The 106,434-nt window shown below is 32.1% G+C and overlaps 12 protein-coding genes, 1 long non-coding RNA gene and 1 other non-coding gene across 21 annotated transcripts; 3 read left to right on the top strand and 11 right to left on the bottom strand.

Annotated features, from left to right (window-relative positions):
* Nucleotides 1-705: 705 nt before the first annotated feature.
* On the bottom strand, nucleotides 706-1,845 carry LOC123902594. Its single transcript, XM_045952361.1, has one exon. The coding sequence runs from the start codon at nucleotides 1,542-1,544 to the stop codon at nucleotides 954-956; it is 591 nt and encodes a 196-aa protein (XP_045808317.1). The 5' UTR covers nucleotides 1,545-1,845; the 3' UTR covers nucleotides 706-953.
* Nucleotides 1,846-7,286: 5,441 nt separating this feature from the next.
* LOC123902727 lies at nucleotides 7,287-9,190 on the bottom strand. Its single transcript, XM_045952514.1, has 4 exons — nucleotides 8,515-9,190; nucleotides 8,183-8,332; nucleotides 7,491-7,803; nucleotides 7,287-7,435 (listed from the first exon to the last, which is right to left on the bottom strand). Exons 1-3 carry the CDS (start codon nucleotides 9,139-9,141, stop codon nucleotides 7,504-7,506), a joined length of 1,077 nt encoding a protein of 358 aa, XP_045808470.1. The 5' UTR covers nucleotides 9,142-9,190; the 3' UTR covers nucleotides 7,287-7,435; nucleotides 7,491-7,503.
* A 3,349-nt stretch (nucleotides 9,191-12,539) lies between these two features.
* Nucleotides 12,540-13,566, bottom strand: LOC123922939. The gene has a single exon (XM_045975599.1). The coding sequence runs from the start codon at nucleotides 13,137-13,139 to the stop codon at nucleotides 12,741-12,743; it is 399 nt and encodes a 132-aa protein (XP_045831555.1). The 5' UTR covers nucleotides 13,140-13,566; the 3' UTR covers nucleotides 12,540-12,740.
* A 12,390-nt stretch (nucleotides 13,567-25,956) lies between these two features.
* On the bottom strand, nucleotides 25,957-35,075 carry LOC123908647 (folate-biopterin transporter 1, chloroplastic). Of its 2 annotated transcripts, none has more exons than XM_045959352.1 (9): nucleotides 33,195-35,075; nucleotides 31,814-32,037; nucleotides 31,198-31,262; nucleotides 30,916-31,078; nucleotides 30,423-30,571; nucleotides 30,076-30,330; nucleotides 29,796-29,964; nucleotides 29,608-29,700; nucleotides 25,957-26,721 (listed from the first exon to the last, which is right to left on the bottom strand). In XM_045959352.1, the coding sequence occupies exons 1-9, from the start codon at nucleotides 33,427-33,429 to the stop codon at nucleotides 26,422-26,424; spliced, it is 1,653 nt and encodes a 550-aa protein (XP_045815308.1). In that variant the 5' UTR covers nucleotides 33,430-35,075; the 3' UTR covers nucleotides 25,957-26,421. The 2 variants fall into 2 exon arrangements, with proteins under 2 accessions (XP_045815308.1, XP_045815299.1); XM_045959343.1 differs by having other exon boundaries at nucleotides 31,814-32,049; nucleotides 33,195-34,122.
* Nucleotides 35,076-35,833: 758 nt separating this feature from the next.
* LOC123908656 (FCS-Like Zinc finger 8-like) lies at nucleotides 35,834-38,054 on the bottom strand. 4 transcript variants are annotated; one of them, XM_045959373.1, is made up of 3 exons: nucleotides 37,903-38,038; nucleotides 36,572-37,384; nucleotides 35,834-35,959 (listed from the first exon to the last, which is right to left on the bottom strand). In XM_045959373.1, the coding sequence occupies exons 2-3, from the start codon at nucleotides 37,369-37,371 to the stop codon at nucleotides 35,857-35,859; spliced, it is 903 nt and encodes a 300-aa protein (XP_045815329.1). In that variant the 5' UTR covers nucleotides 37,372-37,384; nucleotides 37,903-38,038; the 3' UTR covers nucleotides 35,834-35,856. The 4 variants fall into 4 exon arrangements, with proteins under 4 accessions (XP_045815329.1, XP_045815344.1, XP_045815337.1 ...); XM_045959388.1 differs by having other exon boundaries at nucleotides 35,834-35,947; nucleotides 37,903-38,037; XM_045959381.1 differs by having other exon boundaries at nucleotides 35,834-35,947; nucleotides 36,572-38,054.
* Nucleotides 38,055-39,830: 1,776 nt separating this feature from the next.
* LOC123898672 (non-specific lipid transfer protein GPI-anchored 5-like) lies at nucleotides 39,831-41,323 on the bottom strand. 2 transcript variants are annotated; one of them, XM_045949695.1, is made up of 2 exons: nucleotides 40,946-41,323; nucleotides 39,831-40,119 (listed from the first exon to the last, which is right to left on the bottom strand). In XM_045949695.1, exons 1-2 carry the CDS (start codon nucleotides 41,265-41,267, stop codon nucleotides 39,974-39,976), a joined length of 468 nt encoding a protein of 155 aa, XP_045805651.1. In that variant the 5' UTR covers nucleotides 41,268-41,323; the 3' UTR covers nucleotides 39,831-39,973. The 2 variants fall into 2 exon arrangements, with proteins under 2 accessions (XP_045805651.1, XP_045805644.1); XM_045949688.1 differs by having other exon boundaries at nucleotides 39,831-40,131.
* On the bottom strand, nucleotides 40,673-40,757 carry TRNAM-CAU. Its single transcript is given in 2 exon segments — nucleotides 40,673-40,708; nucleotides 40,720-40,757. It is a non-coding gene; the product is annotated as a tRNA-Met (tRNA).
* A 792-nt stretch (nucleotides 41,324-42,115) lies between the features above and the next one.
* Nucleotides 42,116-44,733, bottom strand: LOC123887380. The gene is made up of 6 exons (XM_045936708.1): nucleotides 44,112-44,733; nucleotides 43,887-43,989; nucleotides 43,709-43,764; nucleotides 42,741-42,911; nucleotides 42,494-42,625; nucleotides 42,116-42,398 (listed from the first exon to the last, which is right to left on the bottom strand). Exons 1-5 carry the CDS (start codon nucleotides 44,643-44,645, stop codon nucleotides 42,614-42,616), a joined length of 876 nt encoding a protein of 291 aa, XP_045792664.1. The 5' UTR covers nucleotides 44,646-44,733; the 3' UTR covers nucleotides 42,116-42,398; nucleotides 42,494-42,613.
* An 11,402-nt stretch (nucleotides 44,734-56,135) lies between these two features.
* LOC123883603 lies at nucleotides 56,136-58,394 on the top strand. Of its 2 annotated transcripts, none has more exons than XR_006800264.1 (2): nucleotides 56,136-56,504; nucleotides 57,800-58,394. It is a non-coding gene; the product is annotated as an uncharacterized LOC123883603 (long non-coding RNA). The 2 variants fall into 2 exon arrangements; XR_006800270.1 differs by lacking the exon at nucleotides 56,136-56,504 and adding an exon at nucleotides 57,441-57,709.
* A 1,797-nt stretch (nucleotides 58,395-60,191) lies between these two features.
* On the bottom strand, nucleotides 60,192-63,588 carry LOC123902729 (syntaxin-71-like). Of its 2 annotated transcripts, none has more exons than XM_045952518.1 (9): nucleotides 63,143-63,588; nucleotides 62,862-62,983; nucleotides 62,622-62,781; nucleotides 62,428-62,513; nucleotides 62,249-62,317; nucleotides 62,086-62,130; nucleotides 61,901-61,963; nucleotides 61,727-61,803; nucleotides 60,192-60,599 (listed from the first exon to the last, which is right to left on the bottom strand). In XM_045952518.1, exons 2-9 carry the CDS (start codon nucleotides 62,952-62,954, stop codon nucleotides 60,575-60,577), a joined length of 618 nt encoding a protein of 205 aa, XP_045808474.1. In that variant the 5' UTR covers nucleotides 62,955-62,983; nucleotides 63,143-63,588; the 3' UTR covers nucleotides 60,192-60,574. The 2 variants fall into 2 exon arrangements, with proteins under 2 accessions (XP_045808474.1, XP_045808473.1); XM_045952517.1 differs by having other exon boundaries at nucleotides 60,192-60,689; nucleotides 63,143-63,587.
* A 4,621-nt stretch (nucleotides 63,589-68,209) lies between these two features.
* Nucleotides 68,210-69,824, top strand: LOC123885870 (non-specific lipid transfer protein GPI-anchored 20-like). Its single transcript, XM_045935213.1, has 4 exons — nucleotides 68,210-68,655; nucleotides 68,768-68,794; nucleotides 69,275-69,358; nucleotides 69,483-69,824. Exons 1-4 carry the CDS (start codon nucleotides 68,316-68,318, stop codon nucleotides 69,680-69,682), a joined length of 651 nt encoding a protein of 216 aa, XP_045791169.1. The 5' UTR covers nucleotides 68,210-68,315; the 3' UTR covers nucleotides 69,683-69,824.
* Nucleotides 69,825-70,048: 224 nt separating this feature from the next.
* LOC123923464 (provicilin-like) lies at nucleotides 70,049-73,792 on the bottom strand. The gene is made up of 8 exons (XM_045976154.1): nucleotides 73,617-73,792; nucleotides 72,046-72,461; nucleotides 71,776-71,988; nucleotides 71,514-71,689; nucleotides 71,307-71,387; nucleotides 70,900-71,214; nucleotides 70,451-70,748; nucleotides 70,049-70,301 (listed from the first exon to the last, which is right to left on the bottom strand). The coding sequence occupies exons 1-8, from the start codon at nucleotides 73,790-73,792 to the stop codon at nucleotides 70,123-70,125; spliced, it is 1,854 nt and encodes a 617-aa protein (XP_045832110.1). The 3' UTR covers nucleotides 70,049-70,122.
* Nucleotides 73,793-77,198: 3,406 nt separating this feature from the next.
* Nucleotides 77,199-80,038, bottom strand: LOC123923659 (vicilin-like). The gene is made up of 6 exons (XM_045976360.1): nucleotides 79,049-80,038; nucleotides 78,783-78,958; nucleotides 78,577-78,657; nucleotides 78,166-78,480; nucleotides 77,657-77,969; nucleotides 77,199-77,471 (listed from the first exon to the last, which is right to left on the bottom strand). The coding sequence occupies exons 1-6, from the start codon at nucleotides 80,028-80,030 to the stop codon at nucleotides 77,284-77,286; spliced, it is 2,055 nt and encodes a 684-aa protein (XP_045832316.1). The 5' UTR covers nucleotides 80,031-80,038; the 3' UTR covers nucleotides 77,199-77,283.
* A 19,610-nt stretch (nucleotides 80,039-99,648) lies between these two features.
* Nucleotides 99,649-101,337, top strand: LOC123902115 (transcription factor TCP1-like). Its single transcript, XM_045951773.1, has 2 exons — nucleotides 99,649-100,898; nucleotides 101,149-101,337. Coding segments are annotated over exons 1-2 (1,251 nt in total). The 3' UTR covers nucleotides 101,150-101,337.
* Nucleotides 101,338-106,434: the final 5,097 nt, after the last annotated feature.

Below are 106,434 nucleotides of genomic sequence, written 5' to 3' on the forward strand. Positions count from 1 at the left end.
AAACAGATACAGATAACAGAAAAACTAACATCCAAAACATGAACCAATGCAGTGTTTTAAAGACATATATGGAACTATTCTAATAGATATAAAAATTGCAATCAAATTTAACCATCATACTTTCAATTGACCCATTTTCATTCTAGAAAATACTAGTCTAGATATAACAGCAGTAGTCTAGTTTAGACTGCACTCACACAACTAAGCTTAATGAAGATTGAAAAAGCAGTAGAACTGATCCATGCCTTTACAGATAAAAACATTCATTTTTCCCATGAAAGTACAAGTCCTCAATTATTCATGAGTAGGGAAGGACCATCATCAGAAACCTTTTCATACACACATGACATGCTAAATAAATTATGCCCATGTATAATGTACATTATCATATTGAAGCATATCACAAAACCTTTATACCTTCCCCATGTACAATATACATTTCAGTTTACCCTATAAAGTTAAGTCATCATCACTTTGGTTTAAACAAATAAAGTATCATCAAAATTCAAAAGCATCATGCCATGATTAAGAAAACAGCTAAAAAGACATCCAAATCCTATAAAGCTTTCTACTAAATTCTAATCCAATTCCTATAAAGCAGATATATATACTAATTGATATAATCATAAACCAAAAGCACACAACACATTGAATGAAAAATAAAATAAAATGAAAACCTGCAATTAGAAATAAGACAGAACTAAATGTGAAAATTGACATTGCCATAAATATAAAGACCCATTATTTAAGAAAGATCATTTATGTTGAAGCAACGATCACATTCACATACCAAAAGAAATTAGCTACATCCAACAACAACCTTAAATCTAACCCACATATACTAAAGGTCACATTTTTATAAAGGTGTTAACAAAAGAATTTCCATCATCATCATCATCATAAACATCATTCATAATCATAACCATCATCACCATTCATCATATTCATCACAATCACTGTACAAGAACAAGTCTACCACCACCCATACCTCTACCATTATCACCACCTTCAACATTCTGCAGATCATGACCTTTCGGAACGGTAACAATCAATTCCCCGTCAACAAACACCGCGCTAGCAAGCTCCGGTAACGTGGAATCAGGCAAACGAAACCTCCACATATCAAGCTCTAACTGATCAAGCGATAATTCCAAAGATTCACCATCTCTAACCACGATCTTAACCACACCAGGATGGATCTCAACCGTATGAGTCCTCACCTCTCCAATTCCATCCGTCTCCGCAACAAAACGAAAACAATCAGGCGCTTCCTCCACCGCCACGTCAGCATCCGATCGAAACGGAAGTTCCAATACACGGCTGAAAACGTGTGGAAGACGCCGTAATTTCTTCCCGGAGATTCCTAACAAAGCTTGTGCCTCCGATGAAGGGTTTCCACCGTCGGTTCCAAATTGGATTGTGATGTTGCGTTTTCGAGGAACAGGGTGAATCTTCATGTTTAACGATGCAGAGGATTGAAATTGAAGCACGAAGAAGATTAATAGAAAGATTAAAGTTTTGTTTGCGATTGAAGAAAGAATCATAAAGAATTGATTCTTGTTGTGTTTCTTTTTGTTTGAAGACGTTTCTTTTTTTGGGGAAGAAAATGAAAAACCTAACCCTAATTTTTTTGATATGAGAATGGGGAAGATTGGAAATTTGAATTGAAATGGAACGTGATGTGAATTTTCTATTTTAATCTTTTTTTTCGTCCTTTTTTGATGTTGAGGAAATTGGGGTATGGAAGTTTTTTTATTTGGTGAAATGGGTGTGGGAAGGGAAAAGAGGAGAAGAAAGAAGGAGAGGAGAGAAGAGGAGGATAATTTCAAGTTGATGTTACTGTGTTGCCCTTGTCTTGCTTAGGATTTATTAAATTAAATCTGTCTTTATCATCACTGTTCATCAGTTATTTTTATTAGGATTGTTTTTTTCAAAAAATAATAGTAAAAAAAAATCTCATATGTTATTAGAAATTATAATTGATTTTTTCAAAAAATAATAGTAAAATAAAAAATAAATAAATACATACATACAAAAAAAACACTAATTTTTATTTTTTTTTAAATGAAGTGGTAAGCAAGATCTTATCTTAAAGTTTTCTCATGAATCATGATATCGGTTTGAATAAATAAAATTCAAATAAAATGGCTCTATTAGGAATAATATTATTAATTATTCTTCCATCCCATTTTATGGTGGCTTCTAGGGTGAGGGTTCTATCAAATCCCTCACCGGTGTACCACTTAAATCTACCGTTAGATTTAATTAGCTTGTATGATCTAATAATTCATCACAACACTGGATTCCGTTTCTTCCTCTTTCTCTTGGGCGATGTAATTTTATCCTTCATACAGACTGCCCTTAATTCCTTCCAATTCTATTAAACATTGCACAATATTTTCAAGCATTCTCTCCCTCCCTCCCAATCTCCCTCTTCAGAAGATTATTTTCTTAATTATAACAAAAAAATTAAACAAATTTATATCAAACCATGATGGATCATTTGGGAATGAATGAAATTTACATTTTGCATAAACACAACCCATAAAAATTGATAGCAAAAAATTAAAGATATTAACCACATACACCTAGAATTAAAATGGATAGAATTGATAGCAAATTTCTATGTAATCTTTTCTTTTTGGGGCTTAGGCCCTCCCTATTACCAAAAAAAAAAAAAAATGGATAGAACAACAATAATGGAAGATATTATGCTTCGGAAACATAAACTCGAATCCCCTTTTAAAGCAATTGCAGCAGGATGTTATTTTATTTGTAGCAAAAGTTAGTTATGTAGAGGCACTAATTAACTTCCACTTAGATGACATAAAAGATCAATTTATGGGTAATTGTTTGCCGACGGTGGTGAAAGATCATGGAGAATGCAGACGTGAAGAGAGGGAGATCGGTTGAGGGAGAGGAAAAAAAAGAAGAAGATGAATTCAGTGTGATAAGGAACATTTTAGATCATGTATGCTTGTTTAATCTAATGGTCAGGTTAAGTGGTACACCGATGAGGGATTTAATTGAGCCCTCACCTTAGAATCCACCCTATTTTATAAGAGTTCATTTGGCCTAAATATACTATTCATTTATCTTGCTTTGATTATATTTTTTAATAATATATAAATATAAATATTAACGTATAAATCAATCTTATTTGATTTGTTTTGACAAGTAAATGAATGCAAGAAGACAAAGCAGTGGGAGCAGCAAATCTTGGGAGGAAATCATTTACTGGACCCATTTCCAATTCATTCATTTCATCCAATTTCTGAGCACCTGCGGTTGCTCTAAGACAGGAAAGGTGCGTGTACCTGACGCTATGCCCTCGCCGCTGCTCACGTCTCTTACATCAACTCCCTCGCTTCAATTGGCCATTCTCTACACGACCACACAGATTCCTCCGCCGTATCACCGCCACCTTCACCTCCTCCGAAAACCCCCCACTACCTCGCCACCAAACACTCTTTCCCCTCTCCACCTCACTCCAATTCTGGTTCTCATCTTCATTTACAATCGGACAACCTTCTCTTTTTACATCTCCCTCACAAACACCACAACACCGGTATCTCCGCCGGCTATTACAACTATTCAATGCCACATCATAACATGAAACTCCAATTTTCAGATGAATTTCATGTACGAGCAGAGACCTATCTTCATCTTTTCATAACAATTTACTGGAACACTTGATTCAACAGTTCCGGTTTGTAAATTTACTGGAGAAGTTATGATTTGGCTAGAACTGAATCGGATTGTTCTGATGTTGATTCTATTGAAAGGAAAATTGAGACTAGCGTGAGTGTTGATGATGTTGAAATTGGTGAAATTGAAGCGCCGTAGGGGACAAGCTTTTTGGTACCAAACATGAACAATTTCAAACAATATTTCAGTAAGTAATCATGTACACCGGAAAACATATGAAAAGATTTCTGGTTTGATTTCTGTATTTTTGTAATTGTATTCTCTCATTTTCTCATTAGTGTACCGGAAAACTTTTTAAAACTTGTAAAGAAAATTTTAACAAATTGATAGTTTTCATTTATATACAAGGACAAAATAGGCGGTTCACACAAAATGTAGGGGTAGAGAAAAAATTTCCTAGAAGTTGACTAAAGTAGTGTTCACATCACATATTTTTTAGTAATTTAATCTTTTATGTTTATAAAATAGCAAATTAGTCCCTTAATTAAATCAATCAATTAAGAGCTAATAAGACTTAAGCCAAAGAGCTAATCTAGGCACTACTTCGATTATAACAATGAATAAAGACAAAAATATACTCAAAGAGAGGTCAGAATCTATTGATGACAAAGAATTAACTGATAAAATCAAAGTTAAAAAGAAATCTTTACAGTAATAAAAGTTGGAGATCCTCACAAGAAATGAGGGAGTTGTGCTGATTGAGAATGATTTAATTCCAAAATCTACTCACAAGAAATGAGGACCTTGTGCTGATTTAGAATGATTTAACTCCAAATTCTACTAATTAATTTCAAGTTGGGGTTTTAGACCCGTAGTTTGTTGTCGCGAACCAATTATATCGACGATTATCTTCAAAAAATACAGCAAATTGCCAGAAATTTTTCTTCATCTTGCCAATGTTCCTTGAAATCCTATATTTGAGGAAATCAAATCCTGCAGAAAACAATCCTTTACCATCAACAATAGAGCTCCTTTGATATTCAAGAACCCAAGTATTAGGGTCTAATTGAACTACCGAGGCACCCCATTTTGGTTGTGTCCATGAAGTATTTGCCTTTCGAATCAAATAGCTAACTTGACCACCATTCCACTATTAAACAGAAAAAGAATAACACAAAGTTAGTCATGTATCATGTACTTTCAGATTGAAGATGTGTCTAATGTGCGACCAATGTTGGAGTGTGCGACACATACAAAACACGACACATATAGCTAATTTGACCACCAAAACGATTAACAAATCTAAATATCTACCACATGTGCCACGTAATAATACAAATCCGGCTCCAACCCTTGACAGTCTCCGTATTCAGTTCCATTAAAATTAAGCACCTGAGTCATATAAATAATAAGAAAGTCTATAAAATGTTTGTTCTCTAGAATTGCTCTTATGACTTCTGCTGCTTCCATCTTGATTAAGATTATCAGTTGTTGAAATCATAAAAATTCTCTCTGAATAGAAATTATTGGATATTAGTTGCACTCTGCAAGGACCACTCTAGTATTTCCTCATCATTCAGTAATTGTCATGGAATCATCATATGTACAAAGGTAACCATAAAATGGAATAAAGAATATTAGGTACAGTAGGTGGTGAATCTCTGCCCCCCCTCTTATCCTCCTCTATAGGTCTGCAGTCAGTGATTAAGCAGTCAGGAGCTACCAGGGGAGTCATGGAAAATTTACATAAGCTACATAGTGATTCTGACGTACAAACCGTGATACTCCTTCCGTCCAAAAATATATATTTTGAAAATACTCATCGAGAGAAATCAAATATTTCATATGCTAAATTAGTAGAAAAATACAGTCAAAGAAGATCATATGAATAGTAGACAAAGTAAAAAATAGGTCATTTATTTTGGAACGGAGGGAGTATCAAACATATGCTAGTATAATTTTATCAGTCATTTATGAGGAGTGATATATCAACACAAATTTGTAGACAAAAATACGACACATTCTCTCTCTTTCCTCACAGCATGCAATTCGAAATATGCAAAAAATATTAAAAAAAGCAAAAAGTATATAAATGTTGTATATTTGTTTAATATTTGTGTTTGAATAACATGTTTGGTCATTTATTTATACAGCAGATGCTGTTGTACACTTAACTATCATACAAAGTCTGTAACATTTTTTACTGATACATCAATTTCTTTTTACTTTCTAGAGGTGTAGATAATTTTGTTGCTAGAACTTATGCTCCTAAACTACGCAAGGATAACTCTTTCATCCTTTGTTTTCTTTGATCTTTAATTTTTTACAGAAAAAAACAAGTAACCCTGTCACACTAGCTAGCTAGGTTTACCCTACTACATAATAGGCAAGTACAACAGCATCTGAAGCTAGTGCATTATTAGTGATTCCCCAACAAAACATGTACTTTCTACCTTAGGACAATTTCTGAGTGCTCTTTCTTAAAATCTTTAAGATGATTTAATTTTAATGATATGTGAACAAATGGTTGAAAATGACTATGGCATGTTTTAATGCTATGATATTTGATTAAGCTGTAAATGATCACAATCCAAGTAGGCTATTAAATGTATTTGCAGAAAATGCAGCTGCCCTGGTCGTACCAGAATGTGGAATGTCATTTCCACATGTGCTCTTGTTCATGCTAAATGGGAATCAAATCATACATATGCAAATGAAGATAGGTTTTGATGATATGATCTATCTGTCAACACTTAATAATGCCCTGTCTGATTGATCAGCCAGGTCAAAATATGGAAAATAATCTCAGTATTTGTCAAAATGCCCTCACAAAAAATTTGATATGTTGATATCCATGTTAATATTGGTTAAGGAAGGCTATAGTGGCGAATTTTGGGGGGTCTATGAAAATATAGGGGTGGATTGAGAATACTATGTAGAAAAATCAATAATCATTTGGGCTTGTAAGAGCATGTAGAAAAATTGGGCTTGCAAAGAGTTTACACATTAGAAGTTGACTGAAGTAGTGTTCACATATTTTTTAGTAAATGGCCATTTTTGAGTAATTTAGTCTTTTATGTTCATCAAATAGCAAATTAGTCCCTTAAATCAATCAATTTAGTTCCTCCATCAAACATCTCTTTAATACATCAAGATAAAGATAGAACCTTTGAATAGTTTTTTAATGCATCAACATAAACACAGAACCTTTGATTTAAAATAGTGGTTATAAATTTGAAAAAAGACTAAGCACGTGTTTGTTTTGGCGGTGAAAATTCACAATGGACATCAATCGGACGTTTACAATGAAGCTACAAGCTCTAGATTTTGATTTTTCCTGCTAAATTGACAAATGAACATGAGATGGCGGTGACCAACCGCTCGCCCAAATAGATGCTAAATCGATTGACATTTTCATTTTAAGAGATTAAATTACTATTTCCTAAATTTGAGAGAGTAAATTGACCAACTAATTCAATTTTGAGTACTAAAATACTGATTTACTCCACATTTTTTGGTTCAGCCAGATTTTGTTTCAGAAGACATAATTAAGAGCTAATAAGACTTAAGCAAAAGAGCTATGCTAGGCACTAATTAGATTATAACAATGAATAAAGACAGGCAACTATACTCAAAGGTGAAGACAAAGAGAAGTTCAGAATCTATTGATGACTAAGAATTAACTGATAAAATCAAAGTTAAAAAGAAATCTTTACAGTAACAAAGTTGGAGATCCTCACAAGAAATGAGGGAGTTGTGCTGATTGAGAATGATTTAACTCCAAAATCTACTCACAAGAAATGAGGACCTTGTGCTGATTTAGAATGATTTAACTCCAAAATCTACTAATTAATTTCAAGTTGGAGTTTTAGACCCGTAGTTTGTTGTCGCGAACCAATTATATCGACGATTATCTTCAAAAAATACAGCAAATTGCCAGAAATTTTTCTTCATCTTGCCAATGTTCCTTGAAATCCTATATTTGAGGAAATCAAATGCTGCAGAAAACAGTCCTTTACCATCAACAATAGAGCTCCTTTGATATTCAAGAACCCAAGTATTAGAGTCTAATTGAACTACTGAGGCACCCCATTTTGGTTGTGTCCATGAAGTATTTGCCTTTCGAATCAAATAGCTAACTTGACCTCCATTCCACTATTAAACAGAAAATGAATAACACAAAGTTAGTCGCGTATCATGTACTTTCAGATTGAAGACGTGTCTAATGTGCGACCAATGTTGGAGTGTGCGACACATACAAAACCCGACACATATAGCTAATTTGACCACATTCCACTATTAAACAGAAAAACAATAACACAAAGTGAGTAGTGTATCATGTACTTTCAAATTGAAGACGTGTCTAATGTGCGACCATTGTTAGTGTGTATTTGACACATATAATTACATTCAATTTTCTCAAATTATTATATTATCAATGTTCAGTGTCATGTCTAGCGCCGATATCCGCAAATTCAATCAACTATAGATCATATTAAAAAGTATAAAACATTTTTTGGTGAGTTTAATTTACCTCTGTAACTCTTCCTGATAGGATAGTGAGTGTACGAAAAGACAACCCAGTTGTGAGCATTCCAGCTGTTTGTAGAGGCCACCCCCAAATTGAAACCTCCTCCATTGCTGATTTGTACAATTTGCACCTTGAATTCAATAATAGACCATCCTATATACAAATTTTTACAGGGCAATTCAAAAATCAATATAAATTTAACCTTTTGCCCTCAAATTCATAGTTCTTAAACAAAACAAGAAACTTTTTGGATTAATAGTACAAAATACAAAATTCAAAGCCCTTTAACAAATCAAGAAACTTTTTTCAATGAATACTAAAAAAAGAAACATTACCTGGTTGATTTCCCATGAGCTATCAGTAAAGCTGCAGTTTGAAACTTTTCCATGAACAAAATTTCCCAATTCTTTCTGCAAAAATCTCAACTTTCCATTCAAATCTTGAAATTCATGACATTTCTCACCAACCCTTTTGACTACATCCGGAGAAAAATAAGGTTGAAAAACCACAGAAACAACCTTTGACAAAACAATGTCTGCAAAGAACAAAAACCCTAAAACCATAATCACAACACTCAAGACACCAATACCAGAATAAAAAGACCTCTTTTTTCCCTTGTTCTTTCTTTCAATTCTCTGAACATGATTTGATTTAGCACTTGATTTGATGATAGGAGTGGATGGCGGTGTTATACAACGAGAAATGGTTTCGGGTGTGGATAAAAAGGAAGAATCAATGGAGATTGGAGAGTGGTTATTATTATTAAGATTGTTGGGTTTGGAAGAAGAGAATTTGGTTAAGGTGGAATTGGGTATGAGATCAAGGGTTGCATTGATGCTTGCAATGCAAAATTCACAGTTACAATTAGCATTTTTCTTGCAACCAGGGTAGTAGCAGCTGTTTTCTTCTTCATTGCTGCTAGATTTTGATTTTGTCATTGATTGTTGAATGTGGATTCTCATGGTTTCTTGATTCTTCAGAAATTTTTGTTTTAGTTTCTTTTGTTTTTTTTATTTTATTGTTGTGGCTGTATTGTGTGTGATATTTAGAACTTACTTGGAAATTTGAATCCAAGCCAACGGTCATATCTGTTTAAGGAATTGTTTTATGACACCTTGCTACTTTATTTGGATATTAATTAGGTTTAATTAACCCCTTTTTTTTTTTTACTAAAGTTTTAATTACCGTTTTGGTCGCCCTACTTTGACCGACTCACAAAATTGGTCCTCATATTTTAAAATCACATAAAGGTAATTCACTAGATTTTTGTACTTAAAAATGATGATTTAACATATTTTAAATAAGGAGAATGTTAACATGTTAATTTGTGCATTTGAAATGTAAAAACCTAATGAACTGAACCCACTTGGGGTTGGTCGAGTGGTGTTGGCTTGGGCCCTTGGAGTATGCTCCTCTCAAGGTCTCAGGTTCGATTCCCACTGGTGCCAATTTCGGTGGGCTAAGTCCATACAGAGCAAAAAAACTCTGGCTTTAAATGGGGCCCCCGCAAGTGGGCGGTGGGATTGGTCCCCTTGGATTAGTCGGTCTAAGGCCGGATACCAAGTTTTCAAAAACAAAAAAAAAAAGGGATCAAAACTGGATGATTTTAAAATAGATGGACTAATTTTGTGAATGGGTGAAAATATGACCAAAACTTTAATTAATTCTATTAATTTGGAAAGTGTTTTGACATACATAGCCTTACATCAAAATAATAAAATACAAACTAGCTCTCCAAGAGCAAATTGTTCGAAAAAATCTGAGTTCCATTTCTAATAGAAAAAATTTAAGATACGACTTTACTTATCTCGCAGCGAAACTTAAAAAGGAGCAAATTGTTCAAAAGAATCTGAGTTCGATTTCTAATAGAAAAAATTTAAGATACGATTTTACTTATCTCGCGGCGAAACTTAAAAACAAAAAATACAAAGCATACTGGCATAAATCTGTGCATTACTACCAACAGCCATGGTATTGTTGCCACTTTAACCTCAAATCCAACATCTATTAGGAGTATTTAGCTCACTCATATATTTTTAAAATTTGCCCACCAAAATCAATTAATTGTGTGTGTTTTTTTATGTACAAAGGGGCCTAAGCCCAAATCAATTACTATGGTTTTAATTCACTAAAAATTTGCATGTATTTTTATTTACAAGTCATGTGACAAATTTATTGAAAATTACGTTACTACTAGAACATTTACATTTCTTTTATAAGTTTAATATAAGTCAAATCTGCTGTAGAAAATATCATTCAAGACTCAATACAGATAAAAACATTGAGATTGTGGTGATGAGATTCAATTCTGATGAATAAATTATGTAGTTTTGACTATGATGCTTGGATAAGAAACAAACATCAGTGCTTTGGAATGGAACATTAAAATGTTGTTGGCATTGTGCCTTGTTCCATGTGTTTAGGGTTTATTGTCAAGTGAGTGTAAGTCACTTGCCACTTGTGGATTGATTGCTTTTGAAACTAGACGAGCCTTCTCTTTTCCTAGCATGAATCCTGCCTCGTGTGGTATTTCCCCGCAACTAGGTTAAGTTACTCCCTTCTTGACCTAGTATCAAACTCTAATTGAGTTCATGTCATGTGTCTCTGGGCTAGGTCGAGTACTAAATGTAATAATCCGCGTATATGAAGGTGGGCCTATCAAAGTAAGAGCAGCCCAAACTCGGCCGAAAATTCATGACAGTCGTATCCGCATTTTCCTTGACCTATTGTCATATGGCTCTTGGAAGATCCTATCCTTTTGTTAGCTAGATTTGTGCTACAGTTTGACTAAAAATGAAGTAACATTAGGGGGTTAGTTTTAGGCCAATAATATGAAGCTCTAACAATCAACAGTGAAATTGACATTGATTTGCATTCTGGAAGGTGTAAAAAACATGTGCTTAATTAATACTATAATTGAAGTATTAGGAAACAGATTTGAGAATGGAAGCTCCACGAAATGTATATGAAACAAAAAAATGACCTTGTTGTCACATTGTTTTCAATGAAACAAAAGTCAAAGCAAAACAAACTCATCTCCAACATTGTCGGGTAGCACCAGATAATTGATGGTGAAGTACAGTAAATAAGAGATGGTGAAAGGATTTATTGCTCAAAATTAATTGAATCCCTCCAATGCACCACTTTATGAGTGGTGCACAATTGCACATTATCTATCTGCATTATATTCTAATAATGAGAGAGATCGATGCAATAATAAAAAAGAAAGTAAAATGTGACCCTAGTCACAAAAAAAAAGGAGAAGGAAAAATAAATTAAATTAAGAATTATTAGTTGAAATTCAAATAAGTCACATAAAATTTATGTAGGGTAGCATTATTTTAGTGGAATCTATTTGAATCTCCACAAAGTAGAAAGTGTGTATTGTGAAGACTGAAGAGTATGTATTGGTCACCACTACTCTAAAATGAATAATTTATGAAATTGAAACCGCAATTTTTAACAAATTTTCTTGTAATCTTATGATTTTTATCATTAAAATCATCAGGTATATGTCACATTATTTAAAATATGTTAAATCACAATTTTTAAGTAAAAAAAAGACGATTTTAAAATAAAAGGATTAATTTCATGAGTAAATAAAAATAAGGGGACCAAAACTGTAATTAAGTTGTGAAACTATCATTCCATTATTTGAATTTTTTATTTTTGCTGATATTTGAAGAAAATTAAATCCCACTATTGGATTAGTCGGTCCTAAAGGCCGGATACCAAGTTTTCAAAAAAAATAAAATTAAATCCCACTAATGCACAATTGTTTTTTTTTTTTTTTTTGTAAATCGCCAACTTTATTTGAATAATTTTTAGTTATGAGAAGAAAAGAATATTCGTGGAAATAAAATGAAATCAATTCTTTAAATAAAGTGAGAAACACCACATAAACTCATACACAATTGTGAGGTTTTGAGTTCGAATTCAGATAAAGGTGTTCAACCTTACAATATCGCCATTTTGTCAGTTGAGATAAAACTTATCTACTAATCAATTTTTATTTTATCTAACTTATACTACTTTATAGTATATGTGAAATATATAGTTTTGCCTCATGTTTATATAGTAGTATGTTTTAAGTAAACCAAATGTTGAAATTTAAGGTAATCTTGTTTTATTCTACTTTTATCACTTGTTGTTAATCCAATTCTAACCTAGTAGTGTATGTATTTAAAAGTTTAATACTTTTGAGTTCCCAACAACTACACAGCTACTTGTTAGGTTGACACAGCACATTTTGAACAGAACACATGGCAAAGTTAATCCAAACACACCAAAAACATTAACTAACAAGTTCTGTAGTTGTTAATAAGTTAATAGTATTTTAACACAAAAGATGACAAAAATATTAGGAATACCAAACTAGGAATCAGTTAGTAAAAACAAGAAAAAGCTGAAGAGGCTGAAATTACATCCATGTACATGACAAGAAACAAGAAGAAAAAAGGCTTGACCAAAAGAGGCTAAAAACAATAAACTTTTATTCTAACCAAAAACAGAGTATCCTCTGCCTCAAACAGAGTATCCTCTGTTTCTTGGTTTCTCATCATTAGTACAAAGAGAAAGTAGATGAATCTCCAACTTGAGAAGTGCTTGTTGATCTTGAATACTTCTTTGATGAAGGTGAAGATGATGTTGATGATGATGATGATGATGATGGTGATGATTCAATTGATATTGATCTTCTTCTTAGCATCTGTCTCATACCTTCTGCTACTCTAACAGCAGGGTTAGATTTGAATTTTCTACAAAATGACATGTGAGCTTTCACAGCTTCATCCATGTCCCATGCTTTTTTTCCTCCACTCATTACTTCATCTCTCACTGCTTCTGAACACAACCCACATAACCATTTTCCACCAAATTTGGATTTCACATCTGTTATATAGTCTTGAGTGCAATCTTCTTTCAAGCCACAACATTCACACTTTGCTGATTCAATTTCCATGGTTTCTTTATATCTCTTACGTTAAAGGAATGATTTTTAAGAAGGAAGGGAATCTTTCTCCTTAAAACACAAAAAGGGGTTATGAGTTATGACTTTCAAAGGCAAAGTATAGTAAAAAAATGGTTGATTTTTGCTTTGGTTGGATATGGATAATAGATACCACAACAAATGATTGAGGTGGTTTTATTTGTTCACTTTTATGATATTGTGTTTTCTCATGACTTAGGATTTTGATGTCTTTGTTGGTTGAAGAACTAAGGGGAGTGTCTTATGTTGAGTGAGGGGCTTTTTATTATGGTGTAAGATGAGAGAGAGAGAGAGAGAGAGAGGGGTAATAATGCCATAATTTCCTCCATGTTCTAAGGGACAGGGGCAGTGGGAAAATGTGACAAAGGTGGTCGGAGGGACCTTTGCTTTGGCCCTTTCTAGCATTTAATACTTACTTAATAGTATTATAGCATCATAAATTAAACAACCCTAAACTTAAAATAAGTAGGGAAAGCTGATTGGGACAGCTAACAGTAATAGTATCGTATGTGTATATTATAATCTTTTATTGTATTTGTTTGCAAAATAAATATTATAGTCATGTCACTTTTAGGTTGTTTGCAAGGCATGTAGATCCGCTATAGGATTAATTAACATGCAGTTTAATACTGTAATTAATTTTAGCCATCGAATTTGTGATCGGACGGTTATATTTAAATCTCAACTTTATAGGATAAAAATGATCTCAGCCGCCGATTATAAATCGAATGGCCCAAATCTGTTACAGCGGCCTGTTATGAGTTTCCGATTGTAAGAGTTTTCTATTTTTTGATTCATAAAAAGTTATAGTCTTGACCATTTCAAAATATCTCCACAAGTTAGGTATTTTATGACCTGCTATGATGCAGTTGAGAGGGGCAGACCGTCCATACTTTGAGTACATCCTCATAGGAGACAACATGTTTAGCTAGCCAATTAGCACATTCATTGCCTTGACGTAGAGTACGATCGAAAGCAACAATCCAATCTTGACAACAAAGTTGAGAAATTAGACTAATCAACGGAACATAAGGATGAAGGGGTTGAACCTCTAACATGATTAAATTAAGAGGCTCCATAGTATCTAACTCAATAATAATATTCACGTGACCAACATCGTAAGTCATATGAAGGTTATGTAGAATGACATATAACTCCACCACTAAGCAAATTGTGATACCAAACCAGACAAACACAATAACCAATCGCCATTATTTATTCTCATAGAATTATCAAAACCTGATCTCCCAAGATTAGATAGAGAACCACCATCAACTTTGATGATACTATCTAAAGGTGGAGAACCGATTTATGAAATAGAGTTTTATTTCATCTTCACACATTCATGTTCACATTACATTATTGCAAGCATCAATTGATCTAGATATTTAATACGGTGACAAAAGAGAGAATTAACACCACTCAAATGACAACTTTAGGGAATTGATTAAGGATTTTTTTTGTCAGATAGTCTAATGGCTAGAAATTTCATCTTTAGGATGAATAAGTGAGGTGTCCGAGGTTCGAACCCCGGTCCCTACATATAAAATGCGATATCCCTTACCAACTGAGTTAAACTCATGTGGACAGTTGATTAATGATTTCAAATTGGAAAGATTTTGTAAAAAATATTTTTGAAATTAATAAACCACGGGAGTACTTTAATTAGGATGATTCCCAAAAAAGTAAAAATTATTAAGCAATTGTTTATTCCGCATAACACTCTTAACATTCATGTGTGTACACTCAAGGTAACTGTGTGCTCTTAAAAGGTTGCCCACTGATTGATAATCTCACATACATGCATTTGTTTTTGAATCTTGCCAAAATGTGTTGCACTATAAATTCTATAATAGCATAAAAACAAGGTTATCAATAATAATAATAAATTGGTCTAAATAATAAGAGATTTAAACATTATTAAATAAGTTTTTCACTTTTCAATTTATTTGGTTTTCAATTTTTTGAAGGTGTTGCCGTTTGCATTACATTGAATTAGACATGAATATTCATATATAAAAGTGTGAAAATAAGTCATGTACCTATAATTCAAATAGTAATCGCATCAAGAGGAGCGCTAGCAACACATTCTTTAACTAACACACTCTAACACACTCTCTTTTATTGGTTAAAATTTATATGGGTCACATAAAAGTTATATGGGTCCACATTTTTTTATGGGACTCATGTGAATTTTAACTAATAAAAGAGAGTGTGTTGAAGTGTGTTTGTTAAAGAGTGTGTTGCTAGCAAAATTTATTTAAAGATCTTGATATCATGATTTTCATTAGGCTATGAATTTTCTATAAGAGCGTGATAAAATTGGCTACAGTTATGGTGGGGAGGTTGGGTAATTTTCCCATGATGGGAAAAATGCAATCCTACCATTGAAATAATTGTTTAAAGAATTGATGGCTTAGATTTGAGGATGTCTAAAATAACAAAAGTAGTTTTTTTTTTTTTAAAACTTGGTATACGACCTTAGGACCGACTAATCCAAGGGGACCAATCTCACCGCCCACTTGCGGAGGCCCCATTTAAAGTCAGATCCAAGGGGACCAATCCCACCGCCCACTTGCGGATGCCCCATTTAAAGCCAGAGTTTTTTGCTCTGTATAGACTTAGCCCACCGAAATTGGCACCAGTGGGAATCAAACCTGAGACCTTGAGAGGAGCATACTCCAAGGGCCAAAGCCAACACCACTCGACCAACCCCAAGTGGGTTAATAACAAAAGTAGCTTGTGAGGTATACTTTGCTTATCCACTTTCATTTGTTTTTTAAGTCAGTTTCGAGACTAAATTAATCTATTATCTTTTTTTTGAAACAAAATTAACCTATTATCGGAAACAAATAAAAGGATTATTTTTTTAAAACAAATGAAAATTAAAGTTTTATATTTGGATTAATTTTTTTATTTTAATAAATATTTTAAATTGTATTTTTAGTTTCTATTAAAAATTACAAGTTCTAATTTTCAAATATTTTTCGCTACCATTTTTAGTTCTTCTTTTAAAATAACTCTTGTTTAATTTTAAAAATTTTAAATTATTTTCCGTAGTTATGTTAGAAATTTATTTTTGTTTTACAATGGATCAATTAAATATGAAATTTTAAGTTTTTGTCATTTAAAAATTGATATTTAATTCATCTTTTGTTAAAAAATTCTAAACTTTTATGGAAAAGATTTTTATTTTGTGGTAATTTTTTTTTATAATAATATAGTTATGTATACAAAAACTTATTTAAAAATATGAAAAGTGCACATGAATTAACTTAAAAGCAAAAAGTTCACAAATTCTAGCTCAACTGGCAAAAATGTCAAAATTGTTAGTGTAGGACGTCATGACCGGGGTTCGAACCCCGATCAATCCACTCTGTGTGTGTGAGTTTTCAATAGCTTTATCATTTCGTCTATCAAAAAAAAAAAAATATAACTCAAAAACATTTGAGATCAAAACTTGCTAAAATATTTTATATGATTATTTAGGATATTTTCATGCTAACAAAAATTATATAACTGCAAAAAAACCTGCTAAAAGAACTTTATCAAATAATAAAAACCCGCTAAGAGAAAAGTTAGCTTGTGTATCATCAATTTTTGTTATTTTAGCTATCTTAATTTTTAGCCATTAATTACATAAACAAGTACTGTATTTGAATGGTTGAATTATTTATTTTCCCATCATGGGAAAATTAACTAAACTCTCCACCTTAACCTGCGCCGATAAAATTAACATACTTGAATTTATAATGAGAAATTTCTTTAATGTTCTTGATTATTTTATATAGTTATTTTCGTCTTTCTATCTTTTCTTTTCTTGTATCCATAATGATATGAATATCAATTTTTTATGAGAAAAGCGGATTCTTATTCTTTTCTTCAATTTTTTATGCTTTTACGGTTATATTATGTTTAGTATGTGAGTTTCACAGCTAATTTTTTGGAACCAATATAGTGTGAATAGAATGATATATATGTATGGAAATAAAATAAAAATTTGTAAGAAATATCACTTTAGAGTTATACAGATAGTAATAGTAACAAATTGACGATTTGACTTCACTTTGCCAGATTTTTCATGGTGTTAAAAGTTGCAATAATACAACTACGTCATGGAATGATATTATTTAATTTTTATATACTTAAAAACTATTTTCTTTTCTTTTTGTTTCAACTTTCACAATCAATAATTTTTCTTCATGTGATTCTAGTAAATACGTGAATGTTCTGTCTTTCTCAATAAGTTTGCACTAACATGCAAGAAGTTTAACAATTTCTACTTGCTTGTCAATTTGTCAAATTGATCGATCAACATGGCCGTATCATTCATGTCATGAGACAACCCCACACACAAGTGCAAAATTTTGCACCTTTCTCCAATTTGCTTTGTGCTCAATTTTATTGATTTTCATATATTTTTTAAATTATGCGCAACAATAGAGACTAATCATTTGAGGTAACTGAGTTTCATTTTAGGAGTTTATCATTCCTAATAAATATTTTTCCGTATGTATTGGTCAGAGATCGAATTCTAAATCAAATGGTTAAGAGATCTAAATATCTACCACTTATGATACATACGTTGGTTATTGATTTTCATTTTATTCGGATGCACCTTAAATTCTTCCATTGTTTAGAAACCGGAGTCAATGATAATTTATACATAACACCACACTCCTCAATCCAACAATAAATCTCTTATAAATAATAAAACCATGAGAGTTCACATAAGGTCTAAAGCGGAGTTAGGAACATTCACGTCATTTGTAGGAATCGAGGTGATTGAGGATATATTGTTTTGGTAAGTCTTATATTGCTTGAAATTTAAGATTAAAAGTAATTTATAAATAACATGTACCATGTCCACTATTCAACTTAACAATATATATACTCCATCTGAACACAAATATAAGCAAAAAAACTGTTTACGCGGTGTTTAATAAATTTAGTTAAGTGTAGTTAATTTTCTTGATTTAATGCAAAAACATGAGTTAAGTTTACTATATTATCCATTTTGAAAAGTGTAAAAGTGAAATAAATACATAAAATAAAATGGAATTAAATAAGGGTATATTAGGAATATTAGTATTAATTAGTTTAAAAGTAGTTAACTTTTTCTTATAATAGTGACCAAAATTTGAAGTGTTTTTTTGCTTATATTTATATCCGTCGGGAGTATATTTTGTAAAAGATAAAACTGTTAAAACAACTGACAATACCTCAAAATGTAGAGATTGAAACACATTTTTATGATGTCAATGTGACTATATCTTAACATCATTGAAAGGAAGTATATAAAATTGTTTATTTGGTGATATAAAATTTTAATTTCCATTTAATGTTGCTTTCATCTACAATGTTGCATCTAATAATGTTTAACTCAATTTCAAAACCAATTAAATATGAACTAATCATAATTGAGACGAGTGGAAGATCGTAATTAGCTTGTCATTGTTAATGAATAATGATCGCTCAAAACCTTTAATTGATTATTGCAAAAGAAACGCAAGTCAAAAGTCAGAGTTGGTGTAAATAGAAATATATTAATGATATTATGAATATGAACACAAAGGAAACATGGAACGTGCATGTTCGGTTGAAAGTTTGAACACCCTCTTACACGGTTCATTTTTTGTTTATCTTATTTGATGTTTGTTAGTAGTATTTTCTTTTAATTTTTATATATATCAAATATGACTCATAGTTACCGATAAATGTACTATGGTCGATCCTAGGTTACAAGTTCAAACACCGTTTTGATTTGTTACATATTTGTTTTTTTTTTTGTCAAGTAGTCGCTAAAATTTTTATCTTAAAGGTGAATAAGTAAAATGTTTGGGGTTCGAATCTAAACTCCTGCCTATGTAATGCGATGTCCCTAGCTACCAATTGAACTAAATTCACGGAGACTTTGTTACATATTTCTTAGTTTACAAATCACTTGTATCTCCAATTGTCACGATTCATCAAAGCGGATGATATTGAGTATTAGTAGTCAATGTGAGTGCATTTTTTTGACACAGTTAGTAAACAAATATTAGAGCACCAAGTCGACATCAGAGTATCTCAACTCTCAGGATTAGCTTTTGGAACAATAAGCTAATGATTATGAAATATACTAAGCTACATAAAATTAAATAAAGATAGTTAGGTTCTGCATAATTGAAATAGCTAACTTCGCAATTAATAATAATGGCACACATTAGGTATGTTTTTTTTTAGGACCACTTTTGCTAGTGACCAAAGCCTAAAATGGAATCATATTTATTTTCCAATCAACATAGTTTGTGGTATAACTTATAAACTTTTGGTCATTGACCCTACAAGGGAAAACCAGTACTGCAAGTAAAATAAAATTATGTAAATTAAGAAAATTATAAAATTTATCTCCATGTGTGACTTTCTCCATGCATGCTATCCTTTTTGCAAACCCAATCCTAACTATTGTATGTAATGTAAGTCAATATTTAATAGAAAAATTTATATTCCTCTTAATATTGTATCATTGTTCATTTATCAAGTCTAAGTTCATTGTTAGTCTTTGTTCACACTTTCTTTCCCTCATCATTTTATTTCCACCAAACAATTGGTTACTTTAATTAAAAAAACAAACATAAAAACACCTATCAATTTAATTTGCATCAAATCTATAATAGAATAAAATAAAAAAAGATTTTTGTGACATGGCCTAGCACGATAAACCCTTGCTTTAGGCCTCCGTCCACCTTCATTCAACACATAACTCACAAATTTTATACGAACAATGAGATAGGATCTCCTACGGCGTTGCACATAGGGCAGCCGCGGAAAAGTAATAACTTTAATTCAACTACAGGATCAAAATTCCTATCGTCATAGTCTCGCCAGGTCTATTTGTGATTTGTTCATTCTTGGGAGGGATCTGAAACCACTTGATGCCAAAACTGATCCTCGAACCAGATTAAACTGGTGGCGAAAACAAAAAATAAAATTAGGCATCACCTTAACTTGAGTTGTCCCTTAACTTAAACTTATCAATAATCAATAAATAAGTAGATGATAACAAAGTCCTCTCATTAATAAATGGTTAGGGTTGTTTATCATAGAGAGTTGTTTGGTTGATAAAAAAATTATCCATTTGCCTTCACTTGATAGTTTGATTTTATTATTATTTTGGTATATATAGGTGATAATAATTGAGAAAAGACAGGTAATGGACATAATGTTATAATCAACCCTATATCCAGATGTACTCTGTTTCAAGCTAAAAAAAGACACACAAATTACAAGGACCATGCATAAGAATTAATAGACTGTGTTGGGTTTACACTAATTTTGTGATAGATGAGTTTGGTTTTCTTTGTTGAGGACCACTAAGTTTGATTAACAAATATTGTCCTTTCATATAGATATAAATTGTACATTGTTATGACTTAGGTCCACAGACAAACTTCGGCTGTAAAGACATAATACCATTTTCATGAATTCCAAACATGGGGCATTATGTCTGTTAGGTGTGATGCAATTAAAATCATCATAAAATGGTGTGTCTAAGTTATGTTTGTGACTCACAAGCCAAAAACTAGATTACCACTACCATTTTCTGCAAATAGGCATAGTAATGGCAAATCAATTTGCACCAAGTTTTAAAATTAGGGTAGGTCAAATCAATTTTTTTAGGATAATTCTTATTTATCCATGAGAAAAAGTTTAGTACAGTTACTCAAAAGGTAAAATTAGTTCTAAATTTAAATTACTTTAAGTGTACTAGCAATTGTATGGTTAGAATTTAGAAAGATAAATATCTGTAGGGATACATCCAAATTCAAGTTTGAAACTCAAGTAATTAATATCGACAAATTCGTTGTATTTTGTTTGCATCATTTTCTAGTAAAAATTATCAAGAATGGTCAGCTCTCAATAGACCCAATGTGAAATAGCCGTCAAAAAGCACAAACCCGAAAACATAATATGTGCCGAGGTCACACCTTCGTAACTCCAAATATCCGAATTTGTTGAATTCAGAATATAAGTCAGCATCTCCTGTAAATATGTCAAATCTCAACTACAAACTTGTCGATGAACATATATAGACTCTTTTTTTTTACTAGTCGATGAAATTTTTGAAAATTTTAAGGATTTGATAGAATTTTTTTAACAAATTTTATGAATACATATATTTATTTTTGTAAAATATAATTTGTTTCATAGAGTAGTTTGAAACAAGCTAGTTCTCATACTGATTCAAACAAAAAAAGAAAAGAAGCTAGTTCTTATATATATTTTCTGCGTCTACACTTGTTCATAATTACATGTTTATCCTATCCATTTTTTCTTTCCAAAAACTATTTTATTATTCTTTTTGTTTGTTTGCACAAGGCTGTTGTTACATGTTTCTTGTCCTACATAATATTGATTGAAGCTACAATATGAATCTAATACCTCAAGCAAAAGCAAAAGCGTTAACAAGATTCTAACCCTTTGAATTCTTTTAAGAGACACTACTAGGGTCCTACTCATATTTCATTTTCAAGAAAATAAATTTCAATATGGAGCTAATGCAATTATATAAACCTTAGTGGCTGGAAAATTAAACTATGATTCCATTCCAGTGTAAAGTCCTAATATGACCAAATTTACGTTATTTTCATTATTTCCATTAGAGGGTGCAAAGTGTAGCTAAGATATTCCATTGCGATGCAACTATTTTTTCTTTTTGTTGCTAACTTGTGATGCAATTTTGATCTGTAAAAATCATATAGAAATTATATTTGACAAAGAAAGTGAAATTGAAATATGATAATAACACATGATCAAGAAAGGAAAATATAATAATCACATGTCATGTTTCTGTTTCATCTTAAATAGAGTATAGATTGGCCATAAATATATGTGTAGAATATAGATAGTGAGTTTTCACTAGATATGCTGCTGAAGGTTGTTTATAATTTTAGGAGTCATTGATTTCTCACATGCAAGTCTCTTGTTTAGTGGTATGTGTTATTTATTCAAAAATTGAATACCTTTCACATGGCAACTCACATGGCACTTACATATTCTAATGTGGACTCTTCCTACCCAACTACTCCTCAATTCTATTTCTGTTACTAATCATTTAGCATTTGCTAACTACTTTTTAATTATTAATCTTTAGAAGTGAGAACTTAACATTATCTTAATAAAAATAAACAAACACTATTGCACTAATATATAAAGAAAAAGCCAATAAAATTATGGATAAAAATTTCATATATATATATATAGTAGGTCCAAGATTCAAATCAATTATCATCATTGTTGGTTTATTTTAATCACTTTTCATCATCATTAGTAGTCTTTTTGTCTCTAAATAATTAGTAGTATAAAGGTAGCAGCCACCTCTAATTATATGTCAAAGACTGTATAACGGTGCATGCATGTCAGAAAAATATTTATATATACTCTTTTATTGGTCAATAAGTTTCAAGATACTACTACTACGGTTTGTTTTTTCTCACAGAATTTTGTATGGCACATCTTTTCACTGACAATTAGACATTTATTGAACCAATAGCTTCGTCGAATTCAGAACATAATCCAATTAAAGATCCTCTTAGACATTATTGGTTCTGTGTAACTGTGTATTTCGGCTGTGTATATATCATTAAGAGTCGCAATCCTTTGCAAGATCTTTTGAATATATGTATACAAGTCATGACAATTGTCATCTTTTATAGGATTGAGTTAAATATTCGGTTTTGTAGGATTGAGGTAAACTGAAATTTCAATTCTAAGATGATTATCAAAGTCTCTTCCACTATGCATTAGGCCGCCTGATATCAAGTTTCCGCTATCGGATCACCCATCATTTAATTTTATGTTCACGCACCAAACCCAATAGTGCTAAGAACTACGGAGTGTGACCTAAATATATGTTTATAAGTGAGAGCGATCCTCATCTTACAAAATCGGTTACGTAGGATTGAGTTAGATTCAACTCTCAATTCTAAATTATATAGCCAATAATTAAATCACAATAACTGCATAGTCAGAATCTTGTATCTATGATGTAAGAAGTGTCTTGAATATTTTCCTATTCTAAATTACTCCCTCCGGTCCTAAATATAAGAGGAAAACTACTTTTTAGATTCATTGAGAATCTAATATATTTAGTCTATAATGTAGCTCAAATACATTAGATTCTCAATAAATGTAAAAAGTAAATTTTCTCTTATATTTAGAACAGGATGGAGTATTCAGTAGGGCACCTCTCGATTTACATACGAGTACTTTATTTAATTACTATCTATATATTATGGCACTCAGGAATCATATATAGCTTTTGTTATTAGAAAGGGAAAAAAAAATCATTTTAGTCTTAAACTATATATTACTCTGTTACCAAGAAAACTATATATTACTCTCTTTTTATTCTTGACACATCACCACAAATGGTGATACTTTTTTAGAGACTAAATTCTTGTAATTATATCAACTTTGATCATTTGGACTCAAACAGCTAAGATTTCAACTCGAGTCCCCTTTACAACTATTGGAAGCCACTCTGTGATGTCTTTAAGAACAACATGCAAAGAATTTCTATTAACAAACCATTTTGTATCTATAATCCTATTCAAAATGAAGCAAAATATAGAAAAAGCAGTAACAACAGACAGACAAACAAAATTTGTTAAATTGGGTATGATTTAAAGCAACATATCCAATTAAGTACGTTGAATTAAGTGGTAAGAGACTCAGACATCTTAAATAAGTGATCAAAAGTTTTGAATTCTAACATGGAGAAAATGTAGTTGGATACCGACAAAAACTTTGGTTAATATACTTAGTAGATACTAGGCATAGCACTGATTTTGTCCAAATGCATACACTTTTAAATTTAAACTTGAATGAAGAAAGTAACATCTGAATAATGAGTTTGTAAGTCAATTAATCAAACAAGAATGGTATATGGTCTTAAGAAAGCATGGAGCCATAGACTATGAGCCCCTTTGCCGGGGAACTCGGTCCTCAGATAATGATGTCGCCTATACCAGAGCTGAGCATGGTATGGTAGCTCCAAAAATGTTTGATGTTTGACCCACTTGTCAACTTTCTTCTGTTAAGTGGATGATTAAGAAATATTGAGCTATATGACAAAGCATAGCATGACCTACCATGTGAACACTGACTGTAACATCCACCTTCCCTTGCCCAGCATATATCAAGCCGTCAAATCTCAAATTAGATGGGTAAATCTTATCTACCTTTCTTACGGATTGAGATTATTGTATTAATTATGGTCATACTAACAAGTATTTTAAAAATATCAGATAAAAAAATAAAAAATGGGATAAATTACATTTTAAATTTTTAACTTTCACAAACTTACAATTTTGATCATTAACTTTCATAATAGCATGTATTCGGATTATCGTATTAATTATGATCATAACAAGTATCTCAAAAACATCAGATAAAGAAATTTAATTTTTTTTTTTTGGTTAAATTGCATTTTTTTATACTTCATTTTAACAAATTTGCGATTTTGGCCTCTAACTTTCATAGTAGCACATTTGACCCGTTTTGTAAAAGGTTGACCCCTATTGATTTTGACCAAGTCAACGCACACGTGGACAATGACTCATGTCACATCAGCATATCTTGCTATGTGGAGAGTGACTCACATGTCATGTATGTCACGTCAGCGTATGCCGACATGGCATGTAAATCACTGACCACGTGTGCGTTGACTTTGTCAAAATCAGTATACGGCGGTTAGCCTTTTGCAAAAAGGGCTAAAATTAGAGACTAAAAGTGTTATTATAAAAGTTAACTGACCAAGATCGCAAGTTTGTAAAAATTAAAAGGCCAAAAGTACAATTTAACTCAAAATAAAAAATTTGGATTGAAAAAAAAAACAATTTTCAAATTTCTACAAGGTTAAATACATCAATGTCAACACAATATTTATATATCTATTTATTTAATCAATGTCCTAAATACACTCATTAACATTTTTCATTAATTATTATGTTTTTCTTATTATTTATTTGACATGCAATTTCTTCTCTTAATCTTTATTTTTACAAATTCACGAATTCAATCCTCGCATTTAGTTTAGTCGTCTAGTTTTCAAAATTCAAACATTTTTACTAACACTGAATTTGGAGATATTTTGCTAATGTGGCAAATTAGATGGTGAGGTAGCAAGCAAGTGACTGGGTGATGTGACAAATGACAATGGTCATGTTGATGAAAGCTCAATAGCTCATTAACTCACTCATCCTCACACTCCGCTTGTACATATATGGCCTATGGGAAATGAGTTAAGAATTTTAATACACATGGCCATTGCCACTTCAGTATCCTAGTTGTCATATTAGCAACACTAATCATAAATTCAGCGATGGACAAAATGGCTAGTATTTCTAGTATTTCGAAAATTAGGGGAGAGGAGCAAAAGTAAATTTAAACCTAATTATTAATAGTTTAGACATGGATAAAAAGATATAAAAATACTAAAAAATAACTGTATAAAATATACCAAAACAGATTTGCTGCATTGTTCAACCATCCGATCATAACTAACGGTCGAGATTGTTTGAATGTGTTGATTTTTTGAATGTGTGATTTGAAATTGAACAGTTCGATTTCAAATCAACGGCTAAGATATTTTACCATATGTAATTGTGTCATTTCCCTACGGCAGGGAATTTGGGTCCATACTAAGGCCCAATGACGTTTCAATCCACTATATGATAGAAAGAAAGAAACATCAAAGGCAAAACATGCAGCCTAAACCTCAGCTTCAATTGTCAAAAGACTATTATTGGCTATTTAAATACAGAGCTTTTTTTTATTGACAAAATTTAAATACAAAGCTTTAGTCCTTACAAAGAAGTATATAAGGCCACAAGATTAAATAAAAGCGAGAAAGTACTCTACAAACTTACAAAGTAATGCTGTGAATGTTCTCGAGGGACAGATACCTTGTAGTTGGTGACTCGCATTGTCATGTGTCAATCCGGATATTGTACAACATTGTCTCAATGTTCTTAAAATGGAACTTTTGAAGTGAATTTTGACCTTGTGTTATGAGAACCTATAATCAATATGGTTTAAAACAGGGCCCTGCCGGCAACTTTAGCATCGTACTATATACAAGACAAGATTCTCTTTATCTGCGTGTGCAAGTAAGTAATGTCTATTGAATTTGCAAGCATTAAGAGCAAAACTTGGTAGAGCTTGGCTAAGACAGGCAACCTCAAGGAAGGCCAGTGGAAAACAACTAGGATCAATTAGACTTCATCTCAGTTTCAGAATCATCCTTTAGATTTGCATCAGGATTGTCCCCGGGGAGAAGACCAAGAAGTGGCAGAGGCAATAATGAGCTAAGATTACAGAGGATTATCAAAGCTGCCAAGTTATCAAATCTGTCTTTGGTGACACCAAATACTTGAGTCAGGCCTGCACCTATCAATCCCCCAAGAACACTCCCTCCGTTAGATACCGACATGAGAGTTGCAAAAAGAGTTGCCTCCATCCCCTCTGGACATAATCTTGCTGCTAGCACAAGAACTGGCATAAAAGAAGCCTGAAATACACTAGCAATCAGACACAAGACAAATTTTGCACAAACAAATATTATTGAAGTTAAACGGTTCAATTAAAGCCCAAGATTCATGCGGTGAATGGTGATATTGTGTATTTAATGGCATAAGTTGGCACTAATTTTGTATTCAATCATAAATAATATCAACATTAACTTGCCATTATCAAAGCTACAATCACAAATATATTTCAGCATGAGAATAGTTGAAAGATTCTATTTTACAAAAAAAGAGGAAGTAAAACCAAATATATCTCAGCATGAAGTGCTCTAAAAATCCATGGAAAACCATGTACCCCTGCAAATAAGCAGTCTACATAGAAAGCTTCTCGTTTTTCTGTGGTTTGTGATGTTCAATTAAATGTCTTATTTATTACAAGAGGCCACTATGTGAATTGTATCAAGTACGAGGAGAGTGAAGTCTTGGTCAAGGAAATGAGACAACAAGAAAAGGTGGAAGAGATATTTTACAAGCTATTTTTAATGAAGGATACATGATCTATTGAACTTTAATAGGCTAAATATCATAGAGGAATATAAAAATAATACCTTTTATAATATATGAGAACGAGGTTAAAAAAATTGAAGAGGATGGATAATGGCGAAGCAATGGGACCAAATAATATACTCCGAATATAAGCAAAAAAAAAAAAAAGAAGCTTTCTAGGTTCATTGAATAAAGCATGCATATGGACTATAAATAATTCAGATACATGCTTAATTGAATGAACCTAGAAAGCTTTTTTTGCTTATGTTCAAAACCGGAGGGAGTACTTATTGAGATATAAAGGAACTAGAAATGAAAGGCTTAAGAAGGTGTTTGAGACCAAAATTACAGAGAGAGAAAATAAAAAAAAAGTAATATTAAAATGGGAAAGAATTAAGGCTAAGCTTAAGACTCCAAAGGGAAGGAATTGCCTAAGCTTACAACCGATATCTGAGAAGCTGGCTAAGAACATTCACACTGATCATTCTACTCCTCCACGCTAGCTTAATAACTATGAATATTAATTTCAACATAACTGAGTGCTAAGTCAGCGAGTTATCCCAGCCTTCCCCATTGTGCTCTATTTTGTCTCTTCTGATATGCACCTTCAAAATCTTGAGCCTTTGATCTCGCCCATTACCAATGTCTTTGAATTTTATTTCCCCAACAACCCCATTTTTAGATCAACCAGCCAAATATTTGTCCCAGTACAGTTACAGACTCACGGCCTTGTCATTAAGGCTGAAAGTTGGAAATTGGCTTATAGTGAACCCATCTTCCTGGCCTTCAAGAAAACTCATTCTACAACTGCAAATGATTGTCACATCTATGTTTATTTGCAAACTTCTTCACTCTACACCTAGTTCATTCTAAATTACAATTTAGTTGTTGAAGAGTCTTATAACAAAACAATTAAATCTCACGCCACTACTTATACTAGAGTCCCCCTTGGCAAATAACAAGTAATTGTGGTGATTTGCATCCATGCACCACCTCAAACAGCGCCATACCAACAAACACATGGTAAGTAGTATTATACCACAATCCAACCCAATCAAGCCACATCAACCAGTTTGTAGGTTGTCTCGTGTCCTGATGTAAAAACCCTGGAGTAAATTATGTGCATCTATATAGCACTTCAGTCAGTACATTAGATTTGGGATGATATGCTAAGCTTATTCTTTGCCCTGTTCCAAGCAGCTAAAATAATTCCTTCCAAGAGTTGCTCACAAAATAGGATCCGTGAGACTTAAAATAGATTTTGAGATGCCATATAACCTTACGACCTCTTTACTAAACAGTTCACCCATTGTTTTGGAGATATAAAGGATGTTCCATCAAAGTAAAATGGTTATACTTAGAAAGCCTAACGGCCAGCTCTAAAATTACTTCTTATCCCTTCAACTTTGGCATGACAACCATAAAATCTGTTGAAATATCTTCCCAATCCAAATCCGAACATTCAAAGATTGTAACAAACCATCAAGGGACAGAGCCGGTATTTTTTTCCTTTGACAAAAATCATAAAAGATCCAGCCGCCAATGCTGAATTGCTAAGGACACTGCCATAATCTCTTCCTCATGACAATTTCTCTAAAGATCTGTCAGAGAAAGCCATAATGTAGAAAGCAATTGGCCAGTCAAGTCAGTAAACTACCTTAGCCTTCCCATTTTGTCCTTTTTTGCTTCTAGTAAAAAACCTTCCCCGCTAGTCTAACAAACTGTTTTTTTCATTAACGTGCCAAAAGTATGGCTTACAAAGTTGTTGGAGGAGATTAGAAGGTTGAAGATCATCCCACATAAGTGGAGGATAAGTAATCCCTATCTATGAGAACAAGTGTAACATAAAGGACTACACAAAATTATAGAGGGATTAAGCTCATGTGTCTTCATTGATCCATATAGTGGGATAAGACTTGATTGTTTTGGTTGCAACTGTAAGCTCGTGTTTCATATTATGAATGGGATATGGTAATTGAGCTGAGATTAAAACAAGGGACATACAATAAATTTGGCTCATTATTTAAAATAATGACAAAATAAGGAAGATAATCCATAGGGTCCAAGCGAAGTGGATGAAATGAAAGGGAGCTTTGAAAAAGCTTTTCTTTCATATAGAAGCAACAATTCAAAAAGTATTTGCAATACCAAAATTAGCCTGAATATCTAACATTACAGAGACAAAATATTATTTTGGCCGTATAGACAGAAATATGAATGGATTTTAGCAGAGAAAAAGACAAATGAAATACTCAAAACCTCTATATTTTTTATTTAATTTTTGGTAAACACAAGAAACCTAGTTAATAAAACTGTGTCAGAGGTAGTATTATGTTTTCCAGAGTCAGCAGTATATAACTAGTGTAAATAAAGATAATGATAACCTGACTCAAAACAGTGAGAATTAGCGAATCGCCAATAGCAAACCACTCATCACTTATTCCAAACTTCCGGTTTAGTCCGGTGACCAGGAGAACCTGTTAAAAGAGGTTTAAAACATGAGAAAGCTATTAGAACAGCCTTCTCAAATTAAAACAATAAATATACTTAAAACATAAAACTAAATACCAACCTGAGTCATCCCAAGAGCGGAACCTAAAATGGTAGTCCCAAGAAATATTTTCCGCAAAGGAACATTCTTCAGAAATCCATTATAAAGTCCAACACCGAGCAGGGATGCAATTGAGGTAACAAGCTTGACACGTCCTAAAAACTCGGGGGTAAAACCAAGAGAATTTGTGCTGAAATGAATAAGAGATTATTAAAATTAAGTAAATGATATGTGTTGATAGGAAAATATCAAGACGGCGTGGAACTCAATGAAAATGATCATATTCACAGAATGGACATACTTAAAGTAGAACATAGCAGAGTCAGACTGTGGGGTTGCTTGCCACAAGAAAATAAACAGGGTGGGAAGAAAAATACTGGGCTGTCGTACAGAATCCCATAGCTGAATAATGCTCTCTTTTGAACTTTCCAAAAACTCGGGCCCGGCAAATGAAAATGTTTGCCCTCTTGCTGTACCAAGCATAGGTTGTTCTTTTACAAGAACAGCAACAGCAGATGTCAGTAGTGGAAGCAATGCTGTGACACCAAAAACAAACCTGGACCATAGTGTAAAAAGAAAATATTAGAAGAGAAAAATACTGCATTCAGTAATCAGAAGTATTTCTAATCACAACTTCTTCCCCAGTACCTTACTCCATATGCATCCAGCAAAGACCCACTGAAATAGGAGCTCACAATTCCACCAAAAGCTGACGAACCCCAACATAAAGACTGAAGAGATCCCGAAGTGCTTTGTGACTCACCGCGCGCCCTTTCCACGACCATTGAATCTACAACCTAAATTATAGCTCAGTGTCTGACAGTTCTCTGAACAATTACGTCATAAATAGCATAAACATACCAAGTATAAAAAGTACAGCATATAGGAAGCACATCACACAATTAAAGAATAATGCTAGCCCCACACTACTTAATGCATCATCTCCCATCTACATAATTTACATCATTTGATCACATATGGTCCCCCCTCATTTTCAATGCACATACACACACACTAATTCAGCAACCTCACACAGGTGTGAGTTGGCATGCTTGGCATTGATTTCCACAAACATTATCCATGGTTATATAATTCCAGAAGAAAAGCAGTATGTGTGAATTACTTAGTAGGAGACACTCACAACATCCGAGAAAGCAACAGAGAGAGATCCAAGGAGTATGCAAATAGCAGCACTATATTTGCTGTCCACAAAAGTAGCCATCAGACTCCATGAGAGTGCACCAAGCAGCCCTGATAAAACTAGGTATGACCTTCTCCGATAACCAAAAAGGGGGATAGAATCGCTGCATGCCATAATAACAGCTTCAGTAATGAAACTTTTGGTGTCAGGGGAGATAAAAGATGGCAATATAATGAACAGCCTGCATGAGGAAGAGGGAAAAGTGATACAGTTTATACTCACCTAATAAAACCATACAGTGGTTTGACGAGCCATGGAAACGCAGAAATACCAGAAATCACAGCTGCCTAGCCAATATATTAACATTTTAGTCCTTCAAATATTGGTGTCAATTGGTTCAATCAAAAAAGAAAAAGGAGCATAGTTTCAAGGAAATTCTATCATTTTTAAGTTTCTACAGTTGACCTTCACAAGGTATCAGAGAAATATCACGTGATATTACTATTGTATCTCAGAATATAAGTATCTTGTGTGATCTTGCAGAATCTGTTCCCATATCTAATTATAATTTCTAGTTTGTTTCAACGTTTTATAAGGACCAATTGAAGTCTAGTAAATATGGGATTAAGGGTTAGTGTTTTATCTTTTGTGTCACATCATATCTTATCTTATTATCATATCGTATATATAGAAGACAAGATAATATTATGCTTAATCTCTATTGTCTCAATTCCTTTATCCTTTACTAATAAATCCCAATAACAGACACAAGCAAAGGCTCAGGTTAATTGATTACACCTTGGATCAGATATATGAGTAAAAGTTACAAAAATCAAATGGAAAATAATCAAAAAAATGTTGAGTCACATGACCAACCATGAGTGTTAAAAACACATACCTCAGCAGGATCCAGATGCAAATCATCCTTTAAATAAAAGCTAACAGCCAACCTTGCAAGTCCTAAAACACCTTGAACAAAGTATACCATCGCAACAGCAACAGTATCTGGGGATAGATCAATCCCATACAATGTACCATATTTCTTCTTCCGAAGAGCAGTTTTACTAGTGGAGGAAGCCTCTAGATCTGTCTCTGTTATTAACGTATCGTCTTTTCCTGCACCTGCCACAAAATCTAACAATGCAGTTGGTAATGACTTCATTATATCTTAAAACAAACAAGAATGTCGGCTAAAACAAACACTAGTGTCAATTCCTTTGGCAACAATAACTAAAACAAACAATGGTGTCAGCGAATCCTTCACATCATAAAGACTTGACAATTTGCATATACAATTATGTATTACAAAAATATAAACTTTAAGTTACTCTTAGACTCTTAGGACCTGTTTGGATTGACTTATTTGAGCTTATCTACTAGCATAAGTTTTGCGAGACTATTTGGGAAAATTTATAAAAAACAGCTTATGACATTTTAAATAAGCCTTTTTCAGCTAATTTTCATAAGTTCTCCAAGATAGCTTGTAAAAACAGCTTATAACATATACAATATCAACTAAATTAAATTTTATCTTTTGCTAGAGAAATAGCTTATGTAAGTTTATACATGAGCGCTTATCATGATAAGAGCTTGTGCTATAAGCTGTTTATCCAAAAAGGGGCTAAATTTACTTATTTGAGTTTATCTGCCGGCATAAGCAGTTAAGCGCTTGTGACATTGTTTGGAATAACTTATGGAAATAGCTTATGATGTATCCATAAATAGTTTTCAGATTATTTTGATAAGCTCTCCAAGATAGCTTATAAAAACAGTTATTGACTCATTTTTGAGCTTATGCGAAATAACTTATGCAAATAAATAAGTTTTTATGTATTATTATAAGTTTTTCAAGGTAGTTTATGAGAAAACAGCTTATAAAGATACAATTTTTTTTAGCGAAACTTATGAATTAACATAAAAGTTTATTTATTTGCATAAGCTATTTTCACAAGCTAAAAAATAAGCCAAATCCAAACGGGAGCTTATACTAAGCACTTATATGATAAAAGCTGAATTAAACTATTTATCCAAACAGAGCCTTAATACTACTGGTGAAACTGGTTGCATCAAGACTGCATCGTGCATTCATCAATCACAGATAAATACTTCTTACAGCGAAAGAAAAAACATAGGTGTGAAATTCATCACCTCAAAATTAGAAACATTGTAAACAAAACAAGTTAAACCTAAAATTGAACTCAGAAATAAAACAGAAGAAACGCTATGAACGATTTAGATTGTTACAAGTTCGAAGGAGGAGAATTATCAATTTTACTTACCGGTTCGAGAACCCAATAATGAGTCGCTATCATCATCGGTGCTAAGTCGGAAAGCAGATGCCGATCTCGGAACGATGCCGGACATTTCAGTTCCCGGCGGGTTCCGATGAGTTTTCCGGCGGTATTGCGGTGAACGAGCGACGATCGGTGTGGGGCGTATGTTAGAGGTGCAGAAATTGGGAAATTTGGAGGGTAGTAACGGTATTAATGACAAAATATTACTAATACAAGTCATTTTAGTATTTATTTATTAGTTATTTAAATTAAATTGAACTGAATGAATGAATTAAATTAAGGAACTAAAATTTGAAAACATGGTGATTATTTATTTGTTGCTCAGTGTTTTGGTGTTCAATCACACACCTTTCAGATTCGTGTGCGGTGTTTCTATTTTATTTTTATTATTTTATGTAAGTTTATCCTGTTGAAAAAATGGTGGCAATGTTTCAATTCAAGTTGGACTAGTCAATATTTGTGAAGGTTTTTTTTCTTCTTCCATAATCCTATTGTGTTTTCAGGAAAAAAAAACTCTCATAATTGGAAGTTCGATCGAAAAATAAATAAAAAATAAATTCATTCAAAAGAATTTCCAAACAATTTATATAGCTCATTAATCATTTAAACTAGATAACATGATTTTGTCAATTTTGAAGGATTTGCTATGGATAGATTTTTCTTTCAGAAGCTATGTGTGAAGAGTAGTGTGAAGGAAATTTCAATATGAGCTATGAATGGTTAGACACAAAATATAACATATTAAACAATAGATTGAATCATGAAGAGTGTACCTTTTAGTATAGCGAATATTGTGAGAGAGCAAAATCATGAGAGGAATAACTATCTGCATCGCCATTAGTGTTTAGGTTTAATCTTGTGAAAACGTCTGATGGGATAACGTTTATACAACTGAACGGATGATGGCAGAGACTTCTTATTGGGCTTAACCGAATGGTCCAACTCATCACGGTCCATTCAAAAACAATAGCTCAATCAAATAATTCATCAATAATTAAGTGTTTAATATAATAGATCATAATTTATATTAAGAATTTCTAATAATTGATTGTTGTCGATCCATAATTGATTAATTAAATAATTAATCCAACGTAGTGGAGTTAGAAGCTGGTCTTATATTTTTAGTAGAAGTATCCTCCCTTTGAATGTTTTTGTATGAAATTAGTTGCTTTTTGCACCCTCCTTTTGTTCTCCTACATTCACTTCTCTAGTTCTTTTTTATAGAATAGAGGGAAAACAAGATTGTATGCACAACAAACTTTTATCATATACCTCCAAACGATGTTTGTCACACCAGCCACCCACCCTTTCCCCTTGTTTCCCCAATTTCCAATGTCATCTCCCCTCCTCCCTCTATTGATCCAACCATCACCTTGTATTTCCTCTCCTCCCTATGTCGATTGCACTACCGATATCTACCATCTGAAGTTGAAACGGATGAAACAACGTCATTTCAAATAATAATGTTGTTGGCATTATTTTGAGGTAAGAAATGAATGAGATTAATGATGAGGAAAGGACGTTGATCGAACATAGAAAGGAGAGGCTTTTCAAGGGAGCCAATCTTGGTTGAGAAGTTAAGAAGTGTCGGATGGGGCAGTTGCTTTGATGTTTGAAAGTCTGAAAGTGTTGCTCCTAGAAGTTACATATTATTCACAAAGAAGAATCAATAACTACCTTGGACGCGAGTTTCCCATTTTCTCCGATAGCTTTTAAACTTTTTTTCTTCTTGTCTTCAATAACTTTATCGTTCATTGCTTGAAAGTGAAACCAAAAAATTTATATTCAAACAAGTAATACAAGACATGTGAAACTCCTGCCCTCTAGAATTTGCCCTAATTTTAATACTAGGACCACTTTGGATCCTTTTTAATGGAGTCTATATATTATTAGATGCCTATTACAAAGATATGAATTACTACATTTTTCTATAAATATATCTAAAATCTTAAATGTAAATAAATATGCCATACAATAAATAGAAATAAACTTTCCCAAAATTTTCTTTAATCTAATTCTTCCTTTAAAAATGACATAAAAAAGTAAGGAGAGGACAAAGATGTCCCAAATAGAAAATATCAACAAAACAATAAGTGGTATAATAACTACTTTATCAATTACTTATGATAGTTATTGTCATTTATTTCTTGAAATAATAATTCCAAATTAGTCCTCTTGATCTATCTAATCTAATTAATTCTCCCATTAGAGCAAAACTTACATCAAGTGTCATGTTCAATGCCATGTAGAACAGGCTTCTATAATCAGGTACAGAAGTAAACATGGTAAAAGGACAAACAATCAAACAATATACAAAGGAAAAGAATCTACTACAAATAATGTCATGGGTCCTACTCCTATAGGCGTGATTATAGCATTATTAATGTGTAGTACTTTATCAAAAATAAATAATGTAAGCTCATGTCATACATAATTATCATCATCACCATCAAAATTACAAATAAAAAAGTGTGACAATAACCCAACATCAATCCCTTAATTCATTTGAAAAAAATTCAAATCTACATTGGTCTAGGAATTTTTAGGATTATTTCATATCCTAGAAAACTAAAAATTAAAAAAGGGTTTTATTCTAAGCCCTTTGAAGCAAAGGTTAAACATCCTAGATGGAATTATGTTCCATAAATTAAACATCCTTGGCTTCCAACTTGAGCTTCCCTTCCTCCAACAGCATCCCCTCGGAACGACATTCATTGCTGCAAAATGCCATCTCACCCCTACAATAACCACTTTTTATTTTACTTTTTCAAATAACAATCCAAAATTATATCATCAAATCTCCCCGGAGGAGGTTGGTTTTATTTGTATGCAAATCGGACATTTCTGCGTAACTGCGTAGACTTATCCTTCGAGTTAGCCAGAATTAAAATGGACAACAAAGCTCTCACACAAGAGTTTTAATGCAGTAGTTTAAGGGTTCAAATTCAGGCAATGCAGCAACGTTAAAACTCTTGAGTGAGAGTGTTTTACCGCTCTCACGCAAGAGTTTTAACATTGTTGTCTTAGGGTTCAACAACGTTAAAACTCTTGAGGGAGAGTATTTTACTGCTTATTGTTGTCTTAATCAACTAAAATTATTAGTCTATGCAATTACATGCAAAAAGTAATCGTTTACACCAACAAAACAAAAAGAAAAACTCCTAAAAAGTACTAAAGTTATAGTATACCCTTTGATGATCAAGAACAAACTAAAATCTCCACCAAATTTTCTAATAATCCATATCTCAAATTCTACATACTACCAATCAAATTTTAATTTCAAAAATTGAAATTTTGATTATAGATAAATTAGTTCCAAGAATCTAATATCATCTAAATTAAGCTAAAGAATAAGCAATTACCTGTACATGAAGATGTCTTCACCCTGCTCAAGATTCTTCTTGCAATGAAAACATTTACTCAGAAAGTTCACAGAAGGATAACAATACTCATTCTCTTGAACAGAAACAGAGAATCCAACATCAAAACAACTACTCTCAATTATACAATTATCAAATATGTGAGTTGTTCTTGGATTTGGTCCATGAGAAATCACACGAGTATAATCCTCTGAAAGTTCCATTTCACTTGCAGAAAGACACCCTTTGAAAACTCCATTAGTAGAAGAATTTGAAGTTTCAGTTTCAGTTTCAAGAACAGAATTAGTACACACCCCAGATGAAGATTTTCCAACAGGAGAAAGTGAAAAGCTTCCAGAAGAAAAACCCAAATGAGAATTTCCTGTCTTGATACTGAAATCACCTCTAGATAAAGGTGATGATTCAGATGAAGAAGAAAAAGTTGAACTTGTTGGTAAAAAAGGTGGAATCTGAATCTTTAACTGAGATCCAAACAGAACAGTTCTGTTTTCTGGTTTTGAATTCACTTCATTGTTTTTTTCATCTACAAGAACATCAACTAAACCAAGACCAACAACTTTTGACTCCAATTTGTGAACATGTTGTGTTTTAGGACTGTTTGTTTCAGACCAAAAAGGATTCTTCTTGAAGACAGAAAAAGGCTTGTTATCAAGAATTGAAGTAGGACTCATCATAGTTGATTCAGTTTCATGATGAAAACAACCTTTTGGTGTGAAATTAGTGAACAAGTTTGAAGAATTGAAGAAAGAAGAAGTGATTTTCTTTGAACCAGAATCATCCATAGCTAATCACAAACTGTGAAACCAACAAATGAAAATAGAATATAGCAGAAATTCAGAATGATGCATATTGAAAACAAGTGTTCTTCTATGAATAGAAAAAATGGTGAAAAAAATGAATAAAAAAGAAGGTTAAGTTTTTCTTCCCCGGCTTTTTCGGTGTGTTTCTGAGAATAGAATCAAGATGGTGATGAAAAACGACATGGAAAGAGAGTCTCAGTAGTCATCATCAAAGGACTAAGACGTGCATGTATCAGAAAACAGAACAAAAGCAGAGTTTGTAATTTTGTTCCTTCTTTTGGCTAACTTTTTTTCTTCCTTTCAATTTCTTTTACATTTTTCTAGTATTATTGGATTCCTTTTTCACTACAAATTATTACTACTAGTACTGCTCTCAATAAAACTGGTCCCAAAATTCCAATTTGAAAACTAAAATATAATTTTTTTTTTTAAAAAAGGAGAAAAATTGAAAAAATATGAGTACTAGTACTAGTGGGGTTATTTATTTATTTATTTGGATGATTTTGAATGTACCTTTAATGGGGCACTAGTTTCAGTCTTCCATGATTAGGCCTGAAGTTGCAGAGATGAATGAAATAGCAGAGAAAGGAAAGAAGCGGTTTGTGATTGGAGTAACTGGTTGGTGGGTTTTTCTAATAATAAAAACCAGTATGATTGAATTTTTTTTGTTGTTTTTTTTTTTAAAAAAAAAAACTTTGTACCCGGTCTTAGGACCGACTAATTCAAGATGATCAATCTCACCGCCACTTGCGGGGTCCTATTTAAAGCTAGAGTTTTTTTTTTTGCTCGGTATGGACTTAGCCCACTGAAATTGGTACCAGGGGAATCGAACATGAGACCTTGAGAAGAGCATACTTCAAAGACCCAAACCAACACCACTAGAACAACACCAAGTGGGTTGTTTACAATGAGCTGAGAATTGAACCTATAACCTATAGCGTACTACCCAAACCCCTCACCACTAGATAAAACCTAGTGGCTTAACCCCAAGTGGGTTATTATTTTTGTTGTTATTTTAATTTGAATAAAAAAATTTAAAAAAACATCTGTTTAAAATAATTTTACATTATCAACCAATATCAATCATATTTTTCGCCAAAATGTCACATAACCCACTTCACCATTTTTATTCGATGTGACATGTAAATTGAAAGTTTTTTATTTTTACTTATGTATATTTTTTTTAATACTTGATATCCGGTTTAAAGCCAAGTTTTTTTTGCTCCGTATGAACTTAGCCCGCCAAAATTGGCACCAGAGAAACCAAAATTAAAAGTTTTTTTTATTAAATAATCATATAAAACTATTTTAAATCGTAAGAATTAAACTTAATAAAAAAATTGAATGATGGGTTGCGTTGTTTCAGGTGAATGATTGAGTGGTTTTTAAGAAGGTCACACCAGGATGATCTCAGCAATGGTAGTTTTTACTAGAGTACAAAGTAGGAGTACTATGTTTATGTTGTTAATGTTAATCTCTCTTTCTTTGCTGGCTTTGATGTGTGAGAGTGGAATTTTGTATCGGCTATCTCTATCTCTCACTCTCAACGCACTTAACAATAGCATCATCAATGAATGAATCAGAGGCACTGTGTTATGGGAGTATCATAGCATACCATACCATGCTCACATCATACATTATTACTGATACCAGTCGCAGAATCTTCAAATTAAAAGATTAATTTGACAATATGTTTATTTTTACATATTTTTTATTTTATACATTTTACACTCCTTTAAAAATACAAATAAAATAAATTTGAAAATAAATTTGACTATATACAATTTTATGTTTAAAAGATAAGTTGCGTTACTCGAACGTCAAAATACAAAACATTGTCTACGACATCGTGTGTGTTTATATATGCACATAAAAAGAACCATATTTGACATTATAATTTTCACGTCAAAATATATTTTCTCCTAAATGATTAAGCACATCGCTATCTACCTTCAATCTATTCGATGCAGGTATTATGGGTCTAGAGAGATATGAATTCTTTACAGTCAGATAACTCGTTCAGTCACACGATCGGTGCATTATGGACCCTTTGATTGGGAACTTATACTTGATTTGCGTTTATAAAAAATGTTGCAAACTTTGCACAAACACTAGTAAGAAAAGGTCAGACACATAGAGAAACTTGTAGACATTTGGTAGGATATATACAAATGTGTAAAGTAAAGCTTATGCATCTTTATGGTTATAAAAACTTGTTTCAAAACTTATCTTTTAGATTGTGAGTTGCTTCTAATCACTTTGCTTGAAACACTTTCATTTCTTAATTAACTAATTAATTAACACTCCTAGCTCATATTGGCATATTGCCCAATAGTTCCTTAAAGTTAGTTCTAGTTGTATAATTAAGTTGGTTATGATATTATACGTATCGTGTTAGGTTTAGTTAGATTAGTTATAATCAATCTATATTGGCACAATCATATTGTTTATTTCCCAACCACACAATACACACACACAATGTAACCGAATAGGTTGTTACAAATATGAATATATTGAAAAGAAACAACAATCTCCAACAAGTGAAAATTAACATTCAAATGGGAGATCTAGGAATGAAAGTAGATCAATATGCCAATATGTCTTGAAAGTTGAAGCATATATATGTTGCTGCAAAAACAAGGAACAGCAGAGGAAGTGATAATTTGATAGAATTTCCACCGGACGAGCCATCATCTGTTGTTGATCGTACACCAGCTGGTGAATCGGCAGCTGAATGAAGAGCTACACGTTTAGATAATTTTTTATTTAAAGGCCCTGATTTCACTTAAACACACTTTTTAAAATAATTATTTTATTAGTTAAAATTTACATGAATTTCACCAAATTTATATGGAATCAACATTATTTGGTGAAACTCGTGAATTTTAACTAATAGTAGTTAAAACAAGTGTGTTTGAAAATGTGTAATACATACATACTTCAACAATTCTAAAATATAATGCTGCTTGATTAATTGCACAAATACCCACTTTAATAAAATTGAAGCTATTTTATGTTTTTTTTACCATATAAAACTTATTTTAAAAAAAAAAGTTATACAAAATGTTTTGTTTTTGGAGAAACTACATTTTTTTTATAAAGGTCAATATAGTATAAAGATGACATCTAAGATACTATGAAGCTCATATACACGTCGGACGTGTATCGGTATCGGATACGATACTTTGTAATTTTTTGAATATCGAGACTTCATGAGACATCTCAACTATATTGGCACCCCTAAGAAGCCACATAAAAAATATCATATTGAAAAAATAGTTATTGGGGTGAGAGAGGCTCGAACTCTCGACCTCAGGATCACCCAGTAGCTATGAGACCTACGCGCTAGCCAACTGCGCCACCACCCCAATTGTTAAAATTCTTTAGATTTCTTTTAAAGATAAGAACAACAAACAAATGTAAATTTCTAAAAGGAATTATTTATAATTTAAAAAATAATTTTCTTACACACAAGATACATAATCTCAATCATGTCAAAATCAATTAAAAAATTAAGTTTGGAGTGGTAAAATTAGATGAAACATTGATGACTTACTTTTGCAGAGAGAGGGGGGTGGAGTCTGCACATTGCAAACAGAAGGCAAGGCAAGAGCTAGAGTATGATTAACTTTGATCCCCAATGATGATCCACTATCATCATCAACAATCAGACATAGACATATTGGTTGTGATTTCACAACACTTGCAAGTTGTATGCAGCATGTTGAAGTTGGGGTTGAAGAGTTCCCTGTGACATAGTCAAGACAAGGTGATAGACCCACCAACTCATTCATGCAATCTGGTTGTGCTGAAGCTCCTGCATATAACAATGCCAATATAACCAAAACAAGACTCATATTCATTTTTAATTGTGCCATTGGTTTTTTCTTTTTTTGTGAATATTTTATTATAATCTTTTGAATTGAGAAGAAGATTTTTTGATGGAATTAATAGCTAAGATGGTTTAGAAGGATGGGATTGAATGTGTTTTTATAGGGAAATAAAATAAATAGACAAATATTTAGAAACTAGAAAGAGAAGGTAAGTTATTTGGACATCAGATACGCTGCAGTCGACAAAATGCCGCATTTACGTATTCAACACATCAAATGTTTCATATTTCACTATACTTTTTAATTTATTTAAAATTAAAAAATATGAACTTAAAATCTAAACTATCTAATCTTAATCCAACAATCAAGAATGTGTCGAATGCGTGAATGCATCATTATTTTAACAGCGAGAAATCCGGTTGATTATTTGTATATATGTGGATGAACTACTACTATAGTTTGAGATATGTTGCTTCGTGGCACCCTAGTTGGTTATGTGGATGACCTACCTTGTATAGCATGAGGTTAACAAAAAGACAAATTTGGTGTTCCTAAGCTTGATCCATAGATTGCGTCTTTGGAAATGAATGTAATAAAGTGTGATACAAGAGATTGTTGGGATGGGAAAAATCAATGTGATGTCACATTTAGAGAGAAACGGTGTAAAGCTTGAGTTGGATCATGGTTATTGCGATAAACATGTGTTGGTAGTACTATTAGTAGCATGGATATGAAGTATTGTGACAAACAAAATTGTAACACGAAATAATGTTACCTTGTGACTTTAAAAATTAATTTACGGGAAGTGTGTGTGAAGAATGTGTTCCAATTATCTAACGTTGTATGATGCCGTAAATAGTGTCAAAGATTTGGTAGATTTTAAAAAAAGAGGACAATTTGATGATCAAGAACATAACCACATGATGATTTCATTAAGAATTCTTCGTAATCTGAACTTGTAAACGATACAACTCATTGCAGGTTTTCGAGAAGATGAAAACAAATAGCTATTGTAACTGCGCATTCTTTACTTCTCAGTTGCAGATTATTATCTACCATTTGCGCCAGCTACTCAGTTGAATCAACCGGTCTCATGAGAAACCCGAAATCTCTACGAACATCTTGCTTCGATACAACGTCGTTTTCCATTTGTGGGGTCCATAGCACCTCAACAGCCTATGTTTACATATTCATTTATTCAAACAAATACTGTATTATGAGTTATGACAGTAGAGTATGAGAAATGCCCAGAATAAACTTACTAAAGTTACCTCTAAATTGCTCCTTGGGATCGAATAAATCGTTTGCAGTGCAGTTTTAACGTCACCTTTATTCACACGTTTTGAATGCCCCTTCAGTGATGGAATCAAGTATTCACCATCAACAAGCACTTACAATGTTACCTGGACAACCAGATGTTACAGAAACACAACTGCTGTCAATTTCAAACTTTTGGCTCGATAAGATAATTATTGCAAGTATTATTGTAGTTCACAATATAAAAGAAATTAGCATTACCACGGAATACTCATTGTCAATGCTGTTAACTTTCCCGACAGGCTCCTTTCGGTATTTGACACCATCTACATTCACGAATGTCTCATCATTTTTGTCAAATTTCCCAATCACTGTCTCCAAAAATCCTCTAAAACGTGGTCGGCTATGCTTCTCCAGATGATCGTACTTTGCCTACAAAAATTGGTCAGTTCATACGGGGGGCATGTGAAAAAAATATATTTGCACAACACCACCAAGTAAATATTCGTCAGCCACATCCATTATATTTGACAACATCCAATTTCAGGATCTAGGTGCTTCCGTTTTATAGGCTTACACAGGTTATCTACCCCGTAAAACTTGTTTCTACTTAAAGAAGCGCCTACGTGATACTAGTCAGCTTGCAATTAAATCAGTATCAATTAGATCATTATCTCGATAACTTATACTTCCAAACAATAATGTTATGTTATCGTTGAAATTTTAAACATTTTTTAAGCACTGATCCACGATGGACCACCTCCATATTTGAGTTTACCTGTTATGTATTTTATGTCTACGGCAATTTGTGGTAAAACTAACATGAATCTGTTTTTGAGTTTGCAGGATCATGTGCACAGATGCAATGCTGCGTTGCACAGCACGTTAACCACTGCACGGTGATACTGATAAGTGATAACCAAACATTTTTTGAGGGAACATGCAGTGTGAAACTTCAAATTTTAAGAGATCAACAAATTAAGCCTCAATGTTGTCAGTATCATTCTAATTTATGGATTTGAATGCAGAGAATAGTAAACTGTTAGTAGTACCGACTGATTTAAAAACGAGTTGTAAAATATCATGTCAAAATGCATTACAACCGAAATATCCCAGTAAAATTTTAGAGGTAAAAGAATTTGTGATTCGAATAAATGACATTCCATTCATTTTCAAGGACTAGTTATCCCAGATAGACATAATGAAGGATAGGATATACATGAACTTACATATAGATAAGCAAAATGGCAATGATCATGATGCTCAAGGAGAGATTTCACCACTTCTGCAGATTATTAAAAATAAAAAGGAACGTCGAAAAGTCAGAAGCAACAAATGATAAGGGAATAGAAGCAACAAATGCTGAAGTGTGCACACATATATGAAGCCTTGAGAAAAGACGCACACCTTTCAATACGCGATTCAAACCACTTTTGAAGATTGTATCCGCAGTCCCACCAATACTGTTAAGCTTCCTTTGCAACACCCGTTTCTTGTCTAAAATTCCAACCTTGATTACACAGATATATATAAGAAGTGAAAACAAAAAATTTAGAAGCCTGTGGCAAGAGCACAAAAAACTACAAGCACAAAAAATATTGTTAGTTATATACTAAAATTTATTTATCAAACCTGAATCATGGTTACACTTCCCCATCTGTTGGGGAAAGCCTGTGTTTCCCTATTGGTGGCAACTTTGTCTTCCTCGACGAAGACATATATGACTCCACCAATGCAAAAAATGATAAAGAGTGGTTTGGCAATTGTTTTTACCGGAATGTGGCAAGAGCATTCACAAGGTATGTGGCAATTGCAATTACAATTAGAAGTTAAAAGTTGATCTCTACTACTACTACTACGCTCCTTTTCTTTATAGCAACTGCAATCAGCGCAACTTTTACCCTTGCCTTGATTCTTTTCTTTATAGCAATCACAAATAGTACAAGACCTAGGGCTATTCGTCTTAGTTGTTGTTTTACAATTGCAGCTTGAACTATCATCATCGTCGTCATCATCATATAGATAATAATGATTCGAGGAGGACTCAGATGATCCACCAGAACCGCCTCCCATTCTACCATATGAAGCTTCACTTGCAGGAACTTTTATACAGAACAGAGCCAAGGTCATAACTGCCAATGCCAACATTCTAGAAACTACTTGCATGCTTAAATTGTTTCTAATATCATCAAAAAGGTTGCAGATTGGATACAAACGACTGCGTGAATGAACTATTGATCGACGATCATCGACATGATTATTACTATTAGATGATGATATTGAGAAACTTCTAAAACAAGTATTATTATTATTCAACATTCGAACACTAGTAAATTTAGGCTTAAAATTTGATAGAAGAAACGTATCAACATGTGGTCTTCTGCTAGCATAAATTTGGAGTGGTTTTGAAATACATGTCATCGCCGCCATTAATATTACCCTCACCTGCGCGCTTGCTGTGAGTTGTGAGGTCTATGAGATAATTTTATATCATGTGTAGTTATCTTCTGGCACCGGTGCCTACGAGCTCTTCAAGGCTTCGAACCTCTTCCGGTTAGAAGATGAATGAATGACACAAAAAAATAAGAGATTTACTTTTCCCACCCAACCGGTTACTTGCACTCCGCTACTTAGGGGACATGTAAAAGATGAGTAATTTTTGAGTTAAAAGCATCCTACCAAGATTTTTATAACGTCCGCTACTTAAGTGAGATCTCAACTTGTTCGAAAACTAAAGAATTTTCACACGTCCGTCACTTAATTGTCGGACAGTATTATGTGACCTAAGTAGCGGAGAGAGGTAGTAACGTAAATTCATAGGACACGCCCCGGTGGCAAAAGTAAAACTCAAAACATAGGGTTATTTTTAACTAGGGTTATTTTTTCATAGTAATTGCCAATTGGGATTGGGGTATTGGGTTAGGCCCACATAACACATTGAACTAATACGTATTATTAGTATCTTGTTTTTACATCTTAGCTTTTTTAAAAAATAAAAATAATCTTGTTTTTAATTTTTATACAATTTGTAATTATTTTTTTAATCAATCAACTAATTAAGTAATACTAATTATTACTCAACTTACTTGGGGTTTGGTCTAGTGATGTTGGCTTGGGTCTTGGAATATGCTTCTCTCAAGGTCTTAGGTTCGATTCCCCCTTATGTCAATTTCGGTGGACTAAGTCCATACAGAGCAAAGAAAAAACTTTGGCTTTAAATGGGGCCCCCGCAAGTGGGCAGTGAGATTGGTCTTCTTGAATTAGTCGGTCATAGAGCGGGATACCAAAATATTTTTTTAAAAAAATAAATAAATTACTCACTCCGTTTCTTTTTAAGGGTATTTTTGAATAGTAACATGAAATTAGCAAATTATATTTTTGCATCTTATCTTCTTATTATACTTTATTTTAATCGACCAATAAACTTCTATTTTTTTCACAAATACTCATAAAAACGTTTGAGTTAATGAAATATATCTTGAAATAACTTATTGGATGATTCACTATATTTTAAAAGACGGATGTATTAAATTATTAAATATCATAATTAAATATGTATCATAATTATAAAATATCATAATTTTATTATTTTTATTAAATTTTTTCATAATCTATATCGTGAGATACTTGTTAGCAAAGACAGAGACATAAATTATGCTTATGAGGACCGAGCTTAAAAATAAATTTTAATAAGGAAAATAACTAAATTTTAAAATGCACAATATTTACAAGAAATTATAAGATATATTCAAATTTAATATTGTAAATTTGCATTTTATGAACTATTCAAAGTTAAATATCATAATTAAATATGTATCATTTATAAAAAAAAAATTATGGATTCAACTCATGATATTGTCTACATATAAAAAATTCGGAGATTGCTTTCCTTGGATAGGGAGATATGGTTTCCTACTCGTATCGCAAAGCAAATCAATGTGCGGACGCACTAACTAACTATGGTTGTAACATGGTTGTTGGGAGTGTGTTGTTTGATGTTTGTCCTGGTGCTTTTAGTCACATGCTACTATTAGCTGATGTATTGGATATAACTACCCCTCACTTACTTCCATTGTAATTTCTTTTTAAGATTTAGTCCATCTTTTATAATAAAAAAAATTATAAAAATGTCACAAACTATATCAATGACGAAATTTTTTATTTAATTAATTATTACTAACAACTTATATGTCATAGAATAAAATTATTAAGAATAGTTTTGTTTTTTCAAAAAGAAGAATTTTCATAATGCTATTTTTTTTTAGTTTTTTTATTTTGAAATTATTAATAAATTTTTTATTTTTTATTTTTTTATAGTATGTGGGTTAACCCGTTTAACCTGTAGACCAACACGAACCGGGCTCGAGTCAATGTATCATTACTTGTTTTTAATTTGAAGTTATTGGTAAATTAATAAGATTAAATAGTTAACCGGGTAAATGGTTGTTTACCCCCTGCAAAGTTAACGAAATTTGATTTACCCCGTGCGTGAAAAAAATAATCTGTGTACCCCTGCAATATGAAAATTCTCTCATTTTGTTCCCTGGGTGGACAACTGTACATCTGATTGTGCATTTTCGATAACTGTCATGCACACATGGAACAAATTTAATTTATTTTTAATTCCACGCCAGCTAATAATATATATTTTTTAATTAAATAATTGTTTTAAATAATAACTTTATTATTATTACTAGCGGCCAGACAGGTGCGGAACGCACATGTCTGTGTGATCCATAATTTATATTATGCAAATTAATGTAAAAAAAAAAAAGAAGACATGTCTTATGTTATGATGAATTTGTTAATAAAAGATTTTTGTTGCTTAAAAAAAATAATCAAGGGTATTATTGGTATTATGAAAAGTCCACACTAAAATTGTTTGTATCCTCTTTATATATAGGTATAGATGATTATTATTTATTAATTAAATAATAAGTAATAATAATAAATTTTTAAGAATTTTTTAAATTAAAAAATATTATTAATAAAGTTATTATTAAAAAATATTATTATTAGCAGACGTGGAATTAAAAGTAAATATAAATTACATTTTTTTTCACGTGTGAATGTCACGTCATCGAAAATGCACAGTCTCCACTCAGGGAACAAAATGAGAGAATCTTCATATTACAGAGGTAAACATAAGTTTTTTTACATAACGGATAAAATCACACAATTTAAGTGTCGTGTAATCAATGGTCAATTTAAAACAATGACTATTTGATAAAAATTGGTAAAATTATGGACTAATTTGACGGTAAGTTGAAAATTTAGATATTATTTTGATAGAAATTGGACGAATATAAAGACTTATTTAACAATAACTAAAACAAATGTTCATGGAGAGACCAATTAGTTTAGAAACATTTGACAAAGACAATGACTTTGAGATATTGAAAGAGTCAGAGACCTATTTAACAACGAGCGAGTTACAGAGACATAGACCAATTTGATAGTTTACCTGACTAAATATATTATTTTTTTGTTAAGTAGCCGAGTGGCTAAAAATTTCATCCTTAAGGTGAATAAGTGAGATGATCGGGACAATATTTATTAAAATTTAAATTTGGATTAAACTTAGAAGTTTTTAATTTTATGAGACTAAACACATATTTAATTTTTTAAAATAAAAAAAAATATGAAGGGAAGTTTTTTGATTGAAAAAAAAAAGAAAAGGAACTAAAGGGTTTGATTTCATCTCATGCAGTTTCTTGAGAGCTTTTCATTTACAGGTTATCTATCACAGAACCTCTTCACGTATTGTTTATGCGTTGATTCTTCCGATTTACATTCATCAATTTGTGATTCATCAACTTGTGATTCATCAATTTCGTGTGATTCGCGATTCTTCTGATTAAGGTGAGCGATAATACATCAAGAAAATAACTTAATTAAAACAACATATTAACTAGCAACATCATAAATAACAAGACCGCCTAAGCGGATGACCACACGCGTTCATCGGTCAACCACAATCATCAATCAACAATTAAATAAAGAGAAATAAAAAACATCATTTAAATGACCAATATAATTAAAATGCATGCAATGCGCCTAGACTCGCTACATGCATGTGGTACCATTAACAACGTCATTTCCAGTTTTACATCATGGAGGATCAACATCATTATAAGCAACGTCATTTTCAACTTCATTAAGCAACGCCATTTTCAACATCATTTATACAACTTCAATAGACAACATTATTGGACGAATGAATGCATGTCATGTTATAATAAGCAACATCAATAGGCAACATCATTTAACAACTTTAATAGACAACTTCATCATCATTATAACAACATCAATAAACAACGAGTACAACAACAACAATTGTCACATCATAATTTTGGCACAACTCCAACATCATTAGAATAGATAATTCAACATCCACATAGTTCAACATCGTTATTCAACAAAACAACAATTCAAACAACACAATTATTATAAACGAACAACGACTTAAAACAACATCGATACATAACAATTATTAGCAACTTCGATTACAACGCCAACTTAAATTTCATAACTCAATTAATCAATCACTCTTCTCCAAAACAGCAGTCTATTACTCCTCTTTAACAGTACCCTTAACACAAATCATCTTGATTTAGTTTATCGACGAAACGTACAAATTTTAAATTAATTTAATTAATAAATTCAACTTATTAGGACATCTTTAATTTGTTGTTAATAATGAATTAAGTTTGTGACTATGCTTATGAGATTTTATTTAATATTTGTTTGTGACTCTTCTTATAAACAATTTAACTAAATGAATCATCAACACAGGTTGAATAATTGAAGTGATTTATTGTATTGTGCTGTTTTGGTTTTGTTGTTGTTGTTGTGATTTGTCACTAGATTGATCTAAATCCTTCGGAAGTTTTGCCTTCATAGTTAATTCAAGTAGGAAGGCTATATTGAGATTCCAATTGGAATATTTATTTAGACCATGGTATCCTTCGGATATACATGCATGTGTTGTCTAGGAAGGCTATATTGAGATTCCAATTGGAAGATTTATGTAGGCCATGGTATCCTTCAGATATACATGTTTTGCCTTCATGGTTAATTCAAGTGGGAAGGCTATATTGAGATTCCAATTGGAAGATTTATGTAGGTCATGGTATCCTTCGGATATACATGCATGTTTTGTCTTCATGGTTAATTCAAGTATGAAGACTATATTGAGATTCCAATTGGAAGATTTATGTAGGCCATGATATCCTTCGGATATAGTCAATGTTTAAATGTCAGGGTACATTCACAAAAAAGGAAAAATCTGGTAGTTTTATTGATGATATCATCATATTTTGGGATTATATAATTGAGAAACAACTAGTAAAGTAGGTCGGTTGGGTGATATCCCAAATTATTTACCTAGACATGTAGTTATTCTCTATATTATGCACTGACTAAATGGAGGATACATCAAATGGAAGGAACTTGGACTCCTAAACATAATATTTATCAGAAATAATATTCAAATTTTAGTTTTCCATTCAAGCTTTATATTTGATCAAATATTAATTTGGGTTGTTTGTTTATGTGAAGGGGTATTTCATAGCCATTTATTTGATATGATTCGTTGGTGTAGATGAAATATCCTTCCTTGAAGCTTACCATAACCAGGATGAACACTATTGTGAAATAGGAAAATGACAGTGGCCTAAATGTGAGTTTCTTTTCTTGTTATAAATACAAGTGAGTGATTTATTGTTATCTTAAGACTATTCATCATTTTAATATTTCAGGTACTCCCTGTATCCTTCTACTAATTCTAGTAGGGGAACTTTTGATCCTCTAGAACTTCTTAGAAAAAGGGGCATCAATAGAGTAAGTTTATGATTTTTATCCGTAAGTTTATGATTTACATTTAAGTGAGGTTCATTTGTCATATGTTTTTGTTTGTTAATGAATGTAGTGTCATTCCACTATCCATGTCAGCTTCACCTCAACACCACATATTAGCATATTCCTAACGTTTCATTCTTTCTGTTACTCCTATATAGTCCTGGAGTGTACTACCAATTTGGATAAGAATGAAATATATTAAGCTGTGCTTGCCTCCTCTATAGATATATTTGCATTTCCTCCTATATAGTCCTGGAGAGTACTCCTAATTTGTGTTTATTGTAACACCCTTTAATTTACCCCTTTATCTTATTTTTCGAAAAAGTTAATTTCATTTATTTAATAAGGATGTCACACTTACTCAACGTAACTATGCCCTCAAATGATTAGAAATTATGCGGCGGAGAATAAAAATTAAACCAAAATAATATAAGTTTCAAGGTCCGAATTGAAAATACTGAATCAAATGACTTAGTCCAAATGTTAATAAAGAATTAGTAGCATAATTAAATAAAAGTGTTTCCCCAACAACATCCTAACAGAGCGACTCCAATTAAAAAAAAAGCAAAGCAACAGCTGCCGAACGCATCAGCTATGACTCATCACCTACTTGAAAATCTACAGTTGCACACCGTAGGGCCAAGCCAGAAAGGGGAATGTAAAGGTGAGTGATAATACATCAAGAAAATAACTTAATTAAAACAACATATTAACTAGCAACATAATAAACAACAACAAGACCACCTAAGTGGATGGCCACACGCGTTCATCGGTCAACCACAATCATCAATCAACAATTAAATAAAGAGACATAAACAACATCATTTAAATGACCAATATAATTAAAATGCATGCAATGCGCCTAGACTCGCTACATGCATGTGGTACCAGTAACAACGTCATTTCCAGTTTTACATCATGGAGGATCAACATCATTATAAGCAACGTCATTTTCAACTTCATTAAACAACGCCATTTTCAACATCATTTATACAACTTCAATAGACAACATCATTGGACAAATGAATGAATGCATGTCATGTTATAATAAGCAACGTCAATAGGCAACATCATTTAACAACTTTAATAGACAACTTCATCATCATTATAACAACATCAATAAACAACGTCCAAATCATTAGAATAGATAATTCAACATCCACATAGTTCAACATCGTTATTCAACAAAACAACAATTCAAACAACGCAATTATTATAAACGAACAACGACTTAAAACAACATCGATGCCCAACAATTATTAGCAACTTCGATTACAACGCCAACTTAAATTTCATAACTCAATTAATCAATCACTCCTCTCCAAAACAACAGTCTATTACTCCTCTTTAACAGTACCCCTAACACAAATCATCTTGATTTAGTTTATCGACGAAATGTACGAATTTTAAATTAATTTAATTAATAAATTCAACTTATTAGGACATAAAATCAGAGAGAGTGAAGTACACCAGAAGGTTCCAAAATATTCAAAATGCTCTACATAAAATTTTGGAAAACTTTTATAAAATCATAATATTTTTAATCATTTTTTACCTCAAATAATTAACTAAAAATAGCTAAAGGTGTCAGAAAATTCCCAAAGGGGTACCAAAATTTCAAGAAAATTATTTCCTATTTATCTATGAAAAATTAAAACAACAATGGAGTCGTTATGACTCCTCACGCACCCCCACACGCCTGTTCCGCCAGTGGAAGAGGTCGAAGACACTGTTCATCGTCTTCCTTGCCCGTTTCCCTGTAAACGGGTTGCCCGACCCAGTTTTGACCCGATTCGTTCTCCATGTATACTTCGCGAAAAACAACGTTCTTTATACCGTTTTGATTCCCATTAAATTTTAGGAAGATACCCGGTGTTTGTTTTTAAAATAGGTGATAAAATCTTATTTGAAACTAAAGGAATTCACATTTGAGTTTTGAAGATTTTTGTGATTCAATACTTCATAATTCCAAACCACACGACCCTAAATCGATTCTCATTGATTTAAAAACTTCCCAGGAACGTTCATAAACCCATTAGAACATTTAAATCCATATAAAAACTCAACTTATGAATTAACAACTCAAAATTCATATTTTAAGTATAGTAGTTATTTTTTCTTTTTATAACTTAACATAACACCATGAATAAACTCAACAAAACTCACTCTAACAAATAAGGCACGATTTTATCCAAATAACAAAGCACATCATCATCATCATCATCATAGTAAAATCCAAATTTCAAATTCTAGTAAATTCAAACAACAACAACAACATCACATGGATAAGAGCATCAACTTAAAGCAGACACATAATAAATACATCAAATATTTATATTGAATTCAGAATTTGAAGAGTATAAAGCTTTCTTACTTGGATTGTAGTGAACTCCCTAAATTGAGGTTAAGTTTTTCATTTATTTACTTCTCTTCACTCTCGCACGAGCTCTCTCTCTTCTCTCACTCACTAGCACTATTTGTTTGTGTGTTTGTTTTTGTTATGGATCATCATATTGATATTTTCCTTCTTCTATCAACTAATGTCAATAGACAACTACATTATTATTATTGAAATATGACATTATTATTATTATTAAAATGTTTTAATGAGAATTAAAATTATGTTTCTTCTCCTTTATCTTTTTCTCTACCATTTTCCTATCTACACCCCCTCTATGCTTCCAACACCTTTTTATTTTATTTTCTAATTAGCAACGTCATTATTTTTATCTAATTATTTAATTATTCGTCACAAAATAATTAAATAAACATTGTCAATCAACACCACATAAACATCGTCAATCAACACCACAATAAGTCAATCAACACCACAACAACTAAATAATTAAATAAAATGAATTCTAATTTTTAGGGCGTTACATTTATCATACAGGCGAAGTTTGATGATAATGAAAAACTTGATGAGGAGTTTTGATGACAGCCAATCATTTGTTAATTTTAATTATTATTCTATAGTATTTTAGTTAGTTTTTAAGAGTATTGCATGGTCAAAGAGAAGAATTTATGAAGAAATTGACACATAAAAGAGTTTGAAGACAAAAGACCAAAGAAGAAAAAGACTTAGAAAAATATTCCAAGCTCAAAATTTAGCCTCCACTTTCTGTATTTTCCGCGCCGCGATGCATGCTTCATAGTGCCGCGATTTTGCTTTTATAATTTCACATGACGTCAGCCACATGCTACATAGGAAGCCATTTGCTTTTTCTTTTGTGACACGTCATTAATAACAAACTAATTGAAGGACGTGGATTATTATAAAGGGAGGACACGATTTGTCTTTTATGGAGCCTATAAAAGAGGAGTTGTATCACAAATAAAAGGGATTATCACTTCCTGAGAGAAAAAAAGAAGGAACGCAGACTTGGGAGAAACCAGAAAAACAACTTCCTGAGAGAGAGAGAAATACGTGGCGGCAGCGGCAGTGAAGAGAAGAAAATTCAAGGGTTTCGCCGTCGCGGTCTTCATCGGTTATTTATGTATAATTTTCTTAACTCTTTTGTTATGTCAATTATTATTATGAGTAACTAATCTTATCAGATTAGGAATTATAGATGATTCTCTTTGAAACTATCTGAGCCATGTAACTATGTGTTCTAGTTTATTCAATGAAAACTTATAATTATTCAGTTAATCTTGTGTTTATTGCTTTTCGTTAATTGATCACTTTCGAATTGATTTTAAGTTATAAATCACTATTGACCCTAGGGTTTATACTGGAACTAGATTAATTGTTTGTCAATCGTAATTGCTATAGGAATATAGAATTAATTGGCATGATTGTTAATATAACGTTCGTTAAAGCTTTTGATAATATTAGTTTCGCCTAAGGAATTAGGGTACTTTATTAGATAAACGGGATTGATGAGCCAAGGAATTGGACTCGGTCTATTTTGTTATATTGTCGTAATTATAAGAATTTCATTGTTGAGGACTAGAACCTAGAGTACCAGTTAGGGACAAAGAGAGGATTCAAATTAATTCCTAATCGTCTTTCTCTATTAAAAGTTCACGTTTCAATTTTCTTGCGATTTTAATTATTGTCATTGTTACTACAAATCAATCTGAAAACCCTCCATTGCAATTTATTTATTAATCCTAATTTAATTTAATTGTCTAGTTGAAAATAAGAACAATCCCTGTGGATACGAATCTTATAAATTTTATTACTTAGCGACGAATTTAGTTCACTTGCTAAAATTGTCATCAAGTTTCCTTCTTGGGTCGTGGCAGCCAAGGAGATGGGTTATTTGGCACAGTTTTAAAAAGTATGACTCCTATACACTAGGGTTATGACTTGGCTTAATGCTAAGAAAGTTGATGTTGCTAAGACATAACTGATGATACTTGCAACTCCTATGCCAATAGATGTTGAAACAAAAACAGAAATCGGTGAACCAAAGACAAAAACTCTGAAGGCAAGGAAGAAGAGAAGATATATAAAAAAGAAAAAAAAAAAGTGCAAATTCTAATCCATGTGCATGTAAAAGTGGAGTCTGCACATCACAAACAGAAGGCAAGGCAAGAGCTAGAGTCAAGGTTGTTAAAAACTCGTTTTAAATCGTAAACTCTATGGATTCTACGTTTTTATACATGACTTTCGTGTTAAATTGGAACTAAAATAATTTCGAGTAAAATCGAAAGTTAAAACGAGTTTACACGATTTAACATCTTATAAAATCAGTAAAATCACTTAAACTCGCATGTTTTCACCTAACGATTCAAAAACTTAATTTTTTTTAGTCAATTCAAAAGTTCAATTTTATCATATTAGTAATAAATAAATACAATATCTTATCTATAGTGAGACTTATTTTTTTATAATAGTTTATGTTAATAATTATAGTAATAACAATTATTTACACTTGTGATTATTTTTTATAATAGTATACTCCTGTTCTCTGTTTTTTTATAAGCAAAAATCATGATTGAATAATTGATTATTTGGTCTATATTATACACCATGTATATCAATTATTCAATGAGATTATTTGCATATAAAAAGGGACGGAGGAATGAAGGGAGTACATCAAAAGTTAGATAAATAATAATTTTAATAAGCAAATAAAACAATAGAAAAAGAATAGATGAAAACAAATCATGAGAAAAAAAAGTAATTATTATATTTTGATATAATAATATAATATTGCAAAAAAAAAAATTCTATTATTTAAATATAATAAGTTTTTTTGGTAGATAGATGAAATGACGTATGAAGTAGCAATTTCGACATTTCTGTCAGTTAAGCTAAGAATTATGGACATTTAAATATATTTGTGGGTATTTAAATATAATAAATTATTTGGTAAATAATAGATACATAATATAGTAGAGGTTTCGAAAAAATCAAATAAAACAATAGGTCACCCTTTATATTTAATTCAATCATATATAATATTTCATCTCACATGATATATATGATTCAAAGAGTCATTTAATACGTGAAAAAATGAGAGACATATTATTTCTTTACAAGATATATTGATGAGAATAAAGTTGTTGTGTTATTTGTTATTAAAAATTTAAAATGCATGACTATATATAGTCACCCTTAAGCTGAATTCTTTGGTACACATATTATGTGGACATATACCGGTACATTTGTTGAGGTTAATGATTCTTTGATAAATAGATAGAAAATGTAGTTGAGGTGGATGATTCTGATTGGTTTACAAATAGTATTTATTGATTTTTATATTAAATATTAGGTTTTTTCTTGGTTACCTTCACAAAGAGGTGTGTAAATAGCACACCTGATGTGGATTCAATTAAAATTAGCCAGCTGTATTATTTATTTATCTTTTTAATTTACAGATTTGGTTTATAAACTTTTGTTATTTTCACAATTGACCACATTGCATTAATGACTCTCAATCTTTTCAAGAAAATTGTTAGTGTCACTTTTTTTTTTTTTTCACAAAAAAAAAAATTGTTTCTATCACCTAGAGAACAGAGAACACGCTTCATCTTCTTTCTCAGGTTTTTCTTTGTTTCCTATTCTTCTTCTCCATACCCATTTTCTTGCTTCGTACAAGTTGAATTTCACTTCATCATCTTACGAATCAAACTTGAATCAAACTTGTGTTCATCGAATTAGCATCCTACACAAATCAACCAATCTTTCTATCTCTACCACAACATTTACAAGTAAGTTACTCTATCTCTTGATTTTTTGGGTTTTTCACTTCCTTTAGTTTTAGGTTAGTTTTGTTTGTGTTTGGTGCTTTGATTTGTTACCGAATTTTGCACCGTGGGTAATTGAAGTTAGCTTTGATTTCTTTGTTAACTCAGTCATTGTGTATTGCATACAAACTCAGTCGTTTATAATCGCACGAGGAACTCTCATTCTATAAAAAATTGCATGTCGTGAAATCTAAAGTTTTGGTATTATTTGTTGAAACATTGTGTTTATTTCTTGTTGAAACTTTTATCTGGTGCTTATCCAACATTTAACATGTTCATGTTCTGCTCTGGGACGGTTTAATCACCTTGATAGTTAATTAAGGGAGCTGTCTGTGTGATTTTAATTGTTATCTTCTGATACCGAGTTTTAGTTTTAGGTTAGTTTTGTGCTTGTAACAAAACCCAACTCTTGCCTTTGTTTTGTTCCCGAATTTTGCACTGTGAGTGCCTTGTCTTGTGCTTGTTCGGTTACCACTTTTATAGTGGATTGTATCCTTGCTTTTTCAAACACTCCTTGTGTTTTGTTAAAGTTTATCTAATAAAATTATTGTTGTTTCAAAAAAAAAAAAAAGTTCATACCTTCAAGGTTTGTTTTTGGATCAGAATGTCATTATTCCTGTCCATTTACAAGGAATGACAGTGCATGATCTGGTGGATGGTAATGGTAAGTGGAATTGGAGTTTATTTGACAGTTGGATACCTGCAGATTGTTGTAAAAAAATTGCAGCAATTCTACCTCCAAATGATGATTATGGTGGTGACGAGAGGGTTAGTATTGGAGGAAGTACACAACAATTCTCAGTTGATAATATATATAACAACTTGTGTGGATTTAATGAGAAGGATGTTAACACCATTTGGATGAAAATCTGGCGTTTGAAGGTTCCAGAGAGAGTTCGGACACTAATTTGGTTGACTTTTCATAAAAGATTGTTAACTAACTCTCTCAAAAGCAAGATGGGGCTGCATCATGCTATGTGTGTTTTTTGTGGAGATGTAGAGGAAACAATACTTCATGTTATGAGAGATTGTCCAAAAGCAATGGCTATATGGAGTAGTGTGCTATCAGTAAATGATAGAGGAATTTTTTGTGTAGAAGAGCTGCAAAATATGTTTACACTTCTTTGCATTATAACAACACCACTTCTTTGTATTATGGAACACATAGTGTATGTTATACTAATTCTTTAGAATTTATTAATTTTGTTTATTTCGTTATATTTTTGTCTTCGTCTAATTGTTTTACTTATGTGCGACAGTTTAAGAGCATGTTGAAGGACGTAGAGCGTTCAGCAAAACATCAGAATTAAGGACAGTTTACGACCTTTTATGTTTGTGTATCAGGAATGTTGGGTGGTTTTGTGTATCAGGAATGTTTACGACATTTTATGCTTCTGCTGCTTCTTCTGTACCAAAAGGAGTGTTGGCTGATTTTTTGTACCAAAAGGCATTATAATGCTTAATTAAGTTGTAGCAAATAATGACTTATACATGTTTTATGTGGTTAAGTTTGAATTCTAAGCTCTCTTATTGTAACTTTTCAAATATTATCTCGGAAAGAGGATTAAGTAAAATCTGCATAATTTGAATGGTATAGTGCAGAGCTAAACTTGCCTAGTGCGTGATATGATAAAATATATAGACAGACACTGATGGAATTTCATAATTTCATAGAGTTCATGGAAGGTGAATACCATGTTCTAGATGTTAGTTAAAGGACTGACTACATGTAAATTTCTAAATTCTAATTCAGTACAGAAAATTATTCTTAAGTAATGACTTTGGATGGTATAAGGATATGAGCATTTTAGCGTGAAATTGTATCTAATGCAAACATATACAGGATTAGTTTGATGATATTTTGATTTAATTGGGATTAGTTGTAATGGTTCTGTTGAAAAAAGACAAAAATAACAAAAAAGAAACGACTTTTGCTGGTTACATGATTCGAACAGCAGCCCTTTACCTAAGAATAAGTAACCGCTTCAAAGATGTGCCAACTGAGCTATATGTTCAATTTGCAATATTTGTATGTCAGACCAATTATAAATCAAAGTTACAACTTGACTATAATCTAATATGATAAGGTATCTGATTCGAATGTTTCACATGCTGACTTCTAATTTGAATGTGAGGATTAATATGTCTCACATGCCTACTTCTAATTTGAATGTTTCTATTTTGATCCTATCCTTCTATAACTCTCTCATATTGACTTTATTAAAAATATAGTTCAATAGTATGTCTCACATGCTGACTTCTAATTTGAATGCTCCTGTTTCGATCATATATGTCTATAACTCTGACTTATAATCTGACATGATTAAGTATCCGATTCGAACAAACTCTCTCATATTGACTTTATTAAAAATCTAGTTCAATAGTATGTCTCACATCCTGACTTCTAATTTGAATGCTCCTGTTTCGATCATATATGTCTATAACTCTGACTTATAATCTGACATGATTAGGTATCTGATTCGAACAAACTCTCTCATATTGACTTTATTAAAAATCTAGTTCAATAGTATGTCTCACATGCTGACTTCTAATTTGAATGCTCCTGTTTCGATCATATATGTCTATAACTCTGACTTATAATCTGACATGATTAGGTATCTGATTCGAACAAACTCTCTCATATTGACTTTATTAAAAATCTAGTTCAATAGTATGTCTCACATGCTGACTTCTAATTTGAATGCTCCTGTTTCGATCATATATGTCTATAACTCTGACTTATAATCTGACATGATTAGGTATCCGATTCGAACAAACTCTCTCATATTGACTTTATTAAAAATCTAGTTCAATAGTATGTCTCACATGCTGACTTCTAATTTGAATGCTCCTGTTTCGATCATATATGTCTATAACTCTGACTTATAATCTGACATGATTAGGTATCCGATTCGAACAAACTCTCTCATATTGACTTTATTAAAAATCTAGTTCAATAGTATGTCTCACATGCTGACTTCTAATTTGAATGCTCCTGTTTCGATCATATATGTCTATAACTCTGACTTATAATCTGACATGATTAGGTATCCGATTCGAACAAACTCTCTCATATTGACTTTATTAAAAATCTAGTTCAATAGTATGTCTCACATGCTGACTTCTAATTTGAATGCTCCTGTTTCGATCATATATGTCTATAACTCTGACTTATAATCTGACATGATTAGGTATCTGATTCGAACAAACTCTCTCATATTGACTTTATTAAAAATCTAGTTCAATAGTATGTCTCACATGCTGACTTCTAATTTGAATGCTCCTGTTTCGATCATATATGTCTATAACTCTGACTTATAATCTGACATGATTAGGTATCTGATTCGAACAAACTCTCTCATATTGACTTTATTAAAAATCTAGTTCAAACAAAAAAAAAAGTACGAATTTCTTTTTTGTGCCTAAACTTCACAAAATATCAAGAGGTAATAAAGGCAACTTGTTTATCTTGAAAATTGTAGATCCATCCTATAGAGTTCCTCATGAACTTGCACTTTTCCGCATGAACTTATATGCTACAAATTCAAGTCAAGAAACAAAATCAAGTTAAAATCAAGTTAAACATTTAACTAATCTGTTAGGAATTATAATTTCCACACTTAACTATTAGTATTTCTTGACACAAACCCATGACAGAGATAAACAAAATCATCCAAATATCTTCTTTCTTTATTTTTTTGACAGTAAAGGAATTTCATTGATAAATAGGAAAATCCTTACAAAGAGAAGATATAATTTGGTCAGGAACCTTGCCTTCCCAAGACTTACAACCAACAGAAAGTGCTAAACCAACAAGGCTCTTTTAACAAAACTAACACTAGCATTCTCTAGCCTTGCAAGAATTTCTAAACAATCTAAGACTAAATCAGCAATAGCAGCATGTTTAGTAACACCATACACACACACACTTCACTACTGCTTCAACATCCATAATTTCAGCAACTAACGGAGAAACTTCAATGTCTTCACAATTTGTTGCAGCAACAAAACCGACCCCGAGTGGTCTCTAGCTATCAAGCCCCAACATAGAATTCCATTCTGGAAGCAGGCAACATCAACATTAATCTTCGTAAAAAATTTCGGGGGCGGAGGCCACTTATCTAGAACAGCAGCTGCGCGTGATGGGGCCTGCACATGTAGAACTTAGCAAATATCACAATATTGTGGAAAATAACTGAATAGTATACAACAATCACAAAATCTTGCTTTATGGTTCTAATGTTCTAGTGGTTATAAGTATGAGCCAAAACGATGCCTAATTAATACGGAGAAAACACGGGTATTTGTAGCTTCCAAGCAGGTAAGTTACACCTAAAATTTCACTAGATTCAAAATCATCTAAAGAGAAAACCATGTCATTAATTACTAGAAAAGTTTGCGATTACTATTTTAGAACCGAGAGAAGTTAAGGTTGGGAGCAAGAATTCTTCAGGTTGGTGGAGTAGAGAAAGTGTTTATGCAAATTTTTAGTGTTAAAGATGGAGAGAAGCTTTTGAAAGCATCACAATGTTACTTATACACCACATCAGGTTCTATAGCTGGCCTCCTCTTCATTTCCACTCACAAAGTTGCTTTTTACGGTGAGAGATCTATCAAAATTTCTTCCCCAAAAGGAGAATTGATTAGAGTCCACTATAAGGTCTCTATTCCACATGAAAAAAATTCAGCATGTCAACCAAAGTGAAAATGTGAAGAAACCTTCAGAAAAGTACATAGAAATAGTCACTGTGGATGGTTTCGACTTCTGGTTTATGGGTTTCTTTAATTACAAGAAAGCTTTAAGATATCTTCAGCATGCTATCTCTCTAGCTCGGAGGAAAAATTTGTAGAAATATAAGTGAAATTGTTCTTTGAATTATAATCCCTCTCATTAAGCTTTTTATCTGTCTGTAGTCGATTAACCGGCCTAATAAAGACATTATGCTAATATGCTTTTGTTAAGAAACCACTCGCCTCATTTCTAACTTCGGGTGCAGCATATTAAAGCTACCAAATGAAATTTGACATTTTAAAGTCTTCAGATGGAAAAAAAAAGTTAAACATGGACCTTTAGTTCACACTTAAGTAGAAAAGAGAGACATGTAGCAGTAACAGAATAACTGGACTAAAAATCGATACAGTTTTGGCATATTTTTTGAGTTGTACAAGAGAAAAAGAAGCCTTACTTGTACAAATAGGCAGCAATTCCCAAAATTATAATCAACAAAACAATATCAATACAGAAGTTTCGACTGGATCGTAGCTGGATGAAAACAAAAGATCAAATAAGATTTAACAAGAAATCTATCACTGATGCAACCATAAATTGATGGAAATATAAGACTGGATGAGCTAATAACCTGGGTAACTGTGTCTTTAAGTTTAACGTTGGTATATTTAAGGTCAGAGGATGCCTTGTCCACCTGTAAAGACGAAAAATAATAACACCATGTTAACTTCAGCTTCTAATTTCCAGAGTTTTGAGAACATCAATTTCCAAATTTCCAGAGTCTTCAATTTACAGGAAGAAATTGATGAATCTCACCTTTGTGTCAATCTCATCCATCAGTGGAACTTGCTTATCAAATTCCTGCATTTTGCACATATGTAGAAATATATAAATAAAATATAGTATATAACAAACTTAAACATTAAAAAAAAATATCACACACAAAGGATGAATGATAAACAATAAGGAAATATCTGACCTCATTCATATCATGTGCCATGTTTTTCAAAGTATCCAATCCTTCTGCAATCACATCCAAACCTTGATCCTAAAAGGTCCATGTAATTAGATTCAAAACCATGTCCAAGTTAACAACTCTACATATAATATCATGCAAAAGTTAACAGCTCTCTGTTACAACTTCAAAAAGAAACTTGCCTGTTTTATTTTAGGCATTTCATACTCCTCCCTAAACTGACTTGATTCTTTGGTTTGTTCAAAGTATCCATCTTCAAATCGGCCATCTGTGTTGAAATAATACACAGAAATGAATAGAACCAATTAATTAAAAAACATCTTCAAGAACTTGTATACCTGCATAGCTATTAAACTTGGACATTTATTTCAATTACCTGAATCAAATTTAATTTCAGGACGTGAGGCAGAAGCTCCACAACCTCCAGTTTGTTTGGGTGCAGCAGGGGTCCCATCCGGGATAGCTTGGATCCTCTCTGGCAATGAAAGAACCAAATCATTACGGGCAGCAAATTCTTGCGACGAAAGCCCCTTTACCTGTGAACACAAAGTACCAATTTAACAAATTAATGATTATGTCATTAACTTTGAACACACTTGTATGCTATTAATGTTACCAACTGTGCAAGGACACAATCAATCGACCTATCTGAGATAATAACACAGGCGGCGCCAAATATTTTATGACAACAGTAATTGGATGAAATCATAGTGGAATTGTGCTGAAAATTATAGTAATCTGTCAAAGTCACAGTAAATTAAATTCAAACATACATACACTACTGCAAATGTGATATGCGAATATAATGAATTCATCATTCATTCCAACCAAAATATCAGAAAGAAAAAGACACTCCAACACTAACAAAATCAACAACAACACTATCAAAATTCTCACCTGCACTAGTCCCAGCTTCAGCTGAATAATCAGATAGGAGATGTGTATCGTTTCTGATTTTTGTCAATGAAAAAAATTGGGGGTTTTGGCTTCTGCGTATTGGAGAATATTGGAACTGAGAAAGAAGGGGTGATTGTGAAGAGAAAAACGATGGTGATGGTAAATGTCGTCGTCGATGACCGGGAAGACGATGATATCTTCTTCGATTAGGATTCGTGAAGAACGGGAAGGATTTGGGTTTGGGAAATTCGCGTGGGCGCGTGACGATGTATTGGTGTAATTGATTGAACTGAGATGAGATCTAGTAGATGCATTTTTGGGATCCATTGAAGAACAAGAACCCTAATTGCAGAAGAAGAATCCTAATTGCATATTATTGAAGAGATTTTCGTTTTTCTTTCAAAGATAAATAGATTTAATTTTTTTTTTTACAAAAGATTTAGTTTTATTTAAAAATATGAGATACTATTAATTATTAATTGAAAGTGGGGAGATTATGCAAATAACAAAAATTATAAGCTTAAATATGGAAAACAAAACTTAATGCATAAAATAGTTAATAAGTCCACATGGTTAATTTTAAGTGGTTCCACATCAGCAGAAGGCAACTAGCACACCTACATGGGAAGGCAACCTAGCACTCACCTAAATATTATTTATGAACCAATCACAATCATCCACCTAAGTTGTGTATCGGTACATATCCACATAATATGTGTACCGGAGTATTCCTCCATAGTTAACTAATGACATAGTCAAGACAAGATGATAGACTCACTAATTCATTCATGCAATTTGATTGTACTGAAGCTCTTGCACATAACAAGCCCAATATAACCAAAACAGAACTCATTCATTTTTACTTGTGCCATTGGAATTTTTTTGTGAATATTGTTGACCCTAGTTGGTTATGTGGATGACCAACACTTGTACAGCATGAGGTTAAGAAAAAGACAAATTTTCCTAAGCTTGATCCATATATTGCGTCTTTGGAAATGAATGTAATAGTGTGATAGAAGAAATTGTTGGGATGGGAAAAATATGATGTCACATTTAGAGAAAAACGGTGTAAAGCTTGAGTTGGATCATGGTTATTGCGATAAACATGTGTTGGTAGTACTATTAGTAGGATGGATATGGAGCATTGTGAAAAAATTGTAACACGAAATAATGTTACCTTGTGACTTTAAAAATTGATTTACGGGGAGTGTGTGTCTGAAGAATGTGTTCAGGGTCTTTTTTAGGACATTGAGTCGTGAGAGAGACTATTATACTTAAAAGGTTACAACTAGGAAAAAAAACGAGACAAAGGAAAAGGAGATTAGAAGAGTTTTTTTTTTTTTTTTAACAAAAAGGAGATTAGAAGATAAATAATGAATATTGGTACTCCCTGCATCACATATTATGTGTCACACATCTGAAATTGGTGATCGTTGGTGTTATTATTTTTATGAGATTTGAGTAATTTTTTTTTCACAGTACGGTAGGATTTTCAACTCACTCATTAAAGTTGATCTACTCTATCTCATTTTAGATTTGATTATAGAGTACTTTTTAGTATTTTCTAAGTTTTCTCATGCATTATGCTAAATTACCAAAATATTCATATCTATTATTTAAATAGTGAACACAATCCGTTAGATATATAGTGGGTGGAAAAAAATTATTTAAATTTTGCAAGGTTTTAGGAATTTTATTCCCTAAAAATTCCCTGAAATTTTTTGAACTTTTTGACATCCACTATGCGGACACCTCTGATACATATAATACAAGAAAAGAACAAGATTTACATTGCAACTCCACCGGTGCAGGCATCCGCTAATTTTGTACAAATATTTAATAACTAAGCTTTGACCGGTTTAGTTCGCTACTTAAGTAGCGGGTGTATGCACCAGTGAAGTTCGTTACTTAAGTAGCGAACCTAGACGGTGGTCAATTTTATTGGTCTACTTATGCAATGCAAATTCTATTTTTTTTCTTTGTTTATATGTATGACAGACGTCTGCTACTTATGTAACAGGTAAAAAAAAAATTGTAATTTTTCCGGGATTTTTTTGGGGTGTGAAGTTCTAAAACCTTGTGAAATTTAAATATTTTTTCCCATCTACTACATATCTAGTGTAGTGGACTGTGTTGGTGGCCTTAGTAGCGGAATATTTTGATAATTTAGCAAAACGTATGAAAATACTTATGAGTTATAAAAGAAATTCTCATAACACATTTTTCTGCAAGTATATTACTAACTGGACAAAAAGCCTGCTTGGGCTTGGCCCAATTTTGTTTGAATATCCTCAAATGATTGTTACTTCTAGCCCCCGGCAGTCATGGTCACCCCCTGAAAATCTCATTTTACCTCTCTCGCTACTTAGAAAAGATCGCTTTCTAGAATGCAAACTACAACTGAGTTTGCTTCCTAGAATGCAAATTGCAGCTCAGTTCGCTTCCTAGAATGCAAACTGCAGATGAATTCGCTTTCTAGATAGCAAACTGCAGTCAGTTCGCTTTCTAGAATGCGAACTGCAGCTGAGTTTGCTTTCTAGAATGCGAACTCCTTTTTTCATGATTTTTTCATTCTAGGGGGTGGATTTGAGCTACAAATATTGATACTCGCTACTTAGAGTGCGAAAAAATGCTCGCATCCTAGAAAGCGAGAGGATTAGTTTGGTAATTTCAGGGGGTGACCGAGTATATTCAGGGGTGCGAAAAGTTGGAATCTCCTCAAATATTCTGGTGGGCTGCTTTACTCAAGCACTCATATAGCTGGTTGACAAGCATCCTCTAAGGAGTGATTAATATGTTTTTTCGACCAAAAAAATGTCCGTAGCTCAGTTGATAGAAACATACATTACAATGTATTTGTAGGGACTAGGTTCAAACATAGACATCCAATTTATTCATCTTGAGGATAAATTTTCTAACGACTTAACTACTTGATAAAAAAAAATTATTTTAGGCGGCCGTTTATATATGTTAGGGCTGCCTTGCCATAGACTACTAACCAACTCACCCAAAAAAAAGTGCATCCATCCATATGAAAACAAAAACAAATGCATAGACTGATAATAGCCCCAATTACTGCAAGATCCTGAAAAAAAATAAAAATAGTAGTACTAAATTACGGTAGTAAATTAGAAGAATGTGTTGGATTATGTGAGATATGTTACAGTAATTCCTTCGGTCCTATATATAAGAAACATTTCATTTTTTAGATTTATTGTAGAATAAATATATTTAGACTATATTATTGTCTGGATACATTAATTTTACAATAAATCTAAAAAGTCATATTTTTCTTATATATAGGACCGGAGGGAGTATTTGTATGGTAAAAAATAAAAGACCAATAAAAAACAAAATCAAAGAAAGAGAATTAGGAATCATAGATGGTGTAAATTGAAACATTAATCAGTTATCCACATGAGCAGTTGAACTAATAAATAATCATTTGACTTGACCATTGTTTAGGTATGCGAATATATAATGATCAAGTACCCAACATAACAACATTGTGTGACATTAAATCAAAGTAGGTAATCTTGGACGCAACTTAGTGGATATTTTTTTTTTTTTTTTAAATTATTTATTAAAGAATGCTCTTGCTAACGAGCGCATTCGGGACACTTTTTAAGGATTACAGTTTAAATATTTTAATTTTTATTGCATTGACTTTACGCATTTTCATAAAATTTTCATAAAAACTTTTTATTTAAAGTCCTTAGAGAGTACCACGGGACACTCATTAGCATTTTTTATTAAAGAAATAAAAGTTTTAATTGAAAAAAAAATGGTGAATTTAACTTTATGGAAGTTTAAAATTTGTCATTTTCATATATCATTTCTATATTTTATATGTTTGACTAATGCCTAAATCAAAGTAGGTCATCTTGAACGCAACTTGGTGGATTTTTAAAATAAAAAATAAGTTAAAAGTGTCCTTAGGACACTCATTAAGAAAACAAATATAGAAGTTTTAACTTAAAAAATAGTAAATTTAACTTTTTAAAGTTTAAAAATTATCATTTTTAATACAAAATTTTCATATTTTGTATGTTTAACTAATGTTTTGAGACACTTGTTAGCAAAAACAGAGGTAGAAATTAAGCTTACGGGGACCGAGCTTAAAAATATATTTTAATAAACAAAAAATTAAATTTTAAAATGCACAATATTTACAAAAAATTATAAGAATACTTGAAAGTTAATATTATGAACCTATTTTTCTAACTCAAACTTTTTCCACCTCTATTTTTACATTTCTTGTAATTTTGATATAAACTCATGCATTTCACTATAAAAATTATGACTTTTAGCATAAAAAAAGGTGAATTCTAGTCTCAAAAAAGATATTTTATCATTAAGTTCAATATTGGTACAATAAATCACTTTTTTTTTTTGGTAAAAAAAAATACAATTTTTAGGTTAAAAAATATACTAAGACCAAATTTACAGCAAATATAAAAATAGAGCCCAAAAATTTTAATTAAAAAAGAAAACCACTTTTGTAAGTTTTATAAAATAAGGAAAAGGATAAAAAATGAAATTAAAACAATAATAAAAGCATATTAGCATAACTTGTTTTAAAAAAAAAGACCGTGACTTGAATGATCCCTTCTAACTCCATGCCTGCTTGTTAGCATCACCTCAATATAAAAAATAAAGGGTCATGTTAACTTATGCCCTAAGGGCACATGTTAAGCTATCTAAAAATAGAAATATAGCATTTAATGATACAAAACATTTAATGTTTAGATAATTGAATACACCACAAGTTCAATAAATTTTTTCCACATTTATCTTCTTAACATGTGTCCTTAAGGGCACAAGTTAACATTCTCCAAAAATAAAAATGCACCAAAAATAATATAAAAAATAAAAATGCTATGCCACGACATGCGAATCTTACCTACTTAAATCGGTTAAACTCTTTCATTTTACATTTGATTATATACGGACTATGGTTAGTTGAGCTTCTTAACCAACCATGACACATAATAATAATCTTCAACTTTTCCCATTTCACTTCTCTTCTTCATTCATGACTTCTATCTATAAATTCCCTTATCCACCTCCTTCTCTAACCCAACCTTAACACTTTCCAAATCCAATTTTCTAATATTCATCTTAAAATTAACACACCACAACTTCTCTTAATTCTACAAATTCATAGTACACAATGGCAAGTTCTATGGCTTTATGTCGTCTAGCTATAATATTGGTCATTAATATTGTTATGGCTGGACCATCCTATGCACAAATAAGCACTCCATGTAACCCTTCAACAATAACCACTCTCTTTACACCTTGTATGAGTTTCCTTACAAGTAGTAGTGCTAATGGCACCTCACCTACTACTCAATGCTGCACTGCTCTTAAATCCCTTACTAGTAGTGGCATGGACTGTTTGTGTCTCCTTGTTACTGCTAGTGTTCCGTTCCAGATTCCGATTAACAGAACCTTGGCCATCTCTCTTCCTCGTGCCTGTAATATGCCCGGTGTTTCAGTCCAATGCAAAGGTAAAAAAAGAAAAAAAATTCTTCAATCTTTTTCTTTTGTTTGTGTAGTAAATTTGGTTATTATATATTGTCACTAATAAACCTAATGTGTTGCCTTTTTCTTATATTGCAGCCTCAGCTTCACCACTTCCTGCTCCTGGTAATGCCAATTTCCCATTTCAATAATTTTTGCATAATTGTTTTTTTATATAAACCCTTCAAAAACTAATAAAAATGATCTCTAACACTCTTTGCAACATGTGAAATTCATGCATCTACCTACTTTGAAAACGAGTCTTTCTAAAAAAATTTGAAGCTAGCATGATCCAATAGTACCAAGGAGAGTGTTAGAGTCGGATACAAATTCCCCGCAGTTACTGTGTTAACGCAGTAACTGTTGTCGACCGTTCAATCTAAAATGAATGGTTGAATTTTTTTTTGAAGACAAATGAATGATTGAGATTAAAACTGTGTGAAATTGGTCAAATTTATACTTGATAAATTTGATTCATTAGATCGTTTTTCAACGGCCGAGATTGCCTACATCACGGTCCGTTGGAGACATTGTTGGTTTCATTCCTCTAAACTAGTATTTTCCATTTTAACTATTGTTTATAATGAATTTAATGTATATTCACAGGACCAGTGGCTCTAGGACCATCTTCTTCACCTGTATCAGCTCCATCTACTCCTTCAGGATTTACTCCAACACCTAGTCCTAAAGGTTATAAAACTTCAATCAATTACTATATATGCATATACCAATTTAATTAAATTTTCATAGAGCTAAAAGCTTCCTAGTATAGTACTAGTACTAACACTTAACTCTCACATTTTTCTTTGAGCAGAATCTTCTGATCTTCCTTCACCAACTTCATCTCCTCTGGCACCACAACAAGACACAAATGTTCCCCTGTTGACTCCACCATCTACAGTGGGAAGCGGCCGCTCTTCTCTGACTCCATCATCGGCTGTGTCATCTTACAATGTCTCACCTTCTTCTGTTCTGTTGATTGCACTGGGATTTGTTGTTCTCAAATTCTACTAGATTCTGTGTTAGGCATATATCCTATGCAGGAGTACCTATAGTTTGTTACTATATATTTTTTGTAGTGTGCATTGATTGAAATTGCATTTATGGATTATTTGATATTTGATATATGTAAAAGAATGGAATAAAGTTTTTGTTACTATTTTATTCTGTTATGAATTTTATTAAGATAAATAAATTAGTAAGACAAATAGAAATAGAGTCTCTAATTGGATTTTGAGCTTATCAAATGATAGAGGAAATGTGAGATTGTTTGAAGAGTTAGAGAGCAAAATGATTCAAAAACTTTTATTCATAATTTCTTTATTCATAGCAGAAGGTGGAAGCTCTAAGTTATAGTTACACAAGAGCCTGCATGTTTATTCTTCACTCACTGTGAGCTAGCTAGCTCTTACATCATACATGCATATTATTAGACATAGTTGATCAGTGATCACTTAGTAGAAAGCGCCCAAAATTGAAGACAGTATTTGACCCCTTCTTTGTTGAGGTCGAGCATTTGCAAAGTAAGATTGTTTCTGATTCCTTATTAGCCTATCGACCTCTTGAGCAGATCCGGGGAACGTGAGCTCTTTTACTGGTTTTTGTATCTGGTTGATCACATTGTCTTCCTCACCTTCAAATTTGCAATCATTGAACAAAATGTATCTTAGATGTTAGCTCTTTCCATTTAATTAAACTGAATCAGTTATATTAATGTTCATATGTCATAAGCAAAATTATACATATAAAGTAATTTCAATTCAAGTTTGTTCTATAGTATACCTGCTAGGAAATTTCTCTGGTTGTTCTCAGCATTGATGCCAAACCCGAGTAAAGAGAGATCTGATGAAGCACTTACAGCGACCGGATGACCTGCTGGAATGACAACAACATCTCCTGGAGACAACCTAGCATTGTACCTCTGCACTTGTCTGCCTTCCTCATCTTGTTCTTGTTGCTCATCCTCCTCTTGCTCCTGTTGCTCATTGTTTGGACCGACAAGTTCAAGGTTTCCTTTTCCTTCATTAACCAATAGTACTACTACGGCCCGTGAATTGTAGTGTGGTAGCAGCAAAGCTCCCTAAAATTTTAACACAAATTTATTAACATATTTAGATAATCCAATTATGAAGTGTGTGATTGAATATTACTTGATGTACAGTTAATTAGTAGTATATATATATATATATATATATATATATATATATATATATATATAACTGTTTCATCACCTCATTGATCTCCACCGAACTAACAGATATATCCAAGTCTTTAAGTTGTGGGCTTTTCTCTGGATTAGTCTCAAAGAACTTGCCAAACTTGTTGGAATAGATCGGATTGCGGTTTCTCAAGTTGAATGGTTCTGATTCAGATGATGCAGCACTTTTCTTTGAGCTTGATTTTGCATGTCTTCTTAGTTCTTCAATTTGTTCCCTTGACACTCTAACTATTGCATCTGCTTCTTGGCTTTGTTGTCTCTGCTTATGGCCTCTCCTTTGTTGCGGCTCCTCTTCTAAGAGAACCTTCTCTATGTCCTCATATCTGGCCTGTATATTTCATAATGGTTATAATTTGTATGTGCAGCTAGCCTATTAGAATATGTAAATATTTTTTATATGTGTGATCAATGCGTACTTACATTGAATGAGGCCTCTAAAATATTCTTGCTGAATCCGCGGAAGTATGATTGTTGGTTTTGACTTCTAGATGGGGAAAAAGACTGCAGAAAAAAAACAGACAAAGATCTATTGTTAGAAAAGTAGTATAATGATATAAAGGGGATGTGTTGGTATGAAGGAATGATGCAATGGATGAGAAGAGAAAAGGCTATAGCATTATATATTACCTGAAATTTACCAGGCCTGTTAATAGGTATGACGAGATCTGCTATTCTAAGATCTTCATTATCGTCTTGGTTAACTACATAAGCAGTTGTGCCCGCAGGTAGTTTGATGGTATCACCACGCTCAAGGTTAAATGAGTTTCTATTGTTTGGATTCAACACAGTAAGTATGGCTTTCCCTGTAGTACATAACAATCAACACATTAATTTTTTGATTATACTAGACATTATAGTAATGCAATAATGACAAATTAATAATAATTACCACTGAGGACCACAAGGATGAAGTCAGCATCTATGTGGTGTGGGAGGAAGATGGCGTGGGGTCTGGCTTTGTACTCCACAAGTCGGTAGTTTTGAAGATTTTGAAATAAATTGGAACGTTTGTCGAACCTTTGAAGGAGACGAATGTGACCGTTTTCATTCTCAAAGAGTGTTTGAAACTTGTTAGACCTAAAGAAAAAGGGGTTTCTTCGTCCTTGTGCCTCTGAAGAAGAACCCTCTTCTTCCTCTTCTTCACTTTCATGGTGTCTACGTCTGTCAGTTTTCTCCCATTCTTTTTCTTGTTGCTTTTCCCTTCTCTCCTCTCTATACCTCAGCCTCGCCCTCTCTTCAGGATCTTCATAACGACGGCTTCCTCTCCACTCTTCATCTTCTCGTTTCTTCTCATCTTCCTCCCATTCATGTGAAGGTCTCCATTTTCCAGAATGTTTTTCTCTGCGCTCTTCCTCCTTCTCGCCCTCTTGGCGACTTCTTTCACGTCGAGGTTGGCGCTCCTCTCCCTCATCTTCCTCCCAATCAAGTGAAGGTCTCCATTTTCCAGAATGTTTTTCTCTGCGCTCTTCCTCCTTCTCGCCCTCTTGGCGACTTCTTTCACGTTGAGGTTGGCGCTCTTCTCCCTCATCTTCCTCCCAATCATAAGAAGGTCTCCATTTTCCAGAATGTTTTTCTCTGCGCTCTTCCTCCTTCTTGCCCTCTTGGCGACTTCTTTCACGTCGAGGTTGGCGCTCCTCTCCCTCATCTTCCTCCCAATCATGTGAAGGTCTCCATTTTCCAGAATGTTTTTCTCTGCGCTCTTCCTCCTTCTCGCCCTCCTGGCGACTTCTTTCACGTCGAGGTTGGCGCTCCTCTCCCTCATCTTCCTCCCATTCATGTGAAGGTCTCCATTTTCCAGAATGTCTTTCTCTGCGCTCTTTCTCGCCCTCTTGGCAACTTCTTTCACGTCGAGGTTGGCGCTCCTCTCCCTCATCTTCCTCCCAATCATGTGAAGGTCTCCATTTTCCAGAATGTTTTTCTCTGCGCTCTTCTTCCTTCTCGCCCTCTTGGCGACTTCTTTCACGTCGAGGTTGGCGCTCCTCTCCCTCATCTTCCTCCCAATCATGTGAAGGTCTCCATTTTCCAGAATGTTTTTCTCTGCGCTCTTCCTCCTTCTCGCCCTCTTGGCGACTTCTTTCACGTCGAGGTTGGCGCTCCTCTCCCTCATCTTCCTCCCAATCATGTGAAGGTCTCCATTTTCCAGAATGTTTTTCTCTGCGCTCTTCCTCCTTCTCGCCCTCTTGGCGACTTCTTTCACGTCGAGGTTGGCGCTCCTCTCCCTCATCTTCCTCCCAATCATGTGAAGGTCTCCATTTTCCAGAATGTTTTTCTCTGCGCTCTTCCTCCTTCTCCCCCTCCTGGCGACTTCTTTCACGTCGAGGTTGGCGCTCCTCTCCCTCATCTTCCTCCCATTCATGTGAAGGTCTCCATTTTCCAGAATGTTTTTCTCTGCGCTCTTCCTCTTTCTCGCCCTCGTGGCGACTTCTTTCACGTTGAGGTTGGTGCTCCTCTCCCTCATCTTCCTCCCAATCATGTGAAGGTCTCCATTTTCCAGAATGTTTTTCTCTGCGTTCTTCCTCCTTCTCGCCCTCTTGGCGACTTCTTTCACGTCGAGGTTGGCGCTCCTCTCCCTCATCTTTCTCCCAATCATGTCGAGGTATCCATTTTTCAGAGTGCTTTTCTCCGTACTCTTCCTCCTTCTCGCCCTCTTGGCGACTTCTTTCACGTTGAGGTTGTCGCTTCTCTCTCTCATCTTCCTCCCAATCATGTTGAGGTCTCCATTTTTCTTCCTCCTTCTCGCCCTCTTGGTGACCTCTTTCACGTTGAGGTTGTCGCTCCTCTCCCTCATGATAGTTGAGTACTCCATTGGAGGGGCTCCTCTGTTCGTAAGAAGCACAAGCCGAAGCTAGGAAAATAATTCCCAGCAACAACAAAAGTGGAAATCGTGATTTGATTGTGATAGCCATGATTTGAATTTGAATTGTTCACTTTGGATGATGAGATAAGGAGTAAGATGATGGATATTTATAGTCATAGAACATAAGCTAGGTGAGTAACGTGCATAGACATTTGGCCATAGTGTTCCATGTTGCTTGACGAGTGTTGAAATGAACAAAATTGAGGTGGCAAACTCAAATTGGGATAGTAGCATCGGTTTACTTTGGTTTTCACGTAAAAAATTATTTGATTCTCAAAACAAATTTCACACAATTAATTTGTACGAGTGTGAACAATATATTAAATAATATCTTAACCTACCTAAAAATAGAAATATAGCATTTAATGATACAAAGAATTTTTTTGTTAATAGACGAAATGACAAAACCATTGAAAACTCACACACACAAAGTTGAGTGACCGAGGTTCGAACCCTGGTCCTGACGTCCGACACTAACAATTTCGGCAATTCTACCAGTTGAGCTAGGATTTGTGGACAATGATACAAAGAATTTAATGTTTAGAGAATTGTATACACCACAAGTTCAATAAATATTTTTGATATTTCTCTTTTTAACATGTGTCTTAAAGACACATGTTAACGTTCTCCATTTTAATATTTCTATCAACTGAGTTAAGTTTCATTCGTGTATATATTAAATAAAGTCTAAATAACCAAATATTAGTTGATTCAGTGGTGATTGACGCTGAACTTAGTAGGGCGGACCACGGTTCGATCCTCGCAACTGCATTTAGGAGGGGACTGGAACCATTTAGTGCCAGAACTCGCCCGAATTCTGAACTACTAAGGCCCCCTTCTCCTAGGAACCGGAGGTAAAAACAAAAAAAAAACGTCTAAATAACATTCAGGTTTTTATTTTGTTTGTTTTCTATAATTTACAGTTTTATTTAAATCAGGTTGTGGGCTTGTGAGTTGAGGTTATGAAGAATCTGGGCTGTATGGGCGACACATAGGGTCCGTACGTGTTTTAACGCATGACATTTGAGGCGCAGTCCATTTGGGTTTTTTTACGCGGCGATCATGATCTGTTCACTGAACCTGGACATTTTTATATGAACTTGTGGGTTATTTTGTTTTAATTTGATGAACCTGGACATTTTTTAAAAAAACATTGGATATTTTCTTTACTCATAGGCCAGTGGCTTGAAATCCCACTTTTAAGGTGGATAAGTTGAGTGTTAAGAGTTCAAATATCAGCCCCTAAATATAATATGCGATGTCTTTTACCATATGAGCTAAGCTCATGCAGATGAAATATTGGATTTTAATTCATATAGAATGAATAATTGAATAATAGGCGCACCATTTCTATTTTCCCGTGCCTCCTATGAATTTACAAAAATATTGCTACCCGCTACTTTATAACGTCTGCTACTTAAGTAGCGGACGACATTTTTTAAAAAGTTTCATTTTTATAACGTCCGCTACTTAAGTAGCGAACTATCTATCTTGGTAGCGGACGATATTTTGTCATCCTATCGGTTACTCGTGCGTCCTACTTGTTTTCCATTTTACCTCTCTGCTACTTAAGTAGCGGACGTTATAATTTTGAGGAAAAAACACCCTACCAAGATTTTTACCAGTTCTCTACTTAAGTAGCGGACGTTATAAAAATGTGCAATTTGAGAAGAAAAACAAAAAAATCCAAATTTTCTACTTAAGTAGCGGACATTATAAAAATGAAAATTTTAGCCATAGCATAATAGAAAATCACGCTTATTTGTCCCGGTGTATGAGATTTAATTACGAAGCGAACATCTTACATTTCTTTGTGATCACTACGTAGAAAAGATTTTTCACAGAACTCGGCAGCAGAGTAGAGTTGAGGCCTCAGGTTCTTAAGTTCCTGAAAAGACATAACACGAGCTTCAACATTTGAAATTGTATCTCAAATCACAATCTTTTCACATGAAACACAGCCTGCAACCGAAAAAAAAAAAAAAAAAAGGGAAATGCGGTCATTCAATTACAATGAATGATTGACATATTATTTTCCCGGGCCTTAGCAGGTCCAACCCAAATTCATACTTCCTTTAGCATGAGAGTTTCTAACTAAATTAATTGACAAATTAAACTGTAAAGTGTTAAAACTCTGTTATTTCATAATGCTAATATTTTACTACTATATTATATGCCACACCTTTCCAAAATAAAATAGTATATATGTTAAATTTTGATCGAATATTATTACTATTTTTTATTTTTTGACGACCAATGAAACTCGCACACATTGCGAGCTCCCGAGTTCAAACTCGGATGAAGGCGTCCAATCTAACAATATCAACATTGTCAGTTGAACTAGGATTTAGAAGAATTGAGATTGTTTGCCGTGAAAAAACTTACAATTTTAAACCACAACCGTTAATTATAGATCGGATGGTTCAAATTGATGCTGTTATAAAGTTATTATAAACAATCTAGCCGCACATTTTAGATTAGACGGTCCTAATCTAAAATTGTGTGAAAACTATGTTATTCATGTTCCGACTTAAAGATGCGTCAAATTTGTTAATCTACCGTGACAATAAAATATTTGTATTAATGAACAATGAATTGATACAAATAGTGAGAGAAATTTAATTCTCTTAAACAAGTGGTCTGATGTTTGGTTCGAGTGGGTGAGAACTCAACTCTTGTGCTACATGCATCTCGCATGAGGCGACTCCAAGAGCTACCATTTTTCTTTCTTGAAACAATGATATTTGGACACATTGTTTTTTCTTTTTTGATTTAATTGCATATTTTATTCTCTTAATTTCACTATTTTGTGTATTTGGTCTCCCTACTTTAAAATTTGACAGATTTAATAAAATTAAAAAAAAAAAAATTGAATAAGAAAACAGTTTTGGTAAAAATAAGGGACTAAATTAAAATTAAGTCTTCTTTTTTCCTAACACACATTCAACATCTCATTTCTTCCTTCCAACTCTCTCTTCCTATTATATTATCAACATATCACATTCACACCACTCACATTATCAACATCTCATTTCAGAACAAATTGGATAACTTATTTTCAGAACTATGACAGTAGAATAGTTTCTTTTTTGACAGCAAAAGTAGTAGAATTCATGCATTTAGAGAAATCCTCCATTTTAATTAATTAAAATATATACTATTTAGGTCATAGTAAATGCACTTGTTTTAAGTAAGTGATTGAACTTAAGTAATCAGTTTCAGTTAAAAATATTTTTTTTAAAGAACTTGAATTTGAATTCTGTCTAAAACAATTTTTAGAGACGATTTTCCTTCGTTCCGAACTTTGAAATTAAAAATGTAAATTAGAATGGCTCTTATTGGTACTCTTTTGTTTTGTATAGTTTAGTAGTAACAGCATAGAGAAAAAGAAGACACAAATTTCATTCTGAATTTCATTTTTATTCATAGCAAAAAGTAGGGCTAAAGTTAGAGTTACAAGACCCATTATTTATTCTTAGCTCATTATGAGCTATCTAGCTTTTACATCATAAACACACATTATTTTTCATAGTTGATTACTCAGTAAAAAGTGGCCAAAATTGAAGATAGGGGACCCCTTCTTTTCTGACTCTCCTCCTCAGGTCTAGCATTTGCAAAGTGAGATTGTTTTTGGTTCTTTATTAGTCTATCAACCTCTTGAGCTGATCCAGGGAATGCAACCTCTTTTACCGGCCTCTCTATTTGACTTATCACATTGTCCTCCTCACCTTAATTTTCCAATTATCAAATAAAGTGCACCATAGTTAGCAAATTTCTAAATCAATGAAAAATCATCAACAAATTAATTATATTGAAGTTCAATTTAGTTTTGTACGTTCCAGAATATAACAAAAAATCGGTAAAGAAAACTAATTTTTCGTTATATTTTGAGACGGACTGATAAATAATATACCTGCAAGAAAGTTTCTTTGGTTGTTCTCAGCATTAATACCAAATCCAAGTAAATAGAGATCCGAGGAAGCTTTTATGGCATGTGGATAACCTGCCGGAATTACAACAACGTCGCCTCGAGACAACCTCGCTTTGTACCTCTGTACTCGTTTGTTTTGATCTTGTTCCTCTTCCCACTCTTGTTGCTCCTCCTCGTCTTCTTCTTGCTCTTGTTGTTCACTGTTTGGACCCACGAGTTCAAGGTTACCTTTTCCTTCATTAACCAATAATACAACTACGGCCCGTGAATTGTAGTGTGGTAGCAGCAAAGCTCCCTAAAATTTTAACAAAAAGTTTATTAACATATTTAGATAATCTAATTAAGAAGCGTGTGATTGAATATTACTTGATGTACAATTAATTAGTAGTATATATATATATATATATATATATATATATATATATATATATATATATATATATATATATATATATATATATATATATATATATATATAACTGTTTCATCACCTCATTGATCTCCACCGAACTAACAGATATATCCAAGTCTTTAAGTTGTGGGCTTTTCTCTGGATTAGTCTCAAAGAACTTGCCAAACTTGTTGGAATAGATCGGATTGCGGTTTCTCAAGTTGAATGGTTCTGATTCAGATGATGCAGCACTTTTCTTTGAGCTTGGTTTTGCATGTCTTCTTAGTTCTTCAATTTGTTCCCTTGACACTCTAACTATTGCATCTGCTTCTTGGCTTTGTTGTCTCTGCTTATGGCCTCTCCTTTGTTGTGGCTCCTCTTCTAAGAGAACCTTCTCTATGTCCTCATATCTAGCCTGTATATTTCATAATGGTTATAATTTGTATGTGCAGCTAGCCTATTAGAATATGTAAATATTTTTTATATGTGTGATCAATGAATGCATACTTACATTGAATGAGGCCTCTAAAATATTCTTGCTGAATCCGCGGAAGTATGATTGTTGGTTTTGACTTCTAGATGGGGAAAAAGACTGCAGAAAAAAAAAAGGACAAAGATCTATTGTTAGAAAAGTAGTATAATGATATAAAGGGGAGATGTTTGTATGAATGAATGATGCAATGGATGTGAAGAGAAAAGGCTAGCATTATATATTACCTGAAATTTACCAGGCCTGTTAATAGGTATGACGAGATCTGCTATTCTAAGATCTTCATTATCGTCTTGGTTAACTGCATAAGCAGTTGTGCCCGCAGGTAGTTTAATGGTATCACCACGCTCAAGGTTAAATGAGTTTCTATTGTTTGGATTCAACACAGTAAGTATGGCTTTCCCTGTAGTACATAACAATCAATACAGTAAATTTTTGATTATATTAGACATTATAGTAATGCAATAATAACAAATTAATTAATAATAATTACCACTGAGGACCACAAGGATGAAGTCAGCATCTATGTGGTGAGGGAGGAAGATGGCGTGGGGTCTGGCTTTGTACTCCACAAGTCGGTAGTTTTGAAGATTTTGAAATAAATTGGAACGTTTGTCGAACCTTTGGAGGAGACGAATGTGACCGTTTTCGTTCTCAAAGAGTGTTTGAAACTTGTTAGACCTAAAGAAAAAGGGGTTTCTTCGTCCTTGTGACTCTGAAGAAGAACCTCCTTCTTCTTCTTCTTCCTCTTCTTCACTTCCATGGTGTCTACGTCTATCCGTTTTCTCCCATTCTTTTTCTTGCTGCTTTTCCCTTCTCTCCTCTCTATACCTCAGCCTCGCCCTCTCTTCAGGATCTTCATAACGACGACTTCCTCTCCACTCTTCATCTTCTCGTTTCTCCTCCTCATCTTCCTCCCACTCATGTGAAGGCCTCCATTTTCCAGAGTGTTTTTCTCTGCGTTCTTCCTCCTTCTCGCCCTCTTGGCGACTTCTTTCACGTCGAGGTTGGCGCACCTCTCCCTCATCTTCCTCCCATTCATGTGAAGGTCTCCATTTTCCAGAATGTTTTTCTCTGCGCTCTTCGTCCTTCTCGCCCTCTTGGCGACTTCTTTCACGTCGAGGTTGGCGCTCCTCTCCCTCATCTTCCTCCCAATCATGTCGAGGTATCCATTTTTCAGAGTGTTTTTCTCTGCGTTCTTCCTCCTTCTCGCCCTCTTGGCGACCTCTTTCACGTTGAGGTTGTCGCTTCTCTCTCTCATCTTCCTCCCAATCATGTCGAGGTCTCCATTTTTCTTCCTCCTTCTCGCCCTCTTGGCGACCTCTTTCACGTTGTGGTTGTCGCTCCTCTCCCTCATGATAGTTGAGTACTCTATTGGAGGGGCTCCTCTGTTCGTAAGAAGCACAAGCTGAAGCTAGGAAAATAATTCCCAGCAACAACAAAAGTGGAAATCGTGATTTGATTGTGATAGCCATGATTTGAATTTGAATTGTTCACTTTGGATGATGAGATAAGGAGTAAGATGATGGATATTTATAGTCATAGAACATAAGCTAGGTGAGTAACGTGCATAGACATTTGGCCATAGTGTGCCATGTAGCTTGACGAGTGTTGAAATGAACAAAATTGAGGTGGCAAATTCAAATTGGGATAGTAGCATCGGTTTAGTTTGGTTTTCACGTAAAAAATCATTTGATTCTCAAAACAAATTTCACACAATTATTTGGACGAGTGTGAATAATATATTAAACGATGTTAGATTTTTTTAAAAAATTTAAATGAATAATTTATATGATATAAATAATCGATTTTTATATGAATGATTTAGTAGTTGAAATAACTCAAGTTTATGATGCATAAATGAAATAACTCCGATAAGTCTTTCATCTTACAAAAGTTTATTTTTATCATTGAATCAATATCTCTTTTTTTTTTTTTTGACTTTCACCTTCAGATTAATCTAATTCAGGTGTCAGTTCTGACATTAAATGATTTCAGTCCCTCTCGATCGAAGTTGCAGGGGATCAGATCGTGGTCCTCCCTATCAAGTTCAGCGTCAATCACCACTGAACCAACTAACAATTGATAAATCAATGTGTCTCATTTTTAGATTAAATAAGATTTAATAAGAATCATAATGTTAGTATTGATTTAATTGCGAGTTTTATTGATCAAATGATAAAAATACATTATAAAAGAAGAGAAATGTTAACATATATCCTACAAGCAGATAATAAATAACTTAATATAAAAATATTTTTCTAAAAAACTGTCCATTAAACTTTTCGAAAGTTAAATTACATTTTTAGTATAAAAATTTTACTTTTGGATTATTTATTATGTGCTCTTAAGACACATAGCGGATCTTTTGTGTATTTTTGTTGTTGTCAAATAGACTAATTAATTAAATTTATATCCTTAAAGGTGAATAAACTGAATGTCCGAGTTTAAATTCCAACTTTTGTATATAAAATTTGATATTGGTATCAACTAAGTTAAATTCACATAGTCATATATTAAATAAAGTCTAAATAGCATTTAGTAATTTTGTGTTTTTATTTTGTTTATTTTCTATAATTTACAATTTATCTAAATCGGCTTGTGGGCTTGTGAGTTGAGGTTATGAAGAATTTGGGCTGCATGGGTGACACATAGGGTCCGTACGTGTTTTCACGCATGACATTTGGGGCGCAGTCCATTTGGATTTATTTGCATGGATGCGGCGATCATGATCTGATCATTGAACCTGGACATTTTTATATGAACTTGTGGGTTTATGAAATTTTGTTTTAATTTGATGAATTTGGACATTTTTTCTAGAAGCATTGGATTTTAATTCATATAGAATGAATGATTGAATGATAGGCTTATCCTATCCATTTTCTCGCACGTTCTATGAATTTATTAAAATATTTATACTCGCTACTTAGGTGGTAAATACATCCGAAACCATTATACTTTTATAACGTTCTCTACTTAAGTAGCGAACGACATATTTCAAAAAAAAAAAATCATTTTTATAACATCAAGTAACGAAAGAATAAAATGAAAAAAAAACTCGCACGAGAAATTTATGTAGAACTAGAACATCGACCCGTGCGGTGCATGGGTCTGATTAGCTGTAAGATATAAAATGATTAAATAAGATATGATAATTCCAATAATGTAAGGTATATGAAAAAAGTTGAGTAACATTAAACGATAGTTCAACAATAATTTTGGATAAATATTCATACAAAGAAAATTATGTTATATTACAGAAGACTTCCTTATATACCACATTCGAAGTCTTAGTCGTATCTTCATCGTCGTCATCGATGATCAATATTTTTAATCCTTTTCTAGAAGTAACTCTTGAAATTACAACATACAACTGACCATGTAAAAACACTGGCGACGGAAGATATATCCCAACATGCTTTAAAGATTGTCCCTGACTCTTATTAATAGTCATCGCAAAAGAAATCATTATAGGAAATTGTCTCCGTTGAAATTTAAAAGGAATTCTCAGATGGTGTCAGAGAAAATCTATGTATGAAAACCTGATCACCAATATTACTTCATGAAATAATTTTTCTTTTAAATGTACGTTTTTCCAATCTCGTAATAATAAGTCTTGTTCCATTGCATAATCATAATTTTTTATTCAAATTCCTTAATAGCATAACTGGAACAACAACTTTAAGTCTCAACTTGTGATTTGGAAGTCCCGACATAGAAATCGTGTTCAAAAATTCGGGAGTATGAACATCATCCATTGTTTGGCCGTCTACATTTTGTGTGAGTGGAGTATCATAACTCAAATATGTTTTTTCTTCACCAAGAACTAAATCCAACATATAATCATTTATTGTGTCGACTATTGAATTTTTAGGAGCTAGTATAGCTCTATTTTGGAAATACGTTATATCATTCATGTTTTGTAAAAGTTGGGGATATGTGCTTTCAACGATAGAAGCAAGAAGATCACCTGAATTTGGAATCAATAAATCTGATGGAATGTCAAGTTCTAAATCATCGTCGTTGTCATCTCCAATTTCTCCATCGCCAACACCCAAAACCCATTCAGAAAACAATCTTCTTTGTTCAACGTCTGCACTCGAAGCACCGCCGAAAAGCCTCATGTTTTTACTTAATGTTAAAACTTCACAAAAATTCAAAAGAACCGAAGAATTAATAGTAGCATGAACAACATCTGGCCTTGTACCTTTGAGTATTACTGGTAGAATTTGTCTAAAATCTCCGCCAAAAACAAACAACTTTTTCACCGAAGGGAATGTGTTTATTTTTTTCATCAACGGACTTGAGAATATCTTTTAAAGTTCGATCAACAGCTTCGAAACAATGTTTGTACATTATTGGTGCTTCATCCTATATAATGAGCTTTGTTTTTTTATTAATAGCGCCAAAGGGCTTTTAGGAACTATGGTACATGTTGAAAACTCGTCAACATTTAGAGGAATACAAAACCTTGAATGTGCTGTTCTACCGCCAGGTATAAGCAATGCAGCGATCCCACTTGAGGCAACTGTTAAAACTATCTCACCTTTTGAGCGTAATGTGGCTGACATGACCCTCCAGATAAATGTCTTCCCTGTACCACCATAACCATAAAGAAAAAACACATCAGGTTTGTTTTCGTTAACTCTTGTCATGATTGAAGTCATAATTTACTTTACGTTGCTTTGAAGTCATAATTGACATCAATCTAACATGTTCCTCAGCTAATGATTGTCTGTTATAATTCAATTCGTCGTGTATTAAACTATTTTGTATATCAAGAACTGATGATGTGTCTGCTCTAGGCATTGGAGGATAATAATTTTAAACTCTTCCCACAACTACGTAACATCATCTCAATATCTGCTAGTGCATATTGTATCAATTGATCATCGATTAATATTAAATTTGCAATGTTAAAATCAAAATAATAAGTATGAATTTATAACTACACTAAACTTATCCCTTAAAATTATACCAAATTGTCCTCTTTCGGTGTATACCAATGTAACCCAAGCTCTGATACGGCTGATATTGTAAAAATCTTTTAAAGCATGCCAGCCATGCGTTAAATAAATATTATTGTTAATTTTTTCGACTAATACTTCAAATTGATTCGCGAACAGATCTACCAAAGTTGCGAAACGATAAATTTCGTGTCGAAAATCAGCAGAAAACATATTCGGAAGCATCACTGCACCCTATAAAATAATGAACAATAGAAATGTTAGGAAAAATGAAATTTGAGTTTTTTCCATTTAACAATGTTCTATGAAATGATGAATACTGCATATTATTTATTTCTTGTTAAGTATCAATCTAAATCTAAATATAATAGAAATCACTCACTAAATGCAAAATTGTGTCGTGTGTGAAAATCCTAATATCAATACTCGGTATCATAATTTTAATAAAAATAACGTATAAAATAAAATTAAATATAAATAATTGAGAATTTTGGTGTAAAAAATATTCTATTTAAAAATTTGGAACTATACTAATTTCGGTTACGCAAAACTCAACGCAGTAGGTCCGATATCTAATTTGCAATTCATTAACCAACTTCTCCCGATCAGATAAATGATTGAGATTCAAAGGATTGAGATTCAAAGGACCTGATTAGCATAAAGTTTTAAAACAATATCGATTTTAGGAATAAAGATAATAAATCACAAAACAAAATGAAAGTTTATACACACCTCTGAGTAAATTAAGTCGAATTGTGGTGAAGTTGTTAACATGAGACATTGAAATGTGAAAGATGCTTGTTTTTTTTTAATAGATTTCAATATTGTTGAAGGTGTTATAGTATGAGAATATATATATATATATAACTCTCCAAATCACACATGATAATTATTCTCTAAATTTATGATTCGGTAGAAAAAAAATCATTGATCAGGAAAGACATAAAAATATTTTGTGATGAATAATATAGTCAACAATAATTTTGATGTGATATACCTTTAAAATTGATTGTGCTTATCAATTATTGCACATAATTTTAATCACAATTGGTATACTTGCCATAGTGGTTGGAAATATTACATTGCATGGAAGGGTTGCGGGTTCGAATCCTAGTCAAGACAAAATTGTATTATTTTTTAATAAAAATTGCTCCATAAAATGGAGGGAAAACAGGAAAAACAAATTAGGGTTTAAGATTTGCTTGTGTATACAAGCTTATAATATAAAAGATGAGATAAGTAAATCTCATGATATGTTATAGAAGTTAACACCTAAGTAAATCTTCATTTTTTTTTTAAATGTGATCGAATGCTTTATGAAAAATATCATGTTCGAATGTTATCTTGTTTGATTTGTTTCGATGAATATTTTTAAAATATTAATTTTTTTATAATTTTTACTAATACAGAATTAAAGATATTCGTAATCAAAATTATATATTGACATACGTGTAGTGGTCAATAAACTCTTATATTTTAGGACGGGGCGACAAGTCACCTTGTATTACTTTTTGCAGAGCAAGGCACCTTGAAATTACTATATTTTCCTTGTGTTAAAGATGAAAAATTGAAGCTCTTGAAATTAAACCCAAGTCCTCAGACTCCATCATATCCCCGAAATATCACCACTAAGCTAAGGTGGATTTTATGTTTTATTCAGCAAAGTGTAATATATATTGCATAATAATTCAATGTTTTTAGAATAATTACATGTAGTTAAACAAAAGAAAACTTTTTCTTCTTTTCTTTTATATTTTGTTTGGATGACAAAATAAAGTGAAAGGAAAGAAAGTAGAAGGAAAGATTATTGAAGGAAAGAAAGTGAATAGAAAGTGAGATAATTTTAAAGTTGTTTGGTATGAATGAAAGTGAAAGAAAAGAATGATGTATATATTTAGTAAATGACATAAATAACCTTAGGCAAAAATGGGATATAATACCTATACTTATATTTATTATTTGTATATTTAAAAATGTTTATATTTTTAAGTTAGATTAATGAGAGTATAAATGCATTTACTGGATAAAAAACCACTTGAGCCCAATATTTATAAAAAAACCATTTTATAGTGTGTAAATCTACCTATTAAACTTTTCAATTTGTCCTATTAGTTCACATTTTTGTAATGATACGTTATAGTGTTAAAATTATTATCACATTTTTGTATTAATTATATTATTAGTTTTAATATTTAATTTTAATTAATAATCATTTTCTTTCGAAATATAAGGGAAATTAATAAAAAAAATATTTGATATATTTGGTCGAAATTTTACAATAATAGTTAAAATGGGTACATGGATAATTATCATTCTATTTTTTTATCAACCTTTTTTAGACAACATTACCTTTTTTAAGAAATGGGCAAATACACTTAAAGATTGTTTAGAAATTTGAGAAATAATAAACATATATAGAAATATAAAACTGAATTCATATTTGAAGACAACTTTTTGTTGTTGTTGTTGTCAAATACACATATTTAGAAATAGTGTGAGACTGTGAGGGCTAGAGTGTAGTAAACTAAACACGGAACATGATGAAAAGATCAAAATCAAACGGTTCAGTTTCTTGGACCCCAAGTTGTGAGAGTAAGAATCTTCTCAATTTTTGACAATTTTTATTTCTTCATTACTGTTCTTTTTTTTATATATATATTTTAAGGTGTATAAAAGAAATTTTAACTCATTTAATATAACAATTTTACATTTATATTATCAAAACTATATAATAATTGAGAAAATGAAAATACAACTACAAAATATAAAGGATTCCAACTCCACTGTTAAATAGCCATCGAAGTAGTTATTGCTATACTATATAACTGGTCCACTACGAGACCGTAGTAGGGTGCATAACTCTTATTGTGTGGTTCGTTTCACCCAACATGGTCCATACATTCCATTTTTAGGTTACAGCAGATTCCTTAAATAGAAATTATTAAACAACATGGAGACAAGGAGTTACTTGAACTTGAGTTCATAATGAGTCACTCCAATACACATAATTTATTTATACTTTTAATTTTTTTTTAACAAGCCAAAACTTCCGGAATGTTGTTGTGTGGTTTATCTAGACCTTTCGGAATGATATTATCTTTGTTGGTGGGTCTCTAACGTTTGATAATCTTGTGGATATGGTGAAAGTCTCCTCCTGAAAATAGTTTCTGGGTAAAAACTCTGATAGCCCTTGTCCTTTCTACGAGTGGGAGGTTCAACTTATCTTGTGTTGGTCCAATAAAGCGAGATGAGGATGCGGTGCCTGAATGCTTCTGGTTCCTTTTGAGTTGTATCTCCTGAGGTGTCCGCTCTTTGTTGGCTTTTCCCTTCCCCTTTTTGATGGCTGCTCTGAGTGGTTTTGGTAGTTTGTTGCTTTCCGGGAGTCCTTTCTGGTGTTTCTTTTGTAAATTTTTATTTTGTTTTTTAGTATTTCTGGTACTCCTACATTGTACTATGACCGTTTTAACTGTTATATAAATATATATAGGAGTGATCCGTTGACTCCAGGAGTAAGTCTCTATTGAATTACCCCGCTTAATAACTCGATATCAGCATTATATTTCTTCAATCCAACCGTTGAATTCAAAGATCTCATTGAGTAGATCAACTCCACAAATTTTTACAAAAATTCAAAATCGTTTGATACTTTTTCTGATAACTTCAATTAAACGTACGACAAACTTTTAAAAAAATCGTTGAATTTCAATAGTCTGAATACATAACTAAAAAAAAGTAACATGGTGTAACCAGCAACCGGGTGTATGGCCCAACGGGTTATTTTTTTTCCTTACTCTCATTATATTATTATTCTGTCTTTTTTTTTTCTCTCTACTAATTTTCGCTATTATTTTTGTCTAATAAAAAAAAGGTATTAAATTATTTTAAAGTTATCAAAAATAGTTGTTAAAATAATATTTTTTAAAAATAATATCAAGCATGTGGTCAACAAGAAACAAAACTATGTAAACCAAAAAAAAAGTTTTAGGCTATGTTTGGATTGGTGATAAGGGATGAAATTGAATAGGATGATAAATAATTAAATTCTATTGTTTGGATTTACAAAAAATGAATGGAGTGGAATAGAACACAATGAAACTAATATACCCCTAATTTTCTTTTTCATACCATACCACTCAATCCTTCTATTTTCTTTTCCTCTCAATTTGGGAGGTATGCAATGGAATGAAATTTTATAATTAAATTATTACTAATATACCCCTATTGTGTTTACATCACTTGCTTCATCACCATAATGTATCCCATCAATACTATGTTTTTTCTCTTGCGTTTTTTTTCATTTTTCTATGATTATCTTCTTTCTCATTTTTTTAACAAAAAAATGCTCTTTTCTTTTTTAACGGATTAAACTTCAGTATGCTGCTATGTGCTATTTTAGTAAATGAAACAGATGAGTAAACACTTGATTTGTTCTTTCACAATTTTTATGTGGTTCAATTTTGATTGACAAAGTTTGGATTAGCACAACCTGATACGAATTTAAGGTGTCATACTAGTAGTAATATGTATTATTATATTATAATAATAATAATAGTGTTTTTTAAATAAGAGAGTAAAAGTGGAATAATAAATTATAATTTATTCTGTTCCGTTCACTTTCCAATCAATGAAATAGAAACATTAGTCCATTTTATCATAAAATACCCAAACAAAAAAATGAAATATCCGTTTCATTCCGCTCCACTCATAAATAGCGAATTAAGAATTCTCATTTTAAATATAGAAAATTAGAGTTGGAGCCTAATCCTCTTGTTACTTTTATGTGATTTTCAAAACTTTTTTTACCTTCCGTCAAACATTAATCACGAGTAGCTACATTTTCTATTGTTACGGGGTGAGTAGATTTGGATGAAAACTGTTGAATTAAGATTTGTTGATTTTAGTTCATGACTTTGTAGTATAGATATAGATGTAAACACATGAAACCATTTAGAATATTTGGTATTTTCTGCTCAATATTAATTTTAAATCCGTTAAAAAATTATGGGTTAAATTCAGATTAAAGGTTCAATAGTAAGAGATTAATTAAGAGTATACAACATTCAAAAAGAATTGGTAATAATCTAGGAAGCACCGACACCTCTATGATTAGACGTGTCGTAGTGTCCGACACTCATATGACACTCGTCCGACACGTGTCGAATAGCTCCTATCGAGGTCAGAAAAAATTCAATTTTTCCTTTAGTTTGACATTCATTTGATCAGTGTCCGACACCTGTAAGATATGTGTCAGACAAGTGTCCCAAAAATAATTATTTTTTCTTTGTTTATACTCTCCTTAGGCACATATCAGACATATCTACAAGAGTTAAAGATATGTAGAAACAACAATATTAATCAATGAGAGATTGAAGACATTACATTTTGATTACGATATTTTTAGTTTTTTCGATCGTAGATGGATAAATAAATGTAAAATACTATCATATCTTGTTTTAAAACTTTTTTAAAAAATAACTTGCTCAAATTATATTTACATGTATATATTTTGATTATCAATTTATATGTTTTATAAATATGTAGCGGTGTCGATGTCCTATATTTAGGACATTAGCGGTATCGTGGTATCTGTGTCGTGTCGCGGTATCCGTGTCGGAGTCTATGCTTCATAGTTAATAATGGCAATGCAAATAACATAGTTAGTATTCTACTATGTCAATACAAATATCTTAGTACATTTCTTTTTTCTATTTTCTCTTAACTTCAAAAAAAAAAAAAAGAAGGTAAAAGTCCGTTTCTTTTTTCTATTTATAAGTGATAAATAATACCTAAAATCTCATGTATAAATTTAAAAAAAGAGTTTAAATCCAAGATATCCAATGAAAATGCACATCTTATAACAATTTGAAAATATAATTGTCAATTTTTTTTTGAACGGCTAAATTTTTGAACATTTTTTTTTATCAATTGAACTAGTCTTACATATTCTTGATATATCTATTATCGAACTAAATATCAAAAGAATGAATAATACAAGACATGATCAACATTTGCTTGTGCTCTCATTTTCAGCCTGCCTAATGTGCAGATTCTTGATTAAATAGCGGTTATTATAATAGAGGCTATGTCAATTATTTTACAATAATAAACAATAATTTCACACGTTATAATGTTGGGTCCAAAAATACTCAATGACAATGCCTTTGCTTGTGCAAAGATCTCATTAGTTCCTCTCATCACGCATAAAATATCTAACAATCCAACATTCCAACTTAACTGATTTGATAACTTAACCTTTTCGGAAATGTTTTTATAATAATCAAAAGTAGTATTGGAAATTGAAGTACATGAACCTTTATACATACATGAAACAAAGTTTTCCCTATGTAAATAAGTGGGCATTACTATCCAACAATTATCTATAATATAAAGGATATTTTCTTTAAAAACAAGAGGGTTGGACTGATACATACTTTTCGGAAGGAGAACACTTGTGCAAATTTCTTAGCTAAGAAGCTCGCAATTTTGAAATTTATTCTCCTATAGCTGTTGCACCAGATGGAATGAATCTCCTCATGCTAGCTGATACTAGTGGGACTGAAGTTTATTCTCATGTAGTTGTTCAACCAGATGAAATGAGTATCCTCCTGCTAGCTGATGCTAGTGAGACTATTTTTTCTAGATAATTTTTCATATTGCCTTTTCCTTTCTTTCCATCTCGTACCCAAAAAAAGTAAAGTGTATTTTTTTTATTCAAATGGAGAAAGTACGATTAGTATTTTACCCACAAACTGGGTTGAAGTACAATGCAAGGGGTACTCGCCCCAGAAGAACAACGAAAATATGGACGCCTCGCGACCAGTTAAGCATCACATCAAAATATAGTATAAAAGATTGGTTACCTATTCATAAAATAAAAACGGCATACTCGTTTGCTTGGCCAAAATCCACTACCAAGACCATTTCTTAATTAAATCAACAATTTCCTCCTCTGCCATTACTTTGGACTTAAAAATAAAATTATCAACAATTTCCAAATAGCTCATAGTGTTGTGTGTCAAATTAACAACAAGGCTTTCTTTCCTTTCTGGTTTGGAGAGAAAGAACAAAACATTTGAATCCAAAGAAAAGGGTCACTCGGATGAGCGAGAACAAAACCAAGCCAATTAATATTGGTTGGTTATTTGAGGGTAATCAGCTAGTTTATTCATTATTTGACAATGTCTTATACTAGTATACGTACCCGTGCAATGCACGGGGCGACTATAACTGGTATGATTGAATAATGACATAGCTTATTTAATATAATATTTAGACCTATGTTAAATACCCTAACAAAATCAATAAATATAATTGTTTATATATTTTAAACTTTAACTGAAAACCAAAAAACAACATTAAACCAATACATAGCATTGTTTAAATCAAAGGTTTAACTTAATAACATAATCAACTACAACACATTAGCCATGATAAGTTTATTTGACATAATACAATTACTGTTGTTGATCCATGACAACAACATTCAAGACTTGAGGTGGATCCTCTAAAGTGAAGCGACATCTTGAGCCAGGTTGTATGTTAGCAACATTTAGAAATGTATTAAAACCTACAGATATGTACCTCTCATGTTGATTTCTTGCGGCCATTCGAATTTCACAATCAACGGAAATATTTGTGTTCTGAAGAACCATACTAATGCGTCGTTGTTGCGGTGTTAAGAAAGCCTTACTTATTATTGTAGGAAAATGCTGAATAGTGGAAACATACAAAATCAAAATACAATTTTACAAAGCTAAGCAATTATAACTTATATCAAGAATATTAAAACACAAATACTATATTCTTACCAAGAATGCTCTTTGATCTACATGCTGTTGACTGATGTTTATTTCCCAATACCTTTCGAGTTCAATACCGTCATCTTGGTCAAATGTCTTATATAAGCTTATTACAAACTAAGTGCTTAAGCTAGTTTCACTTGGTCAAACCAAGTTTACTCGAAACTAGGCGCGCGCTACACAACAATGCACACTGCACATTATTTCGACTAAGCACATTACATGATTATACCTAACAATTACATATCATATACCAAATCTCCGTCGCAAACATACACGTAATAAACAAGTGCTCTTCATCTTCCATTGCTCCTTCACACCACACACACATTGGCTCCACCCCACTACCCAAAACTCCTCTTATATTAAGATTTACTTTAGTGGGTACGTAATCTCCCAAGAAAAAATTGGCAAGAGAAAACAATAAATTTTGAAGACGCGTGACTCTCCTAAATATTTGCCAAAATCTTTCTCTTATCCACACTAATAAAAAAGGAGAAAAAAAGTTCGAAAAAGATGCAAAACCTTTTCGTATATACTCCTCCTGTCATAAAATATAAACAAAAATGAGTCAAACAAACTTGATGTATTTGGCTCAAAAATTGGATCAAATACATTTATTTTTGTTAACCAACTTTTACTTATATTTTGGGACGGAGGGAGTATATAATACATCATTATTTATTATTAGAAAAAAATGGTCAGAAAAAAATGGACCCTGTGTTGTATTTTTGCAAGGTATTCTTGCTTTTTTGTCCTTTTTTGAGCGTATCGTACTTCTTTTTCCAAGGGTTTATGTAGTATATATCAATATTATATGCTGTTTTAAGAAGAAAAAAACAAGAAGCTAGATCACATGTCTATTTTTTGGGTTAGAGATCACATGTCTATGGTACATGACTAACATATTTTTGAGGTTAACTATTTTTTAATAGAATTGCTAACATGTTAATAGAATTGATAATAAGATCATATATTAAGAAATTTAATTACACCAAAAAAAAATTAATTTAGAAATTTTGTCTTAAAAAGATGTGTGTTTAATTCATTTTTTTTTCAATACAATTTTTAGATTACCGAATATATAGGATACAAGTTAGCATGAGTACCATTTTTTAATAAAATATGATATTAATTATTCATTTTTTAATAATAGAAAATTCATTTTTTATATATACCACAAAAAAATCATTTTTTTAACTAAAATGGTCTATCTTTAAATTTATTTATTTTTATTAATCATCTGATTTTTAGCGGAATTAATAACTCTTCGATAATAAAAATATATATAGCTAATCAGATCTTTGAAAAACTCTGATATCATTTTAAAATTATAAATTTAGTTTAAATCAATCATACGAAACCGAATTGTAAAGTAAGAATTCTCTTTCTTATAAACTTATGTATATGTCATCTTATATCTGATGTAAGACTTCTTAATAATTTTATGTTGCAACTACAATAACATAACGGTAAACACAATTTAAAACCATGCTACTTAGATATAACCAGCTAAAACGAAAAAAAAGGCTGAAATCAACATAAACAAAGATAAAGCACGTACGAATATTATATATACATCTACTTTATACTAGTAGTATATTGGCTTAATTAATAAAATGGTCCCTTAAAGATATTTTTGGTTTTATATTGGTCCCTTAAAGAAAAAAAGGTCTAAATAGGTCCCTTAAAGAAAAAAAGGTTCGAATAGGTCCCTTAAAGACATATCCGTTAATCAGTTTGGTCCTATTTAGACCTCTTTTTAGGGACCAAACTGATTAACGGAGATGTCTTTAAGGGACCTATTCGGATTTTTTTTTTTCTTTAAAGGACCTATTTGGACCTTTTTTTTCTTTAAGGGACCAATCTAAAACCAAAAATATCTTTAGGGACCATTTTATTAATTAAGCCTAGTATATTTGTATATATGAAAAATAACATGTATAATATACTACATGATATAAACAAGTAAGTATAAAAGTATCCATGTGATGCAAAGGAGGTGTCAGATACGAATGAGCTTTTTACGGGATTGAAATGAAGTTATGTGGGCGCGCATTCAAAAAGAACGCTGAGTTTGAAGTTTTTTGTATTACCAATTTGTACTATAATTTCAGCCTTTCAGAAAAATGAAAATGCAATTTTTCTGACGAGTTGTTGGTAGTATATATGCGTTTGAGTTCTACACAGAAAGAAGAGACAGGTAAGCAAGCAGCTATTACAGCCTCTCAACTCTCACCTACCTTTTACACTCATTGCCTTTCGGTTAAAAACCATCCAACACTAGATCCATAAGGATAGGGTTTTCTACCTTTTCAGTGTATCTTTCTTTAGGGTTTTCTTAATTAATTGACGCTTTTTTTTTTTAATCAGGGTAGTAAAGGAACTCTATAGTAAATTGAAATTCAGTCCCAAAGCTAATTAAAGTATGATCAATGATGATTTTATCTGATCAGAACGGATGTGGCCGATAACGTTCCTCTCCGATACGATTGTTATGAGGGGTTATACATATGTAGACACTCTGATGCTCAAGTTATAAATTAAATTTGCGTGAAATGATGGTTTTAAGAATAAATCATACATAATTCCTCTGCATGAGAGAAGTAAATATAGTCTTAAGTACGGAGTCAAAGCCGTCAATGCACCTCCAAGATATCAATGAATATTGGAATAATGACTGAAAAGTTAATATTGACCATAAATGTCAATCATGTCGGCCGTTACAGAATGACTGATTTCTGCAACCGTTGGGCAGAAGAGTGTGACATTGGGCCAACGCTGTATTGGGCCAAGTTTGGCATTTTGACTAGGACTTAGACCCAATTCAAAATAAATAGTTATTTTTATATTTAGATTTTCTTAAATGTTGTCATAAAAAGAATTTATTAATTATTTGAAATCAATCACCTAATTTTTATAATTAATTAACTAATCTCTGGTTTTAATGAAAATAATTTCTTAGTGTTTAAATAAAATCATATATTGTAAAAACTCTTTCGATTTTTCTGTACTGAATTAGTGTTTTGTTTTCCTCTCTCTTATATATATAAAGGATACAAAGTTTTGTCCTACTTGTGCTCGATCATTGTCTCTCTCTTCAAGAGGGGTATTCTTCTTCTCGTGGTGGTGCTTTTAAGTGGTTCTAGTTTGTTGGAGATGTGCATCTTTGTTTTCTTGTAATTTTATTTGCATGTTTGTTTTTCCGCCTTACCTTAGAGATTGTTGGATTCTGGTGGAGTGTATTTCTAGTACCTTTCTAGTACCTCTTTGTTTTTTTAACCTTCTCGTATATATATATATAGGGGTTTTCTAACTTAGACCCTAGTTAGGTCTAAGTTAGCAAGGTGCACCTTTTGAGTTGGACCAAAATACCCATTCTTTTAATTTTTGAAAGAATAGAGCAACAGGGGCATTTCTGTAATTTTATATAAAAAAAAAAAATAACAACACGCGCCCCACCTTCTTAAACAATTAATAGACGTGGATCCAGTGTCGCGCGCGTACGGAAGGACCATGGTTACAGACCGTTGATTTCCATCAGACAGCCAAGATGTGATCTCATTAAGACTGTCTGATCAATCAGACAGCCCAGATCATCCTGATCTATCTGATCATCTTGTCTGCGCCACACTAGATTATATGCTGGAGAGAGAAAATTTTGCTTTTGAAAAAGGCAGCCACGTGTCAGCATATGAATGGGTCTGCGTGATTTTTTTCATTTTATACTTTAAACTCGATTATTTCGTCGTAAATTAACTTTTTTATTTTTTATTTTTTATACCAAAATTCATAATTTTTTTTTCTCTACAAATAGAGACTTGGTTCGTTTGATTTGGACACCGAAAAAAAAACGCAATTTTTCACTACTTTAAACTCGATTATTTCGTCGTAAATTAATTTTTTATTTTTTATTTTTTATACCAAAATTCATAATTTTTTTTTTCCTACAAATAGAGACTTGGTTCGTTTGATTTGGACACCGAAATCCTTCTGAAACCATTTATATGGTAGAATGGTTTCAGAGAGTTGTAATCTGAAACCATTTTGCTGGTAAAATGGTTTCAGAAGCAAATAACTAATAATCAACTTACTGAAACCATTTTACCAGCAAAATGGTTTCAGATTACAACTCTCTGAAACCATTCTACCAGATAAATGGTTTCAGAAGCAAACACAATTAATAAATTACTCACTGAAACCATTTTGCTGGTAGAATGGTTTCAGTAAGTTGATTATTAGTTATTTGCTTCTGAAACCATTTAGCTTGTAGAATGGTTTCAGAGAGTTGTAATCTGAAACCATTTTGCTGGTAAAATGGTTTCAGAAGCAAATAACTAATAATCAACTTACTGAAACCATTTTGCTGGTAAAATGGTTTCAGAAGCAAATAACTAATAATCAACTTACTGAAACCATTTTACCAGCAAAATGGTTTCAGATTACAACTCTCTGAAACCATTCTACCAGATAAATGGTTTCAGAAGCAAACACAATTAATAAATTACTCACTGAAACCAATTTGCTGGTAGAATGGTTTCAGTAAGTTGATTATTAGTTATTTGCTTCTGAAACCATTTAGCTTGTAGAATGGTTGCACATAGTTGTATTCTGAAACCATTTTACTGGTAGAATGGTTTCAGTGAGTAATTTATTAATTGTTTTTGCTTCTGAAACCATTTATCTGGTAGAATGGTTTCAGAGAGTTGTAATCTGAAACCATTTTGCTGGTAAAATGGTTTCAGTAAGTTGATTATTAGTTATTTGCTTCTGAAACCATTTAGCTTGTAGAATGGTTTCAGAGATTTGTACTCCGAAACCATTTTTCTGGTAGAATGGTTTCAGTGAGTTGATGTAAGGTAGTGAAAAATGAGATTAAGGTAGTGAAAAATTGGGTTTTTTTTTTCTGTGTCCAAATCAAACGAACCAAGTCTCTATTTGTAGAGAAAAAAAAATTATGAATTTTGGTATAAAAAATAAAAAATAAAAAATTAATTTACGACGAAATAATCGAGTTTAAAGTAGTGAAAAATTGCGTTTTTTTTTCGGTGTCCAAATCAAACAAACCAAGTCTCTATTTGTAGAGAAAAAAAAATTATGAATTTTGGTATAAAAATTAAAAAATAAAAAATTAATTTACGACGAAATAATCGAGTTTAAAGTATAAAATGGAAAAAAATTAACGCAGCCAATCAGCTTCTGACACGTGGCCTGCCTTTTCAAAAGCTTTCTCTCTCCGCGTCAGCCATCCAGCAAAACGCGCAGCTGTCGGCGCGTGTGATGCACGCGCTCTGATCTTGTGCAATCACACGCTGCCACGTGTCCTGGGGGGGGAAAAAAGAAGTGGGGGCGCGTGTACTGTTGCATAAAATTACAGAAATGCCCCTGTTGCTCTATTCTTCCAAAAAATTAAAAAATGAGTATTTTTGTCCAACTCAAAAGGTGCACCTTGCTAATTTAGACCCAACTGGGTCTAAATTAGCAGCCCCCATATATATATATATATATATATATATATATATATATATATATATATATATATATATATATATATATAATATTTGCCATTTAAAAAAATTGGTGATACCGCATGCAAATATACTTGTGTGGTTTGTTCTCATTGGTTGATGGGAAAATATTCCCAAACTTTTTTTTAACAACAATTAGTATATTAATATATTAAAGAAAAATGGAATTAGTACAAGAGGTACTGTTGGATATAAATTTGGTATTTATCAATTAAATATAATTGGTGGGTCCAACATTTATTTGAAGGTTATATTGTCAAAATAAAACTTTCAAATTTTGTGTCGAGGTCTAATTATATCGAAGCAAAGGAGCGCCTCGAAGGCTTTGGAGGGCATATTTGGTTTTGGCTTTGTCAGGAACCTGTCGAAAGCACAGAATCAAGTCGAAGGGCAAGTTGGGCCAGACCCAAAAAAGAAACAACAACGGTCGCGAGTTTAAATACTTAAATTAGCGGTTGTTTACCAAATTTTCACGTAAACAGGTACGAAACCCACATTAGTAGGAAAAGTACAAATAGTACTCGCCCCAAAAAACGGACAAGATCGAATCAAACTATAAAGGTGTGGAGTAGGCCTCACCCTAATAACTTTTATTGGATCAATGTCAATTTCAAAGTGATTCGAAGTTGTTAGTTGATGTTATTCACATTAAGCGTAGATGCAATTCGGAGTTTCTTTCAATTGTTCATGATATTGTAATTTTTATGTCATCTTTTATAAACTCTGAGGTTAAGTTTGTTAGGAGTCAAGCAAATTAGGTTCTCATGCTCTTGTTAGAGCGGCCAATTCTTAGACTAATTTTCATAGATTTGAGATTATTCCAATATATATTGAATATTTAGTAGTTAATGAAATAGATTATTAAGTTTGTTTGATTAAAAAAAATATGAAGTTCAATTTTTCTTTTTAAGATAATTTAAAATGATTATCTATCTAATATATTTATACCTATATATAAACATGATATAAAAAAAATTTAGTGTCGACTTTTCATAATAACAACAATTTCCTTGACTTTTTTTAAGCATTACAAATATTTTATTAACAAAATAACCATAACATAAGACATGCGTTTTTTTTATATAAGTTCGCAAAATAGAAAATATGAACTACACAAGTTGCCGCTAGTTAATAATAATTGTTTTATCCCTCAATTAGATTTTTGACGGAACCCCTCAATTTTTTTAAACGTAACTTATTTAATTATGTATATCTATACATTTTAGTACCAACATTTCTACCCGATAGATACCTAATTAATGGGGAGGTCATTGAAAGATTGGCCTTCCAAATTATATATTAATATTAAAATTAGAAAATCCAAAGATTCAATGGAGGGAATAGAAACTTGAAAAAATTGTAACCCAAAAAAAAAAAAAAGAAACTTGAAAAAATTGTTGTATGTACGTGGTATTACATTTGTCTTTGAAATCATATATCAATTACTTGATTTTGTATAGGTTTAATGAGGGCAGTGTAATATAGATCCAACCCTAAAATTATTTGTAAGGTGTTCATATTAGACCGCAGATGGACGAAAATATTTTATATTTTATTCTGATTACAAATTTTCGTTGGGAAACTTGTAGGACATGTAAGATGAATTTTTCCCATTCAACTTAATTTTTTCCATATGGATGATACATAAATTGAACCCTAACTACATGGATAAAAGGACCAAAACTATTAGACCAATTTATTTTTTTTACAATGTGCAAAATAATAATTTTTTGCGTCCTTTTGAGCTTCTTCACGAAACCATTGTCCTTTTGATATCAATTATAATGTGATGTCGTGATACACTTGAACTATATTTTCGTCCCTCTGCCCCAACTCAGATTGGTAACAGTGTAGTTACATTTCACAAAATAAATGTAACTATGTACAAAGTACTTCATTGCCCTAAACTAAAATATCTATTTTTGTTTTCCTCTCTTTCCTCAATCATCATAAATTATTGTCTCCTCTAAAAATAAATTAAAATTCAATTTACCAAATGATCAAGATTAAGTGATTAATAACTATTGTCAAACAAGTGATTAATAACTAATAAACTCCCTCTATAACGAATTGTTCGAGAGCATTCGAGTTCAGTTCATGGTAGAAACATTCTTTTGTTAGACATTGCAAATCTCACAGCTAAACTCTTCATTACTAGGTCTTCTTCTCCTGCGAATCATAGAGTTAATAAAAAAAACTAAAATTAATTTTTTTTCATAGAATAAAGTTTAAGTCTTTTTTATTTATTTATTTTTATAATGAATAAAGTTTAACTCTTAAATGATTATCATATTACCAATTGGGAGGGGGTTGAAACCATTATAACTGACCTCCGAACCAGATTAAACTGTCCAATAGGTCGGATACTTGTGGTGATATATTACTTAGTACTATATGTTGAAAAATGCTACTAGTGCTCTAAGGGACATTAATCAAGAAAACAAATATAGTAAAACAGTTTTAAAATATGTATGATTTATCTTTTTAAAATATAAAAAAATATCTTTTCAAAACCAAATGTACTATTTTAAATATCTTTAACCTAGTTAACAAGACCCTATTTTGTTTTTGGGATATAAATATATAGTTATGACTACTTTGTATTTAGTGGTTGGTTAGTCTCTTTTCAAAAGAATCTCAAGAAAATGATTATATATATAAATATAATATGAATATAAGTCTAAAGACTGTACTTGGACCGTTAAGTATAGGAGCAGAGAAGCTACCATTGTGTTGAATTGTGATCTTTGAACACAAAAACCTAGGGTTTTTTTCAACCATAGAAAAATTTGTTTCCAAATGTTCTCTTTCCCTAATAATAGTTTCCTTTCATCTTCATCTTCTTCTTTATCTTACCCTAATAATAATACCCTTTCTTCTTTTCTTGAAAATGATTTTCCAAATAACAACACTTCTCTACTTCATCATAATCCACCACTACTTTCTACTGTTCCTTTCACTGATAATATTGTTCCATTATTCCATGATCATCATCATCATCATCATGAAACTGGTAATTTTTCAGATTGTAACAACATTACAATGTTTGAACCAGATTCGTCAAACTTTGTTGGTAATATTCTTCCAATTCCAAATTTTGTGACAGAACAAAAACAATTACCAGCAGCAACAGTGATTAATGGTGGAAAGAAAGATAGACACAGTAAGATTCACACATCACAAGGTTTAAGAGACAGAAGGGTAAGATTGTCAAGTGAAATAGCAAGAAAATTCTTTGATCTTCAAGATATGTTAGAGTTTGATAAACCAAGTAACACACTTGAATGGCTTTTCACTCAATCTGACACTGCAATCAAAGAACTTGCTAGAACTAAAAACAACGGCGACTGCGGTTACAACGTCGACAACAAGGCCTTCTTTGATTCAAATAGCAACAAATCATTTTCCTCGGGTGGCGGTGTTGGTGGTGGTGTTGACGGTTGTTCTTCGAAAGGAAGAAAATTGAAATGGACACAAAAAGAAGAAACAAAAAAGGAATCAAGAGAAAGAGCTAGAGCTAGAGCAAGAGAAAGAACTTGTTACAAGATGTGTAGTAATAATGGAAGAATGCAAGAAGAAATTAGGTACCCTAACCCTACAATAACAGATTCAACAACTACTACTCAACAAATGTTACTTCAACAATTGATGTCATCAACATCATCACCTGTTGATAGTACTGAAACCGAGGCTTATGCAAGATGGCGTCATCTTCTTCAACTTCAAACCTATAACAACTCTTCTTCTCTTCATAATCATCATCATCATAATCACTTGTTGGATAGTGAAATAGCTAGAGATCATGGTGGATTTAATGTCATTGAAGAATCTATTATGATTAAAAGGAATATGATGTCTTCTTCTTCTTCTCAGTATCAACATCACCAAAACCTAATTCCTAATATCCCTAAGGAATTACCAAATTTGAGTTTCAACAATAATATTAATGATTACCCTTTATTCCCTTCAAATTGGGAGAATAATGGAGGATGCTCTAGCTTTTGTGGAATAGCTACTATGAATCTATCTACATGCTTCATGAATCAGTGGTAAGTAAACAACCGTCTAAATGTTTGAATTGACAGTGAGTTTGACAGAATCACACCAAACCACCAACCCAGTTTGATTCTGACAAATACTATACTTTAAAATTTTAATAAAATTATAATGTCATCCCGATTTCGTCAAACTCACTGTGATTTCTAAATTTTATACTAAAGTATATTCTTGTCTTGAAATTATTATTTTTTTGACCTTTTTAGTGTAATTAATTAATGTTTTGAGGTGTTGATTTTGTAGAGGTTGGAAAGTCTTGGGAGGAGAGAAAGAATCAGAGGCAACACTAATTTGCTAGTTTTCGGTAATATCTGATCAGAATGAAACCTCTCAAGTGATTTGCCTTGTAATCATCATCGCATCTTTTTTTTTTCTTTTTTGTTTTTTTGTGCTTTATATTCCCATTTTACAATGTTTTTGTATTGATTCTTCATGATAACCAGCCAATGGCATATGAAAGTTTTCATAAAGGTTTGCTATGTTTTGTCCTAAGTGTATTTTTATTTAATTTAATTATGTCAAATTAAATTTAAAGTTTGATTGAACTAGTTTCAAGTTCTGGAGCCACTCTCAAACAGCTTTTAGTATTTTTTTTATTAATTAATTAATTTATATAATTGGTTACTCTAATTCAATGGTGAATGCAGTGATATAGGAAAAGGAAGAAATCAAGGATCAGGTGAAAATTCTAATTTTTTTTTAGGATTGTGTTTGCAGTAAGGAAGGAATGTCATTGGGTAGTTTTTTTGTTTCAAGGTTTCTCAACATCAAATTTCAAGTAAAAAGGTTATTCTTGTAGTTTATCTAAATACAAGAATAGGTCATAAGTTTATTTTTATTAGAAAAAATTACTTCACATATGTTAATTCTCTAAATACTCTATATCAAAAAAAAAAAAAATCTCTACATACAAGAATAGATCTAAGATTCCATTAAAAAAAATAAAGAATAGATCTAATATATAGTATAAAAAAATAAAATTAGATCTAAGAATTTTAACTACAAATTAAAAATAAAAAGAAGTCAAATATGAAACCAGTTCAAAGTAAACCTTACTAAGTGTAACCAAAAAGTAAACCTTACTAATTTTAGTAAATTTTGTTAAAATATTACATTTGGTCTTCATTTTATATTATTAAAAAATTCATGTTTTTTCTCGGAATTCAACTACTTTATTTTATTTTTTTAAAAAAAATTCCTTAAAGTAATTCACCTTAAAAAAAAGTAAGATCTCAAAAAATTTATAACAATTTTAAAAACATATTACCTTTTTTTTAAAATAGCTATTTTTTTAATAAAAATTTATATAATTTATTTTAGGGAGTCAATGTCTCATTTTTAAATTGTTAAATAAAAAATCTTTAACTCTTTGCTTTTTAATATGAAAATTAAGGTCAACACACAATGCAATTCCTACTAATCTGTACCTATATAAATATATTAAGCTCCGCCTAAAAGAAAAGCAGGCTGTTTTCTTTTGAAAGGAAAAAGCCCTGTTATTAAATATTAATACACTTCTTAGCAAAAATTAAATATTAATACAATTTTTAGCAAATGATATATTAATATTTGAAGTTTTATTAGCTTTTTGATGATTACATATAAATGATCAATTTCATTGGCACATCTTTCCACCTCAACATTAGGACTCATGTTTTATATTTAAAAATCATAATATAAATACAAAGAAATTAATTTCTTTGCATATTACATATAATTTGCCATTCAAAAATAAAATAAAATAAAATTCCTTCATTCAAGGGGCAGAGTCTCCATCCCCTTTTTAGAGATCATATATAAAATGCGGCAACCCATTGATCCAACAAAATGTTGTCTTATATATGGTGATAGAAAATACAGAACTATAGCTATGTTTCAAGAAAGCCACAGGTAGAAGAGTACAATAGATAACCTTATCATATCAATTAACTTGTAATTAGGTCTTGAAATAAATAGCTCAAATATTTGAGTTACCAAAGGATTAGCTCAATAATATTAATTGGAACGTTGAAGGAGTGTTAAGAAGGAGGTTAGTTCGACTCATACTATGTTGGGATGGATAGCTCAGCTGGTTAAGATAGTTGAGCTAAGGGTTAAGGAGCAGGAAATTCAGGGTTCAAGTCCTGACAAAGCAGAAAATAACTAACATAACATTGTAATACTAACAACTAACATTGCTTAAGAGTTCGAGTCATACTGCTAAAAAATTTCCCTCACCCTAATTAATAAACTAACCGCTAATATTTACTTACAAAATAAATAGTTCCAATATTTGAAAGTCATTCATGCATTTAAAAAAAATACTAATGAGTGCCCTAAGAATATTATTTAAAATCCTTAAACAATATGCTCACTCATCAGCTAGCAAAGACCCTAAGTCTTATAAATGAGTTGCCCACCAGGTAAGTCCTTATTGGTGCCAATTTATTGAAGTATCTGAACAAGAGCAAAATGGATGATTAGGGCATAGGAATTCATGCACTCAACTTAATATTAATATTAATTTATATTTAACAGTCAACAAAAGTTCATATCTACTCTATTAAATTTTCGTTACATATTTTGCTTCATTCCTATACTAGGTTTTTTATTTTATTTTACTAAGTCTCTTGCCTCTGGTTCCTAGAGAAAGGGGCTCCGGTAATCCAGAGTTCGGCCGCGAGATAAGTTATATTTAGTTAAGAATTGTTCTCACCAGAAATCGAACTCGGATTCCAAACGATTTGAACTAAGAGCAGCTCAAATTCTTGATATAACTTCCATTTCGTGTATAGAATAAATAATGTATTAGGTTTAAATTTTCTATACGAAAAATGGAAGTTATATCATCAGATTAGGGATTAGGGTCAGCATGTTAGTATTGAACTGATCTTTGCAGAATATATCATGAATTCAACTTATATATAACATCTAGCTACTTGAATTTTATATCTATCTCAGTCACTTGAGTATGTGCAGAGGTGGTGGAAATCTTGTGTAATTTTGATTATATGCCCTTCCTCTGCAACTGGTTAATTACTGCTGTGTGAGTTCAATTTAGTGATGTTGATTTTTGAATCTGATCTCTATTCCACAGCTTCAACTGTGAAATATCAACAGCTTACACAAACAGTACATCATTTGATTATATATACAAGTAACTGGAATCATTGATTCAATGAAATCATTGAATTTGAAACTTTTTGGCTTAATTAAAGAGAGTGATTATTTGAACATTAAGGATTAGAATGTTGGATATGTTATAAATGCTTAATCTCTGAGTTTTTCCATTTTGATATAAAATTGGGATATTCATCTAATCTAACATCTTCATGGAAATTGGAGGGCAGATGTATAATCTTTGAGGCCCTACCTAATAACTCTTTGAGGAATAGGGTTTTCTTTTGCTAAATATAGGGTTTCTTTTCTCTCAAATAATCATTGCTAAGGTTCATATCCCTTCTTTGAAGTGGTTTTTTATTTTATTTTTTATATTATCTTCTGCATAAGTATATGTAAATTAATCCAAGTTCATATGTAATTATTACTATTAGTTAAGCAAAATGAATCCAGTTGGTTGTGATTGTGAATCAGCTGGTTGGCTGGCTCCACTGGTTTGATAAATTGATAATAAAGAGAAAAGTTGTTAAAGAAGTTTTAGCTACGACTTTTCTGATGGTTTATAAATATCATTGCTAGCATTCAATGTGATGTGACAGGTTGACTTGTGTAAATCAAACAATAAAAAAAAAAGTAGTTGATGTTAAAGTGAATTGTATATTATCTCAGCTTTGAGGGAATTGCTACAATCAATTTCATTATTCCAATCTTGCGTTTCTTTATTTATAGCTCTCTGCTATATGGGACTCACTCTCTTCATATATATCACTATTTCCATAGCATCACAATAGTATGATCAAAGAATAAGGGTGTTAAGTGTTAACAATCACCAATATAAATTAGAGTGAGCAAAGAATGAGGTTTTTATGTCTTTTTGCAGTAATATTTGGGACTCTTGGGGATGGGACTAGGCATAGTTTTGATATGCCATTGGGTTGTATGGTCGATTTTGAAGTCCCGTAATGATTCTATTTTCTCTGATAAGTCGATGAGTGTTGAGCAATTCGTGGACATGATAAAGTTCTCTTTGCGGAAGGTAAGACATTTGGTTATTCTTGTATACTTACTATATGAGTGGTTGTTGGAACATGTTCTTTGTTCGGGCGGGCCGGTAGAGTTTTGAGTGCTTGAGATGGGACGAATCAGTCGGTGCTTGGTAAGTTGGTTGTCGATTCCTAGTGATCTTGTGGATTTAGTCTACTTTTTGGGGATTGGGTTGTGGTATGCTCTAGTTCCCTATAAGATACACCACTGTTAAATGGTCTCTAATCGGTAAGTTTGACCGATGAGGTGCTCCGAGCAAAGCTCCCTTCGGTGAAGAGGCTCTCCGTTCGAGCTTGGTATATGCTCACTGAGGTTTGTTACAATGTTGCTTTGTCCTAGGTTATTTCTTTCTCGTGGAAGATGCTTATTATGGATAATGCATCAACTCCCCTACACCTTCTTTAGGGTAGAATGTTACTGGATGATACAATAGCTATTAATGTAGCTACTAATGTATTCTCAAGAGTCATCTCGACATTTGTTTTAACAACTCTTTGATTTTGGCGTACAAGAAGTACTCAAAGAATTAAAACAAAGAGAGCGAAAACAAGATACAAATAAGTAAATAACCACAATGAATTGTTGCTATAAAGAACAAATTAATAGCCATTGAATATTCAATATTCTAGCCATTTTTCCAAAGAAATTAAGTTCAATATAAAACTTGTACCAAAAAAAAAGAAGAAGTTCAATATAAAACTTTTAAATGGATCGCACAACATAATGTCAAACAAAACTAAGTCTAGCCTAAATCGACCAAATCCCTAAGCAAGCCATCAATCAACCAAATCCCTAGCTTGAGACCCTAATCCAGACCAACACATGGCGCAGACAGTGAAATTAACTATGTTTTTTTTATAAAAAAAAATATAAAATTAAGTGATTTTAGTTTGGTTGCTATAACGCGGCCACACACACTTAGTTCAATAATTTTATGATGTCAATATCGAAGTACTATTATATCCATTTTCATACCTTCGATCTAAAAAAATATTTCAAACCATATCTGCAACGGTAACGATCTTTATATCCGTACCCGTATTTTTTGGATATTTAAGTACATATACCCGCACGCATTACACACAATTTTACTAAGAAGAAATTGATCAATTAAAAAAATATGATATCATTTTAATATATAATTAAAAAAGTTCAAAGATTTTGATTTTAACTAATAATTTTTTTATTGAGAATGTGTAATAGCTTAGTAGTGTTGTATTTTTTAAAAATTTATATACATATATTTTTATATAATAATATAAAGAGTCAAATATATGTTTTGTCATATATAAAATTATCAATTTTTATTTTTTAGTCCCTATAAAAATGTGGCATTTTTTGCAGTTTTAGTCCTTCCTATATTTTAAAATTCATAACGCTGATTCT

Source organism: Trifolium pratense, linkage group LG1 (assembly GCF_020283565.1).
Source record: "Trifolium pratense cultivar HEN17-A07 linkage group LG1, ARS_RC_1.1, whole genome shotgun sequence".
In the NCBI taxonomy this organism is placed as follows: domain Eukaryota; kingdom Viridiplantae; phylum Streptophyta; class Magnoliopsida; order Fabales; family Fabaceae; genus Trifolium; species Trifolium pratense.

Excerpts from the sequence above, each read along its gene's own strand:
- LOC123902594 (XM_045952361.1), bottom strand. The coding sequence starts at position 1,544 with ATGATTCTTTCTTCAATCGCAAACAAAACTTTAATCTTTCTATTAATC.
- LOC123902727 (XM_045952514.1), bottom strand. The coding sequence starts at position 9,141 with ATGAGAATCCACATTCAACAATCAATGACAAAATCAAAATCTAGCAGC. Across the intron at positions 8,333-8,514 it reads GCTCATGGGAAATCAACCAG|GATGGTCTATTATTGAATTC; the intron begins GTAATGTTTCTT and ends ATTTGTATATAG. Across the intron at positions 7,804-8,182 it reads TATCAGGAAGAGTTACAGAG|TGGAATGGAGGTCAAGTTAG; the intron begins GTAAATTAAACT and ends TCTGTTTAATAG.
- LOC123922939 (XM_045975599.1), bottom strand. The coding sequence starts at position 13,139 with ATGGAAATTGAATCAGCAAAGTGTGAATGTTGTGGCTTGAAAGAAGAT.
- LOC123908647 (XM_045959343.1), bottom strand. The coding sequence starts at position 33,429 with ATGACTTGTATTAGTAATATTTTGTCATTAATACCGTTACTACCCTCC. Across the intron at positions 31,079-31,197 it reads CCACTGTATGGTTTTATTAG|CGATTCTATCCCCCTTTTTG; the intron begins GTGAGTATAAAC and ends TATGGCATGCAG. Across the intron at positions 29,701-29,795 it reads CCGCTCTTGGGATGACTCAG|GTTCTCCTGGTCACCGGACT; the intron begins GTTGGTATTTAG and ends CTCTTTTAACAG.
- LOC123908656 (XM_045959373.1), bottom strand. The coding sequence starts at position 37,371 with ATGGATGATTCTGGTTCAAAGAAAATCACTTCTTCTTTCTTCAATTCT. Across the intron at positions 35,960-36,571 it reads GAAGACATCTTCATGTACAG|TGGTTATTGTAGGGGTGAGA; the intron begins GTAATTGCTTAT and ends TAAAATAAAAAG.
- LOC123898672 (XM_045949688.1), bottom strand. The coding sequence starts at position 41,267 with ATGGCACAATTAAAAATGAATATGAGTCTTGTTTTGGTTATATTGGCA. Across the intron at positions 40,132-40,945 it reads ACCCCCCTCTCTCTGCAAAA|CTCTTCATTCAGCTGCCGAT; the intron begins GTAAGTCATCAA and ends CTAAACGTGTAG.
- LOC123887380 (XM_045936708.1), bottom strand. The coding sequence starts at position 44,645 with ATGCAAGTAGTTTCTAGAATGTTGGCATTGGCAGTTATGACCTTGGCT. Across the intron at positions 43,990-44,111 it reads GAAGTGTAACCATGATTCAG|GTTGGAATTTTAGACAAGAA; the intron begins GTTTGATAAATA and ends TGTGTAATCAAG. Across the intron at positions 42,912-43,708 it reads GCCATTTTGCTTATCTATAT|GCAAAGTACGATCATCTGGA; the intron begins GTAAGTTCATGT and ends CAATTTTTGTAG.
- LOC123902729 (XM_045952517.1), bottom strand. The coding sequence starts at position 62,954 with ATGATTTCATCCAATTACTGTTGTCATAAAATATTTGGCGCCGCCTGT. Across the intron at positions 62,318-62,427 it reads AAATGCCTAAAATAAAACAG|GATCAAGGTTTGGATGTGAT; the intron begins GCAAGTTTCTTT and ends TGGACCTTTTAG. Across the intron at positions 61,964-62,085 it reads TGGATGAGATTGACACAAAG|GTGGACAAGGCATCCTCTGA; the intron begins GTGAGATTCATC and ends TCGTCTTTACAG.
- LOC123885870 (XM_045935213.1), top strand. The coding sequence starts at position 68,316 with ATGGCAAGTTCTATGGCTTTATGTCGTCTAGCTATAATATTGGTCATT. Across the intron at positions 68,656-68,767 it reads TGTTTCAGTCCAATGCAAAG|CCTCAGCTTCACCACTTCCT; the intron begins GTAAAAAAAGAA and ends CTTATATTGCAG. Across the intron at positions 69,359-69,482 it reads TCCAACACCTAGTCCTAAAG|AATCTTCTGATCTTCCTTCA; the intron begins GTTATAAAACTT and ends TTCTTTGAGCAG.
- LOC123923464 (XM_045976154.1), bottom strand. The coding sequence starts at position 73,792 with ATGGCTATCACAATCAAATCACGATTTCCACTTTTGTTGTTGCTGGGA. Across the intron at positions 70,749-70,899 it reads GTTCGGTGGAGATCAATGAG|GGAGCTTTGCTGCTACCACA; the intron begins GTGATGAAACAG and ends TTAAAATTTTAG. Across the intron at positions 70,302-70,450 it reads CCAGAGAAATTTCCTAGCAG|GTGAGGAAGACAATGTGATC; the intron begins GTATACTATAGA and ends GCAAATTTGAAG.
- LOC123923659 (XM_045976360.1), bottom strand. The coding sequence starts at position 80,030 with ATGGCTATCACAATCAAATCACGATTTCCACTTTTGTTGTTGCTGGGA. Across the intron at positions 78,481-78,576 it reads TTTTAGAGGCCTCATTCAAT|GCTAGATATGAGGACATAGA; the intron begins GTAAGTATGCAT and ends TGAAATATACAG. Across the intron at positions 77,970-78,165 it reads GTTCGGTGGAGATCAATGAG|GGAGCTTTGCTGCTACCACA; the intron begins GTGATGAAACAG and ends TTAAAATTTTAG.
- LOC123902115 (XM_045951773.1), top strand. The coding sequence starts at position 99,649 with ATGTTCTCTTTCCCTAATAATAGTTTCCTTTCATCTTCATCTTCTTCT.